The following is a 144,179-nucleotide window of genomic DNA, read 5'->3' as shown; positions in this document are numbered from 1 at the left end:
TAATGATACATTTGTACAAGAAGTCTCCAAAGAGCTCAAAATTGTAGAGAGTTCTACTTAATAAATAGAAATTTATTGAGAAATGTGCTCTAACACTTTATTTTAAAACTTCTTCTCTGATTTCTATAATAACTTGTTATGTCCATCCAAGTCTTCATTAAACTTATGGACTACCTCTGCCAACTAATACAAAACTGGTTGAGAAGAATCAACCTCTATACCTATAGCCTCTAGAAAAATATTCTTAGCATCCTCAATGATTTTTGAATTCTTTTTCCCTTTCCTCTCTTAGCCTCTACTACTTGGCTTTCTTTTGGATAAGTTCACCAAATGTCTGCATTTGATCTAGATTGAGCTTGGAAATGTCCCAATTTAGGATTACAATTTTCTCATCTAGGTCTATTTCCTCCTTTTATTTTCCTTTCCCCAAAATTTTGTGCTCAGTTGAGGCTTGGTCTCAACTATCCTTGCACTTATTTTTGGCTTACTAGGAATGGAAACAATAGTAGACATAATAGGGCTGGCCGCAAAAATTGATACTACAATTATTGTAGAAAGACTAGTAGGAATACCTGTAGTAGCCAAAATTGATGAGTCCAAAACTAATGTATCCAACACGGTAGAAGAGGGAAGAGTTTTTAGCTTGATAGATGAAGTGGAGGTCACTTTAGTCAATGATGTGCTAAGCTAAACTAGTGCAAAGATTGATTGGATGTCTGTGTTGTCAATGGTGGTCCCAATCAATCCTGCTAAGGTTGTCTCTGCACTTGATGTTGTCACTAGTTTTCTTGAAGTCACAAAGTGAGAAAATAACTACTGAAGCAATCTTAACTGGATCAGTTTTCTCATCATCATGTGTTCCTTCCTTGGTAGCCTCTTGCTCTTTATACTCTTCATAGTCAACAGTAAAAAAATGTGTTGTTTCTTCATCATTTCCTTCTCCATCCTTTTCTTGATCATCATCATTTATATTGATAGGAAAATCATTTGTTTTATGAAGAAGAAAAACATTTTTCCATGTATTAGTTGCATTTCTTACAACATGCTCAATGTCTTTCATGAGTACCAGAAAAGTGTTGAATTTTAGAGTTAACTTCTCCTCATTTTTCTTTAGAGATTCCTTAACCTCCTTGTTTATTATGCTCGGTATAAGCTACCTCAGGGTTTTCCATAGATGTCTTTTACAATTTTCATGGAAAATTCCTATCTTGGCTTAATCTTATCCATCAAAATATTAGGAATCTGAGAAGTAAGTTGGTCAATTGAGTATTTCCACTTACCCATTTTGTCCATCACCAGATCTTCAATTTTCTTTTGTTCTTCATCAATCTTGATTTCATATTTTAATTCTTTAAAAAAATTTATGCTAGCCCCTACTTCCAATTCTTTTAGTCTATCTTGAAAGGTGGGTGGAGGTTGTCTGAATATAATGTCTCCTCCTTCCTTGTCATCTTTCTTTCTTGAGGATCTCCTTGTAAATACTACAGTGGATGGCTTAGCTGGATTGGTAATGATTACCTTGCCCTTTTTCTTTATCGGTTCCTCTTCCTCTAATTCTTCTTCATCCTTTGCCTCTTCATCCTCACCTTTTCCCTTGGTCAATAAAAGAGTAGAACTAGTTTTCAATTTGGCAATCCTATTCTTGCCTTTGTTTACCACTTGAGGGAGTTTGATCTCTAGTTCTATCCTTGTCTTGGCTTCATCATAAGTACCAAAATATGCAGCCTTTGGGTCAACTAGATTTTTTATTAGTGCCTCAATAATATCTTCAGTTTCATCTATTTTAACCTCATATCCAAGAGGTTTCACCCATGCAACTCTAGGCCTAATTGCCTAAATGTATACTTTATCACTATCTACCATAAAACATATATCATCCTTGAAATCTTCAACTACTTTCTTGGCAATCCTAAATCTATTATTCATTTTCTCCTTGAATACATCAAAATAATTGTTTGTGATACTATTTTAATTTTAACCCATCTCAGCAACGTACTCATTAATCTGATATAGCATTGGCACATCTTTTCTCCATACAATAGAACCTTTTGAAGGGAAAAAATTTTAAAAATAAAAGAATAAACATGTCAGTAGGGAGGAAAACTTACACAAATTATTCTTTGATTTCTTGATGCTCTCCATATTCTTGTTGAATTGGATCAATAGTAGCTCAGCAAGATCAAGAGAAAGGTTATTCTTGACTACCTTGTATGCTAGGTCAACTGCTTCACATGACACACTATTTAACCTACTTGAACTATAGATCTTGTGTACAATGATGTGAATGCCAAATTTCAATTCCATGTCAATGACCTTGATTATCTTCATGCCTCTACCATCTTATTCTTCTAGGGTTTTCTTCTCTAGTTCAGCCTAACCTTGGGTTTTTGTAGTCTTAGCTTTGGCGAGCATAGGGAGACCAATGATTCTATGAATCACCTTCTTCATGATCAATAGTGCTTGCTCCAACCATAACTATTCATTATGCACTTGACTGAGAATAAACCTAATCCACTTCACTTGGAAATCATGGGGCATGTGAGGAACATGGGTTTATCCTTTACTCTCAAGATGTTAATACTCAAGTTTCAAAATGCCATTCACACACAACTTTTCTAGGGCTTCATCCATTTCCAAAGTGCAAATATCTTGTATAAAACATTTAAAATGAGAATAAATATTGTTAATTAATAGTACCTTTGGAGGGATTTGTGACTATGCACCACTTGGATCTAGGGTTTCAGCGATTGCAGAAGTGAGCTTAAAATCTGGTGCTTTCCATTCTACAATACAAACCAACATATCTCATCCTTGTTTTTCCTTGCTACTATTGGATGCCATCTTCACTTGGTAGGATTTGAGAGAATTTGAAATGTTTTGATAATAATTCACTCAAATCACTTGAATGCTCTTGAAGATCACTTTGCACAATTTACTCTCAAAATTTTATGATGAAAATGACTTTGATTCCATTCCTTTTATCAAATTTTTCCTTAAATACTTAGTAAAAATGGTAGATCAAATTAATAGACTATCATCCACTTCACTTGTATTGATTACTCAATAGAGTCTTCCATCAATTGGTAACCTTGTAAAATTCATTTACTCCCAACCTTGCTCAGTAGAGTCTGTGACCCGAACTCACTTGGTAAGGAATATAACTCGGTAGTAATTGGTACCCTTTTACTCAATGATCCATTTGTATCTTGAATAAAGATATGGATCTTTATCCTCTCAACTAGAACTAATTTGGATGTCTTCTTTGATAGCCTAGTTCTTTTTCTCCTTTGATAACTCAAGTAGAAATGGTAGATTCACCCAATTCTTGAGTGACTTTTTCATCATTATTTGGACTTGCATTCTTGGTAGACTTTGGAACCCATTTTTGTCTCATCTATTTTTGGATGTTATCAGCCTTTTCCTTCTTTTCATCTTCTATTCCTCCAATATTCATACAATTCTTGGTAGGATGACCAAGTTCTATACAAATGAAACATCTTTTAGTGATATCGCTTTTCCTCATATGATGTTTTACACAATTCATTCCAATGTGTCCAAATTCTCCATAGTAATGACATCTGCACCAAGTGTTATAGTCCCAACCAAATATAACTTTCATAATTTGTTTTATTTGATTCAATATCATAGTTTTGCATTCTAATGACTTGTGTCCATGTTTCTTACAACTGTGACATTTTCCTTCAAATTTTGGTTTCTCTTTACATTCATTAGCCCTATGACCATGCTAGTTTTAATTATAGCACTTTCCTTTAAACTTTCCTTTTCCATTGCTCCAACATTTGTTTGATGTATGACCTATCTTACCATAGTGATTTCTAGTAGTTTGTTGATTCTTTTGAGCTACTTGTTTGGAAGATTCATCTTCTTCTTTATATCCAATTCCTACTTTTCCTTTTTGTCTATAGAGATTTTTCTCATTCAACTGATTCATGTTTGCTTCAGATTTCATCATTCTTTCATTGATTTACCTTTTAGAGTTTAAGTCATTCTACAATCTTTCATTCTTAGATCTTAGGTTCATGATTTCTTCATTTGCATTGGTGAGATGATTAATGAAGTCAGTCTATTGAAGGGATAGATGTTGAATCTCATTATCTTTTTATTCTTATCTTATTTTTCTCTTCCATGACTTCACATAGCCTTATTGACTAATTTTTTTCTTCTCTTCTTCGTTTTCTCACTTCTTCTTGCAGTGAACCATTCTTTCCCAAGAGTTCTTTGATTGCATCATTTGATTCATCTGAGTTGCTTGATGTATAAATGTATTCAATTTTTTCTTCAATGTGGAGATGATCATTCTTTTGAATTGCAAGATCTTTTCTTCTTTTCAAGTATTGAGAGAGTTGCTCCTTTTCTTTCTTGAGTTGTGCAATAGCCATTTCCAAATCTAGCTTCTCATTGTCAATACCCTTGTCAAGTCTAAATATCTCCATGATCTTTAATCTTTTCTCAAGTTGTTAAACTTTCTCTAAGAACCAAAATTCTTCGATACCAATTGTTAGAAATGTCCAGAAAGGCTAAGTTACTGAGAGGGGAGAGGTGAATTAGTAACTCTTAAAATTTTATCTTTAATTACCTAATTTAAACCTTTGCATATATTCTGATCTAAGTGCATGCATAAGAAACTGAAAACATGAAAGCATACACAACACTTTGACACATAGATTTGGTGAACCAAAAAGCTTCCAAATAGAAAGTAAAACTGAGGTGCGGATGATACCCACAAACTTTAGTATTGCAGTATAAAGTTGGCCTATTAAGGCTTACATTGATCACTTCTAATGATCTGCCCAGTTAGGAGCAATAAGGACTACTAGGTCCACCTTGTCAAAGGATTTACAAACATACAATGAAGTATGCACTCGATAAAGATATTTTCATAAGACTATTAGATCTACCTTGTTAAAGGATTTGACTAATCCACCTATTAGGATAAAATAGTAGTTGATCTCTGATCTACAACTTGGTTTGCTAAATAAGATTCCTTTATGTTCAAATCACCTTGTTGTGATAGATATTTCTTTGGTACTCCTTATACTACTATAGCCTTTATAATTCTCTCTTTCTACTCTTCTCTAATTACATTTAATTACATTACACTCCTTCCACACACTTGGATATGATACAATTCATTACATATATATTAATCCAATTATATAATCACAAAGTCAGCCACAATACAAGTTTACACAAATATTACAAAGTCGGCTCAAATGTAGACACTCGAGTTCTAAAGACTAACTTGATGAGATTCTAATACTCAACATCCATTATTAATTCTCAGCATCATCATGGACTTGGTAGACATAGAAGCTCAGTCCATATTGATTGCTTCCAAGTAGTCTTGAACTTGATCTGCACTGGTGAGTCGGTGAATACTGCGAAATTTAGCATATAAACTAAATCACTCGATTCACAATATGTGACTTGGTCAATGCTTCCTCTACAAGCTCGGTATAAATTGAATTACTGGGTTAACACTGAGTAGCTTGGTTAACACTAGACTTGCATCACATCAACTATGAACTCGGTAAGCACTACACAACTTAGTTTACACTGGTAAACTCTACATACACTGAGATGCTTGATTTACACTACTAAACTTTACACTAGTTTTAACTACTTGACACACATTGAAATTTTTCCAAAGGACTCGATAGCATCTGTAGAAGTCGATAACAATTGAAATTATTGGTTAACATTGTTAACTATACAATAAGCTTGGTAGATACTTATAATCTAAATAAGTGTATGTCTATAATAACAAACTTGATTGATATGTCAACATAACATCACCTACTTTAACTTGAGATTTCAAAAAACCAACACCATGAAAATCTAGTTTAGGGGATTTATGAACTGAAAACTTAATACCTTGCTCATTAACTCCAAGCCCTAAACCTCTATAACCTTGTTTAGTTATCATATTATATCGTGTAGTTTATATATCATGTAAAGCTTCTACAAGAGGTGATTGTTTATCATGTTCACGAGTAAAGGTTGTATAAGGTAAAACAATAGGTTGTGAATAAGTTTCTTTACATTTTCATTTAATATCATTGTAAGTTGAAGGAGAAGGTAAATCAAAGAATTCTTGCACATCTACATCGTAAACTATAGCTTGAATTCCATCATAATTATGGGAAGAACGAGGATTAACATATGGAAAATTTGGCATCAGATTAGGATTAGGAAGATTAAGAGATAGTGTATCATCTATGAAATCCTTCACATAATCCAAAAGAATAATAAGTCTACCACATGAATCTTTAATGAAAGTTTTGAATTTAGGAAGACTAGTATCGGTTGAATTCACAAAAGAATAAGTGAGAATAAAATGAAGGATCATCAACATAATAAAGTGAATGATACTCTCATAAACACCATAAGTATGGAAAATAGATGATAAAAGAAGGGTAATAAGGAACATATTCACACACCAAAGCATCTTAATAATCTTCATAGTAAATGAAATGCAAGAAATTTTTTTGTATTTTATTGAATATATAGATTTTTTGTATTTTCAAAATGTAAAATACAAGACCATAAAAGAAAAAAAAATTCTAACACCAAAAGAAAGAGTTATCTATCATGGGTTCACCAAAATGAATAGGAAGGAAATATTGATAGATATATGGAGGTAAATAGAATGGAATATAGAACCTATCCTTAACCCAAATTTTCAAAAGGAATCATCCAAATTGATTAAACACAAGGAAGTGATCAATGCACAAATCAATCAGATGATGGAAAATATGAAGAAAGGGCGAAATCTTATAATCTACTATAGAAATTAAGTACTTGAAATCTGGAATGAATAAAAGACAAATACTAACATCAAAGTAAAGAAAATTTGGAAAATATTGATTTATGATGTCTGTGTATAGTTTCGGGGAATTTTATAGCCTACTCCATATTGGAAATGTCAAGACAAAGAAAATCTAGAAAAAAATTGTCCTTTTGAAGGCAGGTCCACCTTGACATAGGTAGCAAGGCACAATCTTACCTTGGGGCACAATTATACCCCAAAAACTCAACCTTGACCTACTTTTCTCTAACAAAAATTATGTTCACGATCCTACAAGTTCAGTGAAAAGAGTATCCAAATTTGCACTTTAATTCGCTATCTTGTAACTATACCCACAAGAAAAATGGTTTTGTTTTTTGCTTGAGCAATTTGTCTTGGTCAAATCCTAGTTTGGAATCAACCTTAATAATAGAATTGAAATAAAGAATGCTAGAAAGTAGTAGAAGTAACTCTAACAATGAAGCAATGATATTCAATAGATATGCAATTGCATTTGAGATATAGAAAAGTATGTTGATATGAAGTAGGGAGTTGTGAGTAACTAGGCCAATTGGCACACTTAGTTACCCAAACCACCATGCAAGAGTTAACAAAACCGAAGCAAACACAAAAGAGAATAGCACGAGAGAGAGAGAGAGAGAGAGAGAGAGAGAGAGAGAGAGAGAGAGAGAGAGAGAGAGAGAGAGAGAGAGAGAGAGAGAGAATAATATTCTTTATTGATTCATGAAAATATCATCATACATGCCCAAGTTTAAGGCCTTCTGGGTTATAGCCAAATACAAAATACATTCAAACCCAAGATCTAGCCTCAAGTTTAGATTTCCAAACACATATGTGAACTTCTACCTCTAAGCTACTCCACCTAAGACTCCTCTACCAAAATTATTATCCTTAAGACTCTACCCAAGATCCCCTACTTATACCAATCTAAGCTACAAGTCAGCCTAGAATGCTAAAACCAAACAATAAATACTTGAAGAGCCACAAGTCGGCCTCCAACAAAAATTAAATGCCCAAAAATTGATGCCTAAGAAAAATTGTGATATCTCCTAGCCCCAATTGAATTAGAACTAGTTCTTGTAATTAAATGTATAACTTTAGATACAATACAAGCCCTTAAATTTTCAAGGGCTAGTTCACCAAGGATAAGTGTGCATCCATCTTGAAAGTTAAGCATAGAAACCTACCATGCAAAACATCCAAAAATCAATACTCTAGAAGAATTATCATATCTCCCAACTTATAATGAAGTAGGACTTTCATATTTGAGAGAAGGTAGTACTCTAGGTCCTCTTTAATACTTGAAATTTTTAGCCTCTAACTCATTATGCAGAATTAGTTACACAGCCTTCAACAAGGACCCCAAAATCAGAAAAACATAGTTCTAGCAGCAAGGTAAAAACTAAAAACATGCAAGATAGCAGTGCAACCCAGGATGCTCCTGCATTAGAAAACTAGGGTTGGAAGAAATGATTCTCCTAAATCATTGATATGTCACAATTTGAGTTGAATCCAAATTAGATTTATAAATCCATGAAGCATCTTCCATGGGTCCATTCTTTCACTTCACCAGATATTCATAATAATATTTTCCCCTTGTGCTCTTACCAACTCTCTGATCCAATATCTATTCAACTTCTTCAATCTACTTCTTAGGATAATCCTCTGATATAATAACTTCATAATATGACTCATGATACTTGTATAAATCAGTAACATTACATATAGGGGATATATCCATGTCATTAGGTAACTCAATTTCATAAGTGTTTCCACTATCAAACTTCTTCAAGATCTGACAAGGTCCAAACTTCTTAATCTTTAGCTTACTATATGTTCCAATAGGAAATATTCCTTTCTTCAAATGAACCATCATCAACTTGGAAATCATGATGTCTCCTAGACTAATTAACATTCTCCTTATACTTCTAATTACTTTTTTCTATCCTCAACTTCACTTCCTTATCTAAAGATTCCATAAAATCAACAAATTCTTCTCCTATAGCACTTCTCTTTTCTTCACCAGCAATATCTCTAAAATCTGATATACCTCTAGGCTGCATTCCAGTACCAATCTCAAAAGGTATCTTCCCTATACTCCTATTCACAAAATTATTATATGCAAATTCAGCTTATGTCAATACCATCTCTCAATTACTTGCCTTATTCCCAACTAAACATCTCAACAAATTACCCAAGTTTCTATTCACAACCTATGTCTTTCCATCTATCTATGGATGGAATATAGAACTAAACATCAACTCAGTACCCATCTTCTTCCACTAGTTCTTCCAAAAATAACCAACAAACTTACAATCTCTGTTAGAGATAATACTTCTTGGTAGTCCATGCAATATCACAATCTCTTTAAAGAAAAGTTCAACAACATGCTCAGCATTTGATGTCTTCTTACATGGTATGAAATGATCCATCTTAGAAAATATATCCACTACAAAAAATATAGAATCATACCCCTTCACTATCTTAGGTAATCCAAGAACAAAATCCATACTGTTGTCACTCCAAGGTTTCTTAGGAATAGTAATAGGTGTATACAAACTAGTATTTTGACTTACTCCTTTTGCAACTTGATAAAATCCACAAGTCTTTACAAATTTTTGAACACCCTTATACATTTGTGACCAATAATACTTATCCTTCAACAAACTCAATGTCTTATCAATTCTAAAATTTCTAGTGAATCCACCACTATGTTTTTTTCTAATCAAATTCAACCTCATAAAACCTCTAGGGATACACAGCTGAATACCTTTGAACAACATACATTCTTGAATGAAATACTCATCATACTTACTTATGTGATCTATTAAATTTGGTACTCTACACTCTATCCATGCCTCAAAAAAATTAGGATCAATATCATAGAGCTCTTTCATTTCATCAAAACCAAGAACTTAAACCTTCATCTCAGTCAATAAAGAATGTCTTCTACTCAATGCATCAACAACTCTATTAGTAACTCCACTCTTATGCTTGATCACAAATGTGAAACTTTGCATGTACTCAACCCACTTCATATGTCTATGATTCAATTAATGATAAATTCCCAAGTACTGTAAAGCTTTATGATCAATATACAACATAACTCCTTAGGAATCAAATAATGTCTCCACTTCTTCAAAGCTTAAACAATAGCATAAAACTCTTTATCATACATAGAATACTTTATTTTAGCATCATTCAACTTTTCACTAAAGAAAGAAACAAGTTTAACTACCATTAGCATCACATTCAACTTGAAAGACCTTATTGAAATCAAGTAAAGCCAATATAGGAAACTCGGCAACCTTTTGTTTCAAAGTCTCAAAACTCTTATCAGCTCCATGTATCCACTAAAATTTCTTTTTATCTCCTCTCATTTTCTTAGTCATAGCATTTTAAATAGAACAAAAATTTCTTATGAACTTTCTATAGAAACTAGCCAAACCATGAAATGATCATACCTCACCCACATTCCCAGGTGTAGGCCACTCCAAAATTGCTTTAACCTTCTTAGGATCCATCTTCAAACCATTAGTTGAAATCTCAAATCCCAAATACACAATCTTCTCTTGCATAAAAGAACACTTTTTTAGATTAATCATCAACTTCTCCTCCTTCAATCTCTGAAAATACTTGTCTAATATGCTCAAGATGTTCTTCCTTAGTATTATTGAATATCAGAATGTCAGCCAAATAAACAATCACAAACTTACCCAAAAAAAAATTCAGAACTTCATTCATCAACCTCATGAAGGTACTAGGTACATTAGTCAAACCAAAAGGCATAACTAACCATTCATACAAACCATCTTTTGTCTTGAAAGTAGTCTTCCATTCATCACCTTCTCTAATTTTGATCTAATGATAGACACTCTTTAAATCAATCTTGGTAAACTACTTCGCTCCACTCAAACAATCCATAATATCATCCATCCTCGGCATAGAAAACCTATATTTCACTGTGATCTTGTTAATAGCTCTAGAAATAGTACACATTCTCCATTCTCCATTCTTCTTAGGTGCTAATACAGCAGGTAAAGCACATGGACTCAAACTTTCTCTGATCAAACCTTTCTGCAACAACTTGTGCACTTATCTATTAAGTTCTTCATTCTCTGTAGGTGTTAATCTATATGGAGCTTTGTTCAAAAAAATAGCTCCTGAAATCAGATCCATACAATGACATATACTTCTTATTGGAGATAAACCATTAGGAATGTCCTCTACAACAATATCCGTATATTCAGTCAACAAATTTTCATCTTCTTCTGGTACTTGGCTTCAAAAAAATTCTACCGTCACTCAGTCATTACCAACAAAACTCAATCCTCTATGAATTATAGCACAACAGACTTGCTTCCTTTTAATTTGTTTTTCAAATTATTTCCCATTAACCATGCAAATTTTTACAGTAGTACAATTAACCTCATCTAGACTTTCAACCAAAGGCAACAATATTTGCTTCTTCACATTCACCCAAAGAGTATATTGATTCAATCTTCCATGATGTATAGCATATCTATAATATTGCCAAGGTCTACCCAAAAAAATATGACAACAATCCATAGGCATAATATCACACAAAACTTCATCAAAGTAGTGCCCAATCTTGAACTTCACAGTACATTGTCCACTTACCAATATCTTATGCTCATCTTTGATCCATGAAACATGATAGGGTTTGGAATGCTTCAGCCTCTCCAACTGTAATTTTGTAACCAACTCTTCTAATGCCAAATTTTTTGAACTTCCACTATCAATGATCACTTTGCACCATTTTCTAGCCATCTTACATCTGGTCTTGAGAAGGCTCCTTCTTAAAAGAGGTTCCTCATCACTTCCCTTATTACATAAGGTTCTTCTTACCATCAAATTTTCTCCAACCTCAAATCCACTTGGTGAACTCTTAATTTCTCCTTGAATCACAAGATTTCTATTATTTTGCCCACTTTCAAAAGCTCTACATTCAAATGATCTATGCCCTTCTTTACCACATCTAAAATAATTACCATGAAAAATACCTCTAGAATATGAATTACCTCTTCCTCAATAAGAACCAGTACCTCCTCAATAAGAACTACCACCTTTCCATTCGGTCTTGTCTTTGTCGTCATTCTTCCATTTATATTTTCCTCTATCATGCACAAAACTGTCAAATCTACCACCTTTACCATAATATCTTCCTCTACCTCTCTGGAATCTACCACCTCTACCTCTTTGTCTTTATTCATGCTTCTTTTTCATGATCTCCTCAAATTTCAAGGCATATTGATATGCTTCTTCCACACTTTCCAACTTCACAAAACTTATTTCATCTTGAATTCCAAATCTCAATCCATTAATGTACCTTAAAATTTTCTCAACATCATCATCCACATGTCCAGATCCAATGTCCAATCTATAGAATTCCTTAGTATACTATTTCATATTCATGTCCTTTTGTCTCAAATTTTGCATCTTTCTCAACAAGCTAACTTGGTAATCAGCAAGAAGGAATTTGTTATTTACCTTGTTCACCATCTTCGGCCAAGTTCTAATCTTCTCCTTTCCTCTCCTTTGTTTATCAGTTTGCAAATGCTCCAACCACAATGAAGCATGACCTTTCAACCTAGTGACTACAATTTTCACCTTCCTATTATTAGGAGTGTTTTCATACTCAAAGAAATTCTCCATATCTAAGATCTAATCTAACACAGCATTGGTATCCAATTTTCCATCATAACAAACTACTTCTACAACAAGCTATGATTTTTCCCTGGACAACACTCTCAACAACCTTGCTTCATCTTGATCTTCTTCAAGTCTTGGATTAGGGTTTGGTGATACTACTTCATCATCACTTATATAAACAAGATGTGCTCATCTCCTCTGCATTGTCTCCACAGCATCTAATCTAGCTTCAATTTGTCTCAATGTATCTAATATTGCATTATCAGCATATCCTCTACCATGAACCATATTTAAAACTTACATTCCTGGAAGATAGTAACCCTCTACAGGTTATAGGTCAAATCCATAGATTCACAACCCTACAATCAAATCCAAATAAGGGTTCTACATGATCCAAATTCCTAGTACAAACTACTTCACACTTCAGTGATCTTCTTGCACACTTAGGAACAACTAGGCTCTAATACCACCAAATGTAGGGAGTTGTGAGTAACTAAGGCGAATTGGCACACTCAACTACCCAAATCACCATGCAAGAGTTAACACAATGGAAGCAAACAAAAAAGAGAACCACACCATAAAGAGAGAGAACAATATTCTTTATTGATTCATGAAAATATCATCATACATGCCTAGCTATAAGGCCTTCTAGGTTATGGCCAGATACAAAATACATTCAAACCCAAGATCTAGCTTCAAGTTTAGATTTCCAAACACATATGTGAACTTCTACCTCCAAGTTGCTCCACCTAAGACTCCTCTACCAAAATTATTATCCTTAAGACTCTACCCAAGATCCCCTACTTATACCAATCTAAGCCACAAGTTAGCCTGGAATGCTAAAACCAAACATTAAATACTTGAAGAGCCACAAGTTAGCCTCCAATAGAAATTAAATGTCCAAAAATTGATGCTCGAGAAAAATCATGATATCTCCTAGCCTCGATTGAATTAGAACTAGCACTTCAAACTATAGGTAGTAATTTAGGCCACTACAACCCCTTAAATTTTTGAAGGCTAGTTCACTAATTATAAGTGCACATCCATCTTGAAAGTTAAGTACATAAACCTGCCATGAAAAACTATCAAAAATTGATAGTCTAGGAGAATTTCCATATCTCCCAACTTATAATGAATTAGGACTTGAACCTTTGAAAGATGGGATTATTCTAGGTCTTGTCCAATACCTAAATTTTTCATCATCTAACTCATTGTGAAAAATTAGTTACACAGCCCATAAGGGGCACCTAGAAACTAGAAAAATACTGTTCCAGTAGCAAGGTAAAAATTGAAAACATGCATGATAGCAGTGCAACCTAGGATGCTCCTACATCATGATATAAAAGCTTGAACATAAAATTAACAAATTTAAATCAAAACCTCCATGATTTTATGTTTGGAATCCACCTTGAGAGAAGAATGAATTGATCTTTAAGATAAATAAAGGATATTGAAGGAAGATCGCACCACCATGATGGATAGATCTAGGGTTTGAATGATGAATCTTTAATTTTTGAACCAAATCCCTTCAAAACCTTGAATGCTTAAATCCTTGATCTTCAATGGACAACTTGAATGGAGACAATGGACTGGATGCTTCCTTAAAAATTCTTGATGGAATTCTTTATTTATCTTGGCAATAATGGATCATTCGATATCATAATGTGTCCTTCTAGTTCATGGTTTTCTTATGGTAAGAGAAAATGAAAGGACAATGCTTCCTTATATAGTGATCTAGGGCACAAAATTCTAGAGAGGCTGACATTGGAGAATTAAATCCCAATTATCCTTAACCCCTAGAAATGGACCTAGATTAAATATAATTTAAGAGTGTACCATTTTGAAACTAGAAATAGCCAACCCTAAAGTGGGAAAATGAAACTTTTCAAAGTCCAATATCTTGAAACCTTCAGAAATTAAAAATTAGACATGGGGTCAAGGATAGGGTTGAATCTGCCCTGGGTCAAGGTCAAGGTCATCCTTGGCCAAGGTTAAGGTTGAGGTCAACCTTTATTCTTAAGGTTGTCATTGACCCAAAAATTCAATGTCCTCAATTTCACAAAGAAATTTATCTAAAAGAGGCTAGAAATAGAGAGAAAGAGAAGAAGAATAGGGGGAAAAAACAATATCCATGCAAAGACCTATTTAGGATGCTTGAAATGACCCCAGACCACTTACTCAAAGGGCTAAACACTCTTAACATGGAAGTGCTTCCATTTTAAGATGATACATAATCATGACAAATCACTCCACCATGAACTCCATTTCAGTGAAAGCACTCTTTAATTTGTTCATACCTGAATAAGCATAAGTATGAGAAGAAAAGATTCCACACATCGATGATCCATTAAAACCCACACAACCATCTTAAGGACACCATTTCAATTTGGGAAATAAGACTTATCCATTTTCATTTATGATCTACACCTTTCCACACATTCATCTTGTATTCCAGTTAGCAGATAGGGAACATATTTCACTATAGAGGCTTCTTGATTTCACCTTCAAACTACCTACTAACCCCCTTCCACTTGGGGTAGGAGGAGATATGTAAAGAAGAAACTCAAGTGCAGAAACAATTTCCTACACTAATCCCTTAAGGAAAGTATCATGCAAATTCCTATTATATCCTTTCAATTTTAGATTCAATATTATGTAAACAATAATATTGCAGTCAACCATGAATAAAGAAAAATAGATAGAGAAAGAAAACACAAACACAAAGATATGCTAGTGGGGAAAAACCTTTCGGTAAAACAACCCCATCCCTCCAAAACCTACACAATGTATTATCGTCAATGCAAAGGTTACAACACACTTGCAATGCAAGTTCTTTCAAGACACGAAAGACAAATCCAATCACAACAAAACACTACCAATAATACACTTTTACTCTCTACTATCTGCAATGCTAAAGTCACTTATATCATGCACTTTCCATTTTAGGGAAACTTCCAAAGAAGAACCATATTAGGGTTTTACCATTTTTCGAGAAAGTAGGAACCCAAAAAAATTCTAGGGTGATACCCCAAACCCTGCGTGCTAGATGGAGTTTCAAGTGTATAGTACTCAATGATAAACTACCACATGCCTTCATGTCTTCACCCATCATCATATCTTCCAAAGATATCTCTTATGTGTCATAGGAATCTGTCATAACCATTTCAGTCATGATCTCCTTACACACTATTCAAGATGTTGGCACATACAAGTGGAGTGACACATCAACATGCCAACTAGACATGTACACTCACACTTAATTAAATTATTTGCAAAAAATACATTTACAAAAAAAAAAATAAGAATAGGAATTATCCAAGGTTGAGACACCTTATTCCTAACAAGCCCTCAGCATGGGTAGTAATATGGTCTATGCACAGGTGAAGAAAGAGAAGGGGTGCATTGAAATGTGGGTGAAAAGGGCACGGGAAGCCATAAGGAAAAGTGCATGCTTGTACTCCCCCACTACACAAGGCAACACATTAGAAACAAGACTCAGTCTGCACCATGTCATCTATATAGATGCCTTTTCATTTTGGGCAAATTTATGTGGACATGGAGAAGAGGCTAAAGGTGCATCTAGGAAAGTTGGGACAATGACCTTTGAAATGACGTTTGTTTTGTTATGACATCATGCAAACAGATTGTGAACCAATTAAAATGCCAAATCTTGGGCTTACTAAGACACAGGCTGGAAAACTCATTCAAATTATGGATGGAAATACATGTATGCATCCCATGTATAAATCTAGTCAAATTTTGTCTTCTTTTCTTTGCAAGAAAATTAGCAGAGATCTTTAATATTGATTAATTTGAACTTGCACCTCTTATAATCAAGCTAAATATAAATTCACAATTCATCTTCTAAATAAGTAGATATTACAACCTTCAATGTCCTCCCTAAAATGGGTATTCTATGTGTTGATATAAAGTGCATAACTAATTATTTCATAAGATAGTTTTGAGCATGTATTTTATTAAAAAATAGTTATTACCATGATTGACTTGAAGAAGTACGACTATCTTGACATTTATGAAATATTTGAGTCCCTCTTGCAATTCTTTAATAATGTCCCCCTTTTTGGTAAATGGTGATACATTTTAGCGCACTAGGTGGTAACATAACCATCATATTCTTCCTTACATAAACTTCAAATATATCTTTCTAAAGAACTCTACAGTGCTTGTGTCATTCTTAATTGAAAACTTCAGATGGACTGGATGAGAATTCTTCATCACTTAAATGGGTAGTAACTAAGTTTGGCAAGTTGGAGAAATGGTATCCCAACCAAATGTTCTCATTTATTTCCATTTCTATAATGTCATCTTTATATCCTCATTTTACTCCATACAAGGAGAAGCCTCCCTAGCTTCAACATTTATACCTTTTACAATTGGAAATGAATCTATAATATTTGCCTTAAACAAGTTTTTCTTTGTTTTTCCTTTATAAGATATGTATTATTAATCACAACTATAAGAGACAATTCATCTTTATTTCTCATTTTATGCATTAATCCTCTCATCCACTAGATTTGCAATGTTTTGCAAACATATTAGAATAATGTGGTAATAAAAAATATTACAACATTACTTGAACATCATCTATTCCCCAACCAATATCTCAACAATCTCATGATATTAGTCGAGCCCTAAAGTGGGTTTGGCTAAAAAAAAATCACTTTCAAACAACTAAACTATCCAATTGCTTTATTGAACTTTTCTCACTAATCAAATTCAAAATTTACCATTATTTGAACAATTTTAAAACACACTTTGTTGTCTTTCTAATCACTGTTCATTTTCTGTTAGGAGGCCTCTGAGCTAGCTTTTAAAAGCTAACAAACATAGACAACTAAGCCCTAAAAACTTGTATTCATGCTCTCTATCATTCACACTATCATCCTACAAATTTATACTTCATGATGAAAAATAAAGATATTGACCATCAAAGTTGTGTTTTGAAAATTTATCCTGCAAGTAACATGTTAGAAAATAATCAATTACATTTGGTTTCAGCTTTGAAAATAGGTCAAATGGATAATTGGGGAAATGAGAACCAAGGTATTGAATTATTCTCATGTGGAGAATATAAGTCTATGATTTTTATCTCATGATAAGTAAGTGATAAAATTTGGCAAGCATGTAAAGATGGCTTATGAGATTTACAAAACCTAACATATTGTTGAAACAAAGATTTTTGCAAACAGAATGAACATGGGAGGATGTGCAAATGGGTTCGTCAAGACTTGCAAAATGGAAAACATGAAGTATTTTTAGTCTAGAACACAATGGTGAAATCCAATGGCCTCATCTATCATGATTTCAAATTATAATTTCTTGAACATGGCCTTCAACCAATCGGCACTTTTGGATGCTAGTAAAACTTTAGAAATGACATTTGGAATCACATTTGAAAACTAGTCAAACGGATTTGTCATAAGCTCAAATCTAAAACATAGCATGTCTTTGACCCCTGGAATGCAACTTAAAAATAATTTTCTCAATAGGTTCAGCAGGGTCAAAGTTAAAATGGGTCAAATAGGGCTTCCTAGAATTTTGAACAATGTTCATCAACATGACAATAGTAAACAACCAAATTTGAGGGATTCAAAACCTAGTCAAAACATATCAAAATGACTTGAAATTTTTAACATAGGTTCTTTGCTATGCATACTAGACACTCCTAAAGTTGTGAGTGATGAAACATAACTAAGTGCAAGATATTCAATTATAAACTAGGCTTCCTATCATTGTTTAAACTTAGGCAAAAATGCAGAATTGACAAATGCTCAAAATGACACTTAGCAAAAGTGACTTGGAATGACAACTTGTTATCATAGGAAATGTGGATATACTAAATGAAAGGTGTTAAACACATGAAATTCATCATATGCCTCAAAATGATAGTCAAGTAGATATGCATGAAAAGCTCTTATAGGGTCTTAATTAGACTTAATTTTTAGACTAGTACTCAAAATTGGTGATTCAATTTTGAGTCCCAACAATTGGCATAATTAGTATTGACACTGTCACCATTTTGAATAGAAACTAGAATCTTGAATACTAGAGTTGTTTTCTAAGCTGGTCATTTTAACCAGATAACTCCACAAATCAACCTCTCTTTTTCGTGCGTAAGTAGATTCTCATCAAGTTCTCATCTAAAGCTTGCATAATACAACGGTCACCTATATGATACTATGATCACACACATAATGATTACAACTAGGGAAAACATATTTTCTTTATACCAACTCCTAAAATAACTAATTGAGTTGTATTTGAGGCTTCCCTAATGTAAAATGAATAATAGAGAACCATCATAAGATATTATAATTAATTTCTCACCACTAGGTAGGAACCCTTACTCTTTTCTTCATGTTTAGTATTGCAGATACTAAATGGACTAAATTACAATGACTCTTTCCAAATGGCCTTCCATATATCCTTTAAACCAATAAAGAATGCACACATAATTTTATCAATAACCCACATCCCACTTCCCTATTCTCGCATCAAAGGTTCACAATATTTAGTGAAGAAGTAATAGAAAAAATATTTGGTTTGACATATTACTGGTATAGATATGAATGGAAACATGAGGGATTAGGACATATACATGGATTCATTTGGATTCCTAGTGCACTTGACATGGACAAACTTGATTGGGAGAACTATGGGGGATTTCTAATGAGCAAGGTTATTGTTTGAAAAATATGTGAATGCGTGGAATCCTTGCACTCCATCTTGTAGAAACAACACAAGAGATCAATCTTTGCATGAAGATCCTTGCTTTTTGGAAACATATTTTATCTTCTCTAGAGATATGTATGTTGACTATGAGGAATTGATCAATCATGTCCAAATTAGACACAATGTACTAAAGAAATGTGCTTACACAAATGTGGTACTTTTTAGAGTGTTTCTACAAAGCCCCTTAGTTTGAAATTGCTAGCTCATCCTTGGCCTATGATGAGCTTGGAAAAAATGTATTCTCCAGCATAGATTGATGATAGGTTGAGTATAGATGACCTAGATATGATTTCAATATGGAGAGTCAATATGGATTATCAACCAATTCTATAAAAAATTCTTGTTTTCAAATATATATCAAAATATGCATAAAAAGAAGAAAGGAAATCAAAGAGTTTTATCGATGTGCTGGTGCAGGGGCACTTTGAAACATAGGGCCTTCACCATTTTCAATTTTGTTGTGATGTGCTTAAAGAGAGCTCTTGTAAGTAGAATAAAGGTCTAAGGACCTAAGTGTGTTTTTGACAACATTAACTAGGGGATCAAAAGTCATTAAATGTCTGTAGTGTAAGAATTTTCCTTAAGAAAAAATTCACCCAAGATCAAGGAACTCAAGCACAAGCACAATAGTAGACCAAAAGAGTATGATCAATATGAGAGTATATTATCTCAAGCATATAGCATGTAAGCATGTACATACACACTAGGTGAGCCTATATATAAAGGCTTATAAGATGCATCTAGAATGTGTCTAGAACGAACTAGGAGATAAGCATGACAACTAAGCACATATCCTCCACAATGAGAGGATAAGCATGATGAGGTGTCTTACATGTGTAGACGTTGTAGACACCATGTGCTCAAATAAAGTCCTTACTCATATGTTGTAGACACCATGTACATAATTAGAGTGCTAACTCATGTGTTGTCAACATGAAAACTCACAAGAGTATGCATACTCCTAGGTGAATAATAAATAAATAATAAAATATGCATTAACCTAAATAAACTTAAGTAAAGTATAAATATTAAATACTTATTTACACTAACACCCCCCCTTAAGTGCAACTTATGGGAATGCCCTTAAGCTTACAAAATCTAGGATGAAATGCACAATGGGTCCTGGCTACTAGGCCATGTTAGGTACCCATGCACATAATGAAAAATGCAATCTCTCATAAAGCAAAGAAAGAGGGAAAACCTCATGAGAAAAACCCTCCCCCAAAAAGAGAGATGAAAAAGATACAATGTATGGATGGATGGAGTAATCAAGACCCCCTCATTACAACATACATCAAGTATATACAAAGGAGAAATATGAGAAGAAGAAGAAGAGAGACAAGATAGTCTCCCCCCCTCCCACATAAAGAAGAATATCAACCAGTTGTAGATGCTCTAATGTAGAAGCTAATCTAGGAGCGTTGAATGGTGTTCCTCCCCTTAGGAAGAAACAATGCCATAGGTACAAATGAGATGCTTCTGTTGTGTGTGGAAAGAATCCCATGGATAAGTGTAGTCTTTGAAACCTGCTCAACTATCTAAAGAGCCTATCTCAAAGAACTATATGTCTCCTCAATTGATAAAGAACCCCTCTACAACTATTTTTCATAAGTATCCACAATCACTTCAACCTGTGAGGATTGATCATGTAGAGAATGGACAGGAGGGTCAGAGTGAACCCTTGTGACAATTGAAGAAGAGTTGGCTTCATCAAAGAGAAGGTACAAACCATCAATACTATCCCCCAAATCAGCAATGTCTACCAAGAATTCATCCACTGAAGTTGGAGCTGGAAGACTGGATGTACCCTATTACATTGGACCTATCACTGTGGCAATATATGCATGTGGAGAATATTGATGTTGTGACATCTCACTACATTTGTCGATAGAACCCCATGTGTCTAAATTTTTTGAAGCACTATCATTGGTGTCACTGTCAGTTTCTTCATAGTATGATGTGCGAAGAGGATTAGAGGACAAGCTAGGTGAACTTTCCTCAAAGTGTACATCCTTCTCCACAAAGATTTGATGTGTCTTTGGATCCATAAGTTTGTATGCCTTCACACCATCTTCATATCTAGTGAAGGTACAAGGCCGAGGTGATGGTGCTTTACATCCCCTAGAAGATTTGTTGCCCATGCTGGACAATCAAAGACTCTAAAGTGTGTCACAATTGGGTTTATGTCGCACCATACCTCAAAAGGAGTTTTGCCATCTAAGGTTGGATGAGGAGACCAATTAAGAATGTGATTGGCATTACTGATTGCTTCAACTTCAACTGATGGATCTAGAGACTTGGCATGTATCATGCAACTTGCCATGGACTTAAGAGTGTGGATCCTCAATGTTGCAACATCTATCTTGTGCAGACTGAATACTAGTGGATTTTGAGGATCAATTCCTCTACAAAAGTCTATAAGTCTTTTGTTCACATGTCAAATTTCATTGTCCATTCGAAGAACTTTGATGGCTTTCCTTGATTTTTATTCAACATGTGTCTTGAAGGCTAGAAGTTTTTCCAACACTTCATTCTTATGATGAAGAAAGTAGACCCCAGTGTACCTTGAAAATTCATCAATAAAAGTAAGCATGTAGCAACCCTAAATGACTGATGTCACTACAAAAGGTCCTCCTAATACCATGTGAACCATCTAAAGAATAACTAGAGCTCTTCAAGACTTCCCTTTATGTAACTTCTCCTCTAGATGCATATCCACTGAACCTATTGAACATTCACTGGTGGAAAAGTTGATTGAAGGTAGACCTTTGACAATTTTGTTTGAGCAAAGTTGTTGAAGATAGCAGAAGGAAAGATGTCCATACCACTCATGCCATAATTTTGTGTTTGAATTGGATTGATTCAAAAAGGCTTGTGAAGGAGACTTGGGCACAAAGTGAGAGAAAGAATACAACCTTCTGTCATGATTAACTTTCCCCACTACAACCATTGAATCATCTTTCAGACTATGTACCTATATTGAGTCAGGAAGGAACTCAACTCTATGATTATCTCCAAGGTGAGTGATTTGGTAAATCAAGAGGAGATTAAAACTTAGGTTGGGAACATAGAGAACATCTTTAAACTCTCCATTTTCCATTTCCACATTTCCTTTCCCTTCAAATTCCATTTTTGTATCATCTCCTACAAAGTGTGTGGTACCTTTGACTACTTCAATGAAGAAAAATCCTCCTTTGAAGAACCCATGTAATATAAGGAACTTGAGTCAAGAATCCATTTTGTTGAATAATTTGAATTTTCCATGAGTGCTTTCCCTTTGCCCTTTCAATCTAAAGAGGACCCTTTTTCCTTATAAGCATTAGGCAACGGAACATTATGTTTCTTCATGATGTTGGTCAACTCATCAATCTTTTTAAGATTACACTCATGTTCTTCATGACCCAATTTCTTGCAATAGGCACACTTTTTCTTCTCCTTATTAGTGTCCCTCTTCTTGTTTGAATTTTAGGAAGACTTGCCTTGTTGATTTGATGATGGTGTTGTTCTTTTGCATCCTCTTGTTTTTTATTCTTGCATTTGTTATTCTTGTCCTTTCCTTTATTAGAAGATTGACAAGCTAATTTTTGAGAACTTTCATTATTGACCACCAATGCCTTAGACTTAGGTGAATTGAGAATCCTCATTGATATCAACTTTTCTTCTTCTTTCTCCAATAGGTCTGTTGGTCTAATTTTTGCAAAATAATGTGACTCCATTATTAGAGATTAGGGTTTTTGAGTTCTTGTTTCCTTGTTAAACCCTAGGTCTCATTTCTATTTTGATTTTCATTTGGGTGCAAACAATTAAAATTCAAATATTCTTTGGAAAGTTCAAATATGTCATGCCCCCATATGACCTTTTTCTCTCTTATTGTGTACTGTCTGATCAAAACAAGATCCACGAAAGTCGCATTATCGCTATGGAAAGATGGGAATTTTCTACTCTAAGCAACATGGCAACTATTGTGAAACTGAGCAACAGTGTCAAGAAAGTGGAGGCGCGGTAACTGGAAAGAATTTTGTGTCAAAAAAAAATTTAGTCACGTGCACTTTTGTAGTACTATCAAAGCTAGAAAGGGAACCAAGTATCACTGAAGGCAAAACAACTCACCAAAATATAGTTTCTCATATGGGTCACTATGTTGTTGTCAAACAAACTAAGCACCCTATTGTTAGTGACATAGCACCCAGTTGGGAAATGCATGTCATGATGACTTCCAAACTTCTTGATGATCATAAAGACTTCCAAGTGGCATGGTGAGTAATATGTCAGAAGCATTCATGAGGGTAGTTATGATTTGACTTGTCTGTATCTTTCTGGTGCTAAGTCTTGATAAGTAATCAGAGGTTGCTATGTCATTGTCAAGAAATTTGTGTCTCACCATTAGTGACATAACACCTTGACAGGAAGTAATAATGCAGTGACTTTTTTAGAAGGTGGGTCCTAGACATGCTCCATTAGTTATTAGCTATGCAATTTTTGGGACATGGTGGCATCTAGTGGGATACATGTATGCACCAAGAAAAGTGAGGGCACTGGAGGTCACTGTCACTATCATGAAAATCATGCATCTCACCATTAGCAACATAGTGCCCAGCTGGGGAATAAACACATGATGGGACCCAAGCAATATGGCAATGTGACTAGGATTAAGAATATGGTTTTATGTGCTAGCTAGACAGGATGTTCCCACATCAGTAGTAGCATGGACCCATGCTAAGTAAGAAATTAGATGAGAGATTCTAATCGTCTAATCAAGCTCAAATCGATGATTGTCGCTACCTCACTATGGAAAGATGTGCACTTTCTACTCTAAGCAACATAGCGACCAAGGGACCCACTACATTTTATGGAAGTCATGCAGATTCCTAGCCCTCAAATCAATATCAAATCTATGGCCATTGCTATATCGCTATGATAAGTTGCTCGAATGATGTGTATAGTGACATAGCGACTAGGGGCCCACCATATTTCTCTTAAGTAATGCATCAAAGTGTCTTCCACATGATAAAAATAGAGTCAACAGCTGTTACTATCTCACTATAGCAAGATGTTTGCTCTTTATGTATAACGAGGTAGCGACTTGATGACATGTGTCCTCAATCGTCAGTGGGTCCAGACCAAAATGCCAACAATGAAGGAACTATACACATGGAAAATTCTCATTGGTTTGACTACCAACATGTCAAATAGAATGTAAGTCATCTTTGCCTACATCCTAGGATCATAGGATTTTTTGAAAATTAGCGATGTAAATTTGAAAGTAGAAGGTGGTGCCACTTTGTGCATTTATGAGAAATGAAAGCTTCATGTGCGAAGGAAAAAATAGAGTATAATACAGAAGATTTTCTTAGTTCCATCTCATGTGAACAAATATTTCAAGCTTTTCTAAGCAGAAGCCATTATTGAGAAGATTGTGTTGAATTTGACAAGAGCATGAAGTGGAAGTCCATTGCTCGCGAAGATATTGTAGGATAGTAGCAAGGAATGAGCAAAGACTCAATTAAGTAATTATACTATAATCTCTATAGTTTCCCAGTTATGTAAATTACAATAAAAAATGCCTCCAAAGAAAGTGTTTTCTGGTCAAGAGAATTATTTGGATAGGAATGTCCATGATGATTTGCTTGAGCTTCTCCCTAACTCCACTATTGAAACTGTACAAGTTAAAAAGCTTACTTCATTAAACCCTAGGTTGAAGATAGCAGATGGATTGTATGACAAGGGGAATTGGGTCTGGGATGCTAACACCTCTCAAACTGGTATGGTTTTATTCAAGAAGTTGTTGTTAGAAAGGAACCTTTTTGCCCCACATGCCAATATTTGGAATTTTCATTTAGGAAAATTGGTGGTTCCTAGTGTTTTCGTGGATTATGATCTTCTTGAATTTGTGGCAAAGAACTTTGACCAAGTCATTAGAGTAGTGAGAAGAATTGATGGTGAGATCCTAATTACAGTCAGCCCAGATGAAATTAGGGAAGTTTTTGGTCTAGGGCCTCTCACTGATTATCATGTGCCCATTGATTTGGAAGGATTAGAAAATGAATACATGTCCAAGAAGGATGCCATTAGGCAAGGTGCACTAAAGGCACATATAGGAAAAATTGGAACCCTGCCAGAAATAACAGCATCCTCAAGGGAACCTTTCAAGAGGGCATACTTCAATAGCAGGGCTGTGGAAATTTCTAGGACCTTGTGCAGAGTTTTTGGGAGAGACGAAGAGGAGTTTATGCCTATGGATTTTATGTATATGGTTACTTAGATTTCATCTTTTGGTGTGGACATAATTTTTGACTTTGCTTCTTACTTAGCTGAGGAAATTCACAATGGATTGATTGGGATTGCTAAAGGCAAGTTGGAAAAAAAATTTGGCCACTATTCTTTAATAATGCACATATTTTTGTTTAAAGGAGCAACATATTTTGGAAAAGAGATCCAGTTGAATAGAGAAGAAAATGGGGAAGCACTACCAGTCCAATTATGGAGTGCAGACATGACTTGGGAAGCTAAAAATGCTAGTTTTGTTAGATTTGATAGGTATTTTGCTTCCAAACCAAGATGCCTATTATTAAGTGATAATCCTAGAATCCCCAAGGCATTGGCAAGTCTTATTAGGCCTTTAGACAACTCTAGTGGTTTAAAAGTTTCACACGATTGGAGAGACATCATCCCATATTTAGTCTCAACTATCATCAAGATTTATGGTTTCAAAGGTACACCCCATGTATTACCTTACCAAGTACCCTTGAAGGTAGGAGTAGTTGAAGTTTTGTGGCAATTGGGAGGAGTGGAGGAAACTTTACTAGTAAAAAGATCAAGAGGGTCAATCTTCCCTGTGACTTGTATAGTGGCCCATCATTTTGTAATCACAAAAGGGGGTTGGCTTTCTCTGAATAATATTTTGGATCCTTACAAGATGGCTATTTCCCACCCTTGTTTTTGTGATTCTGAGGGATTTTATCATTTGGATCTAAGACACAGAATTAAACTTGGTAAAATTGAACATGAATTCTATTCCCTAAAGATATAATAAGGAATGAATACTCCTTGCAAGAATAGGATACTAGAAAGGAAAAATGGAGAGTCTTCTCTAAAGTTTTGGATTTCATTCATTGTTTTGATGCAAGTTATAGTCCTTTGAACAATATTGTTACAAATGTAGACAAGGTAAATAAACTTATGAATACTTTTCCTAGAATAATGGAGGCAATGAATGAAAAGAAGAAATTATTTATTATGTCTTTCCCGGATAAGGCCAAGGAAGTAATGAGAAGACTTGGTTTTACTCCCAATATAGGGGTAGGTCAATTAACTATCTAGAAGAGGCTAGGTTATACTATTGTTCAAAATAAAAAGGCCACAATGGACAAAGGAAAACAAATAATTGGGTCCACTAGTGCAGTTTGGGAAGAGAGGCCTCCTGAGCCCTCCCCTAAGAGGAGAAATATAATAAGGGAGGAGGATCCTCATGTGGAGGAGTATTCACCCTCATAGACCCCTATAAGAATTGAAGAAGAATAGCTCACTGAAGAGTAAATTGAACAATTCGGATCACAAGGGTGAATTTTTGTTACACAATCAGAAATAAATGAAGGAGACCCCCAAGAACCTCCAGTACCAAGTTTTGAGCTGACAGTTGCAAATTATAGAGGAAGGGAATTAGACCCTATACTAGAACAAGCAAGTCAACAGTTTTTATCAGATGACAATTTTGTCAAATCTAGATCTTTTAGCCAATTTGCATGGAGAGCTAACATAAGTAAATTTGAAGAAAGATGCAATAGGTTAAGAGCATAGCACCTTGAGTTGGAGGAGGTAGCCCTACAGAATCAAATAAAGGAACAAATGATTCAATAGTTCCAAAGCATAACCCCTGAAGAGGGGAGGCAAATGGTAAAGGCTTCCAATATATTATTGTTACTCAATTGGGATAGTGCAGATGCATTAATTTTTAATTCTATTTCAAATAAGTTGGAATTACAAGATCCTAGTAAAAAGGAGTTTGCAGGGACTTCATTCAATGAAGATCAAGCTGCTCTGGTTATGTGGTCATTGAGAAGGGGATCTAGGGCTGTTCCATCATAGCCAGATGACTCGGGATTAACAGGAAACATCATTGTGAGGAGAGTGGTTGACACCTCTCATGTGCAAGCTGCAGATTGGAATGTAGATTCATCCTAGTTTGTTCTGGCCACTACTGAGAAGGAAGAAAGGGCTATGTTTGAATTACAAAGTAAGTATGAAACAATTTTGGAGGCTTATAATAAAGAAGTTCAAAAGAGGATTGAACTTGAAAATAAATTAGTGGGGAGGTCTTCAAGACCAAGAATAACATATCCCAATCCTCTAGTGGAACCTTTTAAGTCTACCCCTCTCATAGAGATGCCAGACACCCCACAAAGGCCACAATATTACATTGGTGAAGATTTTGAAAAAGAAAAGAAAAAATTATGGGTCTTACATGTGGAATTAAATGTACAATATGAAGATAAATTGAGAAAGGCTCTCACATATTTAGGGGATAAAATTGAATGGCCATTAGTATATGATCAATTGGCTAGAGTGATATACAAATGGGAAGAATTGAAAGAAACAGATGAGGCTCTAAAGCCTATTGTGAAAAAATGGGTAAGAAGAAGGAAGAAAATGGCATTTTTATGTTATTCTATCATAAGAGTCTCATGTGCTCAAATTGAAAAGACTTTTGATATTGTTTCTGATCTTTTTGATTTTGATAATAAGAGAATTTATCTATAGAAAATAATAGTTGGCTATTTGAATAAATATAAGAGCCAAAAGTTCAGTTTATTTCCTCATGCCTTGGACAAGAAGAATAATTTGAAAAACAAAGATGAATGGGTTAAGGAGCTTGATGATTTATGTTGTCTAAGGTTGAATAAAGTTATTAATGAAATAGGGCATGCATGGTGGGCCACCACAATAGAAGAGATGGTAAAAGCCCAGTTATTCTTTGATTCTTTAAAATAAAAATTTGTTGATATTAACAGTATAGGTGAATTCATCATCAAGAAGCAATAGGACATTCTGTAGTTTGATTGGCCAGATGATACACTTTATGACAAGTGGGTGGTAGATATTGCTTCTAATGAACAATTTAAAGAAATTGAAACCGATAGTGATGAGGTGAATGACGATGAGATTCAAATCATTGATGTCACCACACAAGGCCAATAAGAAGAAGAAAATAAAGATGACAAATTAGTTTCCATTGTAGGCCCAGAACTTCAAGATGTTGACACAACCAAGGAAAAAGGAAAAGTAAATGTAACTTTAATAGTACAGGATGAGGATAGTGAAAACCCACGTGTTGAGGTTAATCTACAATCATTAGAATAGATTTCATCATTGGCGGGCATAGAAAGTGTATATGCAGAGGAATCGAAACAGCAGCCAATTAAAAAAATCAAAGTTTAAAAAGGATGTAATAGAAAGGGACCCACCAAAAGGAATTTTTGATCTAGAAATCTTCTATTACTCATATTTTTTTCATTTTGTGATAGGTGTATGTAAATATCTCTTATAAAAGACACCTGTCAATTCTCTTAGCCTGAAGCTTGTTACATCTCACATTATATAAGTGAGATTCTAGGGCTAGAGGGGGGTCTGATTTCTAATGCTTTAGGTGCTATACTTAGTTTTTTTTTGGTCCAGTAAATGGAACAATTTTTATGATATGTTTTCTCTATGAGTTTCTGAGAATACATTAATATAGAATGATCTCTGTGTTTCTTCCAAAGGTCATTCTGAGTTTATTGCAAGTGTATACAATTTTCAAAGAAAATGAATAAAAATTATGAGTTGTCCCCATATTAGTTCTTTTTGAATTTTATCTCCTTTTGGTTAGTTATCTTGACGTTGTATGAGTAAAAGCTTATGTAATTGAATGTAATTCATTTAGGTTGTATATCTATTCATCACTACTATTAGTTCAATGGATTAATTAAAAGCTTTGATGAATTTGATAAGGTTGCTACAGTAATAGGAAGGATGTTTTGAATGATAAATTCTAGTAAGAATTGCTGATGATATTTTTTGTAAGGCAACAAATCAGATCTATAGACTTTTAGTAGACTCTGAACCCTAATGGATTAGGCAATAGTCAAATTGATCGAGCTAGAAGAGAAATAGATCATAAATGGGTATCAAATGCAAAATTATAATCAATTTTACTTTTATTTTCTAAAGATCTTCAAAGTTGGTCGATACTTATTTTGCATGGAATAATTTAGCCTCAGTTAGCCACTATTGCTGAAAATACTTGCAAATTTATAGAAGAAATTATGACCAGATCTGCTATACGGGATGTATTCTATTCGATATGTCACAAATGGATATGTGTTTGAGAATTCAAGATGAGAATCAGAATGAAACTAAAATAATTCTCATACAGTAGTAACCAGCTTGAATTATCCCTTGGGTATACCTGCCCTAGTTGTGTAGATCCTAAAGAGCAAAAAACCATCCTTGGTTTTGTTAAAGTTGGGTCCAAATGGTTTGCACATATAGTTGTTAATAGGAATTGGCTAAGCCTTAGGTTGTGTGAGTAATATCATTTTGGTATTGAGCATTTTGTTGTCTAGAAGTTTTAAAACTCCAACAAGGTCAGCATAATCATCAAAGGAGACTTTCTTATAAGAGGACCCTAATGTAGTCTTTGAGATGTTATAAGAAGAAACAAATGTGGAATACTCTGATGGCAGCTTATTATGAATAAGATAGACCAACCTGTCATCTTTAATAGGATTCCCACAATTAGTAAGCTTCATTCTTAATTCATTCACCTTTATGATAAAATCCTTTATGGACTCAAATGTCTTTGGATCTAAGGAGAGAAGCTCATCTTCAATTTTTAAAACATCTTCCTCAAACACTTTACCATATAGGTTGTTGAGGGTATCCCAAGCTTCCTTAGATGTAGAAGACTTCCAAATCTGATACATGATCTTGTCATCAACCCCCAAACAAACATCACCTAGGGCTTTCCTATCTATTGCCTCCCAAGATAAGATATCATTAGTTGATACATTATCACCTGTTGGTTTAGGAAAGGTACCATCTACATATTGAGAAACTCCATTATGCATTAAGTGACACCACATTTTGATGGACCATGTAGCATAGTTATGTGGAGTTAATTTTGGAAACGTAAAATTTCCCATGATGCAAAAAATGAAAGAAAACTGTAGAAAAAAAGAGGAACACAACACCAAGAACACCCCCCCTTTTCACTAAATCAAGAAACCCCCCAAATAAGATGCTTTTTGCACTTTATAAATAGTGAATTTACAATGGCCACTTGCCAATTTTGGCCTTCATAGACTTCTAATTTTTCTGGTTACAACCTCTTTATAGATTACAAATCTAGAACTTTACAATGTACAACAATTTTGACGCAATACAAAGCAAAGAAAGGTCTTATTTCTTAAAGTGACACTTTTGTCCACACAACCCTATAGTTTGATTCTAGATCTAGAAAGTAGACAAAAAAATAATGCACTTTCAAAAAAAATGGAACCTGAAAAGGACTCTAGATGAGCTCATACGGAGCATTTCAAGTTATAAAATGTAGGATTAGACAGGTATAGTCACCAAAATATATAATCTCTGTCAAATCCATGCACCAAATCTAGAAAAGAACAACAACAATGAAGAGTTTAGGAAATTCTAGCCAAAATAAAAAAATTTGCACCTGATTTGGAGTCCAGATGATTGAGATATGGCCTCCCAAAGTTGAACTACAAAATCAAAACTCAATCTAGAGAGTGGTTGGATCAACAAAAGACTAGGTTAAATTTGATGGTCATACGACTGTCATAGTAGTTCAAATTTTCCCCTAAATGATGGTTAGATGACTGTCAAATTTAGGCTCAAGAATTAATGATGTCAGTGTACCCAAGCCCTGTGATGATGTCAACATTGATGTGTGTTGTACGGATGATGATATTAGCATGTAAAAAATGTACAGTTTTGTATGAAAAAATCTAGCATGTATGGTCCAGCTATTGATTCAACATATGATAGATTGCTGACTAGGTCAGAGATGACATCAGGTTGTACAACTATCCTTGTTTGCGCTGGTGGCATGATTATGTGTCAACTGGCATGGACTGCTAACTATGTCCACCGTGGGTAGAGTAGGTGTCGTCACCTAGTGAGTCACAAGGAGCTTGTGTGTTTTTTGTAGTCTGACTAGAATTTTTGCCGAGAAATATCTGTCGTCGGTCCTGAAAAACTAAAAACACTGTCGTCGATTGGGAATTAATCCCACATTGACTGTGTACAAGGCACAAACACATTTTAAAAGGAAGAACCATCGCAGGGTTTAAATAAAGGTCGTCAGTGTGTTGGGCAGGCCGGTTCGGTGTAGGTGCTCGTCGAGTAGGTGAGGAATTTCATCGAAAGTTTGTCTTGGCCGCTGGTAATGTGAAGTGGCTTGTAATACTGACTAAATGGGAGTACTTATCAAATAATTAGATAATGTGCCCGTCAATTAAGGAATATTCTCTAAATCAAATATGAATATTCCTCCGTGCAGGGTTGGGGTGTAACTGCCCAATTCTACAAAAAAAAATTCTCTGCAAACTCGATTGGGTGAAAAATATTTCAAAAATAAAAATTCAAAAAAGTAGAGAATTATAATATCTAAAAAAATAATTAGATAGATCTGAAAATGACATTATCCAAGTTGCAAATCGGTGCCTTCGAGTGCTGGTTTGTAAAAAAAAATTGCCTCACGATCGACTTTAGGCCAACATAGGCAAATTTATAGCCAAATTTCACTAAATCGACATTCTAAATGCAATGGTGAGGTCCGATTTAGCTCTAGACACTCAATTTTTACAAATTCTCCAGATTTGGGTCAAGGTGTTGAAGCAACAATGGTCTCAAATGGCTATGTGTAGAGAATCTCTCTAAGCTCTGATACCATGTAAGAATATACCTTAGGGAAAAATTCATCCAAGATCAAGGAACTCAAGCACAAGCACAACAGTAGACCAAGAGAGTATAATCAATATGAGAATATATCATCTCAAGCATATAGCATGTAAGCATGTACATACACACTAGGAGAGCCTATATATAAAGGCCTCTAAGATGCATCTAGAATGTGTCTAGAACGAACTAGGAGATAAGCATGACAACTAAGCACATATCCTCCACAATGAGAGGATAAGCATGATGAGGTGTCTTATGTGTGTAGATGTTGTAGACACCATGTGCTCAAATAAAGTGCTTACTCCTATGTTGTAGAAACCATATGCATAATTAGAGTGGTAACTCATGTGTTGTCAACATGACAACTTACAAGAGTACGCATACTCCTAGGTGACTAATAAATAAATAATAAAATATGCATTAACCTAAGTAAACTTAAGTAAAGCATAAATAGTAAATACTTATTTACACTAATGATTGGAATCAAGGCATTCCTTTCCATAAAGAAATAAGTGACCTAGAGAGTAGGCCTCTATCCTAGGGAAGGGTCCCTAGCATGGAAAAGCTAAGGGATGGCCAAATTAGTAAGTAGGAGGTGTTGAAAGTTGAAAACAAGAAATATTGCAAAAGTTGCTATGCAAGAAATGTTGTAATTTTGCAAAAAAAGTGTTGATTACCCTTCCAAACATGATGGAGCCTGATGGAAGCCCTAAATATGAGGGAGAAAGGCCTAGGAAGACATATATATGCTTCTCAAACCCTAAAGTTGGCAAAAGTTACATGTCAGTGTACGGATTGTGTGTTGTAGCATGAATTTTGATTGTAAAAAGACTAAAATATAGAGTGTGGAAGGTTTTTTAATATTGTTTTGAGTGTTGTACGAGTTGGAATTATAGATAGTTTTTTTAGAAAATTTTGGTTTCAATAGGTTAGGCTTGGTTGTGTTTCGTTTCATTGTTTCAAAAATCTTTCTTTTCCAGACGGTTTGTTGTCCTATTCAAGGCAGTTGGTGTTCAAAGAGATGTAACTCACTACCCCACTGTAGAAATAGTATGGACTCCTTGTGATAGTGAGTGTACTCTATATACTTCCTCTTGGAAAAAGGAAGGGCCCTCAATATCTATGATGGCATTTTTAAGCTCTTGCCCTAGGTGAGTTAGAGCATGCCCAACTAGAGAATATTGAGTTTACAGAGCTTGTTATTTGTAGGGTTGTCATGGAGATTTATAGAAGAGTGAACATGGAGGTTAAAAGGGAGTAAGAGAAGATCCTTTTGGTAGAAGGAAAAGGTGTTACCAATCCATTAAGGCACCTAGAAAATCCAAACAACAGGTTGACCTTGAAAACCCTTAAAACCCCTCAAATTCAGCAAAGGTACTGTATAGTGGTTCTGAGGTTTAGAACCTTGAAAATATGAAAGTACTCAATAATATAAAAGGGGTCTATAAAGATATTTTGGAATTCTTAGTGGAGAAAATTTGAGGAAATCCCTAATTTGTAGTAAGAATAGGGCTAATTGGAGCTCTTTCTTGTAGCCTTATTTTGAAGGGAAAGTGTGAAATCGGTAAGAAGTACAACCATAGTGAGTTATTTTGGAACAAAAAAGAAGTGTATTGCAAGGTCTTGTATCTCCTCTATGACCCTATAAGTTAAGTGTGAGGAATGGTCAAAAAGACCTAGTTCAGTTGGTAGACCTTAGTACCTTACAACTCCCAAAAATGCCAGTGAAGTGAGGAGTTTCCATGGCCTAGCTCAATACTATAAAAAATTCATTAGGAACTTAAGTGGGATATGTGCTCTCATGATTTACACTATCAAGGGTGGAATAAAGACCAAGTTTATGTGGACATCGGTAGCAAACAAGGGATTTGACACATTGAAGAAAGAGGTAGCTTTACTAAGCCTATCCTAAGGTTACCTACTTTTAATGAACCTTTTGTTGTATAATGTGATGCTAGGAATATAGCAGTTAGAGGAGCCTTAAGTCAAATCGATAGACTAGTGGCTTTCTTTAGTGAAAAGCTAAATGTAGCAAAACAAAAGTACTCATCCTATGATTTAGAACTCTATGCACTTGTTGAATCCCTTACAAAATGGAGGCATTATCGCTTGCCTAAGGATTTTGTAGTGTTCACTAATAACTAAGCTTTGAGTTTCCTCAACTCCCAAGACAAACTAATCCATGGGCATGTCAAGTAGGTGAGTATTTACAATCTTATACTTTCACCATAAAGCACAAGAAGGGGCAACTCAATAAGGTATTTGATGCTTTGAATAGAAGGTTGCTCACTGTCCAAGAAATCTAAGTAACAAGCATAGGGTTGGATAACTTCAAATAACTCTATCAAACTGATGGAGATTTTGCAATAGCATACAAGGTGTATCAAGAGCACCTAAATCACTTTCATGGTGAGTTTGCAGACTATACATTGCAAAATGGGCTACTCTTCAAAGGAGGGCAATTATGTGTGCCAAAAGGATCCATGAGGGAGAACCTCATTCAAGAAAAACATAATGGGAGTTTGAGTGGTCATTTTAGCTTGAACAAGACCTTAGAGTTGGTTTAAAGGTACTACTATTGGCCTAAAATGCAAAGAGATGTCAGAACTTATTTTGAGCAATGCATCATATGTTAAAGAGCAAAGGGGACTTCTACAAATGTTGGACTTTATTAGCCTCTCCCAATACCAAGCAAACCATTGGAATGTGTAAGTATGGATTGTATGGTTGGTTTACCTAGAACAAAGAGTGGTTTTGATAGCATCTATGTGGTAGTGGACAAATTTAGCAAAATGAGTCATTTTATTCCATGCAAGGTCACCCATGATGCAAGTCATATTGCTTACTTGTTTTTCAAGGAAGTTGTAAGGATTCATGTTTGCCAATCAATATTGTATCTGATAGGGATAGCAAATTTGTGGGAAATTTTTGGAGGTCCTTATGAAAAAGACTAGGTACCAATCTATCTTTTAGTTTAGCCTACCATCCTCAAACTGATGGTCAGATTGAAGTGGTCAATAGGACACTTGCAAACTTGTTAAGATGCTTAACCAAGGAGTATGGTTTGATATTGGATTTAGTCCTTCATCAAGAAGAGTTTGCTTATAATGACAACATTAATAGAACTATGGGCAAGAGTCCCTTTGAGATCATATATGGCATAGATCGTAGGGGTGTATGTGAATTGAGAAACCTAGATGTCAAGTGCCTAATAGTGGTTATGCTGAAGATTTCAGTCAATCCATGAAGGAAGTACATAATCAAGTAAAACAATCCCTCATTGACAACACCAAGAAGACTAAAGACAAAGCTGATCTCAAGAAGAGAGAAGTATAGTTTGGTGTAGGGGACTTGGTTATGGTCCACCTAAACCAAGAAAGAATGGAAAAGGGGGCCTCAACAAAGCTGCAAATGAGAAGACTTGGACCATGTCCTATACTAGCCAAGTATGGGTAGAATGCTTACAAGGTTGGGTCGCTAGCTGATCTAGCCATTTCTCTCATCTTCAATGTAGTAGACTTAGTCAGGTATAAAGGACCTCTTACTGAGGTGGATCAGCATGTGGAGGAATCTCAGAAGGATGCTCAAACAATAACTTTGTCCCCTAATCCCAAGCTTCAATCAGAGAGGATATTGGAATCTCAAGTTCATATCAAGACCAGACATGGCACATACAAAGAACACCTTGTAAAATGGCAAGGAAGACCAGACTCAGAGGCTACATGGATCCTTGAGAACTAGTTCAAGCTCTAGGGTATAGATCTCCATCTTTTGTCTCCAAAGGGGACTTAGCTTCTTTGGTGGGGAGTATGGTGCAAGGGCACCTTGAAACATAGGCCCTCACCATTTTCAATTGTGTTGTGATATGCTCCAAGAGAGCTCTTGTAAGTAGAATAAAGTTTTGAGGACCTAAGTGTGTTTTTGACAACATTAACTAGGGGATATGAAGTCATTAAATATCCATACAATCAAGAAATTCCTTGCCATAAAGAAATAAGTGACCTAGAGAATAGGCCTCTAGACTAGGGAAGGGTCCCTAGCATGGAAAAGCTAAGGGATGGCTGAATTAGTAAGTAGGAGGTGTTGAAAGTTGAAAACAAGAAATATTGCAAAAGTTGTTATGCAAGAAATGTTGCAATTTTCCAAAAAAAGTGTTGATTACCCTTCCAAACATGATGGAGGCTAATGGAAACCATAAATATGATGGAGAAAGACCTAAGAGGACATATATATGTTTCTCAAACCCTAAAGTTGGCAGAAGTTACATGTCAGTGTACAAATTGTATGTTGTAGCATGAATTTGATTGTACAAAGATTGAAATACAGAGTGTGGAAGGTTTTTGAACATTGTTTTGAGTGTTGCATCAGTTTCCATTGTAGATAGTTTTTTTTAGAAAAAAAAATTCAATAGGTTAGACTTGTTTGTGTTTTGTTTCATTGTTTTGAAAATCTTTCTTTTCCATCCAGTTTGTTGTCCTATTCAAGGCAATAGGTGTTCAAAGAGATGTAATTCACTACCCCACCGTAGAAATAGTATGGCCTCTTGGGGATAGTGAGTGTACTCTATGTACTTCCTCTTTTCAAAAGGAAGGGCCCTCAAAATTCATGAATGCATTTTTAAGCTCTTTTCCTAGGCGAGCTAGAGCATGGCTGGCTAAGGAATATTGATTTTACAAAGCTTATTGTTTGCAGGGTTGTGGAGATTTCTAGAAGAGTGAACATGGAGGTTTAAAGGGATTAAGAGAAGATCCTTTGGGTAGAAGGAAAAGGTGATACCAATCCATTAAGGCACCTAGAAAATATAAATAGCAAGTTGACCTTGAAAACCCTTTAAAACCCTCAAATTCAGCAAAGGTATTGTATGGCAGTTCTAAGGTTTAAAACCTTGAAAATATGAAAGTACTCATGATATGAATAGGGGTCTATGAAGATAGTTTGGAATTCTTAGTGGAGAAAATTTGAGGAAATCCCTAATTTGTAGGAACACGAGGGCTAATTGGGGCTCTTTCTTGTAGCCCTATTTTGAAGGGAAAATGTGAAATCGGTAAGAAGTACAACCATAGTGAGTTACTTTGGAACATAAAAGAAGTGTATTGTAAGGTATTGCATCTCCTCCACAACCTTGCAAGTTAAGTGTAAAGAATAGTCAAAAATACCTAGTTCAGTTGGTAGACCTTGAGAACCTTCCATCTAGTGTGGGAACCTAGTAGATGGAAAGAAGTGAAATAAGTTCAAGATAGAGAAGTGGGGCTTAGGATTATAGGATCTCTAGATAGGAGGGCTCCTATAGATCCAATTGGTGATCTTGTAAGACACCTTTGGTCTTAGAGGTAGACAATGAGCATGGACTTGTGATTAGTCCATCCCCATTCTCCCTATCATGTGCTTATGTGTATATGTAAACAATAAGTAGGTAAAGACCACACACTATCAATATATCATAGATTTATGTCTAGGATTATTTCATCTCATGTTATTGGTGTGTAGGAGACACACTATATGCTACAAAAATTACTAGTTGTCGTTTGCAGTTGCTCTTTTGTAACACTAAATGTTGGATGTAAAGTTTTTCATCAGATTAAGAAAAATTTAGGTGATAATACATTCCTAGTGATCTATCTACACTCCTACATACAAAAAACTATTGAGATGGAACTAATGCCATTAACTAAAACTACTAGATCATTTTCATTTTTCACTACACACAAAGGGCACAAGTGGAAGATAAAAAATATATAAGGCAATTGTCAATATTTTTCCTCATTTCCATAGTATTCCTGATGAGGAATCTAGACAATTCAAGATGCTTTGTTGGAGTCAGATTCTTTTGTATAAACATTATTGTAGCATCTCTATAGATATTGGTCTCACTAAAGATGTTATTGTTGTAAATTAGAAACAAATGAAATTAAATAACTACCATGTTTAACACGTGCACCATCTTGTAGATATAGAGGTTGAGTGTGAAGAGGATTTAGATGATACAAGTGAAGTGAAAATGAGACATACAAATGAAATGAATGAATGAATGGGAGTTGCTATTGCCAATGGATTTTATTGTTGGTGATGACTTTATTTCCCTTGAAATGCTCGGTCAGCCTAACTTTGATAATATCAAAAAGTGGGATGAATTCTCTATACCTCCACATTTGCACAATATTGTAGAGCATTTCATATGTACAAACAAGACATCCTAGAGAGATGACCACTCCATATTACTAGAGTATGCTACACTATATCCATTATCTCCCAAAAAAGAACTAGCACTTTCCATTATTAAATAATATTATAATGATATTTCCTCCAAAAAACCCCTCCACATGATCATATAATGAAAAACATGCACATGGAAATCATATTTGATACATTACATCAGACATACAGTTTAGGTTTTAGCATCTAAGAAACATAATCCACTCCTTATTGTTCCTCCTAAAGGAATTGTGGCATTCAACATGCATGCCTCAATCATACATGCTACCCTAAGAATACTAGTAAGATAAATGTACCCACTATGTGGAAAATATCTATTCGTGTTTTAGGAAGAGATAAGACATGTGAAATATCTCCTTATTGGTAAATTTAGCTTCAAAGGACCACAATTGCTTTTGAAACTAGATAACATATTGTGTTAAGCTTCCCCCATCAACAATATGCTTTGGAGGTGTTGGTTCTCAAAAAATTTGGTTGAATTCCTACAAGTCTTGTCCACTCAATGTTGGGAGTCACAACACAATTTCAATCAACATCAAAAGTTGAAACTTGATTATTTAATCTCCACACTTTAAGCTCTATGGACCTAGGTGGGTGTACCTTTATCTTACCCCCTAAAATGGATTGAGGCTTTTTTTTGTAAACTTTATGGTTGATATTCTTGAGTTGGAAAGTGTGTTCTCAAGGAGAAATCAAATATTTTAATATTTTGAGTGTACATAAAATATTAAAGATTAACTATGCAATACTTGTGGATAGAACTTCACCAATCTATAACTGTATATATCAACTTACAACAAATATGCAAAGACCAATCCCAATTTCTATTGGTAAAATAGAGTCAACCCCCACATAATCTTATCATCAAACCCTCAAAGATAGTGTGCACCACATCAACTACTGGAAAAAGGAAATATAAATGCAATCCCTAGTCTAAATGAATTTAACCCCAACCAAAGGAAACCAATTAGACAGATACCATAACTTAGTATGAGAATATATGATAATCAAGATCATGCATTACTTTAATCCATCAAAATAGTAGCTAAGATCCAAAGGGATAATGAATAACATCAGTAATTAAAAAACCATTTGCAAACTAGATGTAAGGAAAGCATCTTTTTATTAATTTCATTGGTAAGGAAATACAATAGAGTGGTTTAGTTGCATATACCAACAAGTAATTGCATAAGAATAAATTTATTTCATAACGTATTCATTATAAAGAAAAATATTGTTGATCTCTAAGCCTAAATTACCTATTAGTGTCTAACACTTAGTCATTTCCAAGGTAGCATTGGTCAGTCATCACTATGACTAAGCCATCCAGAGAAGGTCAAGCTACAAAGGACTTTTTTATATATTAATACATGCTGAGAAAATCAAAGGTTTTTGAGCACCCCAGTAGAGACTGAGTCAGCATACATGCTGAGTAACATAGTAGAGACCAAGCATTAGTAAAGTTAATTAATGTCTAGTGAATCGAATATATCAAGCATATAGAAGTCGAGTCACAATGTGAATGTTAGTTATGATCAAGCACTAGAACATTCAAGTATTGAGTAAACCAGCTTTAGCATATGAGTTTGTAATAGAACAAACACTTATGTAAATCATTTTAGCCAACTTTGACATGATATTTAAAGATAGTAGAGACAGTTAAGGAGAAGATTATGCATTTCCTAGAAGGCATTAATCCAAAGAAAAGCATATTAACCAATCAGAAAATTACAAGGGTAAAATGGAAAAAGGATGAAATATGAATCATTGATTAACATCTAGAAATTTCTATGATTACCTATTTAAGAAGGGTTCTAACCCTAAGATCAATGTGTATGAGTGGAAGCAAGCGTAAAGGAGCAAACAAGCTTAGAACAAAGTAAGCAAGGCTAAGTCTAAAAGGAGACTAGATAGAGAAACTAGAGAAGTAAAGGACAAAATACAACATATTAGACAAGGAGATCAATTTGAGATATTGAAGAGAGGAGATCTATAAATATCTTGTAGAGAAAAATGAAGGATCGGGTACTAAATCAATTTTGATAGATTGAATTAGGGAAAATCTCTTAACATAGTGGTTTTAATGGACCTTATTTAATTCTCCTAACAGAGTTCTTACTTTATTGTGATTTTAAAATCCTTTAATCAAGGTAAGACCTAATAGTCTTGCAAAGATTTTAATAGAGAATACCCCTCATATGGTAGATCATCAGAAGCAATCAAATTATAACCCTAATATGCAAACTTTGTTGTTGTAATAGTAAAGATGTGTGGGTTTCATCCCCACCCCAGTTTTACCTTAATCTTGAAGTGTTTTAGGTCATCAAAATATTTGTGTTATGTGCTTATGTTTACATGGATGTTATGCTTAAATAGATTTCATTTCAGCATTACAAGCTATGAGTATATGGTATGAGATCTAAGATATGAGCTGGATTAGGAGTGAATATAGTTAAATTGAAATATCGTTCAATTGGTGAAAGATTTTATAGATCCTAATTTACCACACCACCCCCCCCCCCCCCCCCCTGCCTCGCTTCTCTCAATATCTTGTATCCCAATAAGACTTCCAATAATTGGTATAAGAGCTTGGCTCTCTTAAAAGAAGGCTAATCATTTGAGAGTACATATCTTGAAAATGGAGGAATACAAATTGGGAAAGATCGTTGAGAATCAGATGACTGAAATCCAAATCATATCGCAACAACTTAAAGGAGGAAAAAAAGAATTAAGTAAATCCTTAAAGAAAAGGAAAAATATTATCGTTCAATAGAATGAAACACTATGAATTGCTTAAAAATGAAAATACTGGTGACAGTAATTGATGTAACAAGGGAATCATGATGGGCCGTCAAAACTCACATTCTTCCAACCATGCTCTATTGGAATTCACTAGAGGCTCACATTTTATTATCCATACCCTTTGATATACTTTCCCATCTACTAAATCCATTAAGAAAAACTCTTAAACAAATAGCCAAGAATATACCTCCTTGTTGTCTCCTAGATAGACCCACACTCAAACATGAAATACTTTTGAATCGGATGGAAATCCTCAATCTCTCCAATGAAGATGGGTGCAATTATCTTTCAAACAACATATCTAAAGCTCATCAAAATCCAACAATTGGTTGGAAATTTATGGCCCTCATACTGAGGGTCTTTTTTCTTAGATACAAACTAAACAAGAATGCCATTAATGTGTATCGGGTTCATGGTTCGATATCAGGAAACCCTAAAACTATACATCACAATGTATGTAGTGTAATATGTCTACATGTTCTCACTCCCTTAAATCTTCACATTCCAAATTAGTCCAATTCAAGGGTTGGTTTTCAAGATATGCCTCTTGAAAGGAATTGTCATATGTGAATTTTTGAACCATTACCATTCCTTCTAATCAAAATTTGAAACATCCAACTCAAAATCATAACGTGCCAAAAGAACCCAAAAACCAAACTTGGATACTCTACTTGACCAAGAAACACTCAAATAGCTCCACCACCTTTTTGACAGTTTGCAACCACTACAAGACTTGGATAATGGTTCTTGATAAACCATTATAAACTTAAAAATCTTCAAGAGTTTATTACTTGGACCTCTACCATTACTCTATCAATTAAAATAGCTTCCACAATTCCATCTAGGACTTTCTTAACAACCTGGTTCAAAATCAAAAACAACTCTGTAATGCCGATTGTGAACAAAATCAAGTTTAATGAGCTTATTTAAATATTGATTAGTAATAAGTTTGACCCTGATACATATCACTGATTTATTTTACCATACAATAAATCAAAATTTGATAACCATAAACCAAGTTTCCAAAACATCAACTTTGCAAATAATAAAATGACTCAAAGAAACCAAATTGTAGGAGATATAAGGAAACAAAATATCAAAAAAATCTAAATAGATCATACATCTTCTCCATAAGAATTCTTTTCATTACAAATCCAGATGAATAAACATTCAGATGGCTCTCTGGCTGGAGGCCAAAGAGCCCAGATCTTTTCACATTTCCTTATTCTATCTCTTGTACTCTCCTCTCTTGGATTCTCCCTTCTCAATTACATTCTGCTTCTTTTTAAAAGAAGAATTTAGAGTTTCTTGGGGTATTTGGGTAGTTATAAAATTGAAATTGTTCACGTACCCAATTCCATTCAAAAATTCCATTACAATGTAACTATTGACATTAATACATGAGCAAATTTAACCATTATAAAGCATGGTCCCTCAAATTCTAGGTGACTTAATTATTACAATATTATGAACCTCGTCATAATTTCTTAATGGTTAAGATGTTCCTGCATCATACTCCTAGGCTTAAAAGATTTCCATGTCCCATGGAAATGTTTTTTGGGTCACGCTTTGGCTACTCACTCTGATGTTGAAACTAACTTGGCTTTCATCCACCTTGCTTAATGTTGCTTCACACCATCACCTTATTTTCATCTTACCCACCCAAGATCTTGGAAGATCCAGACCACCTTCGATTAGTGATTGCTTGCTTGCACCTTCTACCTAGCCTTATCTTGGTGGAGACAATACCAAGAACTCTACTCATTAGATCTTCACACAAGAACATCTTTGTTCTGATGTAGCTTTGATGGATCACTCTGGCAACTAGTTACAAATTCTACTCACCAAATCACCAGACCTTTCGCTAGCTCTGATACCAATTTGATGTAACAAGGGAATCATGATGTGCTATCAAAACTCACATTCTTCCAACCATGCTCTATTGGCATTCACTACAGGCTCACATTTTATTATCTATACCCTTTGATATACTTTTCCATCCACTAAATCCATTAAACAAAACTCTTAAACAAATAGCTAAGAATATACCTCCTTGTTGTCTCTTGGATAGACCCGCACTCATACATGAATAACTTTTGAACCGGATGAAAACTCCTCAATCACTGCAGTAAAGATGGGTGTAATTAGCTTTGAAACAACATATCCAAAGCTCATCAAAATCCAATGGTTTGTTGGAAAGTTATGGCCTTCATACTGAGGGTCTTTTTTTCTGAGATACAAATTAAAAAAGAATGTCATTGATGTGCATTGGGTTCATGGTTTGATATCTAGAAACCCTAAAATTGTACATCACAATGTACGTAGTGTAATATTTCTCCATGTTCTAACTCCCTTAAATTTGCACGTTCCAAATTAGTCCAATCTGGCAGTTGGTCTTCAAGATATGCCCCTCAAAAGGAATTGTCATATGTGAATTTTTGAACCATTGCCATTCCTTCTAATCAAAATTTGAAACATCTAACTCAAAATCATAACATGCCAAAAGAACTCAAAAACCAAACTTGGATACTCTACTTGACCAAGAAACACTCAAATAGCTCCACCACTTTTTCGACAATTTGCAGCCACCACAAGATGTGGATAACGGTTCTTGATAAACCATTATAAACTTAAAACCATTCAAGAGTTTATTACTTGGACCTCTGTCAGTACTCTATCAAATAAAATGGCTTCCACAATTCCATCTGGGACTTTCTTAAAAACCCAATTCAAAATCAAAAACAACTTTGTAATGTCAACTGTGAACAAAATCAGTTTCAATGAACTTATTTAAATATTGATTATCAATAAGTTAGAACCCGATACATATCACTAATTTATTTTACCATATAATAAATCAAAATTCAATAACCATAAACTGAGTTGCCAAAACATCAACTTTGGAAATAATAAAATGACTCAGAGAAATTGAACTACAAGAGATATAATGAAACAAAACATCAACAAAATCTAAATAGATCATACATCTTTTCCATAAGAATTCTTTTCATTACAAACCTAGATGAATAAACATTCAGATGGCTCTTCGGTTGGAGACCAGAGAGCCCAACTCTTTTCACATTTCCTTATTCTATCTCTCGTACTCTCCTCTCTTCGATTCTCCCTTCTCGGTTACTTTCTACTTCTTTTAAAAAAAAGAATTTAGAGGTTCTTGGGGTAGTTTGGTAGTTATGAAACTAAAATTTTTCACATATCCAATTCCATTCAAACATTCCATTACAATATAACTATTGACATTAATACATGAGCAAATTTAACCATTATAAAGCATGGTCACCCAAATTCTAGGTGACTTAATTATTACAATATTATGAACCTCATCATAATTGTTTAATGGTTAAGATGCTTCCACATGAGTAATGCAACAATAGTAGATATATTGGAGAAGATCAACATTCTAAGTAAAGAAGTTAGAGAACTCAAAAGAGAACAAGAAATTCAATTAGTAAGACTATGTGAGGTAACTGAACAAAAGAAGAAAGTTGAAAAGACAAGATCATGGCTGAAGAAGACAAAAGACAAATGGCTACTAAACTTGAAGAAAGATCATTTAATGTGTAGAAGCTTACAAACAATTAGTTGAATATGAAGAATTAGTTGTTACTTGCAAATCAAGAGTTGTACACAAAGGACATGAAGATTACAAATCTAAGATCACAGAATGACCAACTAAGGAATAAATTGAGATCTGAAAAAGAACTTCTAGAAATAATGAACAAACTAAGTGAAGCTATCAGATACTTTGAAGAACTAATGAAATCACCAAGGTCATCTAGTGATACTTCTAGTCTAGGACATATCAAGCACTCTTCATCTAATGAGAAAGGAGAGCCATCAAAGAGAAAATAGCAAAGAAATACAAAATCCAAAGGCAAACACACTTGTCATCATCGTGGAAAACTTGGACACACAACAAACATTTGTAGAAGCATAAATGGTATGCAAAACCCTTAACCTAAGTTTACCAGTAACTATTTTAATTGCAGGAAAAAGAACACCAAGAACATGAATGCGGATCAAAGACAAGTGATGTACCTACTACACCTAGATTTGAAGGACATTATTACAACTATCATAAATATGGACATAGAGCTCAAGAATATATATCCAAAGAAAAATCCAACTAGACATCTAAAGGGAAAATACATGCACCTAAGAAAAATAGCTCTTATAATTGGGATTACAAGTATGGGCACATTCCAGAGAATTGCATTAAGACACATTTCAAAGAAAATTACAAGAAATGGTTGAATAGGAACCTAGTTTGTTTCAGTTTTCAAAGTTGGACATGTTAGTAAGAATTGTAGGACCCAAGTGCCAACATCAAACAATGAAAGAAACAAAGGAAAAGGGAAAACTAAGATGAGTAAATCATGGAAAGAAATAGTAGAAGTGGGAAGCAATGGATCAAACACGTTTGAGATCACCCAATCTAATGGACCAGGTGATCACACCACATCCAACTAAGCAAAGAAGGTATGTAAGGGACTAAATGCCTCAGAGATATATCATACATCAGTTCCTAAAAATAAATGTGAATAAAAGTCCATATTTTCATGAATCAATATGCATTAGGACAAATCAAAGAGAAGAATTGGGTAATGGTATAAGTTACACTATCAAGTGTCGAGCATCAGGATTAAATTCTATGTTGACCAAGAATTACAATATAGACAAGAGCTTACATCAACTAAGATGATGTATTGGCTTAACCAAATGGTATTGATCGAGAAAGGTGATAGTGACCGAGCATTTGAATGAAAAAAGGTGCAAACACAACTTGTGAAGGTCAAGATAACTCTTGAGTATCTACCTAACTACAAATACATTTATTGAAAGACCTAAATGGATAGATTGAAGGTATATATCAAATTCTAGTACTCATTTTCATTTTTCCAAGCGATTCTTAATGCACAGGAAAGTAAGGAGATCTCAGCATTATAACAAGTGAATCACATTGTGTCATTGGAAAAATTGGAAGAATTGGGTGAGTAAAGTTTATTATTGAATTAAGTTTGTTTTCTAAGTTGTTGAAGCAAATTTGTTTAAAACCCTAGTTTGGAAATGGCATCATTTACATCTATGTATGATAAGGAAATGTTGAGGGAGAAAAATGAACAAATTATGAGGAACGATCAGTGTCCTCTACCAAAATTCAAGGAGTACCCTAACGTTGCAGTGGTCGATGATGAATTGGGCACCCTGTCATCAATTCCACCTAGAGTATTGATGATTCACAATGTAAGATTGTGTTACATATGCAAAGTGGCAAAAATTGGCAATTATGAACTACAAACATCTTATGAGTAATTGTGTGACAATGGAGTGTTAAGAGATGAGAACATAAGATTGTTTCCAAGAAAGGGTTGTCCTATGCCCTAGCCTTTTCAAAGGTTTTCAAGGTTAAATGGATAAAGATTATGCTAAGCCAATTTTATGATATGAAGATATGGTTAGAGGGTGGACCAGTCCAGACTAACAAGGCTATCATTCATCGAGTTACAAGTTATCCTACTTTGAACAGACCAAAGACAATGGGAAGTGCCATAAGGGATTTTGTTAAGCAAAAAATGAAGGTAAAATGGAATGATCATGGTATGTTGATCAATGGGATTACAAACATAGTTATTGAATTTTTAGTACATGTGATTGCACACAAATTTTATCAGTCAAGTTGACTGAATGGCGTATCTTGCATTAAAGTGGACCTAGGATATAAGATTGTAAAGAAATATCATAGTTATGATCTTGTTGAGCTGCAACTACAACAACTATCTGAGAATCTTGGAGTGATAAGGAAAGCAAAGAATATGTCATGTAAGTATGGATCTGTACTTGTCTGTATATTATTCTATTTACATAATCCATTCCCCACCATTGGCACAATTGCATGCGATAGGAACAAACTAACAATTGAGTAGATAAGTGAGTTAATCAATTAATTAAGAGAAAATGTTGAAGCTATAATGGATGATTAATTTCAAGAATTCAAGAATAAGATGAAAAATAGGATGAGGATACATAAGTGAAAGGTAGACAACTATTTTGATGATATTTGATTTATGGTAGATACAGATTTCATCTATGCACATGCAATACTACCAAGGGTTGCATAGCTAAGGCCAATGCAATATAAAGTTAATGTTGATGAAGTTTTAGATTAAGGTAAAAATAGGTTTTGAAGGGGACTCAAAACCCTTAACAAGAAATCAATAGATAAACCATTAAGCTCCACTAGGTTTTACAAGGACCTAAAACCTACAGTTTTAAAAGATTCAAAGTCAAGTTTTACAAGGACTTGAAACTATGAGATAAAACCAAAAAATGGAACCTAGTTTTAAAGCAACAAAATTAGATAAAAAACCTAGACAAACGACCAGAAACTAGGACAACTACCAAAATAGACACTAGAAACTAGTAACACAAAAAATTGTTACTGCAGTTCTTTGATCATTTGGACCACTTCTTTTCCAACCTCCACTGTAGATTGGATGGTGTTAATAGCAGATTCTATAATGCCCTCAGCAACTTTTTTCCTAGAGCTCTCTCTGGTTCTTTTACTTAGACCTCTTGGAGATATGATTTCTTCATTAGTTTTCTTCCCTAAGCTGGCAGCAGCTATACAAATACTGAAAGTAACTTGCTCCATCTTATTGCCACTTTCTTTGATCAATAACTAGAGCTTGTTTTCATATTCCTTTAGTTTGGCTGGTATATTCCCAACTTGAATTTCCATTTGGGTGGTCTTTGCATGATATGTTTCTTGGTTCTATTCCATTTTTGTAACTTTTCTCTTCAAGTTCATTAATTCATTATACACCTAGGAGTTGGCTTGAAGGAAAGAGTCTTCTTTGAGCTTTGCAATATGTAGGAATGAAAGCCTAGTATCTCTTATAGTAGATTCATCCTTCCCCTTCCCCATTTCTTCCTTACCCATAGACTCATTCTTCTCTTCCCTTGTGTCTTCCTCTACATTTTCAGCATCCTTGTTAGAGAGTTCCTCCTTTTCCTTCTCCATTACTTCATTTCCATCTCTCACTCTCAAGGATTGTTCACTCTGATTGGTATCCTCTTCACCAACATTACCCAACCCAATATTTTTTTCATTGCTGTCATACATCTCCTCCTTACCAGTTTCACCTTTACTACCAGGTTAACCTTCCAAATTAGAGCTGAAATTTCCCACATCTATGTTCTCCTCCTCATCCACATTTTTTTCTTCATTGTATGTTAATGTTGATGAAGTTACATTAGTAGTGACTACATTATTATCTAAAGAGATTGACACAAATGTCAAGTCATTCATTACCTATGAGACAACCAAGATTAAGATGTTAATGGAAATAAAAGTACCCAAGATAGATAGGAAAAGAAAGAAAATAATTAAAAATATTGAGATAAAACTTGGCAAAGGTCAACTTTAGATAACTAGAGGAAAAAGAGAGGATGAGGAATCTGATGAAGTAGTTGAAGCCGACAAATTAAAGGGAAAAGAGCTAGTTGTTGTTGAGCCCAAGGCAAAAAAAAAAACAAAATAGTGATTGTTGATCCAAAGGTAAAAGAGGATCTAAAGAAAGTAGTGAACAAGGTTGTCACTATTAGAAGATCAATGTTGATGATATTCCTATGGGGGAGTATTGTAGAAACATGATTAGATCATTATCATGATGATATGTTACATTCATGACTGTGTTTATCATTGATGTCAACTTAGCAGTTTTCTATGGTATCTAACAAATGAATAGCAGTAAACATCAAATTGGTATGAATAGATCGTTGAGAATTTTCACTAGCAAGGTTAAAGGGAGATACTACTAAGTGTATAGTATATACAGCTAAACTCAGGTGCATAATATATTAAGTCTAGAAGAAGTTATACAAGTTTTAGTGAAGAGTATTTAGAGATAGAGTTTACAAAAGCATTTTCTAGTAAACTTGTTATATCTCTTAGTAAAGTTGTTATTCTGAGAAGCAAGGATAAAGGCATGTAGAAGACATGTTGGAGATGGCATGGCTAAGCTCGCTCCTCATAATATTACATGTGCAAAAAGTTATTCAAGTTACAAGGTGATAGATTGATGATATCACTAAGTAAAATGTGTTCTTAATGAGGTCCTATAGTAATTGATTGAGAAGGCGTAACAATCGACTCAAGGGAATTATTTTATGGAATTGGTATAAAGGAAGGATATTTTCCTTTGTTATGTATGGAAGAATTTAGTAAGCAAGAAGAGTGAAAAGGAGAAGAAAAGATATAATTGTGAAGATAAGTAGAGCATATCAAAGTTGGAGAAAACTTCATTGCCGAGGTTTTATTTTGTGATCCAAGGTTTGGCAGTGATTGGTCTGGTTGACAGGATAGAGGAAAGAGGATAAAGCATAGTACAAACAATTAGTCTACAAGGAATAGTTGAGAGATCAGTTGGATAGTCAAGTTCCATGGTCTTGCCCCAGAAGTTGTTTGGACAGTGGGTCCTTCTACCTTCTACAACTCCTAACAAGGTTGGCCCAACTCCTAATAGGGATTCAAAGTCTCCTAACATAGACTCTTATGTACTAAATGTGTTTATAGACTCCTAACAAGGCCCATCCTCTAACAAGGAATATATATATCAGCATATCTTTGTGGGAATCATTCCCACTGGGGTTTACCCTCTGATCAAGGGTTTCCCTAGTTAAGAAATTAATTGTCATCGTGTATGTGCATATTGTTATGGTTGTTTTTTTAAGATTAATTAAGGTTGATAAATGTTTTAGTTGGATAATTGATTCACCCCCCCCCCAGTATACCTCTTAGTTATCTTGGTGGACTATTATTTCTAAAAATTGGCATCAAAGCATCAGTTCCTTGAAGATAAATTTTAACAACTTTGGGAGATCCAAGGAAACATATTTAGAACAGATAGTCTAAAGTTTGATGGAACAAATTATGATAGATGGAAGGAAAAGATGAAGACACGTCTGCTATGTATAAGTCCAAGATATTGGATCTTGACAAAATTAGAAAAGACAATTATTGTTGAAAGTTATCTGGAAACTTGTACTGAGGATGAGAGAGAACTTTTTATGTGCAACATGAGAGCTAGAGAAGCACTATTGCCTACACTTCCTAAAGTAGAGTACAACCAGGTAAAAACACTTGATACTTCTCATAAGATTTGGAAAGCTTTGGAAAATAATTTTGAAGGTGATGAGCATTCTAAGAATATGAGGCTACAAAACTAGGTTTGTGCATTTAAAGATGTTAAAATGATGGAAGATGAATCTATAAGAACCTATGTAGGTAGAATATTAGAAATTTCTACAAGTATCATATCTCAAGGAGGAACCAAGGAAGATGATGAAGTGATATGGAAGATATTGAAGAGTTTGACACCACCATTTAAGCAGGCATCTCAAATGATATAGTTGTTGATCCCTTGTGCCAAATATTTCACCAAGAAAACACTACTTGGGAGACTTGAAGTAGTTGAGAATGAGATTAGAAAGTCTAGAGAATTGTCTAGAATAGAGATAGCTTTTAGTGCCCTAAACATTCGATCTAATCTATCAAGGAGCACAAGTGTTAGAGGAGATTTTGCTAGCAGTACCAGATTTGATGAGGATAGAAAGATAGAAGGAGTAGCCCTTCTTGTAAGAAGAGAAAAGGATGGTAAGAAAATCTTTAAATGTTGGATTTGTAATGAGTTTGGTCATTATGCATCTAAGTGTCCTAAAAGAGAGAAAAAGTATAGAGGAAAGTTCAAACCTAGAAGAGATAAAGATTGTTTGTATGTCAATGAGAAAGATGATTTTGATGAGCAAGCAATAAGTGTCAGTGATGATAAAATAGGATTTGTTGCTATTAAAGAAGAAAGTCAAGAGAAAATGGCTTTGATATCATAGGTTGAAAAGAAATCTGATTGGATAATTGACAGTGGTTGTTAACATCATATGACTGGTGATATGACTAAGTTTTTTGATTCCAAATGTTATGATGGAGGCATTGGCAAAGTTGGAAACAATTCAGCTTGTCTTGTTAAAGGTATTGGATCTATAGCTCTTGATGGTAAGACTAACACTGAGGATGGCTACTTTTTGATGGCTTGAAACACAATCTTTTGAGTGTTGGAAAACTAGTGGACAAAGGTTATCAGTTGCAATCCACAAAGAAGACATGCATGATTAGAGACAAAGATGGAAAGGTAATTGGAATAGGAACCAGATCTAGAGGTAATGAATCTCATTTGGATCCCACTGAAATGACATATTTGGTTGCAAAGGTAGATGACTGTTGGTTATGGCATAAGAGATTTTGTCATATCAACTTCGACAACATTGTCAAAACTAGTAATATTTTTATAGTTAGAGATTTACCTAAGATTGTAAAGCCTACTAACAAAATTTGCAAGGAGTGTGTATTGGCAAAGCATAACAAAACTTATTTTCCCAGAAAGAAGTTTACTACTACGACAAAGTTGGACATTGTACACACAGATCTTTGTAGTCCTACAAAGACTAAATGATCCTATGGTGAAAGGTACTTTATGATTATTGTTGATGACTTTTCTAGAATGATGTGTGTTGTATTTCTTAAAGAAAAATCTATGGAATTTGACAAATTCAAGATATTCAAGAATAGAGTTGAGAACGAATTAGGTATGAAGATTAAATGTTTAAGATTAGATAGAGGAGGAGAGTTTACTTCAAATGAGTTTAACATATTTTGTAAAGCTAATGGAATCAAAAGGTAGCTTTTATCTCGTAGAACCCCTGAAGAAAATGGCATTGTAGAGAAAAGAAATGGGTCGGTAACAAAAGCAACAAGAGCTATGTTAGTTGAGAATGACTTATCCAAAATATTTTGGAGAGACGTTGTGAATACAAAAATTAATACTATGAAAAAAGTGCAGGTCAGGAAAGATACTAACAAGACCCCTTATGAACTATGGTTTGGTCACTCACCTATAGTTAAGTATTTTAGAATTTTTGGTAGCAAATATTATATCAAAAGAGATGATGATATTATATCAAAAGAGATGATGATGTTGGTAAATATGATGCTAGAAGTGATGAAGGTATGTTTCTTGGTTATTCATTGAAAAGTAGAGCTTATAGATGTTATAATCTAAGAAATAAGGCTATTGTTGAAAGTACAAATGTATGAGTTGATGAGAAATTCAAGATACAAGAAAGAATAGTTGACTACAATTCTGATGATGAGAATGTTGTTACTAAAGGAATGACGAAGTATTCTTTGAAACTAATAATGATTTGCAGAATGGAGAGCTAAGGCAGAAATAAAGTTCAAAACCTAGAACAAAGCCAAGAGTTGAGATAACAACTCCTACTTCTGTAAGAATATGACAAAGAATCATCCACAAAAGTAGATCATCCACAACAGAGATAAATTTTTGATGACAAGAAGCAGAATCAATTAAGAACTATGTTTGATATCTCAAGTAAAACCAAAGAATGCAGATGAGGCATGCATAGATGACTATTGGAAACAAGCTATGAAAGAAGAATTTGATCAGATAGTGAAGGATGAGACATGGGAATTGGTCCCCAGACCAATAGACAAGAACATAATAGGAACAAAATGGGTATTTAGGAACAAGATGAATGAACAAGGTGAAGTTGTAAGGAAAAAAGAAAGATTGGTATGTAAAGGTTACTCATAGCAAGAAGGAATAGACTATGATGAAACCTATGCTCTTGTAAAAAGAATTGAAGTAGTAAGGTTATTCTTAGCCTATACAACACAGAAGAAATTCAAGGTATATTAGATGGATGTCAAGTCAACATTTTTAAATGGAGAACTTGAAGAAGAGGTATACAAGGTTTTCCTTTAACATATGATAAGGACATGGTATGTAGATTGAAGAAATCATTGTATGGCTTAAAACAAGCACCCAAAACTTGGTATGCAAGGTTGGATAAGAATTTGACAAAATTTGGATTTAGCAAAGTTATGGTAGACAACAATCTATCTTGAAAGAAATAGATGATGGATTGATGATTTTGGTAATATTTGTTGATGATATCATATTTGGAGGAGATGATAGTGAAAGTGACAAGTTTGCAAAAGAAATGAAGAAGGAATTTGAAATGAGCATGAAAGGGGAAATGAAATACTTCCTAGGATTATAGACTATGCAAGATAAATAAGGAATCTTTATTTCTCAAACTAAGTATTTGAAAGATCTATTGAAAAGGTTTGGTTTGGAAACATGTAAACTAGTTGGAACACCTATGATAACTAGATGCAAGTTATCTAGAAAGGATGAGACACCTACTATTGAGCAGAAGAAGTACGAATCTATGATTGGGGGGTTGTAACATTCGACTCATAGAAGGCCAGATATAGAAAATGCAATTGGAATTGTTACAAGATTTCAAATTGATCCTAGAGAAGCACATAATGCAGCAGTTAAAAGGATATTTAGATATCTAAAGGGAACACTATAGTTCATATTGTGGTATGATAGATCTAATGATTTCAATTTATATGCTTATATTGATATTCATTGGACAAGTAGTATGGATGATAGAAAGAGAACCAATGGTGGAGCATTCTTTTTGGGAGGAAGATTGGTTTCTTGGTTAAGCAAGAAGTATGATTGTATCTCACAGATTACAACAGAGGTAGAATATGTTGTGGCAACAAACAATTATAATCAATTTGTATGCATGAAGCAGATGTTGAAGGATAAAAGGATAGAATTCAATGATCCTGTTATCATACATTGTGATAACACAAGCATAATGAATATGTCTAAGAATTTAGTGTTGCATTCTAAGACTAAGCACATTTCTATCAAATATCATATGTTGAGAGAGAAAGTTGCAGAAAAGAAAATCAAATTGGAGTATGTAACAAAGAGTAGATTGTACGTACTTTTACTAAGCCTCTTCCCAAAGAGACTTTTGAGTATTTGTGAGGTATGCTAGGGGTTATGCCCTTACCTACATCAGAGTAGATGATGCAAGAGTGCATCAATCCAGTGGTATAAAGCACTATTGTTTGTTTGGACTAAATGCTAATGATTCTTGTGTGGGGGAGTATCTATGATGGACAGAGTCATCTAAGACTCTTGATAGATGTTGGTTTGAATAGTGCCTTCGGACACTTGAGCAGGTTAGAGACAGTTATTGCAGAGATTGACAGGATGCAATGATAGATGGTTGTTGAAACCTTTGACATTGATGTCAATAGGGGAGAGATTACAACATGAAAAACATTTTGATATAGAGCACATTGATTTATATCAATGGGGGAGAAGCCAATATGTATGATTGATGAAGAGGATTTGAAAAGAAAGGATAACATTTGGTATTCTTGGAACTAGATGTTTTTCATCTATTTTGCCATCAATGCCAAAGGGGGAGATTGTTGGAAGTATGAATGTTGATGATATTCCTATGGGGGAGTATTGTAGAAACATGATTAGGTCATTATCATGATGATATGTTATATTCATGACTATGTTTGTCATTGATGTCAACATAGTAGTTTTCTGTGGTATCTAACAAAAGAACAACGGTAAAGATGAAGTTGGTACGCATAGATCATTGAGTATTTTCACTAGCAAGGTTAAAGGGAGATACTAATAAGTGTCTATTATATGTAGCTAACCTTGGGTGCATAAGATATTAATACTAGAAGAAGTTATGCAAGTTTTGGTGAAGTTTGTTCAAAGATAGAATTTACAGAAGCATGTTCTGGTAAACTTGTTATATCTCTTAGTAGAGTTGTTATTCCGAGAAGCAAGGATAAAGGCATGTAGAAGACATGTTGGAGATGGTGTGACTAAGCTTGCTCCTCATAATATTATACGTACAAAAAGTTATTCAAGTTACAAGGTGACATATTGATGTTATTACTAAGTAAAATGCATTCTTAATGATGTCCTATAATAATTGATTAAGAAGGTGTAATAACTAACTCAAGGGAATTGTTTTATGGATTTAGCATAAAAGAAGGACATCTTCATTTTTTATGTATGGAAGAATGCAGTAAGCAAAAGGAGTGAAATGGAGAAGAAAAGATATAATTGCAAAGATAAGTAGAGCAGTGTGAAGTTGGAGAAAACTTCATTACTGAGGTTTTATTTTGTGATCTGAGGTTTGATATTTGGATTCAAGGTTCATGACCTAGTCTACAAGGTCTGATAGTGATTGGTCTAGTTAATAGGACAGAGGAAAGATTATAAAGCATAGTACAAACAATTAATCTACAAGGAATAGTTGAGAGATCAGTTGGATAGTCAAGTTCAGTGGGCTTACCCCATAAGGTATTTGGACAGTGGGTCCTTGGTGTAGGAGCACCCCAAAATTGAATTAATTTGATGGTTAATGTTCAAAACCACAAGGCTATGTAAGTTTTAGAATGCAATGTGTAAATGCCATATGGGCATGTACCATTAAAATATAGGAATGTGCTAAAATTTCCAAATGTAATTAAATGGTATTTGTAACCATTTATATTTGGTTACTGTTAGACAACATGATGTATTCATGGAATGGTTAAGGGGAGACATCAAAATTCATAACTCTGTAGAATCTCTTTAGAGGCAAGCATGCAACCAAAGAGGCATGGAAAGTGGATGGTTGTAACTATTCAAGATAGTCTTTAATAAGACATCTTTAAGGAATCAAAGGGTCAATAGTTGAGTAGCTACAACATAGCTTAGACAGAAAAAAAGAATAGAAAGAAAGGGTTGGCTCTCTGGCCTTTAGCCAAAGAGCCATGCATGTTATATACATTTGTATTGCATATCTTTGAAGTTAATAGAATATGATTATTTAAGTTATGTCATGTCTCTCTTTTAGATTGAATATTTCATGTAAAATGGTCCTATAGTCATCTCTACGAGTTAGTCATTGTATGTTTATGTGTTATGCAAACTGTCAATACATATGGTTCTTGGTTACTTTTTCAATTTAATGAATGGAGCAATCACCTAAAGGAGTGATAGAAAAGAGAAAAGAAAGGGATGGTTATCAATTTTGAACAAAAGCAAAGGTCGTGGTTATATTCCAAATGGATGACAGACAATAGCATCGTCTCAAAAAATAGATCCTTAGTGTGGGGGCCATATTTCCCTATTGCACCATTGGATCTTCCTAATATTGTAATATGTTTTTGCCAAACTAGTTATGTCCATTCTCACTAGAGCACTTGACAATAGTTTGTCTGGTTCAAAAGTTATACATCCCTAAGTACGAGTCTGTCCAGGAGACAACAACAAGGTAGAGTCTTGGCTATTTGTTTTAAGAGTTTTGTTTAATGGATTTAGTGGATAGGAAAGTATATAGAGAGAGTATATTTGATTAGAGGAATATCCCTAAATGTTCAAGGGGAATTTTTTAAGTGACTATCCCAACTATGGATTCAAGAGATGTTGAGTGATTGTCTTTTAGGAGAGAAGTCCCTAGTTGGTGTGGAGATGTGGGAATGGGTAGTTTTGGGGTCTTGTGAATTTGATTTGAGGTGTCTCTAGTTACATTTAGTAGCCATGAATAAGGAATGAGACATCATTAGAAAGCATGTTACATCAGAGTGGTATTAGAGTGAGCAAAACATCTAGGTAGATAGATATTGTGAGGAAAGAAGTCAACCCATCTAGTGGCAAGAAGGAAAGAAGTTCCTAAAGAGTTTGTTGGTAGGCAAGTAAGTTTTGTCTTGACCATTCTCTGGTAGAGATACATATGGAGTAGGGTGCTAAAAGAAAGCACCGAGTGAGAGTGGAAAGTGCATCACCAAACCAAGTCTGCTATTGGGTAAGATGGATGGTTCGTGTTGGATAGTTTTTTGTTATGCAGCACTACAAGAGATGGAGTCAGTTTCAACATCAGAGTGCACAACCAAAGCATGGGAAGAAAAAACTTCTTTCTAGCTAAGTATCAACATTTCCATGGGACATGGAAATCTTTGAAGTATGGGAGTATGGTGTAGGAGCACCCCAAAATTGAATTAATTTGATGGTTAATGTTCAAAACCACAAGGCTATGTGAGTTTTAGACTGTAATGTGTAAATGCCATATGGGCATGTGCCATGAAAATATGGGAATATTCTAAAATTTTAAATGTAATTAAATGGAATTTTTAACCATTTGTGTTTGGTTACTATTAGACTACACGATGTATTCATGGAATGGTTATGACGGGACATCAAAATTCATAACTCCCTAGAATCTCTTTAGAGACAAGCATGCAACCAAAGAGGCATTTACAATGGATGGTTGTAACTTTCCAAGATAGTCTTTAATAAGACATCTTTAACTAATCAAAGGGTTGATAGTTGAGCAGCTAAAGCATATAGCTTAGAGAGAACAAAAGAATATAAATAAAGGGTTGTCTCTCTGGCCTTCAGGCAAAGAGCCATGCATGTCATATGCTTTTGTGTTGCATATCGTTGAAGTTAATAGAATGTGTTTATTTAAGTTTTGTCATGTCTCTCTTTTAGATTGATTTTTTTATGTAAAATGTCATCTCTGTGGGTTGGTCATTGCAAGTTTCTGAGTTATGGAAACTGTTAATACATATGGTTCTTGGTTACTATTTTAGTTTAATGAATGGAGTAGTCACCTAAAGGAGTGATAGAAAAGAGTAAAGAAAGGATGGTTATCAATTTTGAACAAAAACAAAGGTGGTGGTTATGTTCCAAATGGATATCAGACAATAGCATCGTCTCAAAAAATAGGTCCTCAATGTGGGCGCCATATCTCCTTAATGCACTGTTGGATCTTCCTAAAATTTTAGTATGTTTTTTCAATACTAGTTACACCCATCCTCACTAGAGCGATTGAGGATAATTTGTTTCATTCAAAATTTATACCTCCCTAAGTACAAGTCTATTCAGGAGACAACAAGAAGGTATATTCTTGGCTATTTGTTTTAAGAGTTTTGTTTAATGGATTTAGTGGATGGGAAAGTATATGGAAAGGGCCTAGAAGGATGTTAGGGAGTATATTTGATGAGAGGAATATCCCTAAATGTTTAAGAGGAATGTTTTAAGTGATTGTCCCAAGTGTGGAGTCAAGAGATGTTGAGCCATTGTCTTTTAGGAGAGAAGTCCCTAGTTGGTGTGGAGATGTGGGAATGGTTTGGGGTCTTGTGAATTTGATTTGAGGTGTTTCTAATTACATTTAGTAGCCATGAATGAGGAATGAGACAACATCAGCAAGCTTGTTACATCAGTCCTTGTGCCTTCTACAACTCTTGATAAGGTTGGAATCTCCTAAAAGGGATTCAAAGTCTCCTAATAGGGACTCTTATGTACTAAATGTGTTTATAGAATCCTAACAGGGTCCATCCTCCAACAAGGAATATATATATATATATATATATATTTGTGGGCATCATTTGTTGGAATTACAATAGAAAAAGGTAGACTCTAAGGGGGGGTGAATCAGTGCTTTAAACTTTAACCCATAAAAGCATTCACCATACATTCATCTCAAAATTCAATAAGTAAATTGAAATACCATGTAAAGCATATACATCTAGAGTATGTAAACAAGTAAGCATTCACACACATATGACATAAGATATGATTACCTAGAAACCCTCCAATGAGAAGGTAAAATTGGGGTGGGGATGACACCCACAGATCTTCACTACTATAGTAATAAAGTGGATCTAATGAAGGTTACAATGTTTGATCATGAAACATGATCTACCCTATGAAAGGTCTACCCTGTTTAAAGCTTACAAAGACTATTAGGTCTCACCCTATTAAAGGATTTCAACACCCTATTATAAGTGTGCTTGATTAAAGGATTTCAACTCACAATTTAAGTAAGCACTTTGTTAGAGGATTTCAATACATCCTGTTAGGACTACTTTGTTAGGAGATTTAATTGATTCACTTGTTAGAATATCTCAACAATGATCCTATGATTAGCACTCTATTACTTGATGGCGTATCACCTCTATACTGATGTGTACTTAATCCTTCTTGATCACATGTCTCTCTGGTGTTCACTTTTTCCTTCCTCTATTCTCCTTTAACTGATTCTACAATGTAATTTAGATCATAATACCTTGTTCACCATGAATGTCTTGTTTGTGCATGCAAACTCACCTTCTCTCTATTTGATCATTCATAAAAAATTTAGGGTTTGTCCTCCTTAAGAATACTTAGGTGACTTAGGTTTAGATATGAGTCAACGGTTGTGATTCATCCATATTTCCACTTAAACCTTCCCTTTATCTGATTGGATGCATGCAATACATAGGGATTTACATGTAAGATTCATCCTTATCAACAAAAAATCATAATCCAATCCTTAAGTCAGCTCAAAAATGGTTTACATAATAGTTTGTGCCAATACAAACAACTATGTCAAAACTATGTTACTCAGCATCTGAAGTCCCTGGTGCTCGACACTAACTATGGCTTCAATGTCGCCAGTCAGTAACTGAATGACTCAGCATACACTGCTTGCTTGGCACTTGAATCACTCAACACATACTATCTACTTGGCACTTGAATCACTCGACATATGAGTGACTCGACACTCACTATTTACTCAGCATGCACTAACTTATATGTTGTGCTTGGCATATGTTACTTGTTCAACATGTACTAAGTAAATGACTTAAGTGTATAGACACTCACTTGTCAAAAGAAATATGAGATTAACAATCTCCCTCTTTGACATGAGTGTCAAAAACACTTGGCCATACATTAATAATCTTATTCTTACAAGCATAACATAGATGTCTATTCGGATTCTATACAAAATTTCAAAATATCAAAATTTTGCAACATGACTTATACCTCAAAATTTTATGACTCCCTCTAAGTTGTTTAATTTGTTCTATACTATACTCTGTATCAAAATATTTCTCCTGCTAAGTAGTTTGCATCAACTGTTACTCTTTCTCTATTCCTATTTGAACTATTTTTTTCATTGTGTTGTTCTCTTACTCCTTTGTTTCTTACTCACCCTTAGGTATATATATCTATTTTTTCTACTTGTTTGCTCCCCTATTTCTCTTACTCCCCCTTTTTGACATTGATGTCAATAGGTTATACACCTATAGTGTATTTTTCCAAAAAGGATTTATGGACCTCAAGTATAATTTTAAGAGTGGCATCCCAATTATCACAAGCTACCTCCAAAGACTTAATTTGGATGGCTAGCTCGGCAACAAGGTGGACTAAGTCATCTAGTGTAGAAATATTGGGGTCTTTCTCCATAAGTATTTCTACATAGCCTAGCTCCTTGTGTGAAATCTCCATGTGAGGAGTCAATGTCAACTGGATGTTGATCGATTTAGCCCTGATGTTGGCTTCATTTTCTTGTAATGATGCTAACTAACATTAGGATTGCAAGAGGTTCCTAAAGTGTTTCTCACTTTGAGTTGGAGACTTGGGCAATGTTGCACTAGATGACTGCATTTTGCTCTCCAAACTTAGGATGCGATTCCTTACCTCTTGTGTGAAGAGTGTAGGGTTACATAGTTTGGTGTATATAGAGAAAATGTTCTCTAGTACCTTCTTGACACCCTCTATCTTGGTTGCTAGCTCAACTAGTGTCAATGCAATACCACTAGATATCTTCTCATTTACCTTGTTTTGCTTCTTTTCAAACCATTCTAATAGTTTGACATTAGTATCTAGGTCTGTGTTACTAACTCTTTCCACTATATTGGTCAATTGTTCAACGATGGGCTTTTTTTCAACTGGAGTTGGCAGACTAAATGCATCTAGGAAAATCTCTTTGATGTCAATCAAAGCTTGATTTTGCCTATACTCCCTTCTGATTAGTTCTTGATGTTTCTTCTTTACTAGGGCCTCTTGTAATATACTCATCTACTTAATTGTGATTGTTGTATAATCAAATTTAAGCAATACAATCTCTTCATCTAAGCTAATATATCCATAAGTAGTTAGCTCTTCTACCTTAGATGAGCTAGGACTCTGCACCAAAAATTATAGTAGAGTTGCCTCTATGCTTGGCCTCTAAAGAGCTTGACTGGAAGGAGTACTGGATTCTAGTAATGTTACCAATGCTTGAATATCTAGCAACTCCTTTGGCTTGGGTGTCAAACTAGTCTCTTTAGTCTTGTCCTTTTCTACCTCCATAGTTCCAATTGCACCTTGATCTTGTGTTGGAGGTGTAGTGCATCTACCTAACTTGTTTGGACTTGAGACCCATCATTTGCTAGTATTTTTTTCTTGTCTTCTTCAACTGTCTCATCCTTATCTTTTTCAGTTTATCAGACATTCAACGAGACTAGAGTGTCTTGCATATGTGTATTGACAGTGAAACTTGTTGTCTCCTTCCTTTGATATACCACTGAAGGTTGTGAAGGTTGTACACTTGTGACTTGAGGAGCAATTATAGGTGTTTCTTGTGTTTTCACTTCCTTCCTTGTAGTTATAGTCTCTATCTTCTGAATTTCATCTACACTCACTAGTACAGGGTTGTCACATAATTTGGCTTGGAGAGTGGACTGGATAAGTATCCTTTTCAAATCTTCCTCTATAAGGGGATTGATGTTTTGATCAATAGTATTAGAAACATCCTTTACTCTGACAGTTTCAATGTTTACACTTATCACTTGTGGAGGGCTTGCACTCGATATTTATGTATCTTGTACACTCTATTCTATTTGCTGCTCTTCCTCAGCTGGTGCTTGGTTATCAATTTTCATATCAGTGCCTCCCTCAATTGTGCCTTGTTCATTACCATCTTATTCATCCTCTCCTACCTCAATAGGTGTCTAGTCAGCTTCTTTTGATGTTGACAGTCCATATGCTATCTTCCACATTTATTTGGACTTTTGTACAACATCCTTTATATTGTTTTGTAATATGCTAAATACCCTATACTTTGGTACAAATCTAATAGCATATTTATTAATGTGTTTAAATATTCCAGCCTTACTAAGTTCTAGCATAACTTGATCAAGGGATGTCTCCCTAATTTGTCTTTTAGTGTTTAAACAATAATGCCAATTTTACTCAACTCTATCATATAAACTTTTAGGTATGGAGTTGGCAAGTTCTAGAGGATTTTTTTTAAATATAGTCATCATGGCATATACTGTCTCTTCTACTTGGATCTTCTCAATCTTTCCAAGATTATCAAACTCAATGTGAGAGAAACTTGATAAGTCAACATTGTTTCTAACATTCTCACATAAATTGTCTAGATCTGAGGAGGAACTGTGACTGACCACTTGGAATTGGTTTTTGTCATCTGATTCAATCCTCTCCTCATCAAACCTAGCTTGGGAAACATACTTCCTCCTCAGTCTCTTCTATGCTCCAACTTCCTTCTCTTTAGGCTTGGCTACTTCTTTAGCCTTTTGTGCAGTGACTATTGTACTTTCCCTTATGGTAGGTGTTGTAGGTGTGGGCTGATTAGGTTTTTCAACCTTCTTTGGTTTGCTCACTACTTGAGTCTTTTCCTTTCTTTTCTTCTTATCAGTAATTATAGGTGCTTCACTAACTTCTTCTTCCTTGGAACCTTCTATAGTTTCTCCTTCCTTCTCCTGTTGATCTTCTCCCTAACCTTGTGTCAATGTCAGTGGTGCTTGAGCCTATGTGTCCTCTTCTTCTTCCTCATCTCCTTCACCAAATCTTTCTTTCAATTTCTTCACCAATTTGTTCTTCTTTTTCATCACTGAAGCAGTCTTCAATTCCATAGTGAACTTTGATTTGGCCAAGTCATAATTACTAAATGCTTCGGCTTCCTTATCCACTTCTTCTGCAAGTAATGTTGTGATTGTTGCAAAGGCCTCATCAACATTGATTTCATAACCTAATGGCCTTAGCCATCTCACCCTGGAAATCATTGCTTGTACATATGTGAAATCAGTATCAACTAGGAAGAAAACATCATCAAAATTTTCCTCCACTAGTGAGACTAGTATCCTTAGTCTTTTCTTCATTGTTTTCTTAAAATCTTCAAAATAACTAGTCATCACTGACTCAAAGTTATCACCTAATTGCTCAATAAATTCTCCTATTTGAACTACAATTGATCTATTCACCTTCCATGCAACCTTACCAAATGTAGGAAATGCATTCTATATATAAAAGAAAATACATACCAAAATAAATCCAAATTTACATTGTGCACTCTTGGTTTTCCTTATGGCTCCCAAATTCTCAATCAATTGTTGCAACTACAACTCGACAAGATCATAAGTATGATCCTTCTTCACAATTTTGTAGCCCATATCCACTGCAATGCAAGGTACACTATTTGATTTGCTGGACTGATAAAACTTGTTTGATATTACCCTCACTACAAAAGCTATCAGGGGATCTGTAATAGTATCAATGGTCATTCCCCTTTTATTCCATACAACCCATGTGTTCTTTTCAATAATTTCCTTTGATTCACTTCTCGTGGTCTTTGGCCAATCTAAGGTTGGATACCCTATTACCCTGTGAACAATCTTCTTTGTGATTTTTGCTAGCCCATTTTCTAACCATACAGAGCTCTCATGAATTCTTCTTAAAGCAATCTTAATCCACTATGTTTTGAATATGTTGGGGAAATCTTGGGTAAGAGTTAACCCTTTCTTCTCGACAATCTTGAATGCTTCCTTTAGTGCTCCATTTTTGCATAGTTTCCCATATGCTTCTCTAATTTCCATGTCTCCTATGCTTCCAATCTTGCATGTGTAACAATTCCTAACATCCTGAATCATCAAGACTTGTGGTGGTATCAAAGGCAATGCATTAGATGGATCCTTATTATAAACTATATCTAGGATAGCCTTGAAAATAAGTTGTTTGATTTCATTTCTAATCAATTGAACATTTACAACCTTTTTTCCCTCTACACCTTTTGCTTTATAAGAACTAGACACCATTTCATGTATCTAGGGTTTGTAAAATTTGAAACTGTGTAGCTCGGCACATGATACATACCTTATTAATCCTATTGAAATGGTGTCGAATAGCCATTTAAATCTCTTGCAAACACTTAGATCAAATTCTCCAAATTGCCTTTAGCTCTTTGTGTTCTTTGAATTTGAATGATGTCAAATGAACAAGAAATCAATCAAATAGCCCTTAAAACACTATATTTAATGCTAAGTGCTTACGTAGCTGTAAGCTTAGCATTAATTGAATTTTTGGCTCACTCGACATCCACATGTCTTTCCATATGCTCGACAACTACTACAAGCTTGGCCTTAACTAACAATTGACTTGACAACCGTATGAAACATTTCACACTCTGCAGTGACATGAAACCTAACAAAACTTAAAGATTTATTCTTGATTCCTAACAACACTTTGCGTCTTTATTCATGCATATGTAATATTTTCAAAACTAAATCCTTGGAACTGATGTATGCTTTATCCTTTTAAATATCAATACCACATACCTATTGATTGCTTAATTTGATGAGGTCCCATCGGGTGAAATGATCCCATCTACACTTGATATGTTGCAATCTTCCTTTCTCTTCCATGTCTTGTTCGTCTCATCTCTAACATTTTCAATATCTGCTTTGCCTTTTCCATTGTTGAACTTACAACTTGGTGCCTTTGACCTTGTTGAATAATATCTACTTATGTGACCAGTCTTCATATAGTTAAAACATGTTGTTTAACTCAACCACCTTTTGTAATCACTTTTGAAGTGTGTTCTAATACAGTTCTTAGAAATATGTTTGTACTCTTGATAATAGTGACAACTATACCTTGTATTATAATCCCAATTATAAGAGTTGTCATTATTCTTTACCTTCTTGTTTGATGATTAGTTGGATTTGAATCTACATTCAAAAGCTCTATGTCTGTACTTCTGGCAGTTATAATAGTATCCTTCAAATATTTGAATGTGCATGGTCTTGGTTTTGCATTCATGTGCTTGATGGCCTTGTTTGTTGCACTTGTGGTAGTGACCCATGTTCTTCTGCTTAGCATTCTAACTTACAGTCTTGCTCCTGCAAACATTAGCAATATGTCCTATCTTTCCACAATTATGACAAGTAGGTTTGGAGTTCTTACCTTTTTCACATCCTTCTTCAACACTTTTGGATGATTCTCCTTCTTCAGTACTAGTGTATCCCAGTCTAAATGTATCATTGTTAGATCTAGGGGATCTCATCAATTGTTCGAAGTATTTGATGGCTTCACTAGGTTTATTGAAACTTTTAGCAAACTCCTTTTTCCTTTTCAAATCATTTCTCAATTGTTCATTCTGTAACTTCAATGTTATGATCTCAATGTCTTTACTATTTATTTCATGATTAGCAATCATGACTTGATTCATTGTTTCCAATTGCATGTGAGCAATCCTAGTCACCTCTGATGATCTCTCTTTCAGTTTGCTAGTTAAAACTCTTTTGTCATCTTCAATCATGACTTTATCTTCCATAGCTTTCTTTTTTTGTTTGATCACCTTACATAGTAACATGGCTTGTGAATCTTGCTCTATCTTAAGATTTATGATCTCTTCAGCTAGGTTTCTATTATTTTCCATTAGATTTGCAACTGCTGCACCAAATTCATTGGAGTCTCCATTTGCAAATAGCTTAGTAGGGTCCATCTCTTGGTATTGTGTGTCATTCTCAATAGAAAAATCCTTCCTTCTTCTTAATGATTTCTTTAGATCTTCTCTTGCTTCATTCAACTGATGTAGAATGAGTTGTATCTTAATCTCCAAGTTCTCAATAATCTTTCCCAACTTGTATACTTCCATTTCCAAGATCTTTTCTCAAAGTTGCAAAGCTTCCCTTTTAGAGGACAAAGGTCTGATACCAATTGTTGGAATTACAATAGGAAAAATTTAATCCATAAAAAAATTCACCATACATCCATCTCATAATTCAATAAGTAAACTAAAATACCATGTAAAGCATATACATCTAAAGTATGTAAACAAGTAAGAATTCACACATATATGACACAAGATATGATTACCCAAAAATGTTCCAATGAGAAGGTAAAACTGAGGTGGGGATGACACCCACAAATCTCCACTACTGCAATAATAAAGTGTATCCAATGAAGATTACAATGTTTGATCATCAAACATGATCTACCTTGTTAAAAGCTTACAAAGATTGTTAAGTCTCACCCTGTTAAAGGATTTCAACACCCTGTTAGAAGTGTGCTTGATTAAAGGACTTCAACTCACAATTAAGTAAGCATCATGTAGAGGATCTCAATATAGCCTGTTAGGACTCCTTTGTTAAGATATTTAACTGATTCACCTATTACAATGTCTCAGCAATGATCCTGTCATTAGCACTTAGTTGCTTGATGTCAGATCACCTCTATACTGATGTGTACTTGATCCTTCTTGATCAGATGTCTCTCTATTGTTCATTGTTTCCTTCCTCTATTCTCCTTTAACTGATTCTACAATGTAGTTTAGATCATAATACCTTGGTCACCATGAATGTCCTATTTGTGCATGGAAACTCTCCTTCTCTTTCTATGATCATTCATAAAAAGTTTAGGGTTTGTCCTCCTTAAGAAGACTTAGGTGACTCAGGGTTAGGTATGAATCAACGGTTGTGATTCATCCATATTATTGCTTAAACCTTCCCTTTATCTGATTGAATGCATGTAATACATAGGGATTTGCATATAAGATTCATCCTTATCAACAAAAAGTCATATTTCATTCCTTAAGTCGGCCCAAAAATCGTTTACATAGTAGTTTGCACCAATACAAAAAAATATGTGAAAATTGTGTTACTTGGAATCTGAAGTCTTTGGTGCTTGGCACTAACTATGACTTCAATGTTGTCACTTGGCAACTAAATAACTTGGCATACACTGCTTTCTCATCACTTAAATCACTCGACACATACTATCTGCCTAATACTTGAATGACTTAGCATATGAATGACTCGACACTCACTGTTTACTCAGCATGTTCTAACTTATATGTTGTGCTCAACATATGTTACTTGTTCAACATGAACTAAGTAATTGAATTAACCATATAGACACTCGTCAAAACCAATATGAGGTTAAGATTTTTCCCAATGAGGTTTTCCCTCTAATCAAGGGTTTCTCTAGTTAACAAATGTAGTGTAATTGTATATGTGCATCTTGTTATGGTTGTTGTTTACTTTGGTTACATGGTTAAGATTAATTAAGGTTGATAAATATTTTAGTTAGATAACTAATTCACCACCCCCCCGCCCCCCCCCCCCCCCCCCCACCTTCTCCTCTCAGTTATCTTGGTGGACTATTATTTCTAATAGTCACACCACCAGAGCCAGAGCCAAAGAGAAGATTGATCACAAGATCAAAGATAACTTAGTCCCTGACTACAAAAGAAAAAGAAAGCCCTACAAAGAGGAAGTTGAACAAGACACCAAAGCAATACTTACTTAAGAGGCCAAGGAGAAAAATGATAGTAACATCTAATGAGGAGGAGGAAGATGATGAAGAAACTGAGTCTAAGGATCTATGCAAACTTTAGATTGTACCTAAATTACATCCAATGATTGTTGATCGGTTATGTGAAATAATTAAAAAAATCTAGTATAGAAGCATTGAAGACAATTAATTATGTCTCTTTAAATAAATATGAACAAGTGAAGCTTGAAAAAACTATGATGGACATGATGATAAAGTTTAGGTATACACCTATAGAGTTAGGTGAAGGCATTCCTAAATATTTATATAGTAAATTAGATGCTAAGTGGAAGTGGACATTATACATTGAATGACAAACAAGGGAGACCACTTTAGCATATACAATGTCTTATTTGGGAAAGATGTGTATGTGTATAGCCCTAAAAGGTTTTGTAAACAAATTCTTACCTAAAGAGAGGGCTTGCAAAATTTTGAAAAATAAGGCTCATGAAGTTGAAAAAGAGAGTATTATTATATGGAAATAAGCATTTGGATTTCTTGTTCCATCGAATGATAAAGACGAAGAAGAAGAAGGTAGAGATGTCGTAGAGCTAGAAGAGCAAGATTGAGAAGAAATTGCCAAGCTAGAAGAAGAAATAAGGCAATTGGTAGAAGGATGTGAACAACAAGATGTTGTCACAATTCAGGACATTTTTGATTCATTTCCATTGAATCAGAATGTATTGACTAAGGAAGTTTTGAAAAATGCTACACCAAATGCGTCAAATCCCTCTCTACCAAGCACCGATCCAGTGTTGCTACAAATACAAGATTATCCAAGGATTGAAAGTGCACAAGCTGATGATTTTCAAGTTACATCATTTTCAGTTACTTTTGACATGAGTGTCGAGTAACAGAGTAAGACAATAATTGTGTTTCCACAATTCACTCATGTCACATATGATAAACCTAATGAGAAAGAGGTATAAAAGGAGAAAGAGATGGAAAAGGTAGAGAAACATAAAGAACAAGAGGCTATTCAAGCTCTTATACAACTATTGGGTTCTATACCAATGGAGACATTAGCTGTTACACCTATACAATAGGTAACTCCATGGGAGAAGACACCTAGATCGAGTGCAAAGGGAAAATAATTGCAGGTATCACTAACTAGTGATAGAACCCCACAATTACAGATAATGGCACACACATATGAAACACCAAGGGAGATAGTGAGTTTAGATGAGGTCATCACACTTCCTATGTATAACCTGAATACCATGACTCTAGAACAAATGAAAGAATTGCAAACTTTGTTGAGTCGCAAGACAAAGCAATAATAACTGAGAAGAAAACACAAGAAGAAACATGTATTACATAATATCAAAGATATTTTTGTTAATGCTTTTGAGATTTCTGATGTTAATGAGAAACATCAAATTTTAGATCAACTCGTGTATATAATTGATAAAGTTCAAATAGAAGATATAGAGACCAATGAAAAATTGATGAGATGGTCTGAAAAGAAATTGAGCACAAAGTTTTGGAGAAAGTCTCAATAGAACTTCCAATTAGGCAGGTTGAGCTTTCTAACCTTACCACTTAGTTGGAAGAAATTTTGAAAGTAATTCATTCTTTGTATATGAAAATTTGTGATGTTGAGTTCTTCACATTGGAAAATCAATGTTCCATTGATTTGATACATGCAGATATGAAGGTGTGTACAATTTCATTGGGCAAGAATGCAAGTTCAAGATCATAATCTTATAATAAGTTGAAATTTTATTAGCAAAGACTAGCCGAACTAATGGCTAGAGACAATGACATTGAGAACAAATTGATTTCAAGTCAATTAACACTACCACCCCATTTAAAGATAATTAAGAGGGAATTATCTATGATTCAAAATTTAACAAGGAAAGATCCTCATCTTTCAATAATAGAGAGCCTAATTGATCTAGCTACACAACTAGAGATTCATATTCAAGACATGGAATCATCAAGAGATAGATTGAATAAAGGACTTGAAGGAATTTTGGCTAGTCACAAATTTTTTCTAGACAAATACCAATTGACCCCTATAAACCCCAAGCCATAAGTGACAAAAACACAGGAGAAATGTCTTCATGACACAAGGGGGACATCTACTGGAATAAGGAGTCAACAAAGAGGGAACATATTATCCTCATAGAGAAACAAGGGGGAAATCTCTGAATGAAAGATATAAGGAAAAGTCAAAAGATCAGAAACAACACTATTAGATGAGTCAACATTAGAGTTTACAAACATGTATATATTGTATAACAAAGATAAGTTTTGAAGACTGAGTTACAATCTCAAGGGGAGTACTATTTTTTATTTTGTATGGATAGCTAAGTCATGACAAAGTGTTTTTTCCACTAGTGTCAAAGGGAGAGATTTATGATCTCTAAGCCTGAGTTTCCTATTAGTGTTTAACACAGTCATTTCCAAGGAAAAATTGGTCATTCATCACTATGATTGAGTTATCCAGAAAAGGTCAAGCTACAAAGGACTTGTTTATATATTAATGCATGTTGAGCAAGTCAAAGGTTTTAGGGCACCCTAGTAGAGACCGAGTCAACATACATGTCAAGTAACACAATAGAGACCTTGCATTGGTAAAGTTAATTAATGCCAAGTGAATCAGTATATGTCGAGCGTATAGAAGTTGAGTGACAACATGAATGCTAGTTATGACCGAGCATCAGAGAATTCAAGTGCCAAGGACAAACACTTATCTAAATCATTTAAGCCAACTTCTACACGACATTTAAAGATTGTAGAGATAGTTAAGGAGAATATTAGGCATTTTTTCAAAAGGCATTAATCCCAAGAAAAGTATATTAACCAATCAAAAAATTAGAAGGGTAAAATGACAAAAGGATGAAATATGGATTGTTGATTAAGATATAGAACTCTTTACGATTGTCTATTTAAGAAGGGTTCTAACCCTAAGATCAGTGTGTGTGTGTGAGTGGAAGTGAGTGTAAATGAACAAATAGACTTAGAATAGAGAAAGGAAGGCTAACTCTGAAAGGAGATTAGACAGAGTAATTAGAGTAGTGAAGGTCATAACATAACATATCATATAAGGAGATCAGTTTGAGATATTGAAGAGAGGAGATTTTATAAACAACTTGTAGAGAAAACCAAAGGATCGAGTACTACATCAATTTTGATAGATTGAGTTAGGGAAAATATCTTAACAGAGTGGTTTTAACTAACCTTATTTAAATCTCCTAGCAGAGTCCTTACTTTATTGTGAGTGTAAAATCCTTTAATCAAGGTAATACCTAACAATCTTGTAAAACTTTTAATAGAGTAGACCCCTCACAAAGTAGATAATTAGAAGTGATCAAATTGTAGCCCTAATAGACAAACTTTTTTGTTGTAATAGTAAAGGTTTGTGGGTTTCATCTCCACCCCGGTTTTACCTTCATCTTGAAGTGTTTCTAGATTATCAAAATCTTTGTGTTATGTGTTTATGTTTTCACGGATGTTATGCTTAGACAGATTTCATTTCAGCATTACAAATTATGAGTATATGGTATGAGATATAAGATATGAGATGGATTAGGAGTGAATACAATTAAATTGAAATATTGTTCAATCAGTGAAAATTTTAATAGATCCTAATTCACGCCCCCTCTTAGTATCTTGTTTCTCAATAAGAATTCGAATACATACTATATTGTATAAAAATAATATCATGTCTTTAAAATATTTGGTTCTTAAAGAGAGGTCTTGGTACCTTTTCTCATAAAAATGAAAAGGTGCAATATAGCTTTAGATCTCTTCAAAACTATTGATAACTATGCATAGTAAATTTTGTTTTTTGATAAAATAAAACAATAACTTAAAACATGAAAATTATTTCAAACTTCTTCAATCTCCTTATCTAAAGAGGTTGTTGCATCTATTGGTATATCTTCAAGAACTAATGTAGGAGCATCCTCGGTGTGAGAGCAATCTTGCATCAACCAAAAATATTTAATTTTCATTGTTTGAATAAGGGTTGTCTTTATGCAGAGTTGTTGTCTATTGAGACTTTCTACTTAGTAAGTTAGTCATACAAGCTCAGAATGTCCTAATTTTAGAGGGTGGATGTTCATCTTAGATATATCAACCTACTAGTTGAGGCTCAATGTCATATCAAAAGTATCCATGGATTTATTGTGGAATTTTGGTTTACAATTTTGGTATACAAACTTTAGACTCACCGTTGAAGGCCTAAATGTGCTTGGATGAGGCCCAAAAACTCAATGGATGGGCACTTATACTGATCCAAGCCTATAGATCAAAAGTTGAGGATTTTGAAAAGTGGTTATAATAGCTAATCAGAGCAATGGTTTGAGAGTTATAGCCTTCCAAAGTTGGGCTGACCAAAACTTCCAAAATAAATGTCAAAAATGTATTTGGCCAACTCCATATGTTATTTTTAGGGTCCATTGGCCCTAGGTATCAAGTTTGAGTGTTTAGAACCTTCCTAGGCAACATAAAATTATCTATTTAAGAAATTTCAAACATTGTCTTGGACAACTTTGGGTGATAGTTCGCAGCTTTGGCTTGTAGATTACTGTAATGAAGGCACCCATGTGGGTTAGCATATTGTAATTGTGAATTATGTAATTCCATATTTGCAGTGATAATAAGAAGCTCGTATTTTTTTTTCGCAAATTGTTGATGTTTCATTATTTTTGATATGTGTTTACGATATTAAGGGGAGTACCCTTCATCAGGAACTTTCATATAAACATCTATCCATTTGATAATTCATCCAAGTTGTCACATCTCTGAGTACTTAGCTCATACTTTAAGTAACCAAATTAATGGTTTTGCCTTTTAAGATTCAAAGAAGTTAATTTTTCCTTTTTGTATATAATTTTTGAAACCATCTCTAAAATTGTGAATTTTTAGAACTTCGCAAGGTGCCTTCGAAAGATCCTATGATATCGTGACTTCATGATTGCGTTTTCTTGTTGTCATCGAAATAGCAATAAATCACTATCTCATTAATTCTTGACATATTACTTTCTGAAACAACAAAGTTTTTGAAACTTCACACACCATCATTTATATCTTCTCTGAAGTACCAAAATATTGCTACTTCGTGTGCATCTTGACTTCCCTTCTCCGAGATGGAAAAAATGCATCACATTACTACCAGTTGGGCAATTTTTCTTAGGATCTACTAGGAGGTACACCTATAATTATTGTTGGTGACTTAGCACATCTACCCTCTATAAAGGATAAACCAATCTATGCATCACACTCAACGCCAAATACCTTTGGGAGAAATTCATAATGACTATCACATTGACAACCATATTTTGCCAACAAGGTGACACCTAAACTCAAATTAACTTTTGTCACATGTTGCAAAACATGCACAATGCATAATCAATTGAAAAAGTTTAGGAATTTCTAATGCAACACACAAAAAATACTTCGTGCCTCTGATCAAAGCACATTTGACCAGTCAATGCATATTTACTCTACAAACAATTTAGTTGGGCTACACAACAACAAAATGCATAAGTTACTCAATCTTCCTTCTGCACTTAGTATTGCAGTAAGAGAACATCTACAATCAAGCCTTGATAGTGATGTTGATCGACTTCCAAAAGAACTATTGCTATGTAAAGGCTAATAGACAATGCTAACAACAAACCTTTGGATTCAAATGGGCCTTGTAAATGGATCACTTAGGGAGGTGGTAGATATTGTGTATACATCAAGTTATAAACCCCCAGAAGTACCTCTATATGTGGTTGTCTGGTTTGATAATTACAATGCCCACCTTGGGACCAAGATGACCCAAAAAGTTTACTTATAACACCTATATCCTTGGGTAACTATAAACAAATACCACTATCCATGACATGGGCACTCACCATACATTAATCCAAGGATTGACGCTTTAGAAACAAAAATTGATACTAGTACAAAATAATGACAAGGTTTGACTTTTATAGCTATATCAAGAGTTAAATCACTAGACAACCTTCATATAGAGCCACCATTCTCTTTTGATCAATATTCAAGAATAAAAAACAAACCATATACCCTTGTCATCAAAAAAGAAGTGTCTTGATTGCAACAACTCTCACTATAGAGAAAAGTGGTACAAAATACTGTACTTTCCATTAATATATATGACTCTATGTGTGTTTACTTCACCAATGTTTTAATTAGCTACATTTATGCATTTCAATATCATCTTTCTCTAATGTAGAATGAATCTGATTAATAAATATGTGTTTTATGGAGAAACTATTGGTAGTATGTTTTGTTTACATAACTTGAATTACATATATGTTTATCTTAACCTTGTGAAACTTGATGAAGTGAGCAAAAACTTCCTAAAGAACTAGTTGTGAAACTAAAAGGAATGTCAAACTAAAAGGTGTGAATTTCAGGCAATGTTAATGCAAGAACCACCATTCTTTAGAATTTTTAATTAATAAAAAATAAAGGGAAACAATTGTATTCTAATTTAGTTTGATTGTTAAATTATTAAAAAAATTGGTGAACATGCAAAATTTCAATAAGCAATATTTTTTTTCCTACAATTATTATATAAATTTAAGAATATGAATGTGACCATCTTAAATTTGATTGTTATCCATGTCAAATTAACAATATTTAATTTGATAAGTAGGAGATGATTTCCACAGCTAGTCAAATTGTGATGTGAATATCAGGATTTAACTGTGTGATTTTGAGTCAAATTCGATGACCCATGTTTCATGAGTAGTGATTCAACATGAATCCATCTCTCATGAGAATAAATGGAACACTTAGCACTCATTGGATCTAGGTGATGACCCATATTTAATTTACCTTTTGTTGTTTATATTTCTTTCATGTCGTATTAAATATTCGTTAAAAATACAAGTAAACAACTTTCACCTTTTGCCACTATGTACCCCTTGGTCCTTCAGCGCAAGCGCAAGTGCAAGTGCTAGTTTATTTATTTATTGTATAAATAACATGACATCTAAATTGTTTAAAAAAAAAAAAGGTTGTAAAGCCCTCGTAGATCTAACCAATACATCAATAGCAAAATGAATGCCACTTAATACGCCAAATAAACACCGGCAGGCGAAGTTGACATTCGAACCAACAGGCGAAGAGAGAAATACCATCCTTCCTTTCGTACATTCTCAGTCAATGCTTCAATGCCTGCACAAATCCAAGCTAATCGCACTTTAGCTAAGGTGAGCTATTGCCCTACAGAAAACATCAGGCCTCCTATGCCAAGATTCATATAATGAGTATCGGCATTAAACAGAAGCATGCATTTTTCGCGTTGGTGTTTTCAGTCCTCATATTTGGTTTTGCCCATGGGGTAACACTGGAAGCATTTCCAAAGATATTGAACAATTCAGGAGATAATATCACCTTAGAATGGAAATACATATCCTCTCCTTCAGCCAAGGATTGGGTGGGCATTTATTCTCCTCCTGATTCCGCAGATGACAATTTCATAGGCTTCATTTTTCTTTCCTCATGCCCAAATTGGACAAAAGGCGCCTGTTCCATAAATCTCCCCCTTATCAATCTAAGATCTCCTTATGAATTCAGAATATTCCATTGGGACAATTCTGTCAATGCAGGACCTGTGCACGGGGACCGCAATCCCCTGCCCTCCTCTGCGCATTTCCTGGCCAAAAGCGAGTCCGTAACGTTTCAGAATCTGAATGATCCAGCTCAGATCCATCTGGCATTCACGTCCAATCAAGATGAGATGCGTGTCATGTTTGTGACAAAAGATAATCTCAAAAGCTATGTGAAACATGGGCTTGGAAAGGAAGGGTTAGATGAGGTGGCAGAAGCTGTGTCCATCACTTACAAGCAGTCGGACATGTGTGATGCGCCTGCTAATACTAGTCTGGGATGGAGGGAGCCGGGATACATTCACGATGTTGTTATGCGGAGATTGAAGCCTGGAAAGCGATATTTTTATCAGGTAAGATGCGAAAAGATTTTTAATTGTTTTCGGGTTATTTTTTTCCGAAGAGTTTCATCTTTTGGGGGTTGGAGGACACAGAGAAATACCATTTTGCTTCTTATGGTCAAATATGTTATATCATTCACATAATAGATGAGCTCAATATAGATGAGCTTAATGTTGGTTTAAACATCAACATTCCCCTTTTGCATTGGTGACATTCTTAACTGTCCCCTGTGTTCTATAAGTTTAGGGGTTGTATCGAGCATTGATATATCGATCTTTTGGTACAATGACAATTCTTGCTTGTAACAAGTGGTATTAGAGCTCGATCATAGGTTCAAATCTCCTTAGGTAACGATGAGGGGGAATTGATGTACTAACCACCAATGTTCCCCTTCAAGATTCGTGACTAGGCTCAATTGACTCTTGAGTTCTATAAATCTAGTGGTTGTATTAGTCATTGACATGTCGATCTTTTGGTGTATTGACATTTCTAGCTCGTAATAGTCAAGTGACAAGACAAGCTTTTATATTGAAACCTCTGTTCCATATTCCTAAGAATTATGCTAAAGTGTTGAAATTTAATGAAAGGTTGCTTCTAGCTTTTCAGGTGTGGAGATGTTAAATATTTCCATTTAATGAGGATTTATTAATTAATACGTCATTAAAATTGGATTTTGGCTAACCAAAAGCCATTTTTCAATATTAAATTACTAATTTCATTAAAGACTAAAGTTTTCAAGGTGATTTTAATCTATTAAAGCCAATTTTTTGCAATTTTTACCCAAATCGATTTTGCTAAGCAATTTTAGCATTTTAACACAAATAAAATTATTTCTCTAGAGCCTAAAATCGATTTTGCAATTTTATTTCACCATCACAAAAATTAATCTTTTTCACAAAAAATAATCAAGATTTTCCAAAAGACCAAATTTAACAAAATTTTCATTTTTTAAAATTAGCTAAATTTACACAATTATATCCAAATTTTCAAAAGAAAATGTCTAAGTACAAAATTTACAATTTTATCCTGTCAAGTGTTGCTCTTTAAAATTTGTTCAGCCTAAGGATGAAATTGGTTGCTCTGGAAAATCAAGTGGAACCGGGTGAAAATAAATCTAACCCTCTCCCCACTGGTCCTGAAGGCATCCAAGGTGTGAAATCTTCAAATTTGAAACCTCTGAACTGAAAAATTGCTAAGGCAATCGAAAAAAAGGGGGGGGGGGGGGGGTCCCCAAAATTTTGGGGCGATGGTGTGAAAACCTCACAACAATAGATAGATTGTAATATCCCCTTTCAGGTCTATCACAATTGATGTCTTTAAATGAATTGTAATATGAATAATAGTCATTTTGGTTGTCAATTTATGTTATTATTTGGATTTTGGCCCGGAAGATGTGTATGTTATCCAAGTTGCCTAGACACCATTTATGGGCTCCCTCATAGTTTACAGGTCCAAGTCCGTTTCACAATATTTACGAAATGCTAACCCCTGCTCTATTGGGATAAGATCCACTAGATTGGATTTATACAAGGCCCTTATTGGTAATATTGTATCCTTTCGATCACAAATTGAATAATGGTAAATTAGAAGTCACATTTCAATAATAAATAATATGTGAAGATCGTGTTGGCCCACTTTTGTTCTTCAGATCTTTTTCAAAAATGAATTCTATGTATCCCAGTAGAAACTAAAGTTTGTCCTTATACGCATTCGAGTGTAGGTCTAGTCTTGATAGGTAGATGATCTTCATCGGGTTTTCCCTAAATCCCTCCTCTGTTTTGGAAACCAGACGGGTTGTTGTCAAAATTCATGTAATACGTTGGGTAGGTTTAGTACCCAACCTGGTGAAAACTAGGATTTGCTCATTCCTAACGAATTGTGTTCGCAGGATTGTTTCTAATGCTCAGTAATTCCCGAAGATTTCATATCTCAGTAACACCTCCGAAGCAAGAGTCTATCACTATGACTTCAGCGATTATCAATGGTTGGGTCAAGTAATTTCAAGCTATACGGATGGCCGAGGAAACAAATTTTGGCAGAAAATCTCATATTGTCTTCCCCTCGGCGGGTTTTCAACCCATGAAGGTGATTTTCCACGGGAGCTCAATTGTGGATACATCAAGCGTAAAAATATTCAAAAGTCACAGATTCCCAAGTAAATTGACATTTAAATCTTAGATCAGACCCTCAAGCATAATCTAAACTCATTGGAATTGAAGTACAAAGCTTTGGCGGAAAATCTCATATTGCCTTCTCCTCAATGGGTTTTCAACCCGTGAATACAATTTTTCGCAAAACTGATATAAGCGAAATTCAAGATGGTAAGTAACCTCTGAGTGAACAATTATACCTTGTTTAAGCATTTGAACAATAAAAATCACGCTTTATCAAAGATTCAACCATATAGAAGCATCAGTGGAAAATTGAAAATTGCCTTCTCCTCGGCGTGTTTTCAACCCATGAAGGCAATTTCCCGCCTCATCAAGGAAATCAAGGCAATGGAGAAGATTTAGTTCAAATAAAGAACCTGATATATGATAGGATGATAATGAAACAAAATGGGATGTCACAAATGAAAGATGTGATTGGGATCTTACTCGGCGGATTTTCATCGACGGAGTACTCCATAAGCAATTTTCCAAAACTAAAGGGAAAACGGAAAAGTAAATAACGGGTTAATGTAATGTTACCATTGTAACCAATGGAACAATGAAAGGACTTTTAAATATCCATTGAACATTTGCATGTACTTTTAACGGATATTTCCTTAACTTATCACTTGTGTGGTGCGAATTATGAAGTTTAACGGATGAATTAGGGCTCATAAATAAAAGCACACAGGTGATTGAATAAGTTACTTTGTTTTCTTGATTTCTAATTTCTACCAGTGTGCATAGCTTTTAAAAGCCAGTGATTGTAGAAGTCTGTTTTCTTTTTCACCTTTCAATCCAAAGTCCTATTTGTAAGCTATGGCCACTAAGTTCGCGGGTTTTGATGGTTTGACTGGGATCAAGTCTCAACTGCAAAACTTCACAGACACATACCTCCGTTTCTTTGATATGGTAGACTTCCGAAAGAGGGTAAAGGCCGAATGCATCCATCCTATCACCGAGAAACTTCGGGCAATTGGCTTGGTTGAAGCCGTTGGTTTCCTGGTTGCAGTTCAAGCCCCAAAACTCATATATGAGTGCGTCCATCATTACAACCCAGAAATGAAGTAGATCGTTTTGCCCGATGATACCATCTTGATTTCCATCAATAGAGAGGCAGTGGTAAATTGCCTTTACGTGTCAGAACGGGAGGAATTTTCTGACTTAACGATCAACGGGGCTATTTCAGCATTTTCAGCAAAGAAGATGCTCTGAAGGAAGGAGATTATGCGGACTTGGTTTCAAAACCTGCGGAGTGACAAAAGCAAAGTCCCCAAGACCTTATTCGGGTCTAACCTCAAGCCATAAATAATTGATATTCTGGTTCTTCTAAACAGATTGAAAAGTGAAACCGAAGCCCTAAATTTTGTTGAACAATACTTCTTTTTGGTTCAAGTTATATGTTCGGATATGCAGTATATTGATTGGGTGAAAGAGGTAAGCGAAATTTTGTCCAACGCTCTCCAAACGGCCAAATTCTCTATTTCATTCCACATGTCCTTGTTCTTGATATATATGCTGGCTTCCTTGCAATTATGGCCTAGTCTCCCATATTTAGACAATTTCTCGGATGATGTTAAGTTGTACGAATTTTATCCTTGCCTTCAAATGCAGAATATGTAAGAGTAAATGGTGCGTTTACCATGAGAATTTGCAGGTAATTGCAAGGGTGCCCAGAATGGAGATTCTCCTTAGAAATGATGGCTACCATCGGCCAATTTGGTTGTTATTTCATTCAGTTTTCATCTTTCTCTTGCATCTTGCAGCTTTCAATGACTTTCCCCTGAAGCTACCAAGATATCCGAGTGACATGATTGTGCTGATTGAGATCATTCGCCAGGCTTTGCAAGTGAGCATCCTAAGCGGGAGTCTACAAAAAGAAAGGGTATGAGTTCCCCATGAAGGTTGGAGCATTCAGCTGTGACAGTTGATCTAATGCTACAAATATGATGAAGATTTTTGAGAAGAAGTACAAGCTGGATATGTACAAGGTCTTGAGACCTATGTTCGACGCCAATGGGTATGCTAAAGATGTCCTACAGATTGGAAGTGTAATAAAACATATCGACACAATTGAAAACTACTAGGCCAACTACAAAGATGAATTTGAAAGCCGTGATTGTGCTTTTGCAAGGTTGACAGTAGATCAGATTAAACTATACAAAGTGAACATCAATGTGGAGAGAATAGAAGATGATGGTCAAAATATGTCCAACACAACTTACCTGACCAAAATAAGAAATACTCCTATAAGCTCTGAACTGGCCGGAGAGGTCGTGAAAGACTTGGACATGATGATGGCAAAAATGTATAAGAGGACTGAGAAGTGGGTCAAGTGGACTACGACACGGAAGAAAAGAAGTAAAGGTGCATCCACCCAGTCCACCCCAGATGTAGCTGCAGCATCATCTTCCCCTGGTGGCACTTTTGGCACAACTCCATCACTCGCTCAAGGCCCAACTCAACCGACAGGTGGAGGTGATCAACCTCCTGACAAGAACATTCCTCTAGACAAAACTTGTCAGGATGGTTCAATCCTTCTGACCAAGGTTGAAGTAGAGGCTAAAAAGAAGAAAGCCGAGGAACCAAAGGACGCTCCAGTTCCAGTAGTTGAGCAGCCCCAGGCCAGTCCCATTCCATCTATAGGAGTGCCACTACTCTACCCAAGTAGTCCCTCCATTAAGGTAGTTGACCTCAGCGATGGGGAGAGCAGTGAAAGTGAAACCATTGAATCAGATGAAGCAGTAAAAAAGACATCTAAAGCGGTGAAGACTAGTGAGGCTTTAAAATTCATTTTCCCTATTCTAGGGAATCCTTTCTCTTCGTCTTCGAAGGTCTTGACTCTCGTTAAGAGAAAGATGTTTTGTGTGGAGACACTAGGACTGCATCCAAAGCAATCAGCACCGAGTCATGGCTCAAAAATACTTTGGACAGGAAGAGGAAGAGGATAGAAGACGGGGCTCCAAATAAGGAGACTCTATCTTTGGCCATCCGCTCCAGGTCAGCATTAAGTAAAGAAGCCAAAGACTTTTTCTATCCTCAGTCTAGATCCGGGCACGAGACACCTCACTATGGAGATCGCCAAGCCCACCAAAGAAGGTAGGATCGAGGATCTAACTGCAACCAACTTTGAATTACAGTCTCTGGGTCTAGGAGAGGCTAGGCATGACACCAAGGTGGGTTTATGGAAAGAAACTACCAAAGTGATAGAAGAAGAAATGGAAGAGCTCAAACTTGCTAAGGTCAAGTTGAAGGCGGAGATCCATGAGCTCAATTGCTTCATCAGGCAATTGGTTGCCCCGTTAGCAAGCATTTTGGGGATACCATCTACCAGTGACCCCACAACTACAAATATTCAAGCTATTATCTCTCAACTACAGGAGGACAAGCATTTTGGACAAATTGGCAGAAGTTGGAGTAAAAACCTCAAGTTTGAAGGACTTGCAGTTATAGAAGAACTAGGCAATGCAGTGCTGAGGCTCGAAACAAAAAAGGATAACATCCTAGCTAACCGAGCAACTCTATCTGCAAAAAGGCAAAATGGGAAGATTGCATCTCCCTTCTGCATATGACACTCCAAATGAAGGCCAAAGAAGTAGTCGAAGCCAAGATTTTACAAAAGGGAGACGAGCCTTTGTTTGAATGGCAACAAAGCTTGCAATTCAAAGTTGAGATGATCTCCTCAACAAAAGGACTGCAAAAGACAGAAAGCAAAGTTAAAGAGGAGCAAGACAGGGATTAGGAGTTGCTGCAAGGCCTACACACTGAATCCCAAACAAGTGGGCAGGGAAAAGGAGTAGGAGTCGCCATTATGCAAAAGGCTTTCTCTGACTACTTGGATAAGTTAACAGAGAGATCTTCTAGCCGTCAGGATAGAGTGTCGGATCTCCAATAGCTTAGTGGATGCATACATGTGGCAATAGAAGAAGTGCAAGAGTGGTTGAGCGCAATCAAAGACTTGGCCAAAGAACACTCCAAGTGGCTTATTAGATACACCAATGTCCACGTCAACAAACACGAGGAGCTAATTCCAATCATCGTTGCTGCCAAGGCCTATAAAGTGAGATTGGAAAAGGAGAAAAAGTGAAATGATATTGCTCCCGCTCTTTTTGTATTTTGGTATGATTTTGTAACTGACAATTGACTTCTTGCCATTTGTCATTTTTGAGGAGATGAATTGATCCAGTTACATTTTGTAACGGTTCATCTCATAATCCTCTATGTACTCAATTGAAAATTAATGAAAGGGTTGGCTAAATTTTGGTGTGAAATACTTTAGATTGCAGAGACAACTTGAATGTGTTTTGTATCAATTATTTACTGTTCCATTGCATGTCTTAGTTAGAAATGTCTCTTTAGGTTGAATTAAACTAATGAACAAACAAAGCTTTGTTCCCCAGTTTTAATACAACAAACTGAAGGTAATCATGGTATTTTAGAAGTAAAAGAGACTTTTTCCTGTGTTGTTTCTTAGGTTATATTCCTACACATTTAGAGTTAAAATCATTTTGTTAAGCATCCTATTCATGTAAATAGAATTCACTATTGCATCGCCAAGTTTGCGGGTTCATAAGATATGTGGAGTCACAGATTTGGTTCGTATTAAGGCCCAAATTTTAGCCTGAGTTAGTTTCAGTTTGGGCCTAACTTGGCTTTCCTCTCTTGTTCTCTAGTCAAGAACAAACCCTTAGGATCAGAAACAAACAAATTCATTGCAAATCATAAACTCAAGGGAGCTGTACCTATAAATTCAAAGGGAAATTAGTCACTTAGTTGTGGTTTCCCAACTGTTGTAATCATTCATTGTTCATAGGATATTGAGCATTTAAAGAGTTAATTGAAAAGGAACAATCTGTTTAGCAACAGATCGAGTCTTACTGTAACATGTAAGAAATATCCAATTGCAAAATATATTAGGGTGAATTCTATTGTAATAATTTTTTTTAATGGTATTGGAAAATAATTTTAAGTAATTAGTGAGGTCAATCAATATTGACTGTATAATGATTTATTATAAATTTAATGGTTACCTAATAATATGTATGATTATATTTGGAGGGCTTCCTTACACTTTATTTGACCAACGTCACTATTCTTTTGTAGTAGGTTAGTATTTGTACGGAGAACATATTAAAATCATTCCTTAAGATATGCTTGTAATTGGTGGTAGACCACGGGTTTAACCTATCACATTATGTGGTGATTTGGACATTTAGTACGCCCCTGCATTCCTTAGTACATGCATTTGGGGAAAATGATAATCTTTTTTAGAAACGGTTTTACATACTTTTTTCGGTCTACCTTATCGTTCCATGACTAACGTTGTGTTACATCCGATTCACATTAATTTCTCTCTTGGTATGTGGTGGGACCCTGGTGCCATGTCTTATTTCTTTTAATCAACATTCCCTCGCCATGTGTACAAGTGGTATTTGATGCCTCTCCTTCTATGTTTTCCTTTCATCGATTGGAGGTAATGATTTCGGTTCAGTTTTTATTTATTGTTCCTTTTTTACTTCTTTTCTATTCTTGCCTTCTTGTGCCATGGCGATGTGGTATATATACTGCATACATGAGATTGGGTCGTGTCCCTTGACATATCACTTGATATGGGACACGATAGCTATATCTCATTTATTAATTCGTTGAAATTATTTGAATAGTTAATTTATTTGTTTAGAAATTAGTTTATGCAACAATATTCAATTATTTTAATTGTTCAATATTTTAAATATCATTCATTTGTCTACTAATTGGGGCCTAATTAAGATATATATAGTTTTATCAATTAGTCATTTTAAATCTTAGAGGGGATATTACAATATTACATGGATGGTAATAAACTACGAGATAGGAATAAGCTAAGTGGAGGTGAATATAAAAAGTGGAAGATATGTAACGATTTAGAAATTGGGGACAGGGGAATGAATTTGCTGCGTGTCAACTTTTTTTGAAATGCGAGCTGTGAGTTATGTATAGTTCTTTTTTATCTTAAACATACATACTGTCATACAGAAGATGTTTTCTTCCCTAACATTTTTCTGTGTTTTTAAGAAAGTTACTGAATATTTTAATATTGGATTTGAGGCTGCTGCATTCCAAGTTTCAATGTAACACACTTTTTATGTATCTGTGAAGATGCAGATAGTAATCATAACATTCGTGATAGACATACCACATGCCCATGTTGCTGTGGTTTGGTATTTCCAAAGGGGTTGGTTATGTATGTGCAAATCCTTGTGTGCATAGAGCCCCCAATTTTTGTACACTTGTAGGTTGGCTCACCCACTTTCGACAGATAATTACCAATCCAAAGAAATAAAATGGAAAGATACCATTGTGTATGCATCATGCATCCTTGAGGAACCAATATAGCTGTGCTACCCCAGCAAAAGCTTCAATCCTTTGATGTTTTTGAAGGAAATGACATTGTTCTTGCGACAACTAATCTGCCAATTCTGTAATGTTTCTTTATATAAACAACATAGTTGTATTATTACAACAAAGCCATCAACTTGAAGATGCATCTTTGATGAAACACCATATATAAGCTGCTACATAAAAGTTGTTAATCATCTGATGTTTCTTTGCGGAAAAAACATATTTGTTTTGTTACTACAAAAGCTTCAATTATATGACATTTCTTTGAGGAAACAACATAGTTTTGCTGCCATAGTAAATCTTCAATTCTGTGAGGGACAAACATTATAGCATCTAGTGGTAATTTGGTGTGAGTCTAGCATATTCGTGTTAGCTTCTGCTAGTTGAAACTGAGATCTTTAACTACGTGTAGAATTATGTAACGAATTTTTCAGTAGGAAGGGCTTAGGGATTTTTCTTATCCTATGACTAGCATACTTAGCAGCAGATTAGAAATGTATTAAAAGAGAGCTGCTATTAGTATTAGAAAATGCTGGAAAATATTCTTTAGAAATACAGCTCTACTTTAAGTTGAGCACCTTGTGAATCATTATTCTTTACATGTAGTATAATACCTCTCCAGTCCTAACACAAATATTTTTAATTCTAATATTTCAACATTAACAATGTAATATCAAGTATGGTGTGTGTGATGTATGTGACGAGGTGATCCAGTAAATTAGGGATAAAGGAAATTTCTGTCAAAATTTAAACATTTTAAATGTTTTGTCTCAGCTATGCCAAAAAGCTAAGAAGCATTGGTCCTTGATTCACTAATGATGTCAAGAACATTCTCGAGTAGTCCAGTCCAGCTGCTCTCTACTTGCTTGAAACATGTTGGAACAAAACAGGATGAGGCCAGGTACATAATACGGGGCAACTTGTGGCGAAATAGAAACCCCTCAGACCAGGAAGCTAAGCTGTAGGATTAAAATAACTATGCTACACGATGAAGTCCTTCAGTATGTTATTTCTTGAAATATCCAGTGAGATGGAAATAAGATAACTAGTGACACATATAAATCACTACACTGAGTTTGCCTTAAGTTATATCATGCACTTGTAGACTCCTTTAAACTTCACAAGTTTATCTAGGAATTAGTATATGATTAGTGAGATAACAATTCAAATCAGAAATTTTCTGTGTCCCTATTTTGCTCTCCTGCTCTGGTTTGAATTTCAGATCCTGCAACTGATGGTGGATGATGGAGGTGGGGGCCATGTCTCAAGTGTGGCCCGGTTTTGGTGGGGGGACGTGTCCCCGGGTTACACTGTTTTTGGTTGGTTTTTTCGCTTCAAAAATTGTTTCTGCTCTCTGTAATATGTGAATTTTGTGTGGGATGTTCATTCAGGCTTTATACTTTGTACTTTTCAATTCATAGTATATTGCAGTCAGTTTTGGGGCATTTTGCTCATCTACAATAGTTTAGAGTGTTCCGCACTGATCTCAGTATGTATCTCTTTTTCTAGGTAAGGATAGTTCAGTTATCCAACATCAAGTTTTTGATGATTTTTTTTTAACAGTTTTACCAGTTCTGGGAGGGTCAATGGAAGAGTTTGTGACAGGGTCTACTCTCACACCAGCAAATCCTTTTGATGAAGGAGACCATCTTTTATGTTTTTTCTTAGCTACTCTTGGTCATTGACATTTTGTAGATCTAGGGAGGGTCTTAGTAGTGGCAAAACATTATGTATTTGTGACTATGAGACATGTATTGTCTTCTATAGTGTAGTTGTTAGAATGACCATTAAGGGAGGGTATTGGAATATTTTAATAATTTTTATTATCTCGCTATATCTAGCTAGCTCTAGTTAATGGTCATTCAGGCTTTGTTTTTAGTTTTCTCATTCAGTTCAATTCATAGACGTTGTCTTTATTAAGATAACCTTGCTTTTTGTTCACGCTATAATTAGCATCCGTGAACTCTATTTAAGACTTTCATTATTAATGCAATAATCATTCCATTTTTTTTCCATTCATCTAGTTTTTTAACAATTAACAATAGGTCTAAAAAGACCTTGATGCTTACACCTATAGCAACAATAGATCGAGTCTCTCGATCATTCATACTACACTGATATGAGTTGAAGGTCACGTCTAGTCGATGGGAATGGCTTAGAATTTGATTGAGTGAGAGAAGGTTGAGTTCGATTTTTGGAACATAGTACACATCAAGGAAAATCAATTTTCCTCCTCCACATTGGATTTGTATATTGCCTTTTTCGATAACGATTTACTTCTCCCTCCAAAAATGATTGAATTGGAGAATGGATGAAAATTTGTGAACCAATCCCAACAATGAGTGAAGTGGCGAGTCATCTGAATCAACGAAAGACTAAGGTGGTTGCTAACGGCTGAAATTGCAAATATAGAATAGGGAGGGTCTTGCACCTTCGAAATTGTAAAATGAACTTGATTCTATCTCGGATTGCAGATAAACAAGAAAAGATAAATCCACACAATGAATTCCTACAATGCCAAACATGGCCTTATAAAGAGCTCTAGGAAGTTCCCTGAAGGACTAAAAACAAGCCGACATACTTTATTTATTGTTTTTATTACTTGGCCCCCCTTTATATGTTAATTGATTAAATAGATCCTTACAATATTATTTAAATTTGGGAACCACGTAATTAATTCGTTCAATTCATTAATTTGGGGACATTACAAATCCTTGCCGCCTAGAGATTAGAATGGATGGAAATTTGTGAACCTATCTTGACAATGAAAAGTGGCGGGTGGCACCCTGAATCAAGGGAAGAACCAAAATCGTAAATACAAAATAGGGAGTGTCTTGCACCTCTGAAACTGTAACAAGAACTCAATTCCATCTGGAATTGGAAATACACAAGAAAAGATAACTCCACACAATAAATTCCTACAATGCCAACCATGGCCTTATAAAGAGCTCCAAGAAGCTCCTTGACGGGCTACAAATAGGTCAACATACTTTATTTATTATATTATTTTCTTGGGCCCCTTTATATATTAATTGATTAAGTAGATCCTTACAACATTATTTAAATTTGGTAAGCACCTAATTAATTGTTTCACTCCATTAAATTTGGGGACAGTACAAATCCTTTCCGCCCAAAGATTGCTTACCCTCAAGCAATCTGTCATCAAGCCATTGGCCCACTATGAAGTGCTAGGATCCCAACCAAAGCATGTATTTCGGTAGCAATATAGCTCTAGGATCCCAAAACAAGCGCACATGCCAGTAGCAATATTTGATGAAATGTCCACACTGCATTAAGATCACATACACCACACACCTAAAGTAGGCAAAAAGAGTAAATTTCCATCAAGCTTCTGGTTCTCCTCTATGATATAAGCATTTCCATGCTTGGAGTCATCAGGATCTCACCGAAACCAATCATGAAAAGCATCGATACCTGAACCAAAGCTATCATGCTTATATGCCTATCAATTGTTCTCCAAAAATAATGTTTTGGAATCTCAAAGCTCATGCGTGACTTGTTCTTCTCATATAGATTCCACTCTCCCTGAAAAACAATGAGCATGTCTGCCACATGCTTTACAAAAGAAAGAACTCCATACTCAACCAATTGCAGACACTTCTCATGAAAATGATCATTTGTAGAGTATGTGTCTCCATGCAGTTGATCAATCAATGTTGACTTGGCAAGCTCCATGCAAGCGCCCTCGTCAGCCTTGGGTTTTATATAGGCTTATGTTTTATCCACTTGTAGGTGCAGCAACAGGATTTTGCAGATCCTCATGTAATTGAAGCAACCTTTTGATCATGTCTTCATCCTTCGCATATAGTGCATTGCTCTTATTTTTGTCACCAACATCCTCATAGCTGTGCAAATGAAACTTTAGTTTTTATTTACAATGCTTGGATATGTGATTGACCAATCTACATACTACGATAGAAGTAATGAATTCTAGATTATGATCAACCCATAGCATATATATGATAGGTGAGGATATTACCTCCATCTCTTCAAAATACAAAATTGTAATTATCTTTATGACAATAAAAGCTTTATTATCATGGTATTCCTTGATTGTGACCAAGAAGTGATGAAACATATCATGCGGATAAAAACTTGTAATCCCAAACCCAAAAGGAGGTTGCTCACTTTCATTGTTTAATAAATCTCTAGTATTGTAAATCTCCTTGCGAAAGGATCACCATTGTTTTTATCAAGGCCCTAAAATCTATCAATTTTCAAATAGAACCTTATGATATTATTTAAATTTGGGAACCACCTAATTAATTATTTCACTCCATTAATTTGCAGACTTGCTGATTGTAAGCACCCTTTGCATGGTCAAATGGTATAAATCATAATCTTAATTATTGATATGCATCTATGGATGGTTTTAATGGAATGCTGATATTTGAACATCTTACATCTACCTTAGGAGATCATACTAGCTTTGTTAATACGGCTAAAGTAGTTCTAGTAGGGTCACAAAGGCATTCATTATCTTTTGCATTCTAAGACTAGAATATCTTCCTAAACCCTTTCCCTTTAGTTTGTTATTGGAAGTACTTGTAGTTGTGTAAAATCCCCAGTTGGATATAACTTCAACTAACACTAATTATTTCTTAATTGAACAGTTGTTTGACATTTCATCAAACATTTGGTAAGCAAGCTTGAGGTGATTGCAGTGCTGATTAAATGAACCAGATATTTTGTATTAGGGGTGGACTTTGACTCTTTAAGAAAACTAAAGATATTTTGTATTAGGGGTGGACTTTGACTCTTTAAGAAAACCAAGTATAAATATAATTCATGGGAATACTAGTGTTGAAAATTTGTCAACAATCAATTCCAATGTATTCAATTCAGAAACGATCATCTATATTGTCCAACCGCATTACACACTAGCAACTTTATTCATAAAATACTAACAGACTTTTACAAAGTCTTGATTTAAAATGTGAAACCTGTATTTCTCAGCTTGGGCCAACTTGCAGCAGAGACCCGACTTGTTAATCCTCAGGCTGTAGCTAAACACTCCCTACACCAAGCTACACAACCTCTATGTTGATATCTTTAGGGCACCTACCTTGCAACCACGACTCCTAGCATGCACACATAGCTCAGATATACAAAGCGCAGGTTCAGAAATGATGAGTTTCCTTGCTCCAAATTGCTTGCCTGTTGGTCACACCTCTTGGGAATCGCCAACAAACCCTCTTACACCCAATGTTGGACTCTAATTTGTATTGCAGATTGCCCAACTAAAACTTCAGGCCCTCAAAACATGAATTACACCCTAACAATTTTTGCAACTCCAGCAAATGAGATCACAGGTCTCTTGAAGATCAAACACAACCCTTAATTCCAGATCGTAGAATTCGCAGGTCGTAGGGCATGAAATGATGTTGTGGGACTGTAGCGTAAATCCCAGGACTTGATGTAATCACGTGCAAGCCTGTAAATGGTTAGAGACATAAAGAAATAGATGCAGGCCTGTTACCAGTGATCACAGTTCACTATAAATGAAAAAATGCTGCCTCAGAATGAACGACTATAATGTTCCTAATCCCACAGGAGAGGTTACTGAGTTCATACAAAGCTCAAATATGCCGTACGGTGGAGGCGAGGATGTTGGATGTACGAATTGGAGGAGGGTTAGGTGTATGGACTGGAGGAGAAGTAGGCATACAGATTGGAGGAGAGGCTGGCATATGAACTGGAGAGGATAGGCATACAGACAGGAGAAGAGGTTGGTGTATGAATTAGAGGAGAGGTTGGCATATGGATTGAGGGGATGGACGTACAGACTGGAGAAGAGGTTGGCGTACGGATTGGAGGGGATGGACGTACATACTGGAGAAGAGGTTGGTGTACGTAATGGAGGAGAGTTTGGTGTACTTACTAGAGTGGATAGGCATATGGGTTGGAGGAGAAGTTGGCATACAGATTGAAGGAGAGGCTGGCATACAGACTGGAGGAGAAGTTGGTGTACTAACTAGATCAGAGGTTGGCAAATGGAGTGGAGAGGATAGGCATACGGACTGGAAGTTGCTTGGTTCCCATTAGGAAGTTGCTAGGCGTATGATACCTGAAGTGGAGGTGGTTCATGCGAGTTGTTTGCGTCGTAGGGAGTAGATCAATATGGAGTTTGATATCCTTCATTAACGAACCAAAGAAGACATCTAATTGCCAACACACAGACATACACCATATAGCAGAAATATTAAGATAATATCTTATACTTTCTATAATAGTCAACTACTTGTCTGCAGTCCGTCTTTCAGTCTAGATAGGAATGTTTCCTATCCCGTCTCTTTTTTCTTCAGTGCAGATAGGAATGTTTCCTATCCTGTCTCTAGTTTTGTTTCTAATTCCGTCTTCAGTCTACGTTGTTTCTTTTAGAAACAACGTCCTTGTAATTCTTTATAAGGAACACATTTGTTCCTCTGTTAATAAATGGATCATCCGGAAATCCGTTAATCTGCCAACTCTTCTTGAATCTTGTAACATGTTATCAGAGCAAAATCGTAAAATCTTGTAACGAAAGCCATTTTTATCTGCTCACGACTGATTCTTGGTGGGTTTTTCGAGAGCTCAACTGGGTTGTCCGTTTGTTCTAGGTGCCTCGATTTTCGAGCCAGCGGATCCAAAAAATGACAGAAGATTCCTTCTGGGTTTTTCGAGCTCTCTTCTGGGTCATTCTCTGATTCTTCTGAGTCTTTTGGATTTTTGCCTCGAAGAACGTGCCTTCACAGATTTTCACAATTTTTCATTGAAAAACGTGCCATGGCATCTTTGACAAATATTCTGCTCGAACATAATTCCAAATTCAATGGTCGCAATTATGGAACCTGGAAGCAGCGCACCATCGCAATCTTCGAATATCGAAACATCAATCAACTTGTTCTGGGTGTTACGCAGCGTCTGACTTCTCCGGGTCCTGATCAAGGCGAAGCTGCATTTTTTGCCTTCTAAATTTGTTTCTGTTTTTCTGGGTTTGTTGATTTTCTCCTCAAAAATCATTTCAAGTTGTCTGTAATACGCAAGGTTGCGTGAGATTCTGGGTTTGTTGATTTTCTCCTCAAAAATCATTTCAAGTTGTCTGTAATACGCAAGGTTGCGTGAGATTCTGGGTTTGTTGATTTTCTCCTCAAAAATCATTTCAAGTTGTCTGTAATACGCAAGGTTGTGTGAGATTCTGGGTTTTACCGTTTTTTCCACAAAAACGAAGTTTTGTAAATGCAACTTATTTTGAGTCATAGCACTCTTCTGGCAAAGCTTCTTGGTTTCAGCATTTTGTAGATCCAAGGAGGGTCTCAATTATCATAGAATGTTCCGACATCTGTACGTTGACCATTAAGGGAGGGTATTAAGATAATATCTTATACTTTCTATAATAGTCAACTACTTGTCTGCAGTCCGTCTTTCAGTCTAGATAGGAATGTTTCCTATCCCGTCTCTTTTTTCTTCAGTGCAGATAGGAATGTTTCCTATCCTGTCTCTAGTTTTGTTTCTAATTACGTCTTCAGTCTACGTTGTTTCTTTTAGAAACAACGTCCTTGTAATTCTTTATAAGGAACACATTTGTTCCTCTGTTAATAAATGGATCATCCGGAAATCCGTTAATCTGCCAACTCTTCTTGAATCTTGTAACAAGAAACACGAGCGAGTCACAATTTATCATAGAGAGAATATAGTTGCAAACAATGATGGTACTCAGATTTGCCAGATCCAAGTAAAAAAGTAATACATATCACGGAATAGGGTGAGGGAATCCCATCGAAACTATGCCACTTTCGAAATGGCAAACAATACAGAACTCCAAATGGAATTCGTAGTACAAAGAAATAATCGAAATCACATACTAATAACTTCCTACATCTCACACATAAATACCCCTTCGGAGAAAACTCCCCAGGGTCTACATAAGAATGTCAGCATGGAAAATAGTACAAATAATTAATAAAATTGGGCCCTTTTATTAAATAATTAAAGGTCTTCTATTAAAATTGGGGACATTACAAATCCTCACTGCCTAAAGATTGCTTGTCCTCAAGTAATCTGGTAACTCCAGGATCCCAAACCATGTGGGAATACAGATGGCTATATCTACTAGAAACTCCATGCTTCTTCAGGATCAAATGAGTATAATTGAATTCAATTCAGGTGAGTAGACCACCACCAGGCCTCTCCTACACCACTCTGACATAAACAATGCTATGTCCAAAACCACCAGGATCCCATTGAAGCCAATCATAAAACACATCGGGGCTCCAATTCAAAACCTTCATGGATTATGCATACCGATCTCCTCAATCAAGTGAATCTTGCCACTTCTATGAGGATGGTCTTGCATCAACACGGATCCAAGCGCATTGCACTCTGTTGTGAGGTTTTCACACCATCGCCCCAAAATTTTTGGGGACCCCCCTTTTTTTTGATCACCTTGGCACCTTCAGGACAAATGCGGGGAGACTTGGCTTATTTTCACCCGGCTTCGCTTGATTTTCCAGAGCCACCAATTTCATCCTTAGGCTGGACAAAATTTTAAAGAGCAATATTTGGCAGGATAAAATTGTAAATTTGTATTTAGACGTTTTCTTTTGAAAATTCAGATATAATTGTGTAAATTTGAATAATCTTTCAAAAGAAGAATTTTTTTTATTAGACTTAAGTTTTGGGAAATCTCAAATTTTTCTTTGGTGAAAATTTTAATTGTGGAAATGGGGCTAAATTGCAAAAATCGATTTTTGGTTCTAGATGCAATTTTATTTTATTTTTGTCAATTTTTTTTTAATGGCATAGCAAAATCGATTTGGATGAAAATTGCAAAAAATTGGTTTTAATAGATTAAAGTTGCCTTGAAAACCTTTTGCCTTTAATGAAATTGGTAATTTAATATTGAAAAATGGCTTTTGGTTAGCCAAAATCCAAATGTAATGACATATTAATTACTAAATCCTCATTAAATGGAAATATTTAACATCTCCCAGGCACCATTTAATTTCTTTTGCAATTTGGAGCTAAATGGCAATTTAAAATGCAATTTTCCTTTTGGCAAAATTAAAATTTTGAGCTAAGTATTTAATTGTGGGCCTTAACTTTGTTTTAATTTTATTTTTTCTCTCCTCCAGGACCAAGTCGGCTAGCTTGGAGAGTGGGAAGTTGGGTATAAGAGGAGGCCTCTCTCCCATTCTTTCCTCACATTTCATTTCTTCCTCTCCATGCTTAGGTGAATTTTGTTAGGAGCAGATTTTTGGTGATTGGCAATTTTGTTTCAAGGCAGCTTTTTCAGACCTAGGCGATTCCTCTTGGTGGCAGATTTTTTGTATTTTGGTGATCTTTTCTCCTTCTTCTAGGGCTACGATTTTTTGTCCTAGGTGATTTTGAGGGCCAATTGGTGACTTTCTATGCTTGGGCAGATGTGTTTGAGGGAAAACTTTCCATCCGTGGCGATTTTTGAAGAGCAGACCTGATTTTGTGCCATAGGAGATACATAGTGATGGTCTGATTTTTTCTCCATTTGAGACTGCACTTTTCTTAGGCGATTTTTGTTGGAGAGAGGATGCATGAGAAAGTTTGATTTTTGCTTTGTGGACAAGTAGTAGATTGCTTTAGATGTTAAATTTCTGATTTGCTAAGGGTTTGAAGTTCTTAAGGTCTAGACCTAATTCCGAAAAGTCTCTGTAAGATTATTGCTTAAGGTGAATTTTCATCATCTAGAGTTGCAAGGGGTCCTTAAGCTGACATCCTTCTTTCGTTCTAGTCTAAGGATTGCTTCCCTTGGATTCTACTTGCCTTCTGGTCCACCATTCTACCATCCCGTAATAGGGCGACGAGTATGGAGGATGTTAGTGCAAGTAAGAATCCCAAGCGGACAAACACTAAGAAAGAGAAAGAGGATATGATGCCCAAAATTCCCTTCTTCTTGAAAATGAAGAGAATAACCGACACCAATATTGGTACAGTGGACATAATATGGATGAAGGAAAGACTGAGGGAAGGACAATCCCCCTTGGCAAAGAGGATATACAAAAGTGGAATCGTACATGCGGCAGCTTTTCCTCCTACATTGCCATGTTCGGAGTTGATCATGGAATGTGCATCCAGATTTGATCTGAATAGTAAATCCATTATTTTTGGTGAAGGGAAGAGGGTGTTGGCCAACATTGGCGAACAAGTAATCGAAGAAACATTCAACATTCCCCAGTACAAGGGCATGACAGTTGTGATGATGGATCAGGCAACCAAATCATTTCAAGATAACCAAGAGGCCTATTGCATGCATCTAAAGCGAAATTGGATTCATGAAGGAAAGAAAGGTGTTAGTAGATCATTGAGGTTCGCAATGGCAGATTTTAAACTAGAATATGGTGATCTCGTTGTTCTGCTCAGCTGGATCATGGGCTTAGCTCAAGGGATGCAATTTGAAAACTGGATGTACTTCTTCATTGATGAGATTGAGAAGGGGAAAAGGAGGTTTGATTGGGCCAAGATCATAAGCGAGAACTTAGAATTGCAACTCAGAACCGTACAAAACCAAAGACAATTCTACATGGGCTCCTATCTATTCTACCTAATTGCTAGATTGTACAGGAGTTCGGGACTCGAGGCCTTAGGAGAAGTTGGTAGCGGACCGGGAGAATATTTGGTACATGAATGCTATCTGCAGCTCCATTTGCACAACAACAAGGATTACAAGATATTTTGTGATGCCTTCGCTATGAAGATAGTAAGGGTACTACAAGGGACACCTGCTAAGAGACTTTCACCAGAAGTAGAAGCAAAAATTAAGAAGCATGGGAGTTGGTTCATCCAATTTCCGTAGTTTACATACATTAGAGTGGCAGGAAGTATAGTTTGTCCTAAGAGGCTTCCAAGATACCCACCCGACAAGGTAGTTTTAATGGAATTGGCTAGGCAACTTGAGCACTATGATAGAATAATGAGAAATGAAGGTAAAACAGGCGTTACATTCTCAATCATAATTGGCAATAATAGTTGCCCAAATCAGGCCTCCTTTGAAGCTGCAGAGAAGGAATTGGAATGGTATCATCTAGGATGGTACAGAGCAAGGCAAGGATTCGATCCTAATGGTCTTATCAAGATATCTCATGGAAGTGAATTCAAGCATGTTCCCACCATAGAAGACTTTTGGGCCAACACCAAAGATGACTTTCATGTGAGAAAGCTAGCTTTCTCAAGGTTGATAGTGAAAATGATGAGGGCTATCAGATGGAGAGGCCTTGATATTCCAGATCAACTGGAGGATGATGGAAATGTGCTGAGAGAAGATTATGCTACAGTAGAAGGAACAGAGTTGAATCCAGTGAATTGGAATGACCATCAGGATCCTTCCTTGGAGGCAGTCACAAGGATAATGGAATTGCATACCGAGTCATGGTATAATGGACTAAGGAAGTTACAAAGACAAATGATTCCCCTTACCTATGAGATGATGAAGCCAAAAGAGAGACAAACAAAATCAGTTGGGCAGAAGATTGAAGGAAGTAATCGGCAACAGGAAATGGTTAGAAGCGGCAAGAAGAAAACTTTGGAGGTAGAAATAGGCAAAGAACATCTTGAGCCTCTAGCCAAGAGACAGCATGCATCGCCATCAAGGGAGAGTATAATTGAGGCTAGAAGCCAAGAGGTCAATTCAAGTGATAAAGGGGCCATGGTGGAGGTAAGCTCTGATTCAGAATCAAGTGGCTATAGTAAGAGTACTGAGTACTCCCCTCTCTCGGAGAACCAACAAGGAAATGATGTGGCAGAAACTAGTAGAGAAGAAGATGGGCCAATCGACATCGAGACAACAAGTCAGGCACCCGAGGCCGTTGGTGATGCTATGTTAGTCGAACCAAATCCAGATTTGGGGAGATGTACTGCACCACTGTGGTTAAGGAAAATGCTTATGCCGAGAGGCGAGGTGGTAACGACCCATACAGTTGAGGGCGTCCAAGGGTTAATGGAAAGAGGTGATAGCGAGAATAAAAAACAAATGGCGAAAATGGTGGCAAGGGTAATTAGGAGCGACAGTGATGGTCACTGAAGGGTTCGGATTGCTATTCCCACAGTCAACAAGGCAGTGGATGAAATTGCAGCCCAAGAATACAAGATAGTAGAACACAACTTGGGAAGGAATACAGATGATATGGAGTGTGAGGAGATCCAGGAAGGTATAGCATCAATCAAAGAAAGGTTGAGGAAGGCAAATGAAAAAATAGTAAAGTTGGAGGCCGAGAACAAATATTGGAGATATTGCTAGCCCATCCAACAGTTGCACCAGGTAGCCCTTCCTCAAGACAGTGGGAGCAATTCAGAAGAGATATCAACTCAACTACACGAAGTCAGGGGTTGGATCCGTGATACAACTCAAGAGGGGCGAAATTTCTTACCTTCCTTCATCTCGACATTCCAGTCATTAGTGGCTATTAGAGACAGGTTCAGATTATTTGAAGAGGAGTGGAAAGATTTCCTTCCCATCAAAGATTTGGCTATTCCTAGGCTATAGGTGTTCATTGGGCTGCCAGAGGCATATTTGCAAAGGGCTAGGTCGGTTGATGAGAGAGGATTGAGTATAGTTGAATCTTGGTTTGTTGCATTGACTACTAGATTTAGAACACTTGAAGAAATACATAATGAGATTGCACGACACAGTCCAAGCGTCGACACTTCCATTTCAACCATGATGAGCAACGTTGGGGTGGCGCTTGATTTTGAGGATATCAGAGAAGAGGATGTCAGCGAGACAGATTTTGGATTGAGGTTGGATGAGTTGGGAAAGGTTGCTATCAAGAAAAAGCGTTTGGGAATCCTTTCCTCTCTCAGTGCTTTTATTGGATTTGCGAAGGAGTATGAGAAGGACCATGAAAGGATACTACAAGCAGCAAGTAGCGTGGCGAAGTCAGCAGAACTCAAGGCAAAGCACACACCTTGTCTTCCTATGGAAGAGGTTGATGAAAGGCTAGCTAAGTTCATTGCCTTAGCTAAGAAAATGAAAGAAAAGGGAACAGTTATATTAGAAGATCATTTGATGTAAGCCCAAGTGGCAATATCTCTTTCTTCTAGAATAGGACAAGTGTCTATTTTTGATTGGCCACCATTTTGGTGCCTTCTCATTGGTTGCCACTTTTTGCACTTTTTTCATTGGTCCATTGATGAGGTGGCAGCTTCTCATTGGCCGATGGGGTGGCAAGCCTAATTAGGGTTTTTAGGATCCAATCTGGATCGTTGATCTTGTTTTGATCTCCACCGTCCATTGTATTTTTGGCCCCTATATAAGGCCATTTGCTCTCATTTGTAAAGTGTTGGAAAAATTGTTGTGAAGATAATACCAAAATTGCTTTTCTTCATTGTTGCGATTTGCATGTTAATTAAGAACATTTGGTATTATTGCATGTTTTCTACTTCCACATAGTTAGATTTCTTTTCAAGTTGTTGAAACAAATTTCATTTCAAGTTGTTTAAGCAAAAGTAAAGTAGATGGATAGTTGTATGGTAGCATTGGTAAATGTTTGATAGGGATCAATACTAGGCCACTAGCATCCTAGCGGCTGGTTGGGAAGCTTTGTGTGGTAAACTAGTTTATTATTCCTTTGAATCATTGCACCCGTGGAAGTGAGGCCACTGGTCAGCTCTCATTAGGTTTGATCCCCGTCCATTTGCTAACCTTCCATTCGTAGGAGTAGGAGTAGAATAGTGAGTAGTTGGATAGTCGAAGCTTAGAGAAGCAAGTTAGAGGAGTAAGTTAAGTATCATAGCACATCCATTCACCTTCCACAACCATCGCTTTTCCATCAACATCATCACTGACAGACACATCCTTCATCACCACTACCATCAACATTATTTGCTACCCGCACATTTCACAAACCCATCACCATCACCATCATTCCACCAAAGCCCAAGTCATCCTCGAATGAATAGCGTAAGGCCGCCTACGTGATTACCAGCAAATCACATCAATAAAACTGAGCAAGTATTCACAAGAGTAAGGAACATTGGAGTTATTCTCATAGCCCATGAGCAATAACTTTTCAAGAGAGGAATTGTATGTTTGATACTCCGTATCAAATGTCCAATTACTAATATGTTATGTAAGTGATACAAAACTTGCATCAACACACTCCACTATCACTATATCCATATTTGTCGACACTACCATCATACTGGTGAAGAGTGACTCTAGCTTCTGCTGCTCCATTCTAATATAAACATCCATGTCAAATTTCTGTTGTGCTACATTGTTATGTATGGAGTCACCAAGATCCCAAAGAAGCTAGTCATAAACTACATCGATGTCCAAATCCACAATCTTCATGTAATCATCTATCACCTTAGGAATCTCGTAGCTTGTGTAGATCCTATTGTTTTTATGATGAGGCGCTTTACATGGAGAAATTGCAATCATGTACGACTTAGGGACAACTAAAGGATAAACTCCATATTCAACCAATTGCGGTTGTTCCTGCAAGGAATCATTCATAGCGTCTGCATGAAGTTGAACAACTGTTGGTAGAGAGAATTTTCATCAAGTTGATCGATGAGTGTTGGTTTGATGAAATTAGTGCAGGCATCTCCTTTACTGTTTCTGTCATCTTGAAGTTTCAGGTGTTCTCCACTTATAGGCATAGCAAAAGATTCTTGCAAATCCTCACGTGACTTCATTTTTCTCTTGTGTCTATATGACTTCTTGTAGCCACTTACAAATCTCCCACTTCAGACCATTATTGAAGAGTTTATTGTGCTGAGATGACAAATACTTCATTTGTAATTCTATATAATCCTTCAAAGATATGTCTCTCTCCCATCCCCCAATCACCCATTCTTGCTTGATTTTCTTCAGCATCTCATCCAATGTGGGAGTCCACATTTCTTGTTGCTCCGCCCTAGGAATGAATGTTGTTAGTAATGGCCTTGTGCACTCAAGAGGTTGAGTGTTTCTTTCGCCCATTTGTGGAGCCTTTGTTGACTTCTTAGCTTTCTTAGCGCCTTAATCAACCCATCACTCGGTGCCATGATTTGAACTCAATACCCGATAGGCTAGCAAGATCACTAGCTCTGATACCATTGTAATGTTCACAATCCCACAGGAGAGGCCACTGAGTTCATACGGAGCTCAAAGATGCTGTATGGTGGAGGAAAGGATGTTGGATGTACAGACTGGAGAAGAAGTTGGCTTGCGGATTGGAGGAGAGGTTGGCATACGGACTGGAGGAGAGGATAGGCATATAGACTGGAAGTTGTTTGGTTCCTACCAGGAAGTTGCCTGGTTCTCGTCAAGAAGTTGCTGGGCATACGATATCTGTAGTGGAGGAGGTTCGTGCAAGGTGTTTGCATTGTAGGAACATATTAATATGGACTTTAATTTCCTTTATTAACGAAACAGAGAAGACATCTAATTGCTAACATGCAAACGTGCACCATATAACACATACACATGCAAGTCACAATTTATCATAGAGAGAATATAGTTGCAAACAATGATGGTACTCGGATTTGCTAGATCCAAGTGAAGTAATACAGGGACTGGAATAGGGTGAGGGAATCCCATCGAAACTGTGATAGCCCAGTAGGGAAGGTCTTGCTTTTCTGAAATGGCGAATAATACAAAATTGCAACAGGAATTCGCAATACAAAGAAATAATCCAAATCACATACTAACAACTTCCTACATGTCACACCTAAATAATCCTTTGGAGAACTCCCAAGTTTTTACAAAAAATGCCCACATGACAAACACTACAAATAATTAATAAAAATTGGGCCTCTTTATTAAATAATTAAAGGTTTAAATAATATTATTTAAATTTGGGACCATTAATTATTTTAAGTATTTTCTAAAAATTGGGGACATTACAACGATAGCCCCCAGATAAAAGCATAGACATCTCCAACCTTGAATGCAAATGTAATTAAACCCATACATCTTCAAGATTCTCTTAGAAATTATTAAATTCCAGCATGAATCGACTTCTCAAATACATTATGAATAGAAGAGAAGTATTACACAAGTCACTATACCTCAGCAGTGATTGTAATCCCAAATCCCAAACAATTGTAGGCTTCAAACCCTCAGAAAATAGCAAAAGCAAATATAATATTTAATTCCATGCTATTCCATCAACGTGAGCTCATATTTATAACCCTCGTTGGCACAAAGTTTCTCAAATGTGACTCCACTTAAGAAGCTTCACCAACACAACATCATTTTATTATAATGAAGTGCTATTATAATAATGAATCTTTTAATAAATAATTAATAAATACGAGCTCACATAGTTAATAGCTCAATCCATTGTAGGTGACAAGCAACTGCCAATGCCACCATCTGCACTTGTTGAGTAACATGGATCAGTTTGTGCAAAAGTAATTATATTGCCATTGTTATAGATATTTTTCAAATGCAGATCCCAATCTCTTGACAATATAAGAATAGGAGACATGTCTCATGAAGAGACATGTCTTTATGATTAATCATTATCAGTTAACAATATAAATCACAATATAACATATGTATTATATATAATATATATGTATAATATATTATATATATAATATATATTTATAATATTATATATATAATATATATTTATAATATTATATATATATATGTGTAGTATAATTATAATATTATATATATCAACATAGTATCTTACGATTGAATCAATATGACTGTAGCTATAATCTTAACACTTCCTCTTAGCTCGGGAGTATTTGTTATGGAACACAATATGCTTTCAAACATATGGAGATATATCATCTCAATGTGATATTCTTGGAATGTCATATTTTTGGATATATATATATATATTAACATAGATTACATATGGACTATGAGGCTAAATTTCTCAACACTCCCTCTTTAGCAAAGAGAGAATTAAAGCAATTATAATACGAGATTTGAACACCACCTTAAGTGTGGTCTATGATAGGTTTAAGTTATGGTGTTTGGCAAGATCCGACCCAAAGAACCATAACAAATTGATTTTCATGGTGTCCGGCAAAAACTAGCCTGAAGAACCATGATAAGTTGGTTATCAAGGTGTCCGGCAAAATCCGGCCCAAAGAGCTATGAAAACACTTGCTCTAACACATTTTGGTGTTAGGTGATAGATCAACTATTGATAAAGTCGTCACCTTACAATAGTTATCTTCTGGTTGATACATTCGTTATCATGAGTTCCAACGCTCTGGGACAACAACTTAATGAAGTCTGTCATGATAACATGTTTACCATTTATAAGTTCGTAACTTTACAATGGTTACCTTTTGTTATATATGTCAATGAAAGATCGTCACCTTTCATTACATATCATATGTGAAATAGTAACTGCCATGAACCAAGTCAGAGGGTGGTACAAAGGCTTTCACCTGAATTCTATCTCATACAGAAGAATACATTACAATAAATATTACTTAGAACTTCTCATAGAGAAGATATCATTTACAAAGGATTGCACCTCAAAAATCTCCCTCTGAACATCGATCCTGGAAAGTTAGGTCCTCAAGTTACTTCCTCATAAGCTCTCTTCACCCAAGGATGCCTGTCAAACTCACTTTGAATCTGATATCAATCTTTTGATTTTCTAGTGATAAGTCAATACATAGGAGTAGGCCCATCAGAATCATGCAGTCACACACATGTATTGTAGACTCCCTCTGAGTATTAATCTTCTAAGCTCCTTCGTTGTCTTGAAGAAGTGTTAGACTCCCTCTTAATATAGAATAATACATAGTCCCAATCATCGAAGATATTTTTTCTCCAAAAACTCATAGATCGAGTCCCGCACTAATGCCTTAGCAGCATACTTAATGCATCATTCTTCTCGTCTTGCTAGAGCACCTCTGTACATCAAAATCCTTGCTATAAATGTTGCTTCAGTGAAGGTCCATATGCATCAAATTAAATGATGGTTCATCTCTCTTCTCCTGGTTCATATGATTATTTGATGACTGATGAACAACTTTCATTTCCTGCAAGCAGAACCTTAGAGACAAAGGAAAATATCAAGAGAAATTACTCTTTTATAGAAATACAATTAATAGATAGAATACAATGAGTAGATAAATGCTCAAAGATAAGAATTACTTATCTACACATGAATGGAACATCTCCTCTTTAAAGATGGTTCAAGTGGGAATGGAACATTGTTTATCATTTCCCCCCACAATGTGAAGTTTCCACTCTTATATTCTCAAATGATTTTGCATCATATTCAAGTATGACAAACTTCTTAGTTATTTTGTCAATGCTTGTAGATCACTTCCAATTTCTATTCATAATTTACTGATAATAGAATATGATTACTCCTTGACTGATGACATATACTGAATCAACTATTCATTATCATAAGAGATTCCTTCAATTGTGTAGTCACCAAGACTACCTAGATTTCCATTGTGGCTACAAGAATGACTTGGATCGTCTCTTGATAACTTTGCACGATTAAATTTGTTATCTCTTAATAATCTGCAAGACTATCTCTAATAGAATACATGAACCTTCAAATAATAAGTGGATGTGATCTTTGTTTGTTGAGATTATAGTGTCATCCTTCTTGAGAATCCTTGTTCTCTTAGGAAATGGACAGGTCCTTTCCTTCTAGACTCTTATTTGAAATTGTTTTAATATATACTGTGCGTCATTTGTACCAATGTTTGATATGTCAGTTTTCCTAACTGGTTCATCTCCATAGGATATCAACCCCCACTGTAATATTCCTCCTAGGACTACAATTTATTGATGAGATGGCTATATATTCATTTATAACTGATACAGCTAGCTTTGTGATGTGATACCACAACTTTTTAAACAGTATTTTTCAGTGGTTCAACTTCTCAATGTGCTGTGTATATACTGAATCGATCCCCTTTATGATCCCCAAAATCCAATCAACGTGATCTCACTTTTGTATCTTGCTGTGAATGGTTATGATGTTTTAATTTCAAGGGATTTTACTTTTCCAAATCAAATTTATCTCGTTATAACATAAATAATTTGGTCTTTTCATTCTTAATGACCATTTAACTATTGCTGTTTGTAAGCTACCCAAATTGCATATGTTCAGTTCTGACTTAATCACTTACATTAGTTATTTTATCCAATTCTTTCTTACTCGCTGGTTAAGGTATTCTTTCTCTATTTATCGCAGAAGTCATCCAAACCAATAAGACACATAGCACAACACAGTAATTATTCAGATATATTGGCATAGAGTACTTGCAACGGGACCGTCGGTCAGTCTTCAACTTATATAGTGTTGCATGCAATTTTCTTATTGATTATAATTACTGTGGAGTCTGCTAATAATGAAGTTCCAAAGGCTCAGCCAATTCCTTTCATCAAGCCAGAATTTACACTGTGTATCTTGAGGCTTGGATGCTTAGTTTTATCCCTCTACATGCTTAGGACATCTATCTTCCAAGTTGATACCCTCATGTATAATATGATCTTCATACTAATGATTGCCGTTCTTCAGATTATAATGAACTTCAATAATTCCTTTCGAGATTTTAGCCATATTTTGAGCCCAATGATAATATTATAAACTTTTAGTGGTGAGTGTCGATACGTGGCTCAACAATTCTCTACTTTAGTGTTTTGTAGTCATCCATGCTCTCCTCCTCTCCAAATAGACGAACAATGACATTGTAACTAATATCATTATAAATCATTCAAAAATCATTGTAAGTCGTAAATCATTAACACACCACTTCTATTCCTGACTGTAACGAATAAACTCGTTCTCATAATCTCTCAACTTATTTTCATATCCCAATCTTTGTGAATATGCACCACTGAACAGGGGAATGGTCATTGTACGACCAATTTAAGGATGGAAATTTTGAAGTTTTCAAGGCATCAAACCATTTGAAGTTGTTGTCTGAGAAATTCTGATTTTGTCGTCATCTATCAGATAATTTTAATCTCTCAATATCATGGTAAATCTAAATGTCATGTCATGCCTCAGAGATATATATCTTTGTTGAATCATTTTTCTTTCTTTTCCCAGTTGAATGACATCTCTTAACCTAGCACAATCACAACCTGCCAGTCCTTGATCTCACTGCGTGAATAAGCTCGCTTCTGAAATTGCCCCTTCTGTCCCTAGTTCAGTGTTTAAATGCTAGAGTAGGGAAATTTCTTATATTTTCTGTGCTTATATAATGAATTTTCCACCTTGTGAATCTCTCAAATGATTTTTGCAATCCTTATTTTACTCCTTCCTTTCTCGGTGCCCACGATATGTGCTGTCTCCTTTAAGACAATGATGGTATCGTGGCAACAGAAATTGTGAAGGCACAAAAATGTTGAAGGAAGAGAAATTGTGTAGGCACAAAAAGTGTGATGTCTCACGATACCTAATCAGTTTTGATCGGGGTCATTACAGTGCAATACAATATTGAATTTGAAACTCGAGCACTTTCTACCCCGTAGATCACCCGAGTCTACAGAACAAAGACTCTGCAATGTCCATTTGTCTAGATTTGTATCGCCCAATTTTCTCATCTGTAGATCATGCAATTCCTTGCCATGATCGTACTCCAATTTGACTTGCAACAACCAACACATGGGCTTCCATTTTCACACAACTTTTCTGCCATTGGGTGAATTTGTGTTAAAGTTATGAAGCCTATGAAATAAAATATTAAATACTGGCTTTTGACTTTGTGTAATTCCTTTGCTCTTTTATTGCCTTCAAACACTTGTTTACATTTGCAATTTGGCTTTGATACCATGTTGAGTAACATGGATTGGTTTGTGCAAATGTAATTATATTGCGATTGTTATAAATACTTCAAATGCAGATTCCAATCTCTTATAAATATAAGAGTAGGAGACATGTCTCTTGTCTCATGAAGAGACACATCTCTATGATTAATCATTATTAGTTAACAATATAAATCACAATATATGTATTATATATAATATATAATATATACTATATATAATATAATATAACATATACTATATATATATATATTATATTATATATATATGTAGTATAATTATAATATTCTATATATGATATATATATCCACATAGTATCTTACGATTAAATCAATCTGACTGTAGCTATAATCTTAACATCATTGCTAAATTTGGAAACTGCCCAATTTAGACTTACTAAAAATAGTAATTCCACCACTTAGACCACTAAATGACCTTGTCAACTCATGAGGATCACTAATGAACTGACTCAAACATCTATAGGAGCTCGCCAAAAATGGGGACATTAGAAGTTGATATCCATTGATTGAACAACATAAGTGCCTTTGTAATACCCAACATATCGCATCATATAACTAAGTGAAAGTCTTCAATAAAGAAGGAACCTTGACATTGTCTCATTTGATCACACAATTCATATATATTGCTTGGCATATGAGCATCCTTATTCAAGTGACAGTTGAAGATTTAGCGTTTCATCCTGGAATCCTAAGTATCTGATTCTACATGTTATAGTGGAACAAAACTCACATCAACAGGTCCAACACACAAGAAACATATTTATGAAAGAGAATGACTCCTCTAATGAGTTCAAGCATCAAAAGAAAAGAACTCCCAATGTTTACAGAGGATGCACCTGAAGATCCTATTAGGCATTGTAAGATATATGAAACCATGTGGAAAGCAAGCAACTAGGCAGACAAAGGTTATTTTCTACGAGAATGCCTAATAATACAGGGTATAGCCATCGAATGCTTTACGAAGCTTGATGATGAATTTGCTAAAGATGGCATTCGAGGTGGAGTTCAAAATATTAAGAGATGACAATGAGATTGTGTTAGAAATCTTTAACCCTAAAAGGGAAAAATGAGAATGTACGAGCTTATAATCGTAGGTTAAAGGAGTTAGTTGTAAAGTTGAAGAATCAGCCAGCCAACAAATCGAAGAAGCAGTGGTTCTTTGAGGGAATGATCCCCTATGTTTCCAAGAAGATGAATATGGTGTCTCAATCCTCAAATGTCGATGCTCACTATCGGGTGATGGACCCCAACATGAAAATAAAACATGCTCTCAAATTAAGAGAAAGATAAATGATGATGAGAGCAAGGAAGATAGCAATGAAGAAGAATTGAACACAATCCAAGCCCTACAATGGTATAAATGATAATGATTAAAGAATAGAAGGCAAAAAAAAAAACTAATGAATTGTGGTATATTCAGTGCAAAGATTCAAGGTACACAAGGTAATTGTCCTAGAAAAATGTTTTGTGGGATTTCCCAGGTGATGGGTAATTCAACAAAGGAGTGCCTGTATAGTTTGAAGAGAAAGAGTACACAAGAGATTTTTGCATAGGTAGAGTCCACTCAATTGAATCCACCCAATGCATCATCAAGCAATTATTGAAATCAACCAGGAAGGTGAAATCAAATATAGTATGACTCTGAAGGGCATCCTATCATACAATGCCAATAATGTACTGAATGCAGACACTTTGCAAGAGATTGCTAAAACATGCCGGACAAAGTGCAACTATTATGCGTGCAAATCATGGTTTGCAAACTTTGCGAGTACTCTTTGTATTGTTGAGTACTCTCTTTTCTTTTGGCTTTGTGAGTTTTTATAAGTTGCACTATCTAAGTTGCTAAGTACTCTCTTTGTTTTTGGTTTTGTGAGAAGGTAAACTCACTGCTTAATTGGATGAAAAGTTAAATGTTGCAAAGATGTACTATTTTGTTTATGATCAATACTTTTATCCTACAGTTCAAGCTTTAAAGAAATGGAGACATTACCTTTTTCCCAAGTAGTTTGATTTATTTATTGATCATCAAGCTTTATTGTATTTGATTAGTCAAGGAAAGTTAAATCAGAGACATTTGAAATGGGTTGAAGTTTTGAAAAGATATACATTTGTTTTGAAACATAGAAATGAGACATCTACCAAATTTCCAGATGCCATAAGTAGGAGGTTAAATTTATTGAAAATACAAGTTGAAGAGGTTTAGTTCAGTGAACTAAAGAGTTTGTCTTCAAAGGATCTTGATTTTGCAAAAGCTTGGATAGATTGCTAGGAGCCAATTACGTTGGATATTATGAAGTGGTTGGATTTCATAGTCCAAGATCATATGTTGTTTAGAGGAAGCCAATTGTGCACTTCAAGAAGTTCCATGAGGGAGAACCTAATTAAGGAGAAGCATAGTGGAGGACTTGTAGGACATTTTAATCAAGAGAATACTATTGCACTAGTTGGTGAGCATTACTATTTGCTAGAGTTGCAACAAGATGTGAAGAAGTTCGTCCATAGCTGTAGAGTATGTTAGATGGAAAAAGGTACGAGCTAGAACACAAGTTTATATCAGCCCTTATTTGTAACTAAGAGGCCGTGGGTTTACATTAATGTGAATCTTGTTTGTGGTTTACCAAGGACACAAAGGGAACATGGATCTATTTCTATGATGGTGGATAAATTTGCAAAGATGGCACATTTCATTCCATTAAAGAAGACCAACAATGCCATTCATATTGTAGAGCTATTTTCAAAGAATTGGTAAGACTACATGGTCTACTAGAAAGCATATTTTGAAACCAAGATACCAAAGTTTTTGGTTATTTTTGGAGGACATTGTGGAAGAAGTTGAAGACAAATTTTAAGGTCATTCTAGTACACCATCCGCAGACTAATGGACAAACTGAGGTTGTGAATAGGAGTTTGGGTAACCTACTGAGATTCTTAGCTAGAGTCTAATGCAAGAGGTAGAATTTGATTTTCCCACAAGTAGAGTTTACAAAAATTTTGTCACTAGGGGCAATGCTAAATCACCATTCTAGATTATATGTTGAGGTAGTCCAAGAACTGCTTTAGATTTGAGGAAAATGGCCAAAGAAGTAAAGAAGAGTGTCGAGGCCGAAGACTTTGCAAAGCATTTGAAGAACTTGCACAATGAGCTGGAGAAGCACATTGATAAAATGAACACTGAGTATAAGCTAGACAGATTGGAAAAGGAGAAATAAGGAATTTTGTAGTGGAGATGAAATCACGGTTCATTTGAGGAAAAAAGGCTGCCATTGTGAACATACAATAAGTTGCAAATGAAAAAAATTGAACCATGCAAAATCTTAAAGAAACATGGTTTTAGAAATGCCTATGGGATAGAGCTTTTGAGTGGATTGAATATTTCACTTGTATTCAATATTTCAAATTTGTTACAATATCATGGAGGTGAATTTGTAAATGAACTAATATAAGCACAGCGAAAAATTTGCCACCTATTCTAGAAGAGGATAGAATTGAAGAGATCTTGGATAATTGAGTGGGTCATAGCACGAGGAACACACAATGCACAAAATATCTGGTAAAATGAAGAGGAAGACTTGTTGAAGATTCATCCTAGTTGTGTAAGACTAAGGTTGACTATATTGGTCTCCTTCCAACTCCTAAGATGTAACAAGGTCACTTCTCAAATCACCACTAGAGTACGATACAAAAGTATCTAGGGTGTACAAGAAAATTTGCATCACCCAAAAATATTGTTCTCTTTTAGTGAGGGCTAAAAATGGTGGGGACACTATTTTTAGTAAGTTGGCTTTATGCACGTGTGAACACGAAAAGTTGAACAATTCCAAAATGGTGAAATAAAGTCAGTGGTGAAGAAATCTGTTCAATATCATTTGTCATTTCTGAGATATCGTCAGTGTCAATTTTTTCAAAATTATAAGTACATTTAAAAATATTAATGTCAAATTTGGGGCACTTAGAGGCTCTAGATAGATCGAAAAACTTAGGCATATGGCTGGTTGCACTTCCTTATCCTCGTATGTGTAGCTCAAGGGAAGGATATCTCCCTGTGACCTTGTAGAACTAAATCTGCCAATGAGACTGCCATTGCCTCTACTGTCCTCTTTCTCTTCGGCTTCTTTTTTTCATATGCTGCAAGTGTTGCTTTTGCTTTCCTCACAACCTCCTTAGGATAATTTTTGCATTGTGTAATTTTCAAATTTCAATCCAATGATCCATGCAAGGTGATATTTGAATCAGTTTATGCCACCGGTCATAGATTTTGTGCAATAGTTACAAACATCTCCTTGCACTCCCCTTGATGTCCCATGTTTCCAGCAAGGATCCCTCATTCTGCCACCAACTTTACTTATTCTATCCATTTTCTTATAGAAAAATATGAAATAAACCTAAGAGAGGCAACATAAAAAATTATCAATCCTCTCACCAGTAGTACTGCAACATAATGTTTTTAAAAAAAAAAGTAAAATAAATATTAATTATTTGTGATTAATTTTAAATGATTTATTATTTTAAGATTTGTGATTTATTAGATATCATATATAATCAAATGGATAAAATTATTTGATATCATATATATAATAAAATTGATAAATTTTATCCATTTGATTTAATCTCATCTCTATGATAACAAAATATAATAGGATATTAGATATAATCAAATGGATAATTGTTTTCCATTTGATTAGATATGATATCCTATTATATTTAATCTCTTTGATGATCACATAGAATAAGGTATTCAAATTTTTGGATAGTGAATAGTGAATACTGTTTACGTTTTCTAATAAATGCTTTTTCTTTTCCTCCTAGAGGTTCATTTTTCCATCCATTGTTGTTTCAGTTTTGCATATTGATTTTTGCAAGTTTTAAGGAAAACATGTATTTATTTTGTTTATTGATCTCTCTTGTAAACATGCTTAATGTTAAGAGACTTGCCGCCACCGTTGCTTTTCTTCACCAGCCTCACTCCCTCAGAATCACATCACATGGGGAAAATATAATGTAAACCTAAAATGCAAATTGGCTTTTACCTGTTTCAGCTTTGGGAGTTTCCTGTTGAGTCTCTAGGATATAAATCAGGAGTTTTTTTTTTCTGTAAAAACTCTCCACAAGTCATTGAAAAAGCTGCTAGAATTTTTGACTGATGAAATCAGCCAGGGTTTCACCTTGGTAGTACTTGCACACCTGGCTAGTACTTGCCAATTTTTTCAAGCTTTCTAACACCTATTAATTATTGTCTCCACATATTATTTATAATACAATAATGTGGAGTCTTAATACTCTACTTGGCTTTCTAATACTACTTAATAAATGATAATGTGGAGTCTTGATACACTAACACCCACGTGAGGATTAATTTCCAACACAATTAGATAACCAAGCAACTAAAGTTGCTATTATATTTGATGTTACCGAATGATATCGAGAATAGAGGAATTAGAGTGCTGTTCTAAAGAGAAACAGACTATAATGGAGAAAAGGTTTGATACAAAGTTCAAACATGATATTTGTCCTGGGAAAAACAGAAACAAATGGTAGTAGTATATACCCTGCTACCAGAGTAAATCGCTCAAACAAACAAGTACAAATACAAACTATCAACTATGCCAAATCTCTCCTTTTAGCTTCATCTTCCTTTTGCTATAACAATCTCAGTTCTCCTCGTCACCATTTTTTTGGACAGTCAATGTCTTCTTATTGAGGACTGCAGAACATCAAACGCATCTTAGAAGTCTTCTTGCATGGATTTTGAAGAGAGGACCAACTGAAATGCTTCACATTCTTGTTTTTCATGTCCAGATGAAACTGCCCCTTTTCATCAGCCTCCAGTTTTGATTTTGCCAAGTTAGTTACAAATCTGCCCTCTGTTGGAACTCGATGATTTCTGCTATGAGCTGAGGTTAACTTTGATGGTTGGAACCTACTGAAGTGACTTTATCTGTTGATGATATTTTCTTGTAAATTCCATGCGGATCAATAGAATATAGCATGCAAGCTCTGTGAGTAGTCCCCGAGTTGTCTAGTACTCTTTTTTTTTTTTGCTCCACAAGTTTTCATGAGTTTAACTTGCAAATTTTTATAGACATAAGAAAACTGAAAAACATGTATAAAAATGCCAACACAAGTAATACAATGGTTAAAACTTAAAACGCATTTTTGACATTTTTTGTATATAAAGTTATAAGCCACCCATTTTCTCTTTGGAGATGTCAATTTTTAATTTAATGCATTTTGAAATTAAATGGTATTTGTTAAAGAAATTTTAATTTTTAATACTCCCAAAGCTGCTGAATATTTTTCAAGTATTCGCTTCATCAAAAATTTGGGCTTGCCATTTAATCTTCAAGTCCAAGCCTGTGAATTATGCAATAGATCCACAGCCTTGGATTCGGATTGCCTGAAGAGGAACTGTTGGAACTGATTTGGAGCCAAGAGTTTCTGGGGGATTCACGCCTCATAGACTTTGGTTTCTTTTTACTAGCCTTACTATTGGGCAATGTTCATGCATCTCTATATGTTTTTTATTTATTTTAAAAGACCAACTCAAACAACTAATGAAAACCCAAATTTGTTAATTTGCATTTTCCTGAACAAACCATAGAACCCCATTCCTAAATGAACCAAACATTAATGCCATCTAGACAAACCAACTTATTTGAACAAGGTGATCATGGAAAGTATTTTATGAACTCTCCATATTTGATATCTAGTTTTTGCATTTTGTGAAGGCTCCATAGTCAAATGCAATGTGCATGCATCATTTCCCTCAATAGGAACTGTTGGAAATGATTTGGAGCCAACAGTGACCTGGGGGTTCACACCTCATAGACTCTGCTTTCTTGTTAGTAGCCTTACTATTGGGGAATGTTAATGTATTTCTATATTTTTATTTTTGAAAACAAACCCAAACAACTAATGAAAACCCAAACTTGTTAATTTTGCATTCTCCTAAACAAACCATGGAACCCCATTCCTAAGTGAACCAAACATTCATACCTTCTAGACAAACCAATTTATTTGAACAGGGTGGCCATAACAAATATGTTATTGACTCTCCATATTTGATATCTGTTTTTTTAAAATTTTGTGAAGGCTTCATAGTCAATGCATCATTTTGTTCAAGAGTGGGTCCGCAGTTGGACATAACGTGATCATTATTGATCAGCTCCTGAAAAATTTCCTTTGATTTTTTTCGTTCTTCGAAACAAATTGTATATAAATATTATGAACTCATGTAACAGGTAAATAATCCACCCTTGCCAAATCTCTGCAATGGCTTATGTGATACTTAAAAAGGGTCGTCGGTTCTGTGAATGTAACAGATATTTTACAAAAATTTCATTCAACTGCTGCTTCTGTTTGGGAACATTGAAAAATATAACATCTTCAATCCTATCATTTACAACCAATGATGGGACCAAAAAAGTCAACTCTAGCATCCCAATTTAATGTTCTCTTCAGATAGATTTCACAGAAAATAGAGGATTAGAGTGGTTTGGGCACGCTTGGAAGAATGGTCAGGGAAAAGGTCAAGGGACATTTCTTTAAGTTGACGATTTTATATTCTATGCCCTTTAGTGTTTCTACCTTTGGATTCCCATCCTAAGGGAATTGTACATGAACACCAGTTAGATTCAAGATCAGTACAATAATGAATTGGGTGACCAAGGTAGCTTCTCTTTAAATAATAGAGGCTTCCTTCTTGATATGCATTAATTCTTCTCACATGATCTCTTAGATGCAAGAAGCTACACTTCTTTTGTGCTTTTTCATTAAAGCAGTATTTGCATTTTAGTCAGCTCTATCGCTTTTTTCAGGGGTTCAACATATTATATAACCTTGCGGACTTTTAAATTATCTTACAAAACAAAAACCATAAAGGGTTGATTTAGCATATTGCCACCAGTACCATAACTCATCCTCTAGCAACTTTAGGGTAAAGATCAAGGAATGGATTTATCGTCTTAAAAAATATTCCTAGACTAACGTAGGAATCCTCTGATTGCTTCTTTATGTGCATTTGACCAATTGCACGAGTTGTATTAATCAGGCAGGTTTGATTTATTGAAATACCAGCAATGAAACTGAGGACACGAGGAACATAGAAACTTTGAAGAAATTAAGTACTCCAAAATAGGCTATTGAAATAATGATCGCAGAATCATATAATTCACAAGCTGATTTAAAGATCATTATTCAGAATAAGCAATATCCAAGGTGTGAATGGGGTGAAATTTGTTGATGTGAGTTTTGTAACACTACATAACATATTAGCAATTGAATATCTGATACGAGTATCAAACACACAATTCCTCTCTTGAAAAGTTAATACTCATGAAGCCATAAGCATAACTCCAGTGTTCCTTACACCTGTGGATGCTAACTCAGTTATTGATGTGATTTGCTGGTAATCATGGTGGCGGGCTTACGTTATTCATTCGAAGATAACTTGGACTTTGAGATGATGGTGATGGTGATTCGGTATGAATGCCAGATGATGTTGATGGTGGTGGTGATGGAGAGTGAGTGTGCCTTGATACTTATACTTCCCTAACTTACTTTTCTAAACTTCGACTACTCAACTACTTGCTATTCTACTTCTACTCCTATGAATGGAAAGATTAGCAAATGGACGGGGATCAAATCTAATGAAAGTTTACCAGCGGCTCCACCTCCATAGATGCAGTGATTCAAAGGAAAAGAACGAGTTTACCACACAAGGCTTCCCAACAAGCTACTAGGATGCTAGTGGCCTAGTTATAGATCCCTATCAAACATCTACTAATGTTACCATGCAACTATGGATCTACTTCTACTCTAACAATCATGGAATGAAATCCTACTTTAATTTGAGAGATGAGAAGAACCATGCAATACACCAAAATGATCATGTATATCCACCATGCAAGCCACAACAATGAATAGAGAACAATTTTGATAGTATTTTAGCAACAATTCTCCAACATAACTCTCTCACAAATGAGAGCGAAATGGCCTTATATAGAGGCTTCAAATTACAATGAACGACCGAGATTAAGAGGCAAAATCAAGGGCCAAGATTATATCTTACAAACCCTAATTAAGGTTACCATTATTCAGCCAATTACATGAGGGCACCAACTTTGTGGGCCAATGAGAAAATTACAATAATTTGTCAACCAATGAGAACATAGGACACTCGGCATGATTTGATTGCATGCACATGAAAGCGCCACCTCATCATCCTTATCTTATAAATTTATTCAATCCTTGAGATAAGGTGAAGCCTTGGATGCTTGAGCTTGTCCTTAGAAACTTTCTCATAACCACTCGAACTTGCTTGTACTTGATGTCCTGACCTTGAAAGGATGAGGTTTTCATGTACTTGGGGTAATCTTGCCTTGGCCTCGATGGCTTCCCTGGATGTGAACTTTGCACCTTGAGAGCCTTGCTCTTGGCCACTACCTTGAAATCAAACTTAATCTCCCCCATTATCCTTGCCTTCTTGGTCTTCTAACCTTTCTATTCGAATCCAACCAAGCTAGCTTGCACGAATAGCCAAGCCTTATCTAGCCTCAAATATTTTCAATTCTCTTCTACTAATTTGCTCTTTCTTGAAATGGCGAGGCTTCTTGAATCTCAATCTTCAATCTAATTCACCCTTCACCTGATTTCATTCTTTACCAAAGTACGCTCTTCAACCCTTGCCAGCTTGCAATCAAAAGGACTAGGACTCCATGTGGAATTGCTTCTAGTTTTGCACTGCCCTAAGTTGTAATTCTAGATTTTCACTCATAATTCTAGCCCAATCAAATCTTCTTTTTCCTTTTGCAATTTCATCAATAAAGAAGTACATCCAGTTTTCAAATTGCATACTTTGAGTTAGGCCTGTTGGTTCCCAAAACCACAGATTGGAATCCTATGAGCCTTGCCTGCTTGATGTTGGGATATCCAACCAGTTGAGGCCAACTTGATAGGATTGATCAATGTGATCTAAATCCCCTGCGCTTCCGGCTCTGCAAGACCGAGGCGGGTGTACTTGATCCTAGACAAAACACTTAAAGTCCAAGATGCTTAAAGTAGATCGATTAGAACACGAAGACAATAAAAGTTTTCCAAATGGCAAGAATTAGAGGAAAACTTTAAACTTGCGATTTATGAACTGAGAACAAAAGTAAATGATTGAAGTAATGTTTAATTAAAGAATAAATATAGATTAATACAACATATGAATATATTAATTCCTCTAATGGAAAGAAATAAAACAATTGCCAACATATGGATTATGAATTAGGAGTAAAAGACCAGTGCCTAATTAAATGGGCCATTAGAGTCAACATTATAAGCTGAGACGTACGACTTTATAAAGTTCAATATATTAAACTATAAACAATTTTAATAATTCAAATGCGATGGATCAATTATATAAACGCAATTTTAAATAACTCTAAAATGCACTTCAACTCTTGTGGAGACAAATTAGACATAAATACGGAAACAATAAAATATTTCACAATATTTACGTTTATCAAATTCAAAATGCAATAATGATCCAATCCACTTATCCGAATATTAAAATATTTATAGAAAATAAATAAAAAACATTTACAAATGACACAACTTAATAATAATTTAAAACTTTAATGCAAATAAATTAAATAAATACTTCTTACTGATCCGGAAATAAAATCGTAGTGGAGACACTCCTTACAGATGATCTATCCAATATAATTCAACTCCGGAATCGCACAAGAATTTATTCCATAATTCACCATCCACAGGCTTAGTTCAAAAGGTCATTTTCTTTTCAAATGAAAAATATAATATAACATAAAATATAGCAATTGAAAATATGAATATTGAATTGTCTTCTATCTTTTTTTTTTTTTTGGCTTTTACATTTCATATATTTATAGACCCACAAGAGGTGTCGGTTTGTTTTTTCTGAATCATCACACCTTTTCATAAAGAAAACTAACCAATAGTTAAAAATTTAATATGGTTTAGATAAAGACTGGTTGCATCATTCCCGCGATCAAATCTTCAAACACAATCTTTCTCCTTAATCGCACAGCACACAGACCTGCGATCAAAACAAGACAACATTACATATTGATAAATATATAATAATAATAATAATAAGCAATACTCCAGCGGCTTTGTTGGAACGTGAACATCGAGACCCCCGAGATCGCAGAATGTAAAGCACAGAGGGAAACACGCGCGGGCACCAAAATATCCTTTGAAAGTCGGCGTTCGAAACTAATGCTTTTATTCACGTCTGAATAAATGGATGCCTCTGAATGGTGGACATCTCTATTATCTTTTAAAGATAAGTTTCTCAATATGAACCTGTAGTATTCACTGCCCTCATTATCATTAGCACTGACCTTGCATGATAGATTGTAACAGATTAGCCACGATATTCAGATCAAGTGTATGTTAGTGAGATATACATCTGAAAGTGGAATTCTGGAATATATCATTCATATTTTGTGGCTTCATTTCTCAAGGACCGTGGGCATATGTTAGGCTCCCTTATTAGTCATCATGGTGGATCTTGTTGATAGTCTTAAACGCTACTGGTGTCCATGTACCAGCCTGGCTTCAGATAATTGTGATATGAAACACTTGGACCTGCATCAACTTGATCAGAAGGGGCTCATCCTTTTTAGTGTTCAGAAACTGACCATCATTCCCCTTTATACGGCCAGCATGGACAGAACCAAGTATCCATCTAACAATTATGCCGTCATAGCTTCTTGAGTAAACTTCACTTTAAACTTATCTGTTGACATAGTAAGTACTTGCTTTCTAGTAGAATAAATGCTTCCTGTGTGAACACCATCTTCAGCGAACCTCCAATCTTTTCGCGTGTCTTCCCACCAAAAAGCACCCCTTTCTTGTCTGAACCAACAGTAATGAACTTACTCCCATCTGGAGAAAATCTTACACAATTCACAAAGTTTGAATGCTCTTGATTTTATTTCTCATGCTTGTTTGTCTGAGGGCTATAAACTTGAAGGAATATTAAATATTTTCTGGATTCATTATTACTATAGAAGCAGCTTGCCCATCTTTCCACTAATTTCCAGTTGCTATAGCAGGAATCTACAATTCGTCTTCAAATGATCACAATCTGAACAATAATACTTTGGGATAAACCTTTTGCATCTTTGCTTATAATCATGGAGAACGAACACTTCAGTGATGGCTATAAATCTTTACCATAATGAACAAATTTTCATGAAACATAAATAAGAGTAACATCAGATATATAAGTGCAGAAACTAAATGAATGAAGATCTGAATTGCTGCAACATGATTCAAAAAGGTTCATGCTCTCTAGTGACTTCCTTCTTTAATCATAGCGTTGATTTGAGATCTTCTTGAACTGCCAATGCTTAATGTTGTGAGATTTTGTGAGGAGAATCAACTCTGTTGTTGGGGTATACTGTGTTTGAAGAGCTCGAAATCTGTAGACAACTGGCAGCATCCTTGTCCAGATAACATCTTAGATGATTTCAAAAAGGGTGCTCAGGCCCATTTCATATCAGATTCAACATGTTATTACTTGTCAAAATCATTACTCTGCACATGCAATCCATTTTTACCTATGCTACGGTTTTACTGTAACAACATTGTTTCTTTACATTCTTTCAAACTTCTAAACTGGTGCAGGTACTGACTTGAAATTGAGATTCAACGGATGACCAAGTGCAGAATGCTTCTTTTGTATGCTTGAAGGCTCATGAAGATTATATAGATGAATTGTTTGGATTATACACTTGAACAATTTGCTGTCAGTAGGTAATATAGTGACCATTATTCCTGGACATGCAGTTTGGCTGGTTCTGTCAAAATCTTTGACTCTATACACATGCATAAACTATTAGCTACATATTATTAACAAGCCTGAACAATAACAGATTGAATTCAAATCCATGCCTTCTCCTTATCTGCTATATCTTGGTAGAAAACTTGGGCACCAAAATCTGCCTACTCCAGATAGAGGCAACCTTCAAACATTCTCCTGAGGCTGTTATAACAATTCTAGAGATAAGGGTTTGCTCGGGCTTCTGATCTTCCCTGTCCATGATAGTCTTTACCAAAGATAACACTTAATACTCCCTATATATACCAATGCCACATGCAAAATTTTACATTTGTAGAGTGTTCATGTAAGAATCTGTAAACAAGCTCCTGTTTGAAGTGAGTAATTATGATCTGAAAATAGAATATTGATCTCCAACATGCTTCGCAAATGAAAGCTCTAACTCCTGTGAAAATCTAGTCTCCAGATTTCATATTGCTCACTCTTCAAGATAAAAAATGGAAGCTAAAATTTTGGGCTTCATCAAGGCCCATGATCTGGTTGAGAAGCACAATGAGATCTCCATATTCTGGTTTGAACTCTGCCACTGTGAGCCTTGATGATCTGGTAGCCCCTTTCTTTCCCTCGTGTAGCCAAACCTATTTTAGGTGCATGACATAAGCTTCTTGGTTATCCTAAAATGACTTGGCTGCTTGGCCCATCATCACCATTGTCATGCTCTTGTATTGGGGAATGTTAAATGCTTCATCGATTGCCTGTCTGCCAATGTTGGCCAACACTCTCTTCCCTTCATCAAAGATGATGGATTTACTAATCAGATCAAACTTGGATGCGCACTCCATAACCAATTCTGGACAAGGCAAGGTAGGAGGAAGAGCTGTTGCGTGCACAATTCCACTTCTGTATATCTTCTTTGCCAAGGGGGATTGTTCTTCCTTTAGTCTGTCCTTTACCTGTATCATGTTTATTGTACCGACATTGGTATTGGTTATTCGCCTCATTTTCGAGAAGAAAGTTGTTTTGGGCATCATATCCTCTTTGTCTTTCTTAGTGTTTGTTCCCTTAGGGTTCTTGCTTGCATTAACATCTACCATCCTAAACACTTATTTTTGCCCCTTCGTTCAAGTGATATGGACTACCTTTATCAATCTCCAACCTTTTTTCTATCGATGGATTCTACACTTATTTCTGCCTCGCCAAGTCTTATCACTATACTTATCAATCTCCAATCTTCAACTTAGGGTGGGACTAACACTTATTTTTACCTCGCTGTTACCTTAGGATGGACTACACTTATCACTCCAATCTTCAACTTAGGGGCAGTCTAGCTTATTTCTGCCTTTTCAATGTCCTATCATGGATTCTACCCTTATCGATCTCCAATCTTCAACTTAGGGGTGGTCTAGCTTATTTCTGGCTCTTCAATGTCCTATCATAGATTCTACACTTATTGATCTCCAATCTTCAACCTATGATGGGATGATGAAGTGGTGGATGATGAATGCAAGAAAAACCAAGGGAAACAAAACTAGAAAAGAACAAAAGAGCAAAATCCGCTTAAGGACCCTTTTGAACTTTAAATGAATTGAACTCACCTTTACCTGGCCGGGTCTTTTTTTGAATTTCAAATCCCTTGCAAATCTAGATGCCCTAGCTGAAAAAAAATCAAAATTTTGTCCACTTGAAATTGCCCATGCATGTGCCCAAAAAAATCAGACTTTATCACTTGTTTTCTTCACCAACAAAATCGTCCAATCTCTAAGAGAAAATTGCAGCCCCTCAAGAAAATCAGACTTCCACAAAATTCGGCTCCACAAAAATCACAGCTCCACAAAAATCGTAGCTCTACAAAATTTAGCTCCACAAAAATCGCAGCTCCACAAAAATCACAGCTCCACAAAATTCGCAGCTTTATAGCAAAAAATATCAGACTTCAATAGTAACAAATCTGCCCCTTTCCTTGCTAGATCTGTAAATGTCTTCCTTGGTTAAAATGAATCGCCAAGCATAGGAAGTCTAATCTGCCCTAGAGAAAATCGCCAAGCATGAGAATTTTGCCTTTAACATGGAAAACTGCCAATATAGAGTGCAGATCTGCCCTACAAAGAAAATTGTCAAGCATGGGAGATCTCTATTATAAAGAAAATCGCCAAAAATAATGCCAATCTGCCTTTGCAAAAAAAATTGTCCAAGGAAAATGCTAATCTGCTCCTTCAAAATCATCCAAGAAAAAGGAAATTTGCTTCTTAGTCTATAAATCGCCAAGCATCATGAAGAGTAGGAATGAGGAATGAGGAGATAAGGGGAAATGACTTCCTCTTATACCCCATTTACTCACTCTCCTTAGCTGGTTGACTTGGACCCTGGGAGCAAAAAAAAATATTAATTAGAACACCAATCTGGTCCAAATTAAATGTTTAGCTAAAAATTAATTTTGCCAAGATGAAATTTACCCTTTTAAATTGCTGGTTAGACCAAGATTGCAAAAAATAAATAAATAAGGCCTTGCAGATGTTAAATGTTTCCATTTAATGATGATTTAGTAATTAAAATATCATTTAAAATCGGATTTGGCTAACCAAAAGCAATTTTTCAATTTTAAATTACAAATTTTTTTTTAGTATTTTAAAATCTTCAAGGCAAATTTAATCCATTTAAAGCCAATTTTTTGCAATTCAATCTAAAATCGATTCCGCCATGCAAATTTTAATTTTTATAAAATCATTTTTCAAGAATCTAAAATTGATTTTCCTATTTGCTTTCACCATCACAAAATTTAATTTTTTATTGACAAAATTCAAGATTTTCCAAAAGCCCAAATCTAACAAAAAATTTCATTCTTTTGAAAATTATTCAAATTTTTTACATTTATGTCCAAATTCTAAAAAAAATCGTCTAAGTACAACATTTACAATTTTATCCGGCCAAGAATTGTTCTTTGAAATTTATTCGGCGTAAGGATGAAATTTGCCATTCTGAAAAATCAAGCTTAAACTCGGGTGAAAATAAATCTAACCTTTTCCCTCTAGGCCTGAAGGCGCCCAAGACTTAATTTTTTTCAAGATCAGAAATTTTTGGACAATTTCAAAAATTACTGCCAAGGCGATCGAAAAAAGGGGGTCCCCAAAGTTTTGGGGCAATGGTGTGAAAACTTTACAACAAAATCAAATATTATTTTTTGTGTTTTTACCAAACATAAGTTTTGTTACCTGTATTTTTTGTTTGCAAAATTTTCAATTTGGGCCTACTGATAGTACATACATCCTCTTTTCTATAAATTGTTCCTTGCTTATTGATTTTTCAGGTTGGAAGCAATGAGGGAGGCTGGAGCTCAACTAGGAGCTTTATATCTCCAGACGAAGAATTGGATGAGACTATTGCATTTATTTTTGGAGATATGGGAACATCTCTTCCATATAAAACTTTTCGTTGGACCCAGGCAGAAAGTGAGCTAACCATAAAATGGCTGCTGCGAGACCTTGATGAACTTAGGGATAAGCCTGCATTTTTATCTCACATTGGCGACTTGAGTTATGCCAGAGGCCATTCATGGTTATGGGATTCTTTTTTTTATCAGATTGAACCTCTTGCATCCAAACTCCCCTATCATGTATGTATAGGAAATCATGAATATGACTGGCCACTACAACCATGGAAACCTTCATGGGCAAACTCTGTTTATGGGACTGACGGAGGTGGTGAATGTGGGGTACCCTATAGCCTGAAGTTTCATATGCCTGGTAATTCCACATTTCCAACAGGAAATTCTTCGCCAGCAACTCAAAATCTCTACTATTCTATTGACGTGGGAGTTGTTCACTTTGTGTACATCTCAACTGAAACAAATTTCCTTCAAGGAAGTGATCAATATGCTTTCATTGAACATGACTTAAGACAAGTTGATCGCAATAAAACTCCATTTGTAGTTGTTCAAGGTCATCGCCCCATGTATACCACAAGCAGCAGAACAGGAGATGCTCCTATTAGGGAAAAATTGCAAAAGCACTTAGAGCCTCTTTTTGTGGACTTTGGTGTCAATCTTGTTTTATGGGGCCATGTTCATAGCTACGAGAGGTTTTGTCCTCTTAGAAACTCCTCATGTGGAAGTATGGATATTGGAGCTAATCTTCCAATACATGTTGTGGTTGGAATGGGTGGAAATGAAGTTCAACCACAATGGCAACCTAGAACTGATCATCCAGTAGATCCTATCTATCCACAGCCTATTAGGTCGATATATCGCAGTGAGGAGTTTGGTTATACACGTATGCATGCTACAAGGAGCACACTGACAGTTTCCTATGTAGGTAATCATGATGGACGGGTCCATGACATCTTAGAAATACACCTGAAAGGCATTGAGACAGCCTCTGCGAGCTGGATTTGGTTTCTCAAAGCAATTTCCTTATTCCTGGTTGGAAGTTTACTAGGTTTTTTCGGTAGTATATTGTATTACTACTCCACAGGAAGAAAATCTCGCAACATTCAGTGGGCAACACTGAGTAACTCTGAGTTATAGCTACCATAATGTAAGTTTATTCTGTAAATAGCTGCAAGACTTTCCATTACAGAATAGTTATAAAACATTTAATTTAGCCACTCTTACAGGGAAGTAGGTGTACTATAGTTGGTTCTGCTGTGATGTATATACACACATGCTGAATTCTACCATTGCATATGGTGCTTTTTATTGTTTAACCCCAGAGATTCTACAGTCTTTCTTTTAAATAAAAGGACAAAATTGTTTTGAACTTAGTTAATAATTACTGAAGCATTCGAAGTAACTGGTGCTATACTGCCATCCAAGCAGCAAGCTTTCTACATTTCAAACTCTCTCCGAGTGTCTGTCTTTTTCTTCGGGTTATTATCAGTGCAGTGTTTTGTTGATTCTGCAAATGAGACACAACTTGTCTGTTAAAGATATAAAAGAGTGGCAAAATATCATCATATTAATAATAAGTCTTTTGAACAATGAGCATATTTTATACTTGTAGCCGTAGGAAGATGGTAATAATTATATTATTATTCTAGCTTTTCATCTTTAATAGATTTTGGTGTTGACAAATTATAATTATGTTTGATATCTTTCTATTTTATGTACTGTTCTCGGAAAAGCAATTAGGCAACTAGAAGGGATCAATTTATCATGAAATTCATAAACAATATTCTAGAATCCATTTGCTAACATGTATATCATCTATTTTTGGGCCATTTCTAATTGTTATTTTGTGTCTTATTCTTATTAAGACAACACTGTAATTTTAGATGAAGAGTGAAAAAGTCCAAAAGTCATTAGACAACCTTTGTTTAGTTCAAATTCTCATAAACCTTTTGGGATTTATAATACTAGATTTTCACAATCCATTAGTAAATATCAATAGATTTCTGGATTAGATTGTGTTTTTAACATTAGCGTTTCAGATCATACTTCGTGATCCATCATTAGGAAGAGAGTTCAAGAATATAATGGTAAGAAGTAGAGCAAGCCTGACTCAAGAATATAAGGAGAAAAAAGAAACACTGAAACCCAAGCAAAGAAAGAAGAAATAAAACAAACAGGGGAGAGAGAAGAAAAAATCACATAATTTTTTATTATTTTTGGAGTAACCTAAAACAAAATAAACTACAAAGAAAAACCTAACCACAACTGGGAAAGAAACTAAAAGACACAACAAAAAACAAGCATAAAGACAATAAGGAGAGAACACACACACACACACAGACACACACACGTGCGTGCGCACACGAAGGACCACAAGAAAATAAGTCAATTAGATATCAAACTAAAAATGTATTATACTATTTAATGAAAAACAAAAAATATTATATATGTACACACACACATACACAAGTATTTAAATAAAGCATGACCGTGAAAATGGAAAAATATAATTACAAAGAAGATTTGTGGGAGAGAGAATGTGTGTATGCATATGTACACACACACACACATAGGCATAAATATAAAAGAAGAAAAATAAAAGAATAAAAATATAATCACAAAACAAAACAAGAGGAATATATATATAAAAGATAGTAATGCAAAGACATAAATTAACAAAGAAATAAAAGAGAAAAAGATTACACACGCACACGTGCGCACACACAAGAAGAGCAAGAAGGATAACACCAAACTATAGGAAATCCCTGAGAGGGGACAAAGCAAACACCAAGAAAGGTTGGGGGTAACGAGTGTGCCTAGTAGAGGTTGCCAAGAGAGGCTAATGACCCACCCATCGTCACGATTAAGATTGGTGGGGTGGTGGTTAAGATTGATGGACTCCTTAAGCTTCATCTTGAAATAGTTGTTCTCTTTGGAAATGATCTAGATACTCTCCAAAAAGATATGATGTTTGGTAGCTGATGAGTGCTCTGGCAAAGCAGACTTGTGTACCCTCTCATGGGGTGTTAAACTTGGTACATATGGTGATTTTGGTCTCATTAATATTTTTTAATTTTAAAATATCTTTTTTTTTTTTGCATCAATGACTAAAATAGAACATAGCTATGTTTGATTAGAAGTAAATCTAAAGTCTATTAAATTTGAAGGGTTTAAGATTGAGTATTGAAAAGATTTAGGTTTTGAGGTTGATAATGGCAATGTGTTTTATTTAGTAGATTTTGATAAGTTCTACAAGGATTATGGAATATAAATATATAAGACAACTTCATATATCGTTTGGCAGTGTATAGCTCTAGAATGAATAAACAAGACATCAATGGAAAGGATTAGGAAGAGACTTAATAGGTTTAGCTTGGAACAATTTATTTAGCAAAAGTAATTGATATAGCTTATTATCTAATAAACATGTCTAAAACATCAACTTGTTGATAAGACACCCATGGATGTGTTGTCAAAACAAAAACTTCATCAATATATCTTTGGTTTTTCAGTTTTAAGGCATATGCTCATGTGTTTAGGGAAAAAAGGTCAAAGTTGAAGAATAAGATAATGAGATGTCTCTTCATTAATTATGATATTGATTTAAAATGATAAAATCTTTTGGATCCTATAACAGAGGGAGTTTTGTAGAGTAGAAGGGTTATGTTTACAAAGGATTTGTATTATTTCAATGTATTGTAGATAGAAAATGAAGAAAATAATAGTGTGGTTTAGTTACCACAAAAGATTGATGAAGTTGAACTAGAAGCCCATGAAGGATAGAAAAATGAGAGCTCAAATAGTTTAGAGACTTTGAAATGGGTGGTAGCAAGGAGGTCCATGCAACACACAAATCAAGTGAACAAGTTTACTCCTTTTTGTTGGAGATGTATTTTTGCGTTGATTACTAACAAATGAAATGACTCCATTAAGAAAAATAGCATGTGAATATTATCATATTGTCTAATGTATGTAAACCTATTGGATGCAAGTGGGTGTTCATATTTTTTTGATCTAGATGAAAATGTTGAGAAGTACATGGTGAAATTGGTTTAAGAGGATTATTCCTAGGTTGCAAAAATTGATTATAGGAAATTATTCTTTCTAGTTACTTTTAGAATCATCATTCTAGATTTGTCTTTAGAATTTGCACCGTAACTTCTTCTTTATGTTGATTATTGTCAAATTTACATCTTTATATCGAGTTCTTACATTCTCTATTTCTAATCATATTCAACCAATGAAATCAAAAGAGAATAATCAATCCAAATGTCCAACTGTCCTAAGAGAATGAAGTTGAGCCTAATTGGTTGTTCTCGAATGAAAGTGTTTGGAAATGGTTTCTATTTTGCATGTTTAGACTAGAACCCATATTCATTCACTATAACCTAACTTGTTTTACACTTACATAATCTCTGATTTTGAGTTCAAATATATTTTTTCATTGACTTTAAATATTTAGAAACATTTATTTTCAAATTTCAGCATAGAAAATTTGTTGAAAATTTCTTTTAATAATATCTTTGTTGATTAATATGGCATATGAACTATTGAGTATCTTGTCTAATCGTAATTTATTTTTTAAGTGTAGTTGTTATATTCTTATGATAGTTTTTAATAATAATGATGATAATAGTAGTAGAAATAATAATAATCCTTATGATAGTTTTTAATAATAATGATGATAATAGTAGCAGTAGTAGTAATAATAATAATAATAATTCATGTTGTTGCGACAATCTAAAATGTGATATTCAGTTTCTCGTGAGAAAAACAAAACTTCTCAAGGTCATGTGGCATCTTATTATGGCAAATTTATAGTAGTTTGTAAGGGAGAACTATCTGTCTTAGTTTCAAATGAGAAACTTTGGTACATGAAGTGCTTAAAAATAATATTTTATTTATTTCTACAAATAAGAAGTTATATGTTAACTATTTAGAGGATCATATCATGATTACTCATGAGAGTTGTAAGCGAATGGAAAAAGAACATATTTACTGCCTACAAGTAGTCAAAGATTGAAGATGGAGGTTAGGAAAGCTCTTCAAGGAGCCTATTTTGGGAGGGAAATTGATGAAAATATTATTATTTATTTTTTAATTGTAGAGTGGGTCATTCATATATGGTTTTTTATTTATTTGTAAACGAATTAACATATTTTATCAAAACTTTTCTAAATTTTGTCTAAGCATTTGTGTTAAAAAATAATCTTGTTAAGAAGAAGCCATTAGAGATCAACGATTTTGGAACTTGAGGATGATCCCATTCAAATGTCACATCAAAGCTTTATTTCATGCAATTTAAGTAGGAGTTTTGTTTGTAATTTTTTTGGGACATTGGAACTTGAGCAATTTGAAGTGTATTCCTATATTTATCTTAGTGATTCTTATTGTGTTATAACTATACAATAGTCCCATATTTTTACTTTCATCAGACATTTCATTAATATAAGATGGATTTGTATTCTACCATATTTATGTTGTCAATTGATTCAATGGAATTGATTATAGTAAAATTGTTAGTTTTGTATGCAATTTGATGTTTATGTTAAAATTTAGAAATTTATTGATGTTAGATAAATGTCATAAAAGTAATATTTTCTTAAATTTCAACTAAAAAATGAATAATATAAATTGGGATTCATATTTTATCAAATTTTGGTGTTTTTAGCGAATTTAGATGTAAAAGTCAAATATGTATGCACGTTTGTGTTGGTTCATAATATATGATACTTTTTTGGTATACAACAAATATAGGCTATGAAAAAATATTTCCTTTTGATATTTACTAGTTAAGTGAGCTTATGAAGTTCCACTTTGATTTGGTTATCAAATTGTCAATTTAGGGTCTAGATGTGTAGTTTGAAAATAAATTAGGCTTTTGGTAAAACAATAAAAGGTATTTGCAAATCTAGATGTGTTTGATTTTTTGTTTTACCTGGATCACTATAGTTGTGCCAATCAATTGAGTTTGTCAAATTTTATCATCATTTTTTTAGGGAACTTGTGTGCTCAACCCTAAAGTTGATAGTATGACTTAGTGCATAATGTGCTATAGTTTATTCAAATATAGGCATTCATCGTGAATCTTGGTAAAGATGACCATTATCCATCTTTCTCTTTCACAAAATTAGAGAATTCCTTTCATATGTCTATTGTTTACTTTTTGGACTACTAGTACTAGCACTATGGTAGATATTGTAACTAGCCTAGTTTGTGTGGTCAATTTCTATTAGAAGTGCATGTACACACATCTTCTATGTATATAACATATGTGGGAACCTATGATAATGTGCCATATGGATCTACCTCCATGGTTGTGCCTTGGGAAAATATTGTATTTTAGTCATGGTTTTTGGAAGATATAAACCAAATTAAGAATAACTAATTTTTTGAAGAGTGAATGCAACTTGAAGCAAATGTGTTAAGATCATAAATGAGAAAAAGTATGTAAGAGTGACCAAAAATTGTTTGTTTGAGTTGTACTCTTAACCACTAGGTTTTATCTTTAGTCAATCTTGAATTCATGTTCTTTTATAGTTATTAAAAACATTTCATTTGATGGAAAAGTCCATGTTGTAAACATCTAAATAATATAGGTTCAAGTCTTCTATAATACAAAAAGAAAAAAAGATTGTAGCTAGTTTACCTCTAATAGTATACACTTCTTATGCTATGTAAGATACACAATATATATAACCTAAACTTATTTATTTAAGATAAATTATTACTTTACATTTCAATAAATTGATGATATGTTAGAATTTGAAAATTTGTCTATTTAATATTAGTTTGATCTATCGATCTTTAGAATTTACCCATTTCTTAACATTTCTATAATATACTAATTTTATATCAATCTTTATAGAATTTTTTCTACCATAAGTTTCTATCATGCTAAGCTTCTATATGAACTATAAATTTTAATGACATCCTACTTGCAATACATTTCTATTCTAGTGTCCCTAGATTTTCTCTACTTTGTTTTATGATTCTCCCTCACTCAAACATAGTGTGATGGGAAGGTTTAGAATAATGAATTTGGTAAGTATAGGGACATCTAAACCATATAACTTGGTTGACCTTTTATACATTAAAAAAGTGTTAAACAAATAAGTTAGATGGGAAGTTATTATTATTAGTCTCTGCCTATATAATAACCAGGGAACTAATGTTTTCATTACCCACCTCCCGACACGCTCCCCCCCCCCCCCCCCAAACAATTAATTTTACACACAAAATATATTCAAAGTCTATTGTCTGGCTGGATTCATTTATAAAATCAATTTATAAAGCCAATTTTGGTGGGGTTTAATTTTATTTTTCAATATAAAAAAGCAAAAAAAACATTGAAGTAAAAAAAATAGATAACCATGAATTTATTACGTTGTCAGAGCTCATGTTAGCAACAGAGTCATCCATTTTTAATTGCCTAGGTTGCTTATTTTTGTAATTTTAGTACATATTTCCTTATGAGACCACTCAACCAATTGATGAGGTGAAAATATAAAATTTCATTATTATTTTTTATTTCAAGAAATTTAAAATTAAATATAAATATAAATTAATTTAAAAATAAATAAATTATATTTAATAAATTTTTATTAGTTTTTTTTGTTAGTACTTGTATGATGTGTAAAATTATAATTAAATAATTTAAATACAATTGTCAAATGTTATAAATATTTCTAAATAATTTTATTTTTATACATTATATATAACTTAATTTTTTTTAGCAATAACTTTGTATATCCAATAATTAAAATATTGATTGTTGTACTACTTATTAGATTTGCTTACCTATATTCTTTTTATAAATTTAATATGATTGACCAACTTATGCAAATCTTTTCATGAGATCTATCTTACATTTTAGACAAAGGAAGGGATGTTAGCTTTGCCAGAGCTCTTGTTTATAATGGGGATACAAGGTTGCTGCATGAATGTTAAAAAATATCATCTAATTAAATTTAATCAAATGTCAATGTAATTGGCTAATTCTTGAATCCTCTCTTCATTTTATTGATTCTTTGTGCCTGTGCGTCACCTTTTGTCAACCAAGGATGTGTTGTATATATTGTTTGAGGAGCCTTCAATGGTACAACATGTCACTGGTTTTGGGATTTATAGAATTTACACAACATTCTTATAATTTCTTATCATTTTTTTTAGCACAAGAGACAAAAGTTGGTATTAGGGCAAGGACTAGAAACTTCAAGATATTATTTTAGGATTTCATTTTTTTAACCACCATTTGAAATATTTAGAGAAGTATACAAGGAAATCATGCATAAAAGATAATGGTGGTAGATTAGTTTTTTACGATGGATGTTTATGGAGTTTCTTAGTTGTAAGGGTTTAATTTCTTGCATCAAAAGTAGGTTTGAAGAATTACTAGATATTGGAAAGGTTTTGAGCATTAAATTTGGTTAGTAATTGAAAAAAGTGGGGTTTATAATGTGGACTTTGGTATTTTGAATTCCTGATTTTGAATATTGTATGCATCGAAGGAAGGTGTGTTTTGGATTGATTATTATATGGATCTATTATTGATTGATGTCAATGTCATCTTCTAAAAATGAATACATATATGCCAAATATTATTGTTTTTTTTAGGATTGATTTTGTTATACATGAAAGGTGTTTAAAGACTCACACGAGTCATCAAATAGATAGATTGTAATAGGATTTATCATACGTCGAGGGAAACATAGGCACAATGATATTTGTCATCCTGAGTTAGCTTCTCACTTGGGGTTGATTTATTGTATGAGAAGAACTCTATTTATTTCCCTAAAGAAAAGATGGGGTTTGTGATATTTACGCCCCTTCAAGGAGCGAGGGAGGGGGTAGCAAGATTTTTGTGGATGCACTTAGTGTATTCATGTTTGTTTCAAAATTTGTCGAGCACTTGAGGAGACATTGATCACACATGAAGTTGTAGACTTTTGAAGGAAATGTTTCTCATGTCCAATATTTTGGTTGGTGATTTGTGCAACAAAAGATGAATTGTTTCCATAACACTTGAGTAAGCGCTAGACACACTAGGAGGAGATGTGGACTTTGAGAGGAAAGATGTCTCATATGCAACACTGGAGGAGGCATTAGACACACTCAAAGGAGATGATGAATTTAGAGGAAATGTGTCTTGGACATAGGGAGTGGGATCACTTTTGTGTTCTCTCATGTTGTACAAATAGTCAATGTTTACATGTTCTATACTGAAGAGATCTATTGATGCAATTAGTTTGGTGATTCTTAGAGGTTCTACAATAAAGAAACACTCATGTAGCCATTTTGGTATTTTTTGGGTGAGCGAGAAGGTTCGGTGAAGGTACTTCTGTTAGAAATAGACAATAATGGGGAGAGGGGTTAATCAATATTGTAACACTTTCACACCAAATAAATATTTCAAAACTTATATTCATCCACAAATAATAGTAATACTAAAATTAAGACATAACATTAGAGAATTCAAAACACCATGATTCTTTTGAGGAAACCCTAGCCAAGGGAAAACTTCATTGAGGATGGTACCCACAACTATGTATTAATATAAAAATACTTTGTTAGGAGTTTTGACCCTATTAGGAGTCATTACACACATTTAGTACATTAGTCTATGTTAAAGGACTAGACATTGCTAGAAGTCTCAACCCTGTTAGAAGTTATCTTACAATGGGAGGTCACTGCTCAATAATGATTTACAACAAATACAATATGTAATAGATACAATCCCAAAATGATTGTATTGATATCACAAATATTTGATTAGTCCTTTGTTTAACTCACATCTGATTTGAACATGCATCAAATCTCGCATTTGATAGTCAATATTATAATATCATCATAACATTATACACTAAGTTCACATGCCATCCTTCAAGCTCACATACAAAGAATGGCCTTACTTTATACCCTTCCAAAATACTTATCCAATCTGCCTTAAAAACTATTTTTCATAAGACATGTGACACATCAACCAAAATTGAATATCATAAATTACTAACTGAGGGTTAACATCTAGGATGTTCTCTCTATATTACTGAGTAATTGAATAAATAAGGCAATTCAATTCCTTAGGCCAATTTTCCCAGTTATTGTCACTTGCTCCGTTCTAATATTAACTAGTCAACATATTCTTCATCCAAAACATGTGCTAACCAATATTGTAACACAAATGAAGTCACTTATCATATTCAAACCTTATATCATCTATATCCAAATTTGTGGTCAATAATATTTACTCTGCTAAGCTCACTAATAAAAGTAATGTACATGTTCACTATTTCCCATGATATACTTAGGTAAATTTTATAATCAAAACTGAATCTGATGTTAGGCAGTCATATCACCTATCTTTGTTGACATCAATGACATTATTCGTGTCCTTAGTCATGATCACTTGCCAACAACTTCAAAGTCTCTAGAAGATTAAAACCCTTGCAATATTCCTCTTCTTCCAATCAAGGTATTAAGTTGGGGAATGATGGTGTATTTCATTATTTATTTTGATTTATGTTAGTTTTATTGATTATAAAAAATAAATGTCAATAGTTAACAAATAAGTTAGTTGTGAATTTACTCTTGTAAGTTGGTTTATAATAGGAATAAAATGCATTATAGACAACATGAATGTAATGAAAATATCATCCAATTGAATTCAATTAAATATCAATTTAATCGTCTATTTCCTTTCTTCATTTTCAATTCTAAATATCCATAGTATTACTAGAAGTTTTATATTCCAATCTATTTTGTTGTCATTATACATTTTTGTTGCTGTAGTACTTTAATTTTTTAAGGGATTCTCTTACATAATTAACTTGTGCCTGGTATGGAGTACACCTATTATGGATGACTAAGTATAGAAATATGTTCTATATTTGGTGCCAACTTGATTTGATGGTAATCTATCATACTTGTACATAACATAAGGATTGATACAATTGAAGATGCTAAGAAAAAACTTGAGGCCAAGACTATTTGAGAAACATGGTTTGGACAAAGAGGGGTAAAAATTTATGAAGACAAAAAGGATTACAACAAGGAGCACTATCCTGAGCAACAAGTTCATCAAATTCTTGCACAATCTCAAAGGGAAGTTGCCCCCTATCCATAATATTCCATCCTAGAGCATGACCAGAAGCCCATTTGGCCAAACAATTAGCAACTCTGTTCCATTCACGAGGAATGTAAGTAAGCCTAATGAACTCAAGAGATGTACAAAAGAGAAGAGTCTGATTAACAACAGTGGCTAGCTGCCAACTAACATCCGTAAGCTCCTGCGAGGAAAGCAAGTTCACCACCACTTGGGAGTCAGACTCATAGATAATCTTGTGCCATCCTCGCAAAAAATGCTACTCCATAGCATATAAAATGGCCTGAGCCTCCATGAGATTTGTTGAGCCTCCATGAGATTTGTTAGTGTAATCCCTCTTATGCACCGAGAAAAAGAATTTAAGCTCACTAGAACTGCAATGAGCCACTCCCCCAATACTAGCAGGGCTTGGATTCCCCCAAGAAGAACCATCAGTGTTAATTTTCAGAACTCCATGGGGAGGAGGAGTCCAATGCCCATCCTGATTCATCTGTCCTTTCCTTTATCATCGATGCTGCTTGGGTACTCTTTGAAATCATTGAGCTGCAACCCCATCCTAAAGATGAAAATTGAGGCGATTGCATATAGCAAGATCAACCAGATCCATACCCCCATCTAGTGCACACTTCACTTGAGTAGTTTCTTGAAGAGAATGTGAGATCTTCCACCAAAGATGCATAACACCAATCCAAACATCTTGGAAGATTCGATGATTCCTCTCCAGCCATATATGCCAGAGAATGAACGATGGTCCAACAATCCAACATCATGGAGAGGAGAAGACTTGGAGGGAGCATTGCCCAAGCGGGCCTATAACTCAGACAAAGAGGAAGCATGCCTACAAGAGCAACCCCAAGCACTCCACCAAAGGTGCCATAGCTGAGTAGAAATGAGCAATGCAAGAACATATGGGAGACAAACTCCTCCTCATTACCACACAAAACAAAATAAGAGGGGCCCTTAAATACACATTTACAAAGATTTTCCCACGTAAGATAGCAGTTGTGAGCCACTAGCCACATGAAAAAATTGCACTTGAACCAAGAAACTTTATTCCAAACTTGCTTCCACCAAGGGACCTCAGCATCCCCAAATGATTGTCTAGTTATCTCTTGATACCTAACAAAGACATGATATTTACCAAACAAGGTACCTCCCCAAGCCAAAACATTTGGTCCTAGCAAAGAGGAACACTCCTTAGAGGCCAAAATTTGAGAAAGCTCCCGATGATCCACCTCTGTGCCTCCAGAAGGACAATAAGAAGAGTGCTTCCCTCTCTAACCAACAACATGTCCTAATTGATAAGGAGTCTTGTAATGAGCCACTTAATCCCATCCAACAACGTGAAAAGAATCACAATGAGTTTGAAGATGAGGGTACATGGATAATATGGATGGGAATCCATCCCAAGCATCCAACCAAAACAAAGCCTCAGAGCCTCCCTTACATATCCAGAACAAACCTCTCTTGACTAAAAAAACACCAGTCTTCAGAGTATGCCATACCATAGAGCCATGACCTTCAAGAGGACGTGCTAAAATAGAGCAAGGATCAGTACCACGCAAATATTTATGGGTGATAATACGAGCCCAAAGTTGATGTTGTCCAGAGCACCATTGCCAAAAAAGCTTAGCAGCCAACGCTTGACTACTCAAGGGAGCTAATCAAAGACCAAGACCACCCTCCTTTTTCTGCTTGCAAACAATCTCCCAGCTAATCAAACTCCATTCAGTGCTACGCAAGTTACCAATCCAAAGAAATTTTTGAGAAAGAGCATCAAACTCCTTGAGAAACTAAACAGGAGCAGCCCGAACCATGCTTCTATAAGTAGGAAGAGCTTGAGTAACAGATTGAAGAAGAGTAACATGAGCAGTAGTCGAAAGCCATCTGTGAGTCCAATGATTTACCTTATCTTGAAGCTTGGTAATCAAATTTTTCCGGAAGAGTCATGGCTGCCTAGAAAGAACAATAGGGATGGCAAGATATGTCAAAGGAAGCAACCCAATCTGAAATTGCAAGATATCAACATTCCTTTGCTAAATAGAATCAAGAGTGTTAAAAAAGTAAATGGAAAATTTGTGCTCATTAACTTTTTGGCTTGAAGCTGCCAAATAAATATCCAGAGTATGTCGAAAGGCTTCAACTTCCTTGATCCTAGCAAGACTTGCAAGAGCAAAACCATCTACAAATTGAAGGTGAGAAAGAGTAGGTAAACCATTACCCTACTACCACCCCTAAATAGAATTTTCGGACACTTGATACTTGATGAATCTGCCTAAGCTCTTAGCCATGATGATGAATAGATATGGGGAGAGAGGATCACCCTAGCAAAGACCTCTAGAGGCATCAAATAGCTAGAAAGGTTAACCATTAAGAAGAACTAAAAAAGAGGTAGAAGTAACACAACTCATAGTCCAACTCACCCAGTCAGGGCTAAATCCAAAGGTAAGAAGAATATTCCTTAGGGAACTCCATTTAACTCTATCATAGGCCTTAGCCATATCCAGTTTAACAAACATTGATCTCTCCCTTGCACTAGCCATAGAGTGAATAGCCATAGTAGCAATAACCACTCCATCAAAAATTTGTCTTCCAGCAATAAAACCACCTTGTTCCTCTAAGATAATAGTGGGGAGCCACTTTTTAATTCTCTTAGTAATCAACTTAGTAATGACTATGTAAACCACATTACATAAGGCAATTGGTCTAAAAAACTCCAATTGATTAGCACCCTCTCTTTTTGTAATAAGAGTAAGGAAAGTAGAATTTAGTGCCCAAAGCATCTGCTTGTTAGAATAGGATTTCTTAACCACCTCCAATAAATCATGATTAACGATGTCCCAAAATTCCTGAAAGAACTCAACTGGAAAGCCATTAGGACCAGACTCTTCCAAAGAGATCGGTCGCATGAGATAATCATTCTTTTCCTGAGTAATAAGGGAAGGAATACAAGATAAAATAATATTTTCTTCATTATCAATTGGAGGAAAGTCCTCAGAGAAGAGGGTAGAAAAGTACCGAGTAGCTTTCTGGAACAAAGCTGGCAAGGAAGTTAGTTGGATACCTTGATAATTAACCAAAGAAGAGATATTGCTCTAGTTTTGGCAAGATTGCACAGTTTAATGGAAAGAAGCAGTGTTCCTATCACCTTCCTGGAGCCAATCAACTCTAGCCTTTTGCTTCCAAAAAAATTCCTCTCGAAGTTCCCATTCTTCCAAAGCTCTAGAAGCATGGGATTCAACCCTTCCAAGATCCTCTGAGAAACCTCAATCTCTAATCTGCTTGGTGATGACATCAAGATCTTCCTGAGCAAGCCTCTTCATAGAGTGAAGGTTCCCAGAACATTGTCTATTCCATATCTTGAGCTTCCTTTTAACATATTGAAGCCTTTTAGAAAATGAAAACATAGCAGTACCATATGCAGGAGCACCATCTCTCCACCAACATAAAACAAATTCACTAAGAGATGAGTCACAAAGCCACATCAACTGGAACTTAAAAGATGAACACTTTGGAATAAAAGACCCAATAGTATAAAATTTGATTGGCCAATGATCAGAACCAAACTAGTCTAGAATTTTCGAAGAGAGAGTAAGGGTTCCATTAACCCAAAAACAAGAAACAAGAAATCTGTCCAGACGATCTGAGATAGCATCAGCCCCAGTCCTTCAATTATTCCAAGTATAGAGACCATTAGAAGGCTTAAAAAAATGATATGTGTTGCTGAAGAAGAGCAGAAGAAGGCCCCAATCTAGCCAAACCACCTTGCTTCTCCTCCGGACTTAAAACTGAATTCAAGTCTCCTGCTAATAGACACCATAGGATGAAAGGGGTGACAATTTCTAACATATTGAATATGCTTCCAAAGTTCCTCCTTTCCCACAAAATCAATAGGTGCATACACATTAGTAATCATGATTAGCTCTCTTGAGTCCAAAGTAGAAGCCACCATAGAGTGAGCTGAGTGAGAAGACATCCAACTAAGGGAAGAATTTTTTTGTAGATCCCAAAAGATAGCCAAACCACCAGCACTACCCATAGCCCCAACACACTGGCATTGCCCATGAGTCCAAATGCCAGAGGCATGTTGGACCATAGACTCCATAGATAGCTTCATCTCTTGGATGCAAAAAACATTAGGAGAATGATCAACCACTAGATTTCGAATAGCCTTTTGTCTAGGGATGTTATTTAACCCCCTAACATTCCATGAGAGAATAATCAACATTGAGTAGAATGGGGAAATTGAGCTTCCAATGGTTTCATTGACCCAGACTCTATCAATATATCTCCTGTGAGTTTAATCTTCTTCTGGTCTGTTTTACAGCCCACTCCTTAGAGGAGTAAAGGAAACTCGCTTAAAGGGTCTATGCATCAACCCCAAGGGGAGAGGAGACCCCTTATTCTTACCAGATGCTAGCACATCCTTAACCATGCCTGCTAGAACAATGCCATTATCCTTCGACACCATAGGTGTTACCAGAGCATCTGACATAGGAGCTATAGGGCCCTCACAATTCTGATGTTTAACAACCTAGGATGCCCCACAAGGATCATTAGGTGAAAGTCCCTCATCTGGGAAAACTGAATAAGAAGAGACACTAGGAGGAATACCCTCCTCTAGAACCATACTATCCAACACCTCAGAGCAATTAAAAAATGAATAAGATAGTCTATCTTTCAAAGGTCTCTTCTGACCGTGCCCCTTAGCTCATGGACGAGAAGGGGTAAATCCATCCTTATCCTGCATTTGAGCCTTTCCCTTTCCTATAGCATTTGGATGATTTTTCCCCTTGGTTGTATTATCCATCTAAACTTGTCCTTTCCCTACAACATCTACCAGACCACCATCATTGCCGGCTGTAGAACCATCCACTCCTTTGGAAGTCACATTGCGAGGAAACTAATGCTGTAAATGACCATAATCATGGCATATTTGGCATTGGAAAGGGAGGGATTCATAATCTAATTGGTGCACCCAAGAAGAAGCCCCAAGACAAATTTCTAAAGAATCTAGTAATGGGTTATTCAAATTAATTTCAACACAAATTCTAACAAAATAAATAACCTTTTTATTGAGGGATTGATGCGCAATTGCAGTTGGCATTCCTAGCAGAGCAACAATTTGACAAAGGATGTCTTCTTGCCAAAATTCCAGGGGAAGGTGAGGTAAGCGAACACAAATTGGTACTATTGAAAGTAGATATTTCACATAATTAAATTTTGAATGCTAGGGTTTGACAAATAACCCCACATGGTTGTAGAAATAAGGCCCTCCTTCAAAAAAAAATCACAATTAGATATGCATGAGAATACAACAAAAAAATAGCTATTCCCTGCCAGCATGATCTCCATATCTCCTTCCACCTACCATGAGTGACAGATCCATGCCTCAAGAGTAGATAAGGAAATCTAGATTCCAAGAGATTTTCATATCAAAGCATTCTTGGTCCAATATTCAATGTACTCCATCATCGCCACTGGAGGAATAACCAGAACAGGGTGATCATGGCTACACGAAACACAACCATTAAATTTTTTCATCTTGGAGCTATCCCCTGAATAAAATGATTCAAATCTCATTGCATGCATAGTTGGAGAAGAACCATCTGTCCTCACCAACATAGAAGAAATCCCAGGCCCTTCATTCGCCTCATAAAAACACCTTTGCCAGCTAGTTCCTCCAGGCATATCTCTTCATTTCCAAATCGAAAAGATCCCAATAAAAAGTGTGTCCTATCAGATGAAGCAAAAAACTTATCTGAGAAACATGGTTTGACATAAATAATGATGTGGGATTTGTTGGCATTATATAGTATCATCGATGTCAACTTGATATTTGACAATGTGTGGTGCAGGAGCACCTTTGAAAATGTCGGATGTTAATAAGCACAAAAAATTCAACATTCAAAAACAAATTTGGTATAATTCAAGGAGGCATATGAAGTCATATTAAATCATTATTTATGATTAAATATTAACTATGTAATAGGAAAAAATGGAAATATGTAATTGCAAAAGTATTAAAAAAAATGAGAAATATATTCCCCAAAAGAATGGACTTACAAGATAATTGATTTTTAGTTTTGATAGTTTTGATAAATACCAAAAATTGGTTGTGTTTTCTTGGTTAAAAATGTTTGTGGTGATAGATTTGAAGAGCACATGATTATAATGGCGGGCGGGGGGTGAATCAGTATAATAAGAAATTTTCCAATTAAAAACTTTTATTCAAACAATTAACTTCAAATGCTAAAATGAACAATTATGCACATTAACACAATAATTTACATAGAAACCCAATGTAGGAGAAAACCACAATAATAAATTCTTTTATATAAACTTTTCTCTTTTACAATGTATTGTAGGCTTTGACCTACTAGAGGCTACAACCTTTATATTTATGAGCACCAACTCACTAGAAGCTCCAACTCCCACACTTGGCAAGTTTCAATCTACTATAAGCACCAACCTCCCACTATTGTCTTTGTGAGCACCGACTGACTACACAAAAATTGATTCTCCACTTTGATAATGTTGCTTAATCAACTGATGATGAATACCTTTGATAAAAATTAGAATAGAGCAAACAAAGAAGAAAACCATAGAGAAGAGAAGCCATGGAGAAACCCATAAAATGGGCTTTGCTGATCATAGGCCCAGCTTATTCTATTTATAAGCAAATGTATATTAAATGTTGTAATAAAAAGTTGGCAATACAATTAATGCTGGATAGTGTAGCTAGTGTGTTGAACGGTGCTTGGATGACTAAGAATGGTTAATGATGGCTGCTTGTCTGCTGCTTTTGGCTGTTTGTCTATGGCTGTGGATGGCAGGTAGGTGGGAGAAATTACTACCGCCAACACTCCCCCTTAATTTCTTCCACTAATGCTACTGCATTTATATTGTTTTCCCTTGTCATAATGAATTTGGGTTTTACGGCTTACCTCTAACCAATATAATACAAATGGTTTCTAGTTGACCAAAAGCTTTACATTTGAATGGTTTTGGCTAACCACAAACCTTACATAATAGTGTTTATAATAGACCACCACTAACCACAAACCTCACATAATAGTGGTTACAATAGACCACCAAACATTACAAATGGTTTTAGATTATGACTAACTCACATGAAATGGTTTCAGATTACCAAAAAATCACATGATGGGAAACCTATTCTCACTTTGGCTTTTCTCTTTCTTGACTTGCATCAAACTGATTATTGAGTCCATACAAAAAGAAATCCATCTGCTGAAATACATGGGTACCCAGCCGCTGTACTCACCAGTTCTATAGGAATCCTCTTCACATACATGGTTAATCAATATGTCAAACCAAAAACCTTTGGGGTGTCGGACACAACCGATAATGCACCCCATACATTCACATAGCCCATTAACAATCATCACTAATTCAATTTTCATCACTTGGTTGGGGAATATCAATGCAACCAACTTCTATTACATAACCACTAACAAGAACATCATATCCTTCACAATTAGACAAACAAATTCTCACTTCCCAACACTTTTATCTAGTCAGCAGACGCAGACTTTTGCACCATGACAACAAACTCTAGCATGCCATCTCATTTCCTAATGAATGCTAACTCCTACAACTGACTTATAATACTCCACACATATTTCAAATAAAAAACACATAATAAAGTACTATTAATAATAACAAAATAAGCTTTCACCTTCAACTTTAGCTTTCTTTTTTTCACGACTTCTCTCTTTCTCATAATAGTCTCTTGATTTGTTCTTCTCACAATGCACCATTCTAAGACTGCGTTGCACCATCAACAAACTACCATTCAAATGTTGTTCATCTTTCTTCATAACAACTCGATCAAATACTCTCACAAGTTTTTTTTACAAGAAGTGTGTATGCACACTCTGACACTCCCGCTTACACAGAGGTACTCCACAAGCCACTAATGATCAATGGGCAACCAACACTTCAAATCAACACTCCTTCAGATTCTTCTTGCTCTCTAGACTTTTTAACACATACTTATTCAAATCAGCAACAAACACTTCTCTCTTTTGACTGTAAAAATAATAATATTGGGCATACCCTCCAAACCACACAAACTGCAAGTTTCTCACCTTCAACAATGTCAATGCCCCAATATTCAAGGAAGCATTCTAATAGTATTCTCAACTTTGCAAACAGCATAAGTGCCTGAAATTGGATCCACAACAGATCATAAAGCACCTCACACTTCAGCAGAATAGATTGTTCAAAACTCCACTAAATAGCAATTATTTCTTTGACTTGTCAACCATCAGCTCTGATACCATGATAAAAATTAGAATAGAGCAAACAAAGAAGAAAACCATAGAGAAGAGAAGCCATGAAGAAACCCATAAAATGAGCTCTGCTGATCAAAGGCCCAGCTTATTCTATTTATAAGCAAATGTATATAAAATGTTGTAGAAAGAGTTGGCAATACAATTAATGCTGAACAGTGTACTTGGTGTGTTGGACGGTGCTTGGATGGCTAAGAACGGTTAATGACAGCTGCTTGTCTGCTGCTTTTGATTGTTTATCGATGCCTGTGGACGGCAGGTACATGGGAGAAATTACTACTGCCAACAACCTTTAGCACAAGTCTTCCTCTATCTGACCTTTATATTTCTTTCTTCAATAAAATATTTATCTTCTTAAAGTCAGTATCTATATTATAACTATATTTTCTTTTCTTTGTTCACACCTTTTACACTTCACTAGTTCTGAACCATATATATATAAATCTATTTTCATGATAACTTCATTCACACTTTTTGACAATATATATACATATATCAGATTTAGGAAATCTCAGTATATATGTCCTTTTATGCTCAACTTCTTCAACAGACTTACTTCATACTCTTCTCTGCATTTCTATATTTGACCGTTGACTTTTTATCTCACTAATCCATCTGCTTCTTCTATCTGTATATATCTTCTTTTATAATCTGCTTATTTGTCACACATGTTCTATACTACACTTCTTTTCACCCAGACTACTGGAATAAACATACATCAGATTAAAAATCTGACCATACATGTTCTGTGTTCATATCTTCTTCTCAATCGATTCCCTTCTTAATTTCACTCACTTCCTTATGATATTCGTTTATTACTTCACTCAATCGCTTACATCTACATTCAGGACATTTGACATAATATAATTTAACCTTTTCTAAGATAAATCACACCTCTTCCTTTAAATAATGTGTTTATGGGAAGCACATAATAAGTTTATAAATGTTTCCAAAATTTTAAAATATTGGTAATCGCAAGACCCATGATAACATTACTTATTTCTTCAAACAATTTGCTGTTTAAAAAAAGACTGGGTACTGTACAAAATATACAGATCATGAAGATCAAATGCTGAAAATTTCAAAAAGATTTATTAAATTTTCATTTTTTTGAAATTTAGTCAATGGTGCAATTTTTAAGGAAGATAGGTGCGTCCTAAATTTTCTCTTTGGATGACATGGCAATCCCATTTACTTTTGTTTATTACTACTACAAAGATTACCAAATCTTGCCTATTTACTAATATTTTAATGATAATAAATATGTTTTTTGCCCTTATTTAAATTTTGTCTTCATCTAATTTTTTGTTGAGGTTCGTGTTTCTTTTTCATATTACAGATGCCTCCAAATACACTTTTAAACATCACACACTAAGGGAAGAATTAAGCTTGTGAAAAAAAAATCAACTTTGACTATTTAATACTTTTGGTATAGGAATTAGGCTTAGTGTGTAATGTTTAAGCCGTTTCCCAAATATGTAATCTTTTGGTGTACTCTAGTGCAGGCATGTAATTTGATGGCTGTATTGACTGTTTTTCCACTTTTTAGCTGTATATGATAGGCTAAAAATTTATGAGATTGTATTGATTTACATGTTAATTTTTTATAAAATCGTCAATACGTCAATATGATACTTAGTTTTATAAATAAACCATCAAAATTCAATATTATTTTTTAGAACATATGAATTTAGAAAATTTGATATATAAGATTTTTGTAAATATTATTGATTTTTGGCAATCAATATTTATCTCAAAACATAAAATGAAAGGCATTAATACAATGTTACACCAGTAAAGGGGTACTTTGGAACGGCAGGATGCCGGGGCGAGTTTTCGAGACATGGGAAAAATGGGCCTCATTTTCGGAACGCCGGGGGGATGGCCAAGGGATGGCGGCCAGGGGAGGACGTGCTAGAGAGGGGTGTTTTATAGTATACATATAAAACCTGAAATGCTAGTTATGAAATGATGTTTTAGTAGTTCATTAGAACATACCAAATTAAAATACTTGAACATAAAAAAATTGCAACATGAATTAGAACCATTGATATTCAACATAGTAACGTAATACATACCCATTAGTAACTTTCAAAAATCAGAATTCAAACAGAAATTCAAGTATACATCCCAGCGGCGACATGGTTGTAGAATGGAGAAGGTGGGGGTGCTTGGGTACTCAAGTACCCAGTGCGGGGACATCTCAGGGATGGGTACTTCAAAGTTTGGGAGGGGGGTGCGAGTCTTCAGGTTACACTACATTAATATGACCAAACCGTTATAACAAAGCAAAGCAAGATGTCAAACAAGGGTGACCGTCAAATTCCAGGCCTCCTCCAGCGTAATGGAGTCATTGTATGTATATCTATATATATCGAACTAATGAAATATTCACACTTCAGATATAAATAGACGAACAATATTAGTGTGTATATTTTCTTCTCCAATCTGTTAATATTATGACGACAACAATTATTATCATCTCTTCGTAAATTACTCACCAAGTCTTCATGTCTCAGCTCAAGAATGATGCATATAGATATTGAATTTCTTTTAACTGTGGAGGTCTCTATTGATCACTGACCATCTCTGTATATGTTTGTTGTGTGTATCCTATCATGGCTTCCAACACTTTGACCATAGTATTCATTGTGAATCACCATTTTGATAGTCTTCAAATATAGTGCGCTTTCTATTAACTCAACACTATCTTTTTGTTTGCATTGAGAGAATTCAATAATTGTTGTATATCCATGTCTATTGTTCCTTCAATTCCGAAGTCAACTTATTGAGTATATTATTCCATCTATAATTCACTGATCATGTATGGATTAATATCGGGCTCATGAAGGTTACCTTAGTTTGTGTGTTGAACATTCTATCTCATTATTGGGCTTCGTCTTCTTATTTCCATCTCTGTATTGACAACTAGTGCTGCATTTGGTATTGTTGTTGTTTACTAGTATAGGATATATTTCTTTGTTCAATATCTTCATATTCACATTCAACCATTTCATGACCACTAGAATCATTAGCTGACAGACTTGATATGGTACAGGTGTGAGAATATGTCTACCAAATACTTCTATGTCCTAGTATGTGTTGACAAACATCATTTAATCAGATCAAAACTTAACTCCATTGCTTTGATTATTTTTCTTGACATCTTTCTAGAATGAACAGTAGTGTTGTATAGTCTTACATGCTACCTTTATATTTTGGTGTTCTGGTGAAGATAACGATTTGTTAATAACAAGACTTTGCTGCAACCTTTGAAACTTAATGATTAAAATATTCATCTTTGCCTTTATATATATATATATATTTAGGCCTTATTCAAGCAAACACATGCCGGGCTTATTGATTGTTCAACCTTGTTATGCTATGCTGCTCAGAGTCTTTCATTTGGTTGTTGATACAATAAAATCACTGCCCATGATTGATCACTGACCTGGTCCTTCATGGCTTTTATCCTCTTCGTAACTTTCATCTAGTTATGTATGTGATGAATACAACCAATTCACTTACCGTCTTCTATTACTTTTGACATTGATAATATTGACATTAACAATCTTGTCTGTACTTGTGAAACCCATTGACATCAATGACAATATTTCCATCAAGATTTTTGTGTGGGGAGTGTAGAGCCAATCTTGGCTATCGTTGCATACAAAGAAGAGCTTAGATGAAAAATTGCCCTTTCATTTGAAAGCTCAATATTTGTAGAGAGGGAGAAATCAATCTCTCAACCTATGAGGGATATG

General features: G+C 35.1%; 1 protein-coding gene across 1 annotated transcript; it reads left to right on the top strand.

Moving 5' to 3' along the window:
- Window positions 1–74,613: 74,613 nt before the first annotated feature.
- On the top strand, window positions 74,614–122,377 carry LOC149570680 (putative inactive purple acid phosphatase 2). The gene is made up of 2 exons (XM_089823218.1): window positions 74,614–75,526; window positions 120,919–122,377. The coding sequence occupies exons 1-2, from the start codon at window positions 74,828–74,830 to the stop codon at window positions 122,131–122,133; spliced, it is 1,914 nt and encodes a 637-aa protein (XP_089679344.1). The 5' UTR covers window positions 74,614–74,827; the 3' UTR covers window positions 122,134–122,377.
- The last annotated feature ends 21,802 nt before the right edge of the window (window positions 122,378–144,179 follow it).

Source organism: Cupressus sempervirens, chromosome 3, assembly GCF_028749045.1.
Source record: "Cupressus sempervirens isolate cs-2001-9-10 chromosome 3, ASM2874904v1, whole genome shotgun sequence".
Lineage (NCBI taxonomy): Eukaryota > Viridiplantae > Streptophyta > Pinopsida > Cupressales > Cupressaceae > Cupressus > Cupressus sempervirens.
This window is presented reverse-complemented; position numbering and strand designations above follow the sequence as displayed.

Coding starts and splice junctions, on each gene's coding strand:
- LOC149570680 (XM_089823218.1), top strand. CDS start 74,828: ATGAGTATCGGCATTAAACAGAAGCATGCATTTTTCGCGTTGGTGTTT. Junction 75,527..120,918: donor GAAAGCGATATTTTTATCAG/GTAAGATGCGAA, acceptor TTGATTTTTCAG/GTTGGAAGCAATGAGGGAGG.